At 39.8% G+C, this 118,258-nt stretch overlaps 1 protein-coding gene, 1 long non-coding RNA gene and 2 pseudogenes across 6 annotated transcripts; 2 read left to right on the top strand and 2 right to left on the bottom strand.

Annotated features, from left to right (window-relative positions):
* Positions 1-8,789: 8,789 nt before the first annotated feature.
* LOC134222768 (uncharacterized) lies at positions 8,790-9,789 on the bottom strand (annotated as a pseudogene).
* Positions 9,790-14,505: 4,716 nt separating this feature from the next.
* LOC134223808 (uncharacterized) lies at positions 14,506-23,480 on the top strand. The gene is made up of 3 exons (XR_009982729.1): positions 14,506-14,627; positions 23,152-23,222; positions 23,298-23,480. It is a non-coding gene; the product is annotated as an uncharacterized LOC134223808 (long non-coding RNA).
* A 2,734-nt stretch (positions 23,481-26,214) lies between these two features.
* Positions 26,215-27,137, top strand: LOC134222767 (uncharacterized; annotated as a pseudogene).
* A 1,571-nt stretch (positions 27,138-28,708) lies between these two features.
* On the bottom strand, positions 28,709-99,244 carry LOC134225815 (uncharacterized). 5 transcript variants are annotated; one of them, XM_062706181.1, is made up of 6 exons: positions 99,087-99,244; positions 85,731-86,209; positions 30,373-30,575; positions 30,034-30,311; positions 29,705-29,877; positions 28,709-29,398 (listed from the first exon to the last, which is right to left on the bottom strand). In XM_062706181.1, the coding sequence occupies exons 2-6, from the start codon at positions 85,807-85,809 to the stop codon at positions 29,310-29,312; spliced, it is 822 nt and encodes a 273-aa protein (XP_062562165.1). In that variant the 5' UTR covers positions 85,810-86,209; positions 99,087-99,244; the 3' UTR covers positions 28,709-29,309. The 5 variants fall into 5 exon arrangements, with proteins under 5 accessions (XP_062562165.1, XP_062562164.1, XP_062562166.1 ...); XM_062706180.1 differs by having other exon boundaries at positions 85,731-86,233; positions 99,087-99,242; XM_062706182.1 differs by having other exon boundaries at positions 85,731-86,233; positions 99,043-99,196.
* Positions 99,245-118,258: the final 19,014 nt, after the last annotated feature.

The raw sequence follows: 118,258 nt of genomic DNA, 5'->3' as shown, positions 1-118,258 counted from the left end.
GAGTCAATTTCCCAAAACCATTGTATGGAGATTGAATGCGATTGTTCTCAGCTTAAAACTTTGATGTGAATAGCAGGATAGAGTACAGTATTTCCGTTTACAGTAGGTCATCCAGCAGAAATCACTTCTAAAAATCATGGAAACTTTCTTGAATTCTGCGAAGTCTTGGGAAAATATAATGAGATATTTTCTTCACTATTCGATCGTCATATTCCAGTCCTACATTACAAAATGAGATAATTGAAATTGCCAGTGAAATTGCCTTTTTTGAAATCGTTGAAGAGGTTCAGCAATGCAGTCAGTGATGAACTCTTTAGATATTAAGAAAAATCACTTAAATAAAGAATTAAAAAAAAATCAACAATTTAGCTTCTTTGCTATCATGGTAGATGAGGCAAAAAGCTTTAAAGAGGAACAGTTGTCAGTAGTTATACGTTACGTGAAAGGCAATCTTTGGATTCCTGGACTGTTCATCTTCTAGAGATGCAGAGTCGCTCGAAGAGCTAGTTATAGGTTTCTTAGATCGGTTGGGAATCGAAGACGTACCATTGCACAATGGTCCGATTCAGTTATTTAGCAGGAAAAAACTATTTTCCTCCGTTTTCGTTCTAATTAGACACTTGGTGTCTTCAGTGAAGTTGTTTATAATAAAATATTGCTTCTTCGGACAAAAAGTTCGATAGGGTGGTCCTTATCGTTTCTCAAAACTGAAATTAAACTTTTTTATTTAGGGTTTTTTGTGGATGACCTCTTCAGCAAACTTGCAGTAAACATTATTTGATGCAACTTTGCCGAAGACACCTTGTGTCTAGCACATAAATTGAGTTCAGTAAATGAAATTTTCGATTTTAACCTAGGGTGGCCCCAAAAAAATCTGTTTTTCTATTCTAACTTTTTTGTTTTGAGTTTTACAAGAATGCGGTCTTCGGAAGAAATGAAGAGCAAGTGATTGTGCATATTTTTGCTGAACACATCAGTATACAAGAGTCTTCTCCATTCGGCTCGGTCCATGGCTACACGTCGCCAGCCACGCAGTCTACGGAGTCATCTTCCACCTGATCGATCCACCTTGCCCACTGCGCACCTCGCCTTCTTGTGCCCGTCAGATCGTTGTCAAGAACCATATTCACCGGGTTACTGTCTGACATTCTGGCTACGTGCCCGGCCCACCGCAGTCGTCCGATTTTCGCGACTTTGTATCGAAGTAACGCGAAATTTTTTATCGGATTTTTCGAAAGGAAAGTGCTGCGTACCATCTATGCCCTGGTGCAGATGGAAGACGTTACGTGGAGAAGGCAAATGAACCACGAGTTGTATACCCGAGCAGAGAATGAAAATAAACTGAAAACTTATTTTGATATTTTGATACTTTCATTTGCAATATCAAATTTTGGTGACCCTGTGGTCGAGTTAATAGTAATCACATCAAAAGTTGAGAACTTAATGTTGTATCCAAATAAACAAAATGATAACAATTTTTGATATCACGGAAAACAAAACAAAACTTATTTTGATATTGGGCATATTTTCTACGGTTTACATAATGAGTTTTCATTATGATAATGACTATATCGAGCAAAAACAAAAAAAAACTCAATTTGATATTATTTTGATTCATGAATCATATAGTGATATCAAAATACTGATATCTTATTCAGTTACTCGTTTGATTGAACACATATTATGCGATATCGATATTTACAAACTAGATTAGTTATCATTTAGTTATTTGCTATAAGTCTTGATATCAGAAAAATATCTAAGTCAGTTCCTGTTTTGTTTTAATTTATTTGAGATGATATCAAAATAAAAATATCAAAATTAGTTTGACTTTTGGTGTTGAATCATTTTATTTCATTATTATTCAGTCTTATTCGATAACTGATAATAGAAAATAATTCTATCTCGATTTATTGCTTATGACGCAATGAATAAGCTTCTTGTAGTTCGAAGCCACTTTGATGACTGCAGAATGATCGTCGTGCAGGAGATATTATAATTTATTTTTTCAATCCGTAAGAAAAATCTTCATATACCGTTTGACGGAAAATAATTTCTATTCATATAGAAGATAGGGATCGTACTTTTATTATGTATGATATTTTCTTTGGATTTTTCAACCGCCCTTTCCCAATGTTAGATTTTCTTCAAAAACCTTTTTTTCAAATAACTTTTTTCATTCGTGTTGGGTGTTTCAGAGATACTGATTTTTGAAAAATAATATTTCCCCATAGAGACTCCGTGACTCTATTTATTATTTTCAGTTATCAAAATAATATCAAAATATGATATTTGCTAAAGTACTCTGCAATTCTATATCAAAATATGTTATAGTTATTATATCAAAAACTCAATTTGTTATCACTGTGATAATATTTTGATAGCCGACTCTGCTCGGGTGAGCTGCTGGGAGAACCATCCACAAGAAGGCGAGGTGCGCAGCAGGCAAGGTGGATCGATCAGGTGGAAGATGACTCCGTAGACTGCGTGGCTGGCGACGTGTAGCCATGGACCGAGCCGAATGGAGAAGACTCTTGTATACTGCACAGGCCACTTCGGCCTTAGTCTGATTAAATAATAATAATCGGATATATATTTTTAGTTTAAATTTGAACTTTTGCCGAAGGTAATTTACTCATAATTTTAATATATAGTGAAGTACTAGTAAATTTTTATTTTTTTTCGAAGAAATTTTCAAAGTCGATTTATTCAATTTAAAAAAAATACGTTCTCGTAATTTTTGCAGTAAAAGTTACTATATATGTGCCCTTTCAGATAACACCTTAAAAAAAATTAATCGAACCATCTCCATGAGATATAGGCATTTTGAGATTGCATAGTTTTTTGGTATAAATTGCATATAACTTTTAAATGGTAAGACTTATAAACATGATGTGTTCAGCAAAAATATGCACCATCACTTGCTCTTCATTTCTTCTGAAGACCGCATTCTCGTAAAACTCAAAACAAAAAAGTTAGAATAGAAAAACAGATTTTTTTGGGCCACCCTGGGTTAAAATCGAAAATTTCATTTACTGAACTCAATTTATGTGCTAGACACAAGGTGTCTTCGGCAAAGTTGCATCAAATAATGTTTACTGTAAGTTTGCTGAAGAAGTCATCCACAAAAAACCCGAAATAAAAAAGTTTAATTTCAGTTTTGAGAAACGATAAGGACCACCCTATCGAACTTTTTGTCCGAAGAAGCAATATTTTATTATAAACAACTTCACTGAAGACACCAAGTGTCTAAATAGAACGAAAACGGAGGAAAATAGTTCTTTCCTGCTAAATAACTGAATCGGACCATTGTGCATTGTTTGCACAGTGCTATGACGGTGCAAGAGAATGACAAGCCAAATGAGACAAATATATCCCACGCCATATACCTATATCAATTGACTGCCCGCAGAGGCGCGGCCACGTTCCGAGACGTGGGTAGGACAAAAACTGGATTATTAAATCTATAGAATACTTTTATGGAATCTCAGCGACTATCCGGAGATCCTCACGGAATTCAAGAGATTTTTTTTTGCAAGTCCACAGATCTTCTTCTATACACGCAAAAAAAAGCGTTCATGAATTCGTGAACTAACGAGTTCACAGTATATTTTTTCATGAACAACAGTCACGGATTCGGGAATACAGTCACGTTTTCTGGAACGTTCTCGAAAACGTGACTGGTGTTCCCGAATCCATGAATTAAATCACGGTGGATTTTTGCTGGTTCACGAATTCGGGAACCCTTTTTTTTGCGTGTATAATAAAAAAGAAATGGTCTGTGTTTGTATTCACATAACTTAGTGTTAGTTTCCGACGGATTTATATTATGTTTCCTCATGCGGTAATCATGATTAAAGTTGAGTAAATTGTGAAAAACTAAATTTAGGATTTGTATGGAAGTTTCACAACCCGCATTTTCGCCTACTATGGAGGACAACGTCTGCCGGGTCGACTGTTTAGTAAGTTATAAAACTACCTATGACTATTAAGACAATTATTACTTTTCAAATCGACTTCTATAAAAACATTCTTCATGCCTGCCGTATCCTAACGGAACTATCAATTCTATACATTCGCCTCTAATTCTATCATGAACATGTACGTCTAAGTTTGGAAGATTTTTTTTTTGTGTCTTTATTAAAGAGACTTTCAGCCCGAGGCTGGCTCGTCTCCGGTGGTTTGGAAGATGATAATTACTTTTCCAGTGTTTATGAAAAAATACGCCTTTTTGCCAAAGCTTTCGTGTAGCCGTTTTAATTGATCGCAAATCGTATCGGATATTCCTCAACTCCATAACTTAGGATATCTTACAGCAAATCTACGTACGTATTGATATGAATTGATTTCCGTTTTTCTTGTATTGTATTTTTAGAGAAAAATCAAATTGCCAGCGCAGCTCTGATTTGAAGATGCGAAGTTTACTGCACTACAAAATTGTAGCACTCACTATAAGATAACAATTATAAGCCAGGAATTAAAAAAAAATATCACAGAATAATAAATAAGAACAATATATTACTGATACTAAAAGAATTACGATAATAACTATTTTATATTTTTATCTGAAACGGAATAATAACTCATTTTGCCTTGCTATTTGTTATTCTATTCATCAAAATATGATATTTGTAGTTTGTCATCCATATTTTAGCGTGTTTTGATTATCTTTATTGAGTGACGTTTTGTTTTGTTGCGTTTTTGTGAATGGAGAAATTAATTGATTGCGGTTTTTATAAATATTTATTTATCCGGCGGAAGCAACATTGTTCTCGATATGGACCAGTAAGTAGCGTTCATCTATATTGCAATTTGCGTTGAGTTCGCCAAATGCACGAAGTTGCAGCAAACTTGCAAAAAATCTTGCATACAGTGTTGCTGGTTATTTTATCTTTCAATAAGCGTATGTTGTAATCGAAGTTATCATGATTTGTCATGCCATTTGTGCAAAATATAATGAGCTCTTGCTCAATATTTATTATATTGTTAGAGAAAGTTTATTTTGTAACGCGGTTACAAAATTAAACAAGGTTGCAATTAAATTCTGATTTTAATTCGATTAACCATCTTTTCGTCTATAAAGATTGATTAAATCGAAAGCCAGAATGCAGCCATAATTGGCATTTTTATTAATTGTCGCGCCTCCTAGTTGTCGATAGCAGTGTTGGTAAAATCACTCATAAATCTCAATCAACGAGCGCTCCCGTGCGAACGAAATCGTCTGCGATTTTAAAGGAACGCATCACGCATGAATTTTTCATGCTAAAACGCATCATTTCACTCATTTGCTAAAAAATCATTTTGGTTTTAAAACGCATTTGAAATCAATTTGGGGGCAATTTTTTGCATATACATAAAAGAGTGTCTAATATTTTATGCGACAAAAGTCATTTCACTGTTTTTAACGAAGGAGAACAAAAGAAAACCTACGATGATTCAAATGGATGATTCAACTCATCCATGAGTTTTTAGGTGCTGAGTTGGGTGCGTTTCAACTCACGCTTGATTTGAATCATTCATGAGTTTTGAGATTTTGAGTTTTTACCAACACTGGTCGATAGTTCAACCACACTATTTCCTTATCCCGAGACAATTTTATGACCACTCACGGGCTTAATTTGCTTGTTTGTCTGATGAGTTCGTTTCTTTTAACGGCAATTGTTTGTACATCTTTTATATTAAATGTAACAAAGAAATAAGAAAATCCAATCAAAGGTCTTTCCAAGTCGGACAGTGATTAGAAGCGGACGTGGTCCCAGAACATTGTGGAATCTTTATAAAAGTGACTGTTAGCTGTTCGAAGAAGTAGAGTGAGTCAGATTTTGTTAGAATAATCCAACATTATATTATTGTAATGTATAATCTCATTATTCTAGTATTTGGAAAGTACATAAAAGTATAGTGGAAATTAGGCAGGCCCAAGTGAGAGGAAACGCAGATTTCCTATGTGAGTCCTTAGAACCGCCATAATGGTGCGAAAGATTTTAATGTGTAGTACGTGTCATTTTTTTGTAGATCTTTTAAAGATATTAGCTGCCATCAAACCAGCTAAACTTTGAATCTGCTGCTCGAGGCTCAGGTAAATGCGTTTTGTTATGTGTTTTGATTGGAATGAGGGTGTGCCGTTTGAATGATTACCGGGTGCTAATCGACATGTGTGTGCTTTCTTTTCTCCGTGAAGGAACCTAAATCCTTCACGCGAAGGTGTTTCTGCCGGGTTCTAGACCCGGAAGTAGGTTGTAGGGGGATTCGACCGCTTCGAGTCCTCTAGGTGGATCCGGAAGCTTGGCGGTTTGTAGGCTATAAGCCTCATCGTCCGGCCAGTAAGACACCATCGCACCTACGGGCCTGGGAGAATCCACGTCTCCCGAGAATCACCCTCCGATCGCCAATTGTCGGAAGAATTCTCCATCTCGTTGGCCTCGAGACAGCTGGCAGTTCGACGCAAACCGATCTGTACGAGATAGTGTCGGCGCACACTACGAGCGAACGTGTACCACCCACCGCATCGCCGGGTGAAGATCAGCACCATCGACTGACAGCCATCGGGTAGCCGATTGCAGCACGCATACTACCGCAGCAGTCGCCGTTCGCTTTGCCAAGCACGACTGTAAGACACACGCTTCGTCGCACCAACAGCGAACCCACGCACACCTCGTGAACCTTCGTCGCACCGGCGGCGTGATTACGGCACTACCACACAGCCATCGTAGCTCCGGCGGCAAACTCGCCGCCAACCACTTTCGCTTTCGTTGCTCCGGCGGCGTTCACAGCAGAGACTGCCCCGCCACCCATCGTCGCATCCATCGTTGGACCACGCATGAGCTCGAGCGTAGCGAGCAGATTCAGGTCAGATACTTTTAGCCTAACCAAATGTAAACATTCGAAGGGACTGAGAACAAAGCACGGCTGTGCAAATCAAAATTCCTATTGGAATTGTAGGAAGTAGTAGGATCAGAACGACAATATAAGATCTGTAAATTTAAACGTTTGTCTAGTCGCTCAAGAGGAAGAAAGGAGTTGATTGGATGGGTTTTTATTAATTTAGGGATTATTTTTGGGGCTTTCGGACTATTTGCTTGCCGTTGGGTCAATTTTGTGGTCGGATAAGGACGGTTTCGATTTTCGTCATTCCACGGGTATTTGATGGACTCGCCCTGAGTCTCGCTGGGCAAACAATTCTTGCTGCTTCACATGCAGACGATCTGATCGTCTGCTTGGCGCAAAAGTGAAGTTGGTTGAAGGAAAACCAGAATCGATTCCAACCAAATTCTGAACCGTTTCAATTTTTTTGAAGAAAATTATGATAAAACTAATAAATGAAGTGACATTGTTTGAAATAATTCCACTGAAACGTAAGTAAAATATGTCGGCACCACTGCTCCGATGTACACATCAAAATAAAACTAACGTAAATCCGACGGATAACACGCCTAAAACAGACACATCAGCAAGCATTTTGACAGCTCGTTCCTGTGAAAGTTGCTTGCATGTTGTCTGCAATGCTAATTTTATTTTCAAATCGCAATAATATTTATACTAATCTTTAAATTACTAAATAGGATGATCTTTTCAGATCACACGGCAGTGAGGAATTTATTGATGAAGAACGCCTTGAGGATGATCCGTTGGAAGGTAGTTCGGGGATCTATCCGGGCCACGCATCCGGAATGAATGTAGTTGATTCTATTTCAGCAACAGAAGTGGAACCGGAACAAATTAATGCGGCCAATCAGGATATCAACAGTTTGATTGAAGGTGGTGCACCAGAAAGCTATGTCTTTTGCTTTGGGAGAATATTTTGCCGTAAGCTGTTTTGAATCCAACTCCGGACAGGCCAAATTTGTTCCAAGGACATTTTCGGTGATTCGGTCAACGATGTTCTACGGTGTATTTGGGAAACTGCCAAGCATCAGGTAAATCGCAAAGTGGAATTCAACGATGAGGTACCATCATGGAGTGTGAAAGAGCAGCCTGATTTTGAAGACATCGGTGAGTTTGAAATGCTACAAGATAAAACGAAGAAGAAAGTGTACCCGATTAGGTAGTAGCATCACACCTCGGCTACTTCGTTTATGGCGTGGAAAAGTGTTGTAGGTGTTTGTATACGTGTTCTCACTGGCAGTGGAAACAAATGCACAGCATCAAAAAGTGCAGAGGGTGCCCCAAAACCCAGACCGTTCGAGGGCAACTTCAACACGCGATGACTCTGCACTTGCTGATGAGCTCCGTTCATCCCATCCGGATCTCGAAGGGCACTACAGCTCCTGGTTGCTTTGGGCAAATTATATTAATTCTTCTTCTGCTCACGAACATGATCGCCTTAAAAGTGCTAGTGCGTCACCTTTAGAATTGGCGAAATATTTTCGATTGGCAGCAGTATCAGAATCAGCAAGGCTCCAATAGATGCACCGAGGAATGGTTGTGAACACTGGTTGGACCAGGGAGATTGCGGATATTGAGAAGGATGTTTCGTTGGTTCTAACCATTCGCCAAGGCGTGTCAAATCAGCTGAAGGCAATGAAAGCGAAGGGAGTAGCAGGTTCTGAGATGTTAGATGCAATAGAATCAACGCTTTAACCTGTGGAATCCGATTTAAGTAGAGTTCTGTCAACAAGAGTAACGGATTATGAAGATGTTGACCATGCTTAAAACCATTTTGTTCAATGTTTCATTTCCTAAATTAAAATAAGTTTTGGTTTTGTTATATGAATTATATACATATATTTTAAATAATACATATCATCAGTGTGGAGTGACAGTAAAGTCCATATGTTTCGAATGTTGGCTTAATCCAAGTAATAACCCCCCGAGTAGTAACCGCAATGTTCAAATATGCTTTTTGCCGGAAATATTTTGAATTCATCAATGATTTTGCAAACATCTCGCAAAATAGGAGTATTTTCGGTGTGATATTTCCTTAGGCATCGCTTTATGAGCCCAAAAGCGATCTCTATTGGGTTGAAAATGGACAATACGGCGGAAGAAACATCGGAATAATCCCGATAGAGCGCAAATATCGAATAATGTTTGAATCACAGTGAATTCTTGCTCCATCCATAATCCAAACAGAGTAGAACCCAGGATATTGCTGTACTTGTGAATTGTTCAAAGCAAATTTCTTGCAGCAGTCGAAGAATTTTATTCTATTGAAAGTTCCGTCTGCCCAGAAACTCCCAAGAATCCCGTTCAGTCCTAGAAAACAAAGAAAGGATACTCGAGGTTTGCGACAAAACTCTCCACGATAGATTATTTTCTGTTCAACTACTCCATATCCCTTATTTCTGAGCATATCCCGGTTGTCGAATGCAACCTCATCTAAGAAGAAGAGGTTGTATATGTCCCACGGAATGGATAGCATTTCTTTGTGAAAACGGATGATTTCGTCATTACGGATCTGTGTTGCTCGTCGATTGATAAATTTCCATGAAAATCCAGCATCGTGTAGAATCACCCAAATTGAAGAAACACTGATGGATTGGTGGAAGTGGAACTGAAACTTCTGCTTTGCCTCTTCCAGTACTATGGTTCTTTCCGATATAAATCCACTATCCATTGTCGCATACCCGCACCAATTTTTGTATATACCCGTTCACGCTGTTCACGGGTAAAATACCCGTTCCGTTCAAACTTAGAAATCCATTCACATATAGTTGAGAGAGCTTTACCATAAATTACTGCTAGATCCTTTCTGGAAATTCCCAAAAAATAGTGTCCATACAGAGCATGATACACTGTATTTGAGCTAGCATGCTTATGGCGAATGTTACTTATCATTAGGTTACTCATGACAATAAGTCTTAGTATGAGTTTATCAAATATGAATAAGTATTTAATTTCACTTTTATGCGAATAATTTCCTAATATTGAGATTACTGCTACTGTACAATGTTTACGGCTGGTATGTCATCACTGTAGTTGACAATTCTCATTGACAGTTAGTTCGCATAAGAAAAGTTGCGTCGCATGAGCAAGCCGCGACTTCGGTTTAGTGCTGCGAATTCAATAATTTGCACATACCCGCGCACGCACAAACGCACACAAGTTTTCGCCTGGAAAGGTCCTTTCACCCAGGAAAGACGGTGGTAATGGGTTACGGCAGGCTGAGAACTCTCAGCCGCCCCAGAACAGGGAAATAGAGGGGAATGACGCCTCCTGGAACCTGGTTAAGAACAAGAGGAAACCGAAGACGTCAAGGGCCGAAATAAAAGGCCCAGGCGAATGAGGGTAGCAAGAAGTCTAGGGTATGGTATGCCCTAGTCATCAAGACGGACGAGGCTAAGTACTCGGACGTCTTGAAGGCGATGAGGAATGACGTCAAGCTAGGTGAACTCGATTCCGACGTACGTCGAATAAGACGTACCCGGATGGGCGAGATGATCCTCGAGCAGAAGCGGGGCGTCTCGCAAAAGGGCGTCGCCTACAAGAAGTTGGCGGAGGAAATCCTAGGCGAGACGGTCAAGGTGAGGGCACTCACGACGTAGGCGAATCTAAGGGTTAAAGACCCTGTGTGCCCTGTGGGCATATACGAGCAACCCGAAGTTTGCTTCAAGTGCCTGGAACCGGGGCACAAGCAATGGGACTGCAAAGGCCCTGACAGAAGTAATCTCTGCCGACGCTGCGGATTGGAGGGACATAAGGCACAATGCTGCACGAACCCTCCCAATTGTTTGATTTGTTCCAGCAAAGCTGTGAACAGCAAGCACCCCATTGGGGGTTCGATGTGCCCGGCGTTGAGGCGTGCTGCAAAATCACAGTGCAGGTAACGCAGCTGGCTTGCTCGGCCTCGCCCGAGTGTTTGGTGTGCGCAGGCTTAGAGGAAATGGCGGAACATGTGTTGTTCGTGTGCCCACGTTTTCGCGCAATGCGTGACCACATGCTTGCCACAAGTGGTCTGGACACTACCCCGGACAACCTAGTTCGGAGGATGTGTAAAGATGAAGTTGGCTGGAACGCCGTTTTATCGACTATCGCCCAAATCGTCTCGAAGCTACACAGAAGGTGGCGCGTGGACTCAAGGATGGCTAGTTCAGGCGCAAATAAGAGGTGGTCCAAGGAATCGGAGTCGGCTTCATGGGTCATACCGGTGGTCATGCTCTGTGGTCGAACTCGATCCTTTTATCGAACAAGTGGCCGCGCGAAGAACAACATGGTATCGTCGCTTTCGCGGCGTCGGTCAACCGGGCGGGTTTCGAGCCCGAAGACGGAAAGGGGTCCTCGTCAAGGCTGGGGCAGGCGTAGGCACCGCGTCGGCAAGTCCCTTTGTGTGCTGGCAAATAGGCCCTATCGCAGAAAGGTGCACGCGGCATCATCATTCTTGATACCAGTCGTGCAGAGGGAAGCAGGCGCAAAGTCGACCCTTCCCACCTTCCGAGGACATAGGGCGTGATAAGGCCACAATTTTTTTTTCGGCCAAGTGAGTTGAACTAAGGTAGTTGAACTAAGGCTTGCTCAATTCTCTTGTCCGATCTTAAATCATACCAAATTTTATTTCATCGATTAAAAAAAATAAAGGTAATCGATCTTGTAATTTTAAACCTATTCGATAATGAAAAAATAATAGGCATCCCTATTACTCTATATTTTTCGAGATTTTTCGGTTGATCACATGTCATATTGCCATCGAAGTTTTACAGTGATTCTATTATTTCATCTAAAAGTTAAATATTATAAATGTTAAATAGTATAATTGTTAAATAGTGTGCCAAACGATGGCTCGAAGAAGGTTGAATGCGGCAAAGAATTTTTTTTTGAAAAAGGCAACGAATAAAAACGCAGGATTCGTTGGCCAAACGATTCCTGAGTTGAAGGTAAACATAACCTCTAAAGAAGGATCCGTTAACATAACGTTCCCCCAATTAGCACTCCGTAGATTAGTGTTTTTCTCTAAGGTACTCCGGGGCAAGTTGAAACGGTTTTTTCAAAGTTGAAATTCAAAGTGCTGTTAAAAAATTACCCTTTGATATATTTTGATTCCGTTTGCGGTGTTTGCTAGTTCGGGCTAAAGATTATACATAAAAAATAAGTAACCCTAACAAACTTTTTTATAAATATTTTGTATAATTAAATTATTGTTTTATATGCATCGTTTCATCTTGCCCCGCGTATCGGGGCAAGTTGAAACACTGCGTTATCTACAGACATAAGCTAATTTTGCCGTATTAATAACAAAATGCATGTACTCAGTGAGACTCAAGAAACACGAAATTGTAAGGGTGACTTTAATACTGCCAGGATTCGCATAGTAAGTCCCATGTACAGTCACTCTCAAAATTGAGCGTACAGTATGGATTAGTTGACTACATTCGAAAATTTCAAAGGAAATTAAATGGTTGGCTGGGTTGTTTTTGATGCATTTCAATATTCAATGTATGCGTACCCTTCCTTCAATGTATGCGTACATAAAATTGTTGAAATTTTTTCTCTAAAGTTTATTTATTTGAAAATAATCTCAAAATACGCCTATTAGATGTGACAAAATTGAGCGTACAGCTAATGTTTTTCTATAAAATTTCTTATTATAAACACGGTTAATGTATTTTAATATTGTTTTTTCATGATCATATTTATAATAATAAACATCCGCTATTTAAACATTCAATGTTTTGGTCAAAATGGCGAACAAATGAGAGGTAAGAACATTGCTATTTAAAAATTCAATACCTCTGAGCAAAATAAATGCTTTAATTTGTATGTTTCACCCGCGTATTATCTTATATATGATAGATAATCGAAATCGAGCGAGACATACGATTAATTTGGAAAAATTCAGTCGGTAAATGATGAAAACATGTGTAAACATACAGAGAAAACGACAAATGTTAGGAATGACATAATTCAAATTTGGTATGTCTTTAACTTAAATTTGTTTTAAAGCTCGATTATTGTCTCAGGTCTATCATTAAGAGTAATATTATTTAATCCAATCATTCACAGTCAAATTCTAAAAGTACAAGGTGCATGTTAAGGTACCGAACATAAAAACAGCTTTTCAACCCCGTAGAGCACTTCTGATTGAATATTGAAAAGATAGCTTAAAATCGTAATTTCATAATTAAATTTGAATTAAACTCCACGATCTGTTACCATAAGGGATACAATTGGATGATTTCCATGTGGCGAGTAAAAATAAACTTTTTTAAAAGTTCGGCAGCTTATTTAATGATATATTGGTAAATTTAAATGATTCAACCAAATTTGTTTCTAGGGTGACTGAGTCTTCAAATATAAAATGACATCTTATAATGTATCCGTGTGCTGCTCTTTTATTAATATTATTATTAATGAGTGTCCTGAGCTTATAAGCTACCTATACATCGACTTTTAAATAAAGTTATACTTAATTTGAAATATGCCTTTCCCAACATTTGTCGTTTTCTTTGTATGTTTTCATCTGTTTTCATCATTTACCGACTGAATTTTCCCAAATTAATCGTATGTCTCGTTCGATTTCGATTATCTATCATACATAAGACACGATGCCGGTGAAATCCATATCTTAAAGCATCTATTTTGCCCAGCAGCATTGAATTGTTAAATAGCATTGTTTATACATCTTACTTGTTCGCCATTTTGATTAAAACATGGTTTAATTTCAAAACATTGAATGTTTAAGTAGCGGATGTTTATAATCATAAATATAATCATGAAAAAACAATATTAAAATACATTAATCGTGTTTATAATAAGAAATTTTATAGAAAAACATTAGCTGTACGCTCAATTTTGTCACATCTAATAGGCATATTTTGAGATTATTTTCAAATAAATGAACTTTAGAGAAAAAATTTCAACAATTTTATGTATGCATACATTGAAGGAAGGGATGAATATTAAAATGCATTAAAAACAACCGAGCCAACAATCAAATTTCCTTTGGAATTTTCGAATATATTCATCTAATCCATGCTGTACGCTCAATTTTGAGAGTGACTGTAAGTTATTGACGATTTTGATTTTATTTCAGAAATAAGCCTCCCGGATAAAAATTTACAGTAACTTGAATGACATAACCCATTAAAATACAATAGATTGTGTGGTAAACAATATAAACTATTGTACGCTTATTGTAAAATGTTCACGGTTGTAAAAGATCTTTATTGTACTTACATTAACATAACAATATATTTAAATGTTACCAATACATTCTATTATATTTTTATTGTTCGCTTATGTTTGGTATTGCACATCCAAAAACTAAACAAATTATGAAAGTTTTCGGTTTGGATGATCTGGAAATTCGTCTAATGTAATTGAATTAATATAATTTTGGAATATTTCATGGATTTATTATAGTTGTTGAAATATCAATTGAAAACAATGAAATTACAATAGCTTTGCTTATAAAATGAATAAAAATGTTATACCGATTCTCAAGTAATATATTTTCATATTGCAAGTCTAGAAATGTTAAGCAATAAACATTGGAATTCAAAAAAATTAAAGGGAACAAAAACTTTTGCTTATCATTTTACTCGGAGAATGGCTGGATTCATTTGAGCGTGTACAGTTTTGTTTATAATAAGCGAAGAGATGGTATTATTAAAACTGTATGGTGCAAAAAGTGTCTTTTTCATTACAGTTTCTGGTGTTGGGCAACGGTAGATCACTATGGCTTCTGTACCGTGGTAAGTATCTAAAGTGTTAGAGCGCGTTAGTGCATCATTACTGGGCCTGAGCGCGAGTATTTTGATCACACTCGCCGTGTTGTCATTTAAGATTAGTCAAACTTTTTCGCATCGGTTACTATTTTCGGTTATCATTTTGGGGGCTGCATTCCGTACCGGTAACGTTTGACATTTGGTAGTTCATCAAATAGCAGCGGTGTTATCGCGCTGACAAATTTGGTCTAGTGCGTTTAGTAGCGACCGGTAAAGTGTCAAGTAATGATACTGGGCTGGCAAACGGCTCATATTCACCACCGGTAATCGTAATCTTATACTACAAAAGTTCAATGTACATAATGGACGCAGTGGTTCATCCCGAACAAAAAATAAATAAAAAAAACCCAGATTAATCCACCTAGCGGTGATGGTGCCTTTCTCGTTCGTTCAAAAGGTTTGGAAACATTTCAAATAACACCAATATGTGGATTGGTCTTATTTTTCATATTTGTTTATATGCATAAAAAAAATTCTCGCCAAACGCAATTTGTTGCAAACAAATCGGATGAGCATAATGGCACTTTATTTAGTAGTTTTAAAATTAGTATTTTCGCCATAACTTTTGACCCAATTGTACGATCCGGCCAAGTTTCTATAGGAAACCATGGGACAAGATTCTGCGTCGAATGCAATCTGTTGCAAAAGACCTGAGAAGCACACATATTGCACATCAATCACAGTAACTTATATATGACCGGATTCAGTCACAATATGGTTACTGCAACCAGATTTGTTGAAGTTGTGTTGCTTGGGGAATAGATGAAGTCTAAATGCTAAGAAAGTGAGCTAGACTTTTTTGAACTCTTTTTCACAATAAATAGTAATTTGACCATAACATCTAAGCCCATAGACCGATCTGGCTAATTTTCAACAAGAAAATATGAGACATTCTGCGTCGAATGCAATTTAATGCGAGCAAATCGGTTGAGGAAAAGTGCCTGAAAAATGAGGGAAAATTTTTTGTATCGATTTTTTCATAAAAAACCCAGATTAATCCACCTAGCGGTGATGGTGCCTTTCTCGACCTTCGTAAAATGTGTGTGCTTGAAAATAGATGAGCTAGTAGCTAGGAGTAAAAAAGACAAATTTCTTTGTCCGTTCTATGAAAATCAGATTATTTATGGCAAAGATATTGTAGATCCAGTTGAAAACCGAAAATCATATTTTGTCCCATTCCCGGATGTCGCGACTGCATCGCGAGTGGTGCCCGACTATGGCACAGTTGCGCACTACTCGCGATGCAGTTGCAACATCCGGAAATGCGAGAAATGCGATTGTCGCGAAACCTCAGTTCGGTTTTCAGCTTGATCTACAATATGCTAATAAGAATTTCGACATTTTATTTCCTTTTCCAATCTTTTTGACGTACATACCCCTGTTTTATTTTACCCAGTCATATATTTTAAGGATATCACTTTTGGATGTAAATTGAACTGAAGCTCCGACTACACAAAAAGAAAACGAAAATGTCATTCCCATCAAGCGAGCGGAGGGCAATATTTGTTATGATATAAATCTCATGACCGTCTTTCTACCAAACTCCCGTATGAAGAGGAAGGGAAGTGTATCAGTGTGGAAGCATCCGATAATTCGTTTTCGGAAAGAAATTATAGCCTTTCAGTACAACTTTGTTGCACAAGAAAGGCAAAAAGTATTTTGGCCATAATTTCAAAGGTAATAGTCCAGTCTGGCCAACTTTCTAAATAGAACAGGATTCCGCATCTAATGCAATTTGTTGTGAGTAAATCGGTTGAGGGTAAGTCCATTAAAAGTCAGCTAGACTTTTTTACTCGCTTTTTTATAACACATAGTATATTTTGGTCATAATTTCTGTGCCCATGGTCCAAATTTTCAATAGAAAACAATACGACAGGATTCCGCGTCGAATGAAACTTGTTGGAATTATAGATAGTGGAATATATAGATGAGTGAAGATAAATCCTCTGTCTCCAAACGAACTGTCAAACGTGTCTCCAAACGAGCATGACGTCACGATTTCAATGGAAACGTTAAGGGCTGTGACGTCATATGTGCGTGTGCACGGGCAGAAAAATCGACTCAGCCATGCTTTCGCTCATCTATCAATTCTACTATCTATAGTTGGAATTAAATCGGTTGAGGATAAGTTCCAAAAAAGTGAGCTAAACTTTTCGCACTTTTGGTGCGCGCACACACACACACAGAGACATCATCGCAGTTCATCGAGCTTATACGTATATAACACTATGAGTCTCCAGGCCTTCTGTAAAAGTTTGGTTTTGGAGCGAACATACAGCCTTTTCGTAGAAAAAGGCAAAAATGGTGTTTCAGCCATAATTTCCGATCCCATAGTCCGACCTAGCCAATTTTCAATAGAAAACAATGGGACAAGATTCTGCGTCGAATGCAATCTGTTGCGAGCGTCAATAGATGAAGTCTAAGTGCTAAAAAAGTGAGCTAGACTTTTTCGAACTCTTTTTCGCAATAAATAGTAATTTGACCATAACATCTAAGCCCATAGTCCGATCTGGCCAATTTTCAATAAGAAAATATGAGACATACTGCGTCGAATGCAACTTGTTGTGAGCAAATCGGTTAAGGATATGTGCCCGAAAAATGAGTGACATTTTTTACGCGATTTTGACGTAGGACTTACGTCTCTCTTTACTATACCGGGTGTCATTCCAAAATATTCAAATCGACCGCGTTACGCTGTGTTGAAAGATTTTAAACGTTAATAGCGTTCGTCTCAATGGACGAATTTCTGCGGTAAGCCCCTCAATCGACAGATTTCAAGTATGCCTTTCATGTCCATGCTTGATAAGACCCGAAAAACTTGTTTCAATATGCATGAAACTGTTTTCAATGAAAAACATTGAGATCAAGGGAATCTATAAATATGGGTACCGCATAATTCTTGCATCATTCCATTACCACGTTCTCATTGGTGCAGACACCAGCGAATGAGCAGCCGCTGGGTCTGCCGAGAAGCCATAAAATAGCGCAACGCGATTTTTTCCTTTCATTCTGACCGGGACAAGCGAAGCAACCGCATCATCGATTGAACAGCACTCACACCTTTTGGCAGGGAATGAAGTCATCAAGCCACCATCATCAGCCGAAACCTAGCCAGTACAGCAGCAGTCCACCCTACAGACCTGACAATGCAGCAATGCTGAGCAGATACCGGCAGCAGCAGCAGAGTCGAGCCGAGACCGGCCGGCATCGGTGATGAGCCGAGACAGGCTGAAGAAAAGCCACATGATGCAGCATGTATGTCCAAAAAACAAACGGTTCTTCAGAGAGCCAATAATAGAGATCAATATCAAAGCTTTCAATACCCTTCGTGATGGAAATTGTACTTGGGTGCCAAATCCAATATTCTAGTGATAAAATGTTATGCGTGATTTTCATAAATAGCATCAAAACTAACAGTGGATAATTTTTCTGATTTAACCGCGAAGTGGACGAAGGACTTCGCTTGACCATGCCTAAAAAAAACATAAGATGTCCAAATCTCTCACATAATATTTGAATATTTGGATTAAAAAAAACACCGATAACAGCTCAAACATTAATAAACTATCAATCGATTTTTCATCAAATGTTGGATTTTTTGGCATTGATCAAGAAATATCTAGATAAACATTGCTTGATACTGACCGCACACAAAGCGAACGTGACTGAATGATCGTCCCATGTTACTAATTCTAAATCTTATCACCCGAAATCCCATGTCCGGGTGTTTCCTTCCATCTACTACTAACAATGTTGTCTCAGAAAAGAACTCGTACTTCTCACCTGAACTGCAATTTCAAGCTCGCTTGCCCGGCTTATTGGCCTGTATCAAGCGAAAAGTCCCGTTAGGAAATAGACGCCAGCAGCGAGCAACAAGCGTAAAAAGAAGAAGCCCTTCTCGAACGCGTTGATGATGATGACGCTTTGGCTGACAAAGAAGCGGGATACAAGACACTGGCTGATTGGCCCACCAATTGGGAAGCAGAGAAGATTCAAAATAAGGTATAAAAGAAAAGTGCATTCGCTCGCAGAGCATTCAGTCTTTTTTTATACCACCACTAGAAATTCGCGGTTATTTGAAAAGATCGTTTTCTTACTTTTTGGACTTAGCCGAAGCAAACAGCCTTTTTCAAGGCTCTAAGAGTTAAAAATAATGTTCTCCTTCAGTCGCTATCGCACGGATTAGGAGGTCCAACATCCCCTGCTGGGCCAACTTGTGGCTTATTTCAGGCAGTCCTTCAGTTGGAAAGTTACCACTTTGATAAGAAAATTATTTTGAGCTTTTTAGTGGAATGTCTTCACTTGTCATAAGACGAGTTAATACAATCCCATTGAATTCCACCACTTAATTGTATCTTGACAGATACGTATTTCGACCTCAAAGGTAAGGCCGTCTTCAGTGTCTCGTACTTGACTCGACTAGTCGAGTACGAGACACTGAAGACGGCCTTACCTTTGAGGTCGAAATACGTATCTGTCAAGATACAATTAAGTGGTGGAATTCAATGGGATTGTATTAACTCGTCTTATGACAAGTGAAGTTACCACTGTCGAGGCTAATATTCCGTGACCGGACAGATACTTCCTGAATTGTTTTTGATGATTCTTGTTCGAGGTAGATTTGATTTCTGTGTCGGTTTGATGAAAAGATTTTGCCAAGGAATGGTATGCAACACCGATTATTTCTCCAAAATAGTTGATGAGAGAAATTTGGACATATTATGTATCTTAAAGGCATGGTCAAGTCAAGTCCTACGTCCACTTAGCGGTTATGTCACAGACATTACCCACTGTTCGTTTTTTCGTATGTATTTGTATTTTGGCCATAACTTTCGATCTCATAGTCCAATCTGGCCAAATTCAAATAGGAAACAATGGGACAGGATTCTGCGTCGAATGCAACTTGTTGCGAGCAAATCGGTTGAGGATAAGTGCCCGAAAAATGAGTGACATTTTTTACGCGATTTTTTCGTATGATTTTGTATTTTGGTCATAACTTTCGATCCCATAGTTCGATCTGGCCAATTTCAAATAGGAAACAATGGGACAGGATTCTGCGTCGAATGCAACTTGTTGCGAGCAAATCGGTTGAGGGTAAGTGCCCGAAAAATGAGTGACATTTTTTACGCGATTTTTTCGTATGAATTTGTATTTTGGCCATAACTTCTGATTCCATAGTCCGATCTGGCCAATTTCAAATAGGAAACAATGGGACAGGATTCTGCGTCGAATGCAACTTGTTGCGAGCAAATCGGTTGAGGGTAAGTGCCCGAAAAATGAGTGACATTTTTTACGCGATTTTTTCGTATGAATTTGTATTTTGGCCATAACTTCTGATTCCAAAGTCCGATCTGGCCAATTTCAAATAAGAAACAATGGGACAGGATTCTGCGTCGAATGCAACTTGTTGCAAGCAAATCGGTTGAGGATAAGTGCCCGAAAAATGAGTGACATTTTTTACGCGATTTTTTCGTATGAATTTGTATTTTGGCCATAACTTTCGATCCCATAGTCCGATCTGGCCAATTTTAAATAGGAAACAATGAGACAGGATTCTGCGTCGAATGCAACTTGTTGCGAGCAAATCGGTTGAGGGTAAGTGCCCGAAAAATGAGTGACATTTTTTACGCGATTTTTTCGTATGAATTTGTTTTTGGCCATAACTTCTGATCCCATAGTCCGATCTGGCCAATTTCAAATAGGAAACAATGGGACAGGATTCTGCGTCGAATGCAACTTGTTGCGAGCAAATCGGTTGAGGGTAAGTGCCCGAAAAATGAGTGACATTTTTTTTAGTAGTTTTGCGCACACACACACACACACATACACACACACACACACACACACACACACACACACACACACAGACATCACCTCAATTCGTCGAACTGAGTCGATTGGTATATAACACTATGGGTCTCCGGGCCTTCTATAAAAAGTTTGTTTTTGGAGCGATCATATAGCCTTTACCGTATACTTAGTATACGAGAAAGGCAAAAATATCAATAAATTACGAGCTAAAAATCACAGGTGAATCATACTACGTTTACTACATACTACAAACCCTTTGCTACAGTGTAAAAGAACCCATACCATATATTATTTACTTTACATGTTTTGTACGGCAATAAGTATTACGAATATTATAAACATGTTTAGAAAGAGTAAAACGATTATAAAAAGTAAAATAATTGAATAAAACGTTACGATGTATGTAATATATGAGAATCAATACGGAGACAATGAGTTTGGATATTTCCGTTGGTAAAAAATAACCCTTTAGCTGTTGTACACAATATACATTTTATGAAAATACTGTTGAATACACTGCCATATGATGAAAATATTCCATGTAATTTTCTATTTGAGCTCAAAGAGTTTAATTCATATACACTTAAAAGAAATTTGATAAAATTGAAATGACTATATTAGAGGTGATGGACATTATGTGTTAAATAAATAGGAATGAAACAAATGTAAAGAATGTGATAAGAATAATAAAATCAATAAATATTCTGAAAATATTAATTATAATAAGGTAATGAATTAACAATAAAAACTTCACTTGTCATAAGACGAGTCTGCACAATCCCACTCAATTCCACCACTCAACTGTACCCCGACAGATACGTACCTCGACCCCAACAGTAAAGCCGTCTTCAGTGTCTCGTACTTGACTCGACTTCGAGACGCCGAAGACGACCCCACCGACAGACGCATCTGTCAAGGCACAATCAAGTGTTGGAACCAAATGGGACCGTACAAAATTGTCTTATGACAAGTGAAAATATTCCACTAAAAAGCTCAAAATAATTTTCTCAAGCTGACTACTTTACCCACAATTTAAAGACTTGGCAGCTCTTCGCTTCCGAGAGGTGGTAATCCTGAAAGATCTCCAGCGATGCCGGCGGCACTGGTTACCAGTTTCCCACCGACCAGTGAGCTGTTACCATTTTCACTTGACCACTATTGTCAGCTATTACGATCTATCTCGTTGATCCGAAGAAAACACGATCGGCTAACGGACGCCTTCAGGGCCGTATGGTCTCCCTCGGGGGTGTAGGTTAAGTTGGGTTAAGTCGACCATTCTTACCCGCGGAAGTTAATATTTGTACACCAACAATTTTCAAAATTTGAACAAGACAAAATGTCACACGCGAGAAAAAATGCTTCCGTTTTAAACCATGCCGATTTTTTTTTTTTTTTTCATATTTGTTTATATGCATAAAAAAAATTCTCGCCGAACGCAATTTGTTGCAAACAAATCGGATGAGTATAAGAGCAAAAAATGGCATTTTATTTTGTAGTCTTAAAATTAGTATTTTCGCCATAACTTTTGACCCAATTGTACGATCCGATTAAGGTTAGGTGTCCGAAAAATAGGTGACATTTTTTGTGATTTTTATGAAAAAAGGTATTTTGGTCATAACTTCCGATCCCATAGTCTGACCTGTCCAATTTTCAATAGGAAACAATGGGGAAGGATTTTGCGTCGAATGCAGTTTGTTGCGAGCAAATCGGTTGAGAATAAGTGCCTGAAAAATGAGTGACATTTCTTACGCAATATTTTCGTATGAATTTGTATTTTGGCCATAACTCTCGATCCCATAGTCAGATCTGGCCAATTTCAAATAGGAAATAATGAGGCAGGATTCTGCGTCAAATGCAACTTGTTGCGAGCAAATCGGTTGAGGATAAGTGTCCGAAAATGAGTGACATTTTTTACGCGATTTTTTTGTATGAATTTGTATTTTGGCCATAACTTTCGATATCATAGTCCGATCTGGCCAGTTTCAAATAGGAAACAATGGGACAGGATTCTGCGTCGAATGCAACTTGTTGTGAGCAAATCGGTTGAGGATAAGTGCCCGAAAAATGAGTGACATTTTTTACGCGATTTTTTCGTAGGATTTTGTATTTTGGCCATAACTTTCGACCCCATAGTCCGATCTGGCCAATTTCAAATAGGAAACAATGGGACAGGATTCTGCGTCGAATGCAACTTGTTGCGAGCAAATCAGTTGAGGATAAGTGTCCGAAAATGAGTGACATTTTTTACGCGATTTTTCGTATGAATTTGTATTTTGGCCATAACTCTCGATCCCATAGTTCGATCTGGCCAATTTCAAATAGGAAACAATGGGACAGGATTCTGCGTCGAATGCAACTTGTTGCGAGCAAATCGGTTGAGGATAAGTGCCCGAAAAATGAGTGACATTTTGTTGAGTAGTTTTGCGCACACACACACACACACACACACACACACACACACACACACACACACACACACACACACACACAGACATCACCTCGATTCGTCGAACTGAGTCGATTGGTATATAACACTATGGGTCTCCGGGCCTTCTATAAAAAGTTTGTTTTTGGAGCGATCATATAGCCTTTACCGTATACTTAGTATACGAGAAAGGCAAAAATATCGTCATAATACCTGATGACATACCTGGTAACATGTATGCTTGTTCCTTTACAGAAATGAAGCTTATGATGAAATACTGATGCTTGGCCAATCTCACCAACGGGATATAATAAGAACTGATGCAGGTATTTTTTCTTTTCTTCTCGATTAGAAAAAATATAATAAAACTAACATTCTTTTATAATTTACATTTTTCACAGGTTTATAACTACATGTATTGTCTATCCGGAACAAAGTTAGTACGCTTTTTATACCGAAGTTGGATTTTTTCTCCAGACACAGGCAACTTACCCAACTTCGAAAGTAGTGCGCTGGATTCGCCTAACGATGCGCTAAGCAACACATCAATTAGTTTGACAGATAAAACTTTGGAAGAAAGCTCGGTTCGGAAGTCCCGACAGCAAAGCGAGGTAAAATGAGTGAAAATGAAGTTTAAACTGATTTAAAATAAAATAATTTGTAAAAGCAAATAATTGTATTGTATTTTTATTGTAATGTTGGAGTATAATGTATTCTTAATCCTGTTGTATTTCTATTGTAAAACAATAGAAACAGTAATTGAAAACATTTAAAACACAATGTTTTCTATTATTTTGTCGCTCGAAATCATCCCATTGAAGAACCGTAAAATCAATTGTTTTGCTCAAAATTTTGTATGGAAAATTTTCGATTTTTTTATTGTAAAGATACATAACAACCCCCCTTTTTTATTGTAAAAGTCCCATTTACCATTCATTTTATCGTGGAAAACCATTATTTCTCATGTGATTTTATTGTCAAAATTCCATTATATTCAATGGTAAAAATTATGTCTTAAATGGTGTTGTAACAATAAAATTTATGATATTTTAATGATATTTTTTATCCGGGCTAAAATTGTTTACTGTTTAAGAAAAACTGAAAAAATAGTAGGCTTTGTTCTAGAAATTTGAACACAAATCCCACTTTTGTTGTCTCATCTTGATATTTACTCGCCTAAAAGTCACATTCCAGATTTTGATACTCTTTTGCACAAAAAATAAACATTTAATTGTCCCACAGCAATATATACAGATAAAGAATATTATGCTATTTTGCCGAAAGATAGCATTTTTTTTTAATTTATTAGATTTTTTTTTTATATTTCTCCATGTAAAACAGGTTTGAAAAATATAAGGACAGTGCACAACTAAGTCACTAGCGTATTTTCAGAGATCAAATTCTGGAGAACGCACTACGCTGAAAATTTATCAAATTGATTTCCTCCTACTGGTGACCACTCGGATTACTATTCAGGATGGTTCATTATTTGGTTCACTTGTATATTGTGCACGGGATTAATTCGGTTGTGGCTTATTCATAAATGCACATTAATAAACCAGCGTATCTCTAACAAACTCTGCGACTGGAGAAATAGGCAACTGGGGATGTTAAAGATGAAGTTAACGAAAGGTTCTCATACTCTATGTTCTATTTTTCTGAGAGTCAGTGCTCAGAAGATTAAGAATCTCAAAAGTGCAGTTTAAACATGAATCCTTTTCATTCTAGTGGAGATCAAGATGTATCAAGTGTATTCTATGAAAAATACATTTTCAAAACTAAAACAAACCCGCTGGCTCTCCCATACTAAAATCCAAGATGGCTGAACACCTAGTGGTGTATTCATCTTGGGCGGAAATTTATTCATTTTTTTCCAGAAGTTTGCATGTTTTTTTAAATTTATGTTTTCATAATGTATGTATTTACGGACCATCTTGATTTCGGGGGAAAAAAGTATTACTTTTTATTGCGAGAGTGACGTTCTGGATCGTTGTTTCAACTTGCCCCGCACCACGCATTTCTATTTGCCCCGTTGAGTTGAACATGCGGAGCAATATCAAACAACCAAAATACAAAAAAATAAAACGGGATTTCATCGATTTATTTTTTATTGAATGATTACCTACCATGAGAATTTGATGAAAAAACTCTTTCAAACATCGGTTTGAGACCTGTTTCATTGGCACGTCAAATAGTTGGTTTGGATTTTGCAATGGGCGAAAAATAAGCAATGGCAGGGATAGCTTTTGACAGCTGCAATATTCCGGGAATGGCAGTCAGAAGGTGCGTTTAGGGGAGTAGCTTGTTGAAAAAAAATAATCAGAGCCTTTGGTCATTTACTATCTAAATTACAGCTTCCGTTTCAACTTACCCCGCATTTCAACTTGCCCCGGTGTACCTTAATACAGTTTTATTTAAAATTTTCAACATATAGCAACAAAACGAAGGAGTCAATTGACCTTCCACCTGGACCTTCCGGTGCACAAATGATCACGCTCTCGGAGCAAAACTTTGATTTCTATTCCAATTCCGAAGACGTTGATGTTGAAATGAGTCAGCAAACATCGGTTGTAGGGGAACTGGGGGTAGCACGCCCATAGGGGTTAAAACGCGCCACCCCTGAATAAGGTTAAATATCCCCATTTTGATTATTTTCAATAGTCTATACGATAAAGCAATGAAAAATATTGCCATTGGATACATATATTTCATGATTTTTCTCTAGTTATACATGAAAAACTCGAAAAAACGATTTTTGCGTGTTTTGATGCAATTCTAGCTCGGTGGAATTTAGTCTTTCTGTCGCTGTTATACATTGATAAATTAATAATTGAGCCATGAGCCATGCTGCTTACTCGTGTTCTTAATGTTCCACACGAAATCGTCGTCAAAATGGTTTTAAAACGATTTTATGGGCCTTCAAACTTCTGAGGTCGGTGTGGGGCATTACGCCCATGCTCATTTCGTATGACCGAAACAGCTGAAACATTCGGTTAATTGCCTTAATGTAGGCAATTAAAATGAAAATCAGTACGATAAGCACATGCGCGTTTTAACCCATCCACTGGCGCATCTCACCCCGCATGGTTTCAAAATCATTTTTTTTTCGGGTGCTTTTTAAAAATCAAATTTCTGTGCAATAAAATGGACAATTAGATATCTGTTACCGGTAGTCAGTCGCAGATATGCTGTTCTTCAGTATGCGCTGATGAAAACTGGCTGAAATGGTGGTTTTCATTGATAAAAATGGCATTTTCCTTAACGTGGGCGTCCTACCCCCAGTTCCCCTACCAACTCTGGGGCCACTATTGCATACCTATGGCCGCCGACGATCTATTGAGCAGTTGCTGCAGGATTGGGAGACAGTTCCGTCGGTCTCTGATATTAATGTTGATGGTAATACGATCAAAAGCGTACGTATTGAGCTCCTGAACGAGATTGCCAATTAACTATGCGCATCGTCACCGGGTGTAGTTGTGATGGATGCTCAATCAGATAATTTTTGTTTCCAATTCAAAAACAGTTCATCTATTAATTTATTTGTTTGTCTTTTATTTAGGTTGCTCTTGTGGAAAATCTGACGAGGTTGAGAAACATAAAGCTTCGATGGAATCTTTGCGGCGAGAGGGATGCATTGCTTTTAGAGAACGCTCAGCTAAAAGCTCAAAACTCGAAGCTGTTAGATTCTCTAACATCGAAACTTCTACCGACGCCAGAGAAGCCATTTAAAGAGGAGGAAGAGGGGTTTCTGGATTGTGAAGCTTTAATACGATTGTCCCATAAAGCTGGTGACAGCGACTATTTGTTCCTGAAGTTCCTCCTGGGGAAGTTATTCCCAGATGGTTTGGTAGGACGCTCAGTAACAGGGCGCCCATCAAACAATCCTTCCGGCCGTCCAAAGAAAAGCGATATGTGGTCTTCTGAGAATATGCCCTCCATGAACCACGAAGTGAACAGAGAAACAGGAAAAATACAACTGAACCCAGTGAAAGTAAAGTGGATAAAACGTATGTAGATTAGTTTTGGTTTTATTGCAATCTCGTAATATTATTATTTTATGTTTATAGGACATCTATACGAGCGCCATATTTTCCTACGCGATGATGCTGTAACAGCTAAACGTGTGCTACAAAGGCGCAGGCCGCCTGATGACAAGGGTCATTGCAAACGCTTCGCGGTTATTCGATTTTATTTCTTCTCAAGGATTCCATGGAATCAGTGATAGTTTTAAAATGTTGTGAAGTTGATTTTGTTTTAATCAGACTAGCGTTGATGTAGTCAAAAAATTGGACTTTTTTTATTTTGAGGAAAATAATAAGATGTTTGGTAAGCGTTCTAAACTCAAAAATATCTGTATCATCCGGAATATGAAATCAAAAAATTTGTTAAAAATTATTTTTCGTAATAAATTCATTATTTTCAACGCATCATATCACAAAAATAGGAGAAAAAGCATCCTAATTAGTGGTAACTACAAATATCATGTTGATAACAGAACTTGTTATCAAATCTCCGTTAAATGCCCGTTATCACTGTTTAACAAGAATATCTGCTTGATAACATAATGTGATGTTGAATAAATAAATTAATATAACAAGTTTACTTATCAAGTTGTTCATAACGGTAACAATGTGAGCTATTCAAATGTTTTCAGAGCATCAATTTATTGTTATCGATTGTGTTATGTTGGCTGTTTATTCGATCACAATGAGAACAATCTAAGTTTTCGCAAAATTGATAACCGGGTATCAAAAGGTGTTATCAGTTTGTTTGCAAACTTTGCTCGGGTTGTGTCGCACCTGACACCAGGACTTAGGCTTGTGTACTTTGAGCAGCACACAGTCGCTTTGATGGGGCCTATTTGCGGATACATGCAGCTTTTTATTGGAATTTAACAGGGCCCACTGTTAAACCCCACCACATCCTAGGACCATTTTCCAGTATGTAATTATAATCTAGGTTTGATCAAAAGAGCACAAATCTTGAAACTACACGAACCATAACCTTGAAAACTATTGCAATCTTTGATGGTACAACCTGTAGCATTTATACAGTAACATATGTTTAAAAAAAAAGTGAATGCGCAAAAGGGAACTAATTTGGGATCAAACGGCTCGGAGGCTAGACGAAAATGGAAATAATTATTGACTATTTGTATGCTGATTTGGCCCATAATATAAGCATAAGAAAAATCAGGACCGGTTTTGTCTTGCACTATGCCAATTCGCGAGTCGGCCGAAGGTAAGAAAGCGTCACATTATGTATCTTTGAAGGTATCGCGCATGATAAAAATGATGGTTCGAAAATCTGTCTAAAAATATAAAAATAGCAGAGGTAAAAAGCTCTCAGACAGAACGCGACCATGACATGACTTTTGATATTCACATGAGATTTGACATTTTCATATTTTCAAAGCGAAATTGGTCATTCACTAAACTGTTAGATGCAAGCAATTTTGGCGAACAGATCTTAACGAAACCATTGACATTGTACGAGAAGCATAAGTAGTTTGAGATTTCTATACAACTAGCTAATAATTTGACAGCAGAAAAAGCTAAAGATTATATAGCGTTCATTGATTCTAATCTGGAACATGAATAATGTTTTTTTAATGGAATCAATTGAAAATTCGCCAAAATCGGGTTTAATCCCTACCTACACAGCAAATAATCGTTGCACAATCATAGCCTGATTTTGTTGGTCACAGTATGACGATTTCATATTTTTAATAATATATTCAATGCTCTGAAAAAAAATTGAATATTTTGAGTATATACATTTGTCATCAAAGAAAAAATGGCTCATTTACTGATTCGATCATCGTACGAAATTGTTTATTATCTACCATAATAATATTTGTTTTGATTTGGCGTACACTTTTTGGTTATTAAACTTTTTTATCTGACATATAATAAACTTGTAAGTGTTCAGGATCAAATAAAAGTAAATTTAAATTAACTATTTACATCAATTATCTTAATCAATTGAAAGCTTCATCTGCATTTGATAAACAAAGCACATGGGTTGTTAAGTGAGAAATGAAAACAGTGATTTCGTAACTTGTGCGATTTTTTCTGCGAACTAAATAAATCTTTGTCCTACGTAGTAACAGGTTCATACGTTATAACAGATTCAATAGTGGAAGACTTGAAATAAAGTAAAGCTAAACAGAACTTAAACATTTTTTTTCTCTCTTTTGGCTAGAGGCTTAAAAGCGTGTCGTTTTTTGGTTTGATTTCTTAATTCTAGTTATCGTTGATTGGTGTGCTGAAATCTCCGGCAACAACATTGATACGAAAATGTAGCTAATAAGACACTGTTCCAAGGTGTGGCGCCGTTCGGCTTCGATTCCATCGATTACCAACGGCGCTCTCCTTTGTCGCTATACAACCGTTAACAAAGGAAGTCTTGCGTTACAATCTGAACGTGCTGGACAATACTGCTGCGGCCAGGGCAAAGAGTAGGGCTTGCACGGTTGATATGTTTGTCCGGGGAGCCGACCCTAAAGGGATGACAAATTGAATTTGATATTAATTCAGTAAAGTATGCAAGATGATTTTTTATTCATTTCCAAGGATTTTTAAACATGCGTTTTTGTCTTTTATTTTAATGGAAATACAGAATTTCCATAAAAAGAGAAGCCAAAAATGTATGTTTGCTCCATCGATAGTCTTACTCCACCTTTATGAATATCGAGTTACCCAGCATTGTAGGAAATGACTGTTAAATATCCGTGGTGAAGTAGACGCACAGTTAATTAATTGAAATTAATTATTTGACTAGTTCGTCATACGAAGTAAGCACTCACCATGGTACATCTTTTCGCGTCGTTTAGTATAATTGGTTCCCGGTATCGATAGCTGACAGCTGATGGACGCATCCTTGGAGTCATCGCTGAGTATATGCTGAAGCGTTACTTCGTACGTGCCTTGCAACTGTTCTTCGCTTAGGACTACTTCTTTAGTTTGAGATTCGTCGATGCTAGAACATGGATAATTAAATTATTACAACCGACAAAAATTAAAGCAACGCTTTTTGTTTCGCTAACCATATGATAACATCACATCAAAAGGCACATTATGATGCTGTGTGATTATAGCCCAAGGACAGTATGCAAATTAAAAAGCTTATACTCACAACAACGCCAGTTCCGGTTTGGGAAAGATATCACTCACTCCACAGGACACAATGACGCTTCCATTGTTCCCCCGAGTGTACGTCAGATTGAAATCCACCTCCGGGACGATGACTTGCAGGTGAGCCATTTTGGTTTCGTTCTCCTCGAACGTCTGTACCGAGCAGCTGTAATTGCCGGTGAAGTTGGCCGCCGGGTTGATAAGCTTTAAGGCACGATGCTTCTGTAGTCGGTCATCCGACACCGTGTAGTCCAGGTCGATGTGACCTTTGAAGGATGCCTGCAATGGAAAGCGAATGTAACTACGTCACTGAACCACGAATAGGGATAATTTTACTTACGAAGGCAACCGGTTTTGACGTGACCGGAATCCATTGGTAGATCTGCAAGTTGTTGTGTTTCCACTTTAGAACAAATCCTTTGGATTTGGTTTCATCCAGCTCGAATTCGCAGTCCATCACAAGATCATCCGAGGGTTCATCTCCGCGCGAAATGGTGTACGACTGCGGTACATCCAGATTCGTAATCTGCAGACATTGGGAGGCTGTAGAAAAGAAGATGAAATGCGTATTTAATTTGTGTTGAATTTGCGGAGGATGTTGTACGTCGCTGGTCGTTATTGAAGTAAAGTGAAAATTTGATATACGCTGACCAAAATGTTTCTAGGGTGGCTTGTTGTAGCAGGTTGTAGCATTGATAATCACGAACATTGCATTAGTTTAGATAGCAGAATAAGTTTTTATTTCGAATTTAGGCTCTGTTCCGTCGGTCTTTGAATGCCTCGAGAAATCCGGTCTTTGTATGCCAATCAGAAATATCCTTTGAGAATGAAATTTACATCGTATTCAACTATGGGAAACTATTTTTTGTTCGGCCCGCATGTGTACACATGGTCTGTATTTTAGAGATTTCATATGAGTTTTTTTTTATTTTCTTGAAATGTTGTAATTCAATTCAATACTGATAATCATCTTAGAAGCTACCGTCGTGCGGGGCTTCTTTTGATTCCGGGGGCTAATTGGTGTTTTTGATGTTCTGAAAAATATTCACGAAAAAAACACCAAATTTGTAACAGAAAGTTGCCATCCAACTATCAATAAGACACCCAAATGGTGATAATGGCAATTTGACAGTAATTTACGTAATAACTGTCGTAATCTGCCCATTATACACTTAGGCCTGCTACCGCCTTCTCGCGTCGAAACGTCGGCGCGGCTCCTACACTTCAATTTTACTCGAAGCGGAGCTGATCCTCGAGTTGGCTCCCACGCTTCGATTGCCGGGGGCGGTGCCACCCGCTTACCCGGATCGAAGCGGAGCTGATCCTTGCGTTGGCTCCCACGCTTCGATTGCCGAGGGCGGTGCCACCCGCTTACTCGGATCGAAGCGGAGCTGGTCCTTACGTCGGCTCCCACGCTCTACTAAATAGAGCGGAGCGGTAGCTCCTTGTTCCGCGTCCGTCGAAAAAGTGACCAGTTCACTGTTATGCATGCGCTTTTATACTTCAAGAACATGTACCGTTAGTGATGTGGGCGTCGTATGTCATTATCCGTTTGTTTATTTTCAGTTTGAGAATCGTATGCAGTTGAACCAAATTTAGCTCAAAAGTTTTAGGTTCGTATGCAGATGAGCAGTTTTATTGATTATTATCTATATTTTCTTTATTTAATTATTTTTATTTATTTTCGAGTTCTTTATTATCATTTTTGAACAAATGGAATTTTCATTCAAACTGGTCCATATATATATACTACAATACTCCTCTCCTGTACTCTTATTAAAGATTTCATATCTGTTATAAAGTGATCATAAACATTGAAGTCAATTCTAAATAACTCCGAAGCATGGTAATTTTAAATAACGGTAGTGTTCATATCAAATCAGGCATTAGATCAGGTTCTACAATATCAATCTTGCACCCGAATCCAAAATCACATCCGTAATCTTCTTCGCATATCAAATTTTAGCATTTCTTCTCAGAAAACCCGTCGCAGTTGACTTCGTTAATGCCATCATGGATAGAGCTTATCAGGCTCTACAACATCAATCTTGTATCCGAATCATAAATTGTATCAATAATCAAATTTTAGTGTTTCTTCTCCAAAAACCAGCCCACAGTTGACTTATCAGGCTCTAAAACACCAATCTTGCATTCGAATCCGAAATTGCATTAATAATCTTCTTCGCATATCAAATTTTAGCATTTCTTATCCAAAAACCAGTCCACAGTTGACTTAAGTCCTGCAGTCATGCATAAAACTTATCAGGCTCTAAAACATCAATCTTGCATCCGAATCATAAATTGCATCAATAATCTTCTTCGCATATCAAATTTAAGCATTTATTCTCAGAAAACCAGTCTCCAGTTGACTTCGGTCATGAAGTTATGGATAGAACTTATCTTGCTCTACAACATCAATCTTACATCCGAAACAGACAATGCATCAATAATCTTCTTCGCATATCAGATTTTAGCATTTCTTCTCAAAAAACCTGCCCACACTTGACTTCGGTCATGCAGTCATGGATAGAACTTATCAGGCACTAAAACACCACTATTGCATTCGAATCAAAAATTGCATCAATAATCTTCTTCGCATATCAGATTTTAGCATTTCTTCTCCAAAAACCAACCCACAGTTGGCTTCAGTCATGCAGTCATGGAAAGAACTTATCTGGCTCCAGAACATCAATCTTGCAACCGAATCATAAATTGCATCAATAATCTTCTTCGCATATCAAATTTTAGAATTTCTTCTCGAAAACCAGCCCACTGTTGACTTCGGTCATGCAGTCATGGATAGAACTTATCAGGCTCTAAAACATCAATCTTGCATCCGAATCATTCATTTCATTTATTTAGTTAACATCTAAACAGATAACACTGAATCAACAATTTGACGCCACAATGCACGGTTCGAGGCCGCATCTCTCCATCCTCGGATACGCCCCACGCTCGCCAAGTCGTTCTGCACCTGGTCTGCCCATCTCGCTCGCTGCGCTCCACGCCGTCTCGTACCTGCCGGATCGGAAGCGAACACCATCTTTGCAGGGTTGCTGTCCGGCATTCTTGCAACATGTCCTGCCCATCGTACCCTTCCGGCTTTAGCTACCTTCTGGATACTGGGTTCGCCGTAGAGTTGGGCGAGCTCATGGTTCATTCTTCGCCGCCACACACCGTCTTCTTGCACACCGCCAAAGATGGTCCTAAGCACCCGTCTCTCGAATACTCCGAGTGCTTGCAAGTCCTCCTCGAGCATTGTCCATGTTTCATGTCCGTAGAGGACTACCGGTCTTATTAACGTCTTGTACATGACACATTTGGTGCGGTGGCGAATCTTTTTCGACCGCAGTTTCTTCTGGAGCCCGTAGTAGGCCCGACTTCCACAGATGATGCGCCTTCGTATTTCACGACTAACGTTGTTGTCAGCCGTTAGCAAGGATCCGAGGTAGACGAATTCCTCGACCACCTCGAAGGTATCCCCGTCTATCGTAACACTGCTTCCCAGGCGGGCCCTGTCGCGCTCGGTTCCGCCCACAAGCATGTACTTTGTCTTTGACGCATTCACCACCAGTCCAACTTTTGTTGCTTCACGTTTCAGGCGGGTGTACAGTTCTGCCACCTTTGCAAATGTTCGGCCGACAATGTCCATGTCATCCGCGAAACAAATAAATTGACTGCCGGTAACACCCGGCTCTCCGCATGACACCTTCTAGCGCAATGTTGAACAATAGGCACGAAAGTTCATCACCTTGTCTTAGTCCTCGGTGCGATTCGAACGAACTGGAGTGTTCGCCCGAAATCTTCACACAGTTTTGCACACCATCCACCGTTGCTTTGATCAGTCTGGTAAGCTTCCCAGGATAGCTGTTCTCGTCCATAATTTTCCATAGCTCTACGCGGTCTATATGTCGTATGAAATCAACGAACAGATGGTGCGTTGGGACCTGGTATTCACGGCATTTTTCAAGGATTTGCCGTACAGTTAAGATCTGGTCCGTAGTCGCGGGGCCGTCAACGAAGCCGGCTTAATAACTTCCCACGAACTCGTTCACTAATGGTGACAGACGACGGAAGATGATCTGGGATATCACTTTGTAGGCGGCATTAAGGATGGTGATCGCTCGAAAGTTCTCACACTCCAGTTTGTCGCCTTTCTTGTAGATGGGGCATATAACCCCTTCCTTCCACTCCTCCGGTAGCTGTTCGGTTTCCCAGATTCTGACTATCAGTTTGTGCAGGCAAGTGGCCAGCTTTTCCGGGCCCATCTTGATGAGCTCAGCTCCAATACCATCCTTACCAGCTGCTTTATTGGTCTTTAGCTGTTGAATGGCATCCTTAACTTCCCTCAAGGTGGGGGCTGGTTGGCTTCCATCGTCCGCTGAACTGACGTAGTCATCTCCTCCGCTGCCTTGACTTTCACTGCCTGTACTCTCAGCGCCATTCAGATGTTCCTCGTAGTGCTGCTTCCACCTTTCGATCACCACACGTTCGTCCGTCAAGATGCTCCCATCCTTATCCCGGCACATTTCGGCTCGCGGCACGAAGCCTTTGCGGGATGCGTTGAGCTTCTGGTAGAACTTGCGTGTATCTTGAGAACGGCACAGCTGTTCCATCTCCTCGCACTCCGCTTCTTCCAGGCGGCGTTTCTTCTTGTACAAAAGGCGGGTCTGCTGTCTCCGCTTCCGTCTATAACGTTCCACGTTCTGCCGGGTACCTTGCTGCAGCGCGACCGCCCGCGCTGCGTCCTTCTCCTCCAGAATCTGTCTGCACTCTTCGTCGAACCAATCGTTCCGTCGACTTCGACCCATATACCCGACGTTGTTCTCCGCTGCGTCGTTAATGGCTGCTTTAACTGTACTCCAGCAGTCCTCAAGAGGGGCCCCATCGAGCTCACCTCTTCCGGCAACGCTGCCTCGAGATGCTGCGCGTATGCAGTGGCGACATCAGGTTGCTTCAGTCGCTCTAGGTCGTACCGCGGCGGTCGTCGGTACCGAACATTGTTGATGACGGATAGTTTTGGGCGCAGTTTAACCATCACCAGATAGTGGTCAGAGTCGATGTTAGCGCCACGATATGTCCTGACGTCGATAATGTCGGAGAAGTGCCGTCCATCAATCAGAACGTGGTCGATTTGTGATTCTGTCTGCAGTGGTGATCTCCAGGTGTACCGATACGGGAGGCTGTGTTGGAAGTAGGTGCTACGAATGGCCATATTCTTGGAGGCGGCGAAATCAATTAGTCGTAGGCCGTTTTCGTTCGTCAGCCGGTGAGCGCTGAACTTTCCAATAGTCGGTCTAAACTCCTCCTCTTGGCCAACCTGAGCGTTCAAATCTCCTATGATGATTTTGACGTCGTGGCTTGGGCAGCTGTCGTACTCACGTTCCAGCTGCGCGTAGAATGCGTCCTTATCATCATCAGTGCTTCCGGAGTGTGGGCTATGGACGTTGATTATGCTGAAGTTGAAGAACCGGCCTTTGATCCTCAACCTGCACATTCTTTCATTGATCGGCTACCACCCGATCACGCGCCTTTGCATATCGCCCATCACTATGAAAGCTGTTCCCAGCTCATGTTGCCGCAGCTCTGGTAGATGGTATGATTACCTCTAAACGTTCGCACCATTGATCCCTTCCAACAAACCTCCTGCAGCGCTACGATGCCGAATCCACGGTCTTTGAGCACATCGGCGAGTATGCGTGTGCTCCCGATGAAGTTGAGAGATTTGCAGTTCCACGAACCGAGTTTCCAATCGCTAGTCCTTTTCGTCGCAGTGGTCTTCGCCGATGGTTCCGGTCCGTACTCTCTTGTTGATTGTTCGTTGCTTATGATTTTTAAAGGCTGGCTTGCAGGGCCTGACACCAAACCCCCTAAATTTCCGGAGGACCATTCCTCCTTATTTCCGGTGGACCATGGTGCACAGTTTCACTTTAGAGTCCTCGCTGGCACTCGGACGATGATCAGCCGCCCTAACATGGAGAACAGACGCTGTTGTGAGCCGATCCTGACATGGAGAACAGACGCTCAATAAGATTTGCACCTCCGGAGAGGAGCAAACCCCCCCTTCCCTGTCAGCATACGACCATAGTTCCCACCGGGGTTGGTTACCCGATCTTCCCTAAGGTTGCTCGTATCCCGGCCAGCACCGCGGGGAGGTAGGGATAGGAGTTGCTGGGTAAGAGGCTAAGGACCGCGAGATGGGGTCTATTTTATTCCTTCAGGTACGCGAAGTACCAATGGTACGCTTTACCCAGCATTTGCCGTGCCGCATCCGAATCATAAATTGCATCAATATTTTTCTTCGCATATCCAATTTTAGCATTTCTTATCCAAAAACCAGCCTACAGTTGACTTCGGTCCTGCAGTCATGGATAGAACTCTTGCATTCGAATCAAAAATTGTATCAATAATCTTCTTCGCATATCCAATTTTAGCATTTCTTCTTTAAAAACCAGCCCACAGTTGACTTCGGTCATGCAGTCAAGGATAGAACTTATCGGCCTCTAAAACATCAATCTTGCATCCGAATCATAAATTGCATCAACAATCTTCTTCGCATATCAGATTTTAGCATTTATTCTCCAAAAACCAGCCCACAGTTGACTTCGGTCATGCAGTCATGGATAGAACTTATCAGGCTCTAAAACATCAATCTTGCATCCGAATCATAAATTGCATCAATAATCTTCTTCGCATATCAAATTTTAGCATTTCTTCTCAAACAACCAGCCCACAGTTGACTTCGGTCATGCAGTAATGGATAGAACTTATCAGGCTCTACAACATCAATCTTGCATCCGAATCAGAATTATTCATTGAACTACCTCCTCTCTCCAAAGTGGTGTCAGTGTTCCTCCAGTATTTTCCTTATTCATTGGACCTTGTCCATTTTCCGAAGCGATCTCTGTCTATGCCACCTGAGTTTCAAATATCGAAGCCCCGTTTTTCCATCGAAGTACGATTTTGACCACCGTCTTTTCAATCGGCGTCCCACATTCTATTAACCGTCGCTTTTTCCAATGGTGTCCCTTAATCATTCAGCCTTCTTTTCCTTCGGGGCCTCATATTAATCTGTGACCTCCTCCTTTTCCATTGGGATTCAACAACTATTGGCCACCGCCTTTTCCAACGGGACCTCATATTCATCTGTGACCACCGCCTTTTCCATCGGGGTCCCACAAATTATTGACCACCGCCTTTTCTATCGGGGTCCTTTATTCATGCAGCCACCGCCTTTTCCATCGGGGCCTCATATTCATCTATGACCACCGCCTTTTCCATCGGGGTCTTTTCGACTTCCGCCTTCTCCATCGGAGTCTACTTAATAAACTTATATTCCACTTTGTCGGAATATATTTTACTTACCGAGTAGATTCTGATTCTACCGTCCACGCCATTGTCGTAATCTGCCCATTATACACTTAGGTCTGCTACCGCCTTCTCGCGTCGAAACGTCGGCGCGGCTCCTACACTTCAATTTTACTCGAAGCGAAGCTGATCCTCGAGTTGGCTCCCACGCTTCGATTGCCGGGGGCGGTGCTACCCGCTTACCCGGATCGAAGCGGAGCTGGTCCTTACGTCGGCCCCACGCTTCGATTACCAGGAGCGGTTCCACCCGCTTACTCGGATCGAAGCGGAGCTGGTCCTTACGTCGGCTCCCACGCTCTACTAAATAGAGCGGAGCGGTAGCTCCTTGTTCCGCGTCCGTCGAAAAAGTGACCAGTTCACTGTTATGCATGCGCTTTTATACTTCAAGAACATGTACCGTTAGTGATGTGGGCGTCGTATGTCATTATCCGTTTGTTTATTTTCAGTTTGAGAATCGTATGCAGTTGAACCAAATTTAGCTCAAAAGTTTTAGGTTCGTATGCAGATGAGCAGTTTTATTGATTATTATCTATATTTTCTTTATTTAATTATTTTTATTTATTTTCGAGTTCTTTGTTATCATTTTTGAACAAATGGAATTTTCATTCAAACTGGTTCATATATATATACTACAATAACGCTTGTTTCAAAATGTCCAAAGTAGCTCCCAATTTGTCAAAAGAAGCCCCGCACGACGGTACCTCTACAGTAGCGGTTCTCAATCTTTTTCTTGAGAGGTACTTCTTCGATCTTTGGCATTCATTGAAGTACCCTCTATTTTTCGTTTGGCAAAATACCGTTCTATTCGGCCAAATGTCCTTTTCGGCCAAATGTTCTATTCGACGAAATGACCTTTTCGCCAAATGACCTTTTCGGCCAAATGACTTTTTCGGCCACATTACTTTCGGCCAGATGGGTTGCGGCCTAATGGTTTGTTCGGTTTAGTGGTAGTCGGTCAAATGGCTTTCGGTCGAATGTGTTTCGGCCAAACGATCCTACCAGTTACTTTCTTCAAATATTTTTAATTGTAACGCTGATGGGAATCCTACTTATCTAAATTCTAATCGTCAGGAAGTTCTAGACCTGACTCTATGTAGCCTGTATCTGACAATATAAAAAACTGGCATGTTTCTGAAAAATATCCATTGGCGGAACTGCAGGGGGCCTGGGAACTAGCTCCCTATGATTTTAGCTACGCTGCGTAGCCTACGCATAAATGTGTTAGATTTAGCTCGGTAGAATCTCGTCAACTATAAAATCAAGGATAGTACAGAGATAGCAATGTTGTTTTTGTACCAAAATACTTAAACCCACCGTCCACCGAACTCGGCCGAACTACGTCCAATTGGGGGCCTCCTTAGCCGTGCGGTAAGACGCGCGGCTACAAAGCAAGACCATGCTGAGGGTGGCTGGGTTTGATTCCAGGTGCCGGTCTAGGCAGTTTTCGAATTGGAAATTGTCTCGACTTCCCTGGGCATTAGAGTATCATCGTGTTAGCCTCATGATATACGAATGCAAAAATGGTAGCTTGGCTTAGAAACCTCGCAGTTAATAACTGTGGAAGTGCTTAATGAACACTAAGCTGCGAGGCGGCTATGTCCCAGTGTGGGGATGTAATGTCAAGAAGAAGAAGAAGAAGAAGAAGACGTCCAATTGAAAAATGTTGGGTCATTATGAAGGCCAAACTTCGAAAAACTCCTAAGGTATTCGAGAACAGGCTGTATGTGAAGAAACAGTGGTAAAAGTATCAAAATAAGTCGACCCTCCATTGCACAAACCTTATGAAAGTAGAGCTGTGCGCCGTCATACCGCGGCTGTCGACGAATTTTAAGCACCGCCACCGCCACCATTTGTGATCGCGCCACCGGTTAATTCTGGGCGCGCCGTTGAAATAATTTTAGAGCCGTAGCCTGGAGCTGGTTTTTGAGGATAATCTCCCTCCGTTCAAACCCTTACACTGTAAGATTTCAATCGGTTCCGTCAATACTAAACTAAAATAACTAAAATTCAACAACACATTTTGCAGTGTAATTGATTTCGGATTTATCAATAACCGATCAAAGCTTATTTATATTAGAATTGTGCTGCCCTCTGAATGTCACGTACTCTATGACGAAATATTTCGGTATGAATGTTTTAAGCAAACTTTCGAAAACCTGATCAGTCACCTAATTAAAGGCGACTGCAGTGAAATTTGTCAATTGCGCAGTAGTAAATTTCCACTGACCTTCGATTAGCCGAACTATTTGAAAATGGAAATCAAAAGAAAATTTAGAAAATCTCTCACTCTCCAGAACTGACCAATGGTAAAAGAGGTATAGAGCCCATTGTACACCATTGGGTAGTAATTGCGTCTAAATTTTAGGTTCGAGCCATTTCGATTCGCGTTCGTGCTTTCTTTCTGGTGGAGTTCGTGCTAGTGAAAACACTATATTTTCCAAGTGAAAGTTTATTCTTCAACGCCATTTTGAAAAAAAGTTTCGTGATTTGATTTAACTAAATTCGAAGTAAGTTTCCGCGATTTTCATTAACTTTAGCATAAATAATGATGAATATCTTTTAATAGCTGAATTTGAAAAGTTCGTTAGAATAAAAATTGAAATAAATTGATCGGAAATTGGAAGGACATATTAGTCAGGTAAGCTTTAGTGTGTTTTCGGTGGATAAAAGTGAAGTAAAGTTTATAATACGTTGTTTAGGCATAGTCAGGCCCAACAACGTGGGCGGTTTATCCGGGTTGGTCCGGTTTTTCCGATAATCCAAGCGTGAATTGGCGCTGAGTCGTCATCATACGAGCCACGCGGTGGCGATTTGGACCAGTCTATTCTCCGACGGACAAGTTCTAATTGTGGGTGGCATTTTCCACACTCGTTGGTCCAATTGGAATCCGTTCAACGGTGGTGGTCATACTTATTCACCACGTGACTCGTTCCGTCAAGCTGTGAGCCTAGAGCGACGCTACATAAAGCTTTCACTCCACCGAAGCCCGGGGACGCATATACCCCGAAGAAAAAGCTCACACACGAGTTGCAGATTTTGAACGCGGGTATTTCGGATTTGGATTGTCGGACGCAAGAAAAAGCTCGTCGAAGAATTGTCGACGCTAGAACGACGCCTATACCCAACCGCCGTTGGAGCATCGCCTAGACGGATGCAGGTTTGATGTATATGTAGGGCGAGTGAATCAATTTAGGTTACTCTGTACTAATTAAAAAGCTTCACGTGACGTCACATAGCCGCTAGGGTTGCCTAGGCTAATAAATTAGAATCGAAACAGTGAATCGAAATAGAATTTTGTAAAACTTTTTAAATTCAACGACTATCGCTTAGAGACCGATTTCATAAATTATGGAATAAATAAATTACTTCGAGTTTGGGAAAGCTCTACCCGATTTCGGTCGTTGATGTTTTTAAATTTAAATCGAAGTTGCTTGAATCTTTTATTCGGATTGTTTTACTGCCATTTGGTTTTGGAGCGTATTAATTTTCAACGCGGTGTGCTTTAACAAAATATTGGGTTCGGTTAAACGTTTGGGTCGAAGTGGAATATTAGTTCTGCAATAAATACTGTTGGCCTGCCCTGAGGAGGCAGTCTCATGCCGGGATATTTCTACAGAGATAACGGTCCTTTCTCTAAAGGTGGCGCTTAAGCCGTTAGCTTAAACAAAACAGAACGGAACGTTTCAATACATTTGAAAGATTAAAGAACATGAACATAAAAAGAACATGCAGTAAATACATATTTTTTTCTTACTCGATATGCAAGGAACTAACGAATAATGCCTTCCAATCCGGAATTTCTTGAGCGTTTTTGGAAAATGCAGACGATTCATCGACTTTCAGTAAGCAATCGAAGACAATTTAATTTGCAAATTGTTAGAATTCAGGCATCACAGGTGCTGGAGATGTGGATCCTATTAACGACATCCCAAACATTCAAGAAAACCAAAATCAAGTTTGTCTATGCTTTGAAGTAAAAATAAGACTCTACCAATTTTGAAATGTGTATGACTAGATTATTTGAAAAGATTAGTTTAAAAAAAAAAACATCGACTGCATTACATTGAATGGGACAAGTTTTTGCCAAATATTTCAATTATTCGGAAAACGGTCCCTTGCGCTGATTATTTTACTTGCTAGAATTAAACTGAGAAAATAAAAAGATTTTCGATCATTGTATTTGAACAACGTGGTGTACAAAGCTGGGCAGAAACATACCTTATTCTTAGTTGGTTCATCAAACGAAATTCAGAACCCCGACCCCTTTCCACAATCAAAATGTATCATTTTTCACACACGAAAGAGCCAAAAATATTATCGGTAATTTTTCAACATAACTGGATCCAACTCAAGAAATCCTATTGGTATTATTTTTGGAAACCTATCCTGGAAAATTCTTTCTGTCAGAATTCTGGAATTCTTCAGAATTCTTCAATAAATCTAAGAGTTCTGAGGATATACCCCTTCAGAAATTATGGATATGTCTTTCTCCAAAGATTCTGGAGAATTTTGAAAATTCTTTCTCGTGAATTCTAGATTATTCCTGCTCCATGCATTCTGGGGAATTGATTTTTCAAGCCTTCTGGGTTCCCCCATCTACAGATTTTTTTCTCCAGGAGTTCTTTTTCTCGAATTTTTAGAGTACATATTCTGTAGGTAATTCTTTTTCATGAATTCTGGGCAGTTGTTCTACAAGAACTGAAGATTATTCTTGCTTTAGGATTTATTGAGGATATATTCTTCAGAAATATTAAGAAATTCCTCCTTCACGAATCCTGTCTACAAAAAAAATCTCCGGAATGCTTATTTAAGAATTTTGGGGAAGTGACCATCAAAAAGTCCAAGGCAGTTACTCTTACACGAAATTTGGGGAACCCCTCTTGCCGAACTTACGAGGAATTTCTTCTTCAGGAATTTAGAAGTATCCATCCTCCGAGAATCCTGGGGAATTACTTACCTCAGCCCAGATATTCTAGGGAATTTCTCCTTCACGAACTATGAGGAAATCTTCTCTTTGTAATCTGAAAAAGTTCCTTCTACAAAGAGTTCCTGTAATATTCTTATTTAAGGATACGGAAAAACGGGGTGGGTTGACTTTATTCTCCCAATTAGAATTCCTTATGTAGGAGCTTTAGGAATTCCCCTATCCAGAAATTCCTAGGAATGAATAATAAATTTCACAGATTTTCTGAATGGGAAACTCCTGGAAAATTTCCTCTACTAGTGTCTGGAAAATTTTGTAGGAATATATATGTATTTCTTTATTGGAGAGGATTTCAGACCTTGGTTAAGTTCAATAGGAATTCCATGTACAGTATATTTATGGTTCATGATATAAGGAAGTACCAAACATACTTCTACCCAGAGCATAAAATATTCACCTTCACGAAGCAACTTCAGGCCGAATATTGACAAACGTCGCATGACTATTCAAAACATAGAATGACTTACTCAGTTGTCTTCTTCACATATTCATTCATTTGACTGGTACTGAGAATGGTCACTGCGTTTAAAGAAAACATAATTGGCCTTGATTATGATGACTTTTGGCACTGAAATTATCCCTCAGTTTATCGTCGGGGTCAGATCTATGTGACATTCTAATCGACGGCAAATTCTTCTCCGACATCACGAACCTCCGCACTTACCGCAGTGCGAATATTGAATCCGACCACCACCTCGTTGCAGTATGTCTGCGCTCAAAACTCTCGACGGTGTACAACACGCGTCGGAGTCGTCCGCCGCGGCTAAACATTGGGCGACTACAAGACGGTAGACTAGCCCAAGACTACGCGCAGCAGCTGGAAGTGGCACTCCCAACGGAAGAGCAGCTAGGCGCAGCATCTCTTGGAGATGGCTGGAGAGATATTCGATTCGTTATTGGAAGCGCCGCAACCGCTGTACTAGGCGCGGTGGCTCCGGATCAGATAAACGACTGGTATGACGGAGATTGGATTGTAGCAACTACCGCGCAATCACATTGTTGAACGCCGCCTACGAGGTACTCTCCCAAATCTTATGCCGTCGACTAGCACCAATTGCAAGACAGTACCAAGTTCGTGGGGCAGTACCAGGCGGAATTTATGGGTAAACGTTCTACTACAGACCAGGTGTTCGCCATACGTCAGGTATTGCAGAAATGCCGCGAATACAACGTGCCCACACATAATCTATTCATCGACTTCAAAGCCGCATATGATACAATCGAACGGGACCAGCTAACACGGATTTCCGGATAAACTGACACGGGTATCAAAGCGACGATGTATCGGGTGAAGTGCGTAGTTTAAGTTTCAGAGGCATTCTTGAGTCCCTTCGAAACGCGTAGAGGGTTACGGCAAGGTAATGGTCTTTCGTGTCTGCTATTCAACATCACTTTGGAGGGAGTAATACGAAGGGCAGGGATTGACACGAGTGGTACGATTTTCACGTCCATCCAGTTATTTGGTTTCGCCGACGACATTGATATCATGGCACGTAACTTTGAGAGGATGGAGGAAGCCTACATCCGACTGAAAAGCGAAGCTAAACGGATTGGACTAGTCATCAACACGTCGAAGACGAAGTACATGATAGGAAGAGGCTCAAGAAAGGTCAATGTAAGCCACCCACCACGAGTTTCTATCGGTGGTGACGAAATCGAGGTGGTTGAAGAATTCGTGTACTTGGGCTCACTGGTGACCGCCGATAACGATACCAGCAGAGAAATTCGGAGATGCATCATGGCAGGAAATGGTACGTACTTTGGACTTTGGAAAACGCTCCGATCAAATAGAGTTCGCCGCCATACCAAACTGACTATCCACAAAACGCTCATTAGACCTGTAGTTTTATACGGACACGAGACCTGGACGATGCTCGTGGAGGACCAACGCGCACTGGGAGTTTTCGAAAGGAAAGTGCTGCGTTCTATCTATGGTGGGGTGCAGATGGCGGACGGTACGTGGAGGAGGCGAATGAACCACGAGTTGTATCTGCTGTTGGGAGAACCATCCATCGTTTACACCGCGAAAATCGGACGACTGCGGTAGGCCGGGCACGTATCCAGAATGTCGGACAGTAATCCGGTGAAAATGGTTCTCGACAACGATCCGACGGGAACAAGAAGGCGAGGTGCACAGCGAGCAGGGTGGATCGATCAGGTGGAGGACGATTTGCGGACACTCCGCAGACTGCGTGGTTGGCGAAGCTGAAGGACTGAGCTGAATGGAGAAGACTCTTACCCAACAAACAACGACAAGCTACAAATAAGCATCTAGGTTGAATTATTGTTTATTTGTGATCTTCGTAGCTGAATAAAATGTATGCTGAATAATTCGCTAGACAGATTTCATTTCAGCATTTAATCTAACTAATATTCGACATGACCTATTTATTTGTTTACTACCTTTATTTGAAGTCGAACTAACGTTTTCGTTTTATCACATTTCAGCACATTGGGGAAGTTTAACAATGTGCTGAACTAATGATTTTTAAAGTTCTCTGTTCGACTATGATGCGGTGCTCTGAAAGGGTGGTCGAATTGAGTTTGAATAGTAAGTTAATAAGCAAGCATTTAGACATCCTTCTTAACCTTTGTCCTTCTTAACCATTGGATTTAACCATTGGGATCCCATTTATCTGATCTATCGCACAGTGGAAAAAAAACATGCTTTTTCAGTTTGAGAGAAAATCTGGATTCTAGATCTGGAAAATTTGATTTATAGGAAGAATGGATACTGAATAATACAAATAGACATAAATAAATCAATTAAGACAATAAAAAGACAATAAAATAATTATGCTTTTTATATTCGTGATTTATTAAGCTGTCGGAGATTATAACGAATTAAAACTGCTGGAGCAATAAAAAAATAATGCATTCATGCGGAAATTAATTTACTAAAAGCCGGACATGAATCTTTGATGTGTGGAATCAAAAGATATTTTAGTTACCAGATAATGATTATCGTTTCGGTTCCCTTTGTTATGCTGTCCAAATATGTGTGGTACCTAACTGTCAAATCGTATGTATTTTTCTATCATTGACATTTAGATCCACTATCCTCGCCATGAAAAGATGTTCCGGACACAGCAACAATCTTTATCTGGTAACTAAAATATCTTTTGTGGAATCCCAATATTATCGCATGGATGTTGATCTTTATTGCGGCGAAATTGGAATAATCTTAGCATTTGACAATCATATCGCAACCGTATCAAGAGATTCTGAGGAAGGCCGAATATGCATTGATTTTAATTTCATAAATTCATAAATAGCATTCGGGGTGGATTTTATTTTATCGTTTATCGACATTATTTTTACGTATTTTTCCTAGTGTGCGATGGTTATGACTGGCTGAACAATGGTTGAAATAAAAATCTTGTTCAGTTATTAACAAACTGTAGTTTGACAGATCGACTTATTGAATAAGAGTCCAATTATGATTCATATTCAGCAATAAGATTATTTATGTTATGCATTGAGTGAGCCATATCTAACAAATCAAGGATGGCGCGGATGACAACGTTACCGGCGGATGATCAAATGACAGCAGTTCGAGATCCGATTTAGGATAATTTTAAAATGATTATATGAAAATAGCAATTGCTTCAAAATACGTTCATTGGAGATCTTGATGATGTTACCTTCTATGCGTTATTATTTTCGAAGAATTCACATGTAGCTGAATTAAGGTTTAGTAAAATGCATATTAAAGGTTGAACGAATCAGTTAATAAAGTTGTTTTTCAAAATGAGATGTTGTAGTTGTATAACTTCGCCAAAATTGTGTGAACAAAGCTTGAACAGAAGTTGTGATAAGAAATAGTACAGACATAATTCAACACAGCGCTGAATTACATCATCACACTGATGTTAGTTCAACTAGTGAATGTTTGTTGGGTATATACCGCACAGGCCACTTCGGCCTTAGTCTGAATAAATAATAATAATAGTGCCTCATTAATTGAAAAACACAATTATTCAAACCAAATATCCGTAGATCAAACTTCGTCAAGATATAATAATTAATAATATTTAAAACGTCAATCAAGTACTGCCTAAAAGACAGCTTTTACGTGTGAAACACAAAGTCTCTTGAACTGTGATAATATCGTTGCACGTTTCATATGTGTAGGCATCGAATTGAAATCATTGATACCTTTAAAAAACAAAGAATTTTGTGAAGCTCCATGCAAAAAGTTAGGTGTTCTTCCACGACTTGGAAAAAAATCATTGCGTTTTTTACTGAAGGATTTTTTGCTTTTTTTATGATAGAAGAAGAGGAATGTGTCAGCGTGTCAATCGCAGCAAGCCATGACTCGGCCTCTTCTTGTCAGACCTCTGTGGCGTACACACGCATCCACGAAGAGCTGCTGTCATCGCGTCTGTCAATAACCAGACAAATAATGGAAGCTCTAAACGCACAACAAATGTTTTCCAAAGAGTTAAGGAGAAGCCTCTCGGAATCCAACACACATTTCACTCGCGTTTTTAAGGGCACCCCATTCAATAAGAAAGCTTTGGTGTGTTGCAGCATGCGTGAGATAATAAAAAAAAAGTTGTGCGTTACTTCCGTTTTGAGTGGGGTGGACTCGAAAACACGAGCGAAATTTGTTTGAATTCTGGAAGGCTTGTTCATAAAATGTCAAATTTGCAAATAATTTGAATTCAAAGTTAGGTTTGGAGGTTCTTGGAGCCGTCATTCAATACCTAATACCAGTGTACGTTGACAACGGGTAGTACTCTTGCCACTTCCAAGTAACACTTCTTGAATTGAGGATATAATGAAATATTCTGACAATGTTTATAAGAACATGATTTAATTGAAATTCTGTTCGACATGTTAATCAAAGAGCTTCCCTTATGTTGATTTGGCTGAAAAAGTAGTGACTTGTCATAAGACGAATTCGACCAATTCCATTTAATTCCACCACTTGATTGTGCCTTGACAGATACGTAGTTTGATCTCAACAGTAAGGCCGTTGTCAGTGTCTCGTACTTGACTCGACTCAAGTTATGAAATTTAAAAAAATGTACGAATTCGTTTTATGACAAGAAAAGACATTCCACTAAAAGCTCAAAATAATTTTCATATGAAAAAGTAGTTTGGTGGATTGTGCATCATTATGTCACAGAGCTATTTGAGCTTTGCCAATTGCAGTAATGTCTGTTGTTACAAGTTTTAGTAATCAATACAAAGGTTGCTTCTAATTACGTCGAATGTTTCGAATCACTTTGTCTTAGTTATTTCATGTTTCGTACGTTATTCAATTCAAGTCTATTGCAGATTATATTGCGTCAACTGTTAGATATTTGCCTCATTTTTATTTGTCTAACACCAATCTCTAGAGGTCGCCTCCGCTTAAATGAAAAACCTAGTTTAAAAGTATGGATGAGCACCGCTTAAGAGTTAAACGAAGGTGAAGCAATTTGCCCTAAATTGTCTAATCGTCATAAAGACGTCGAGCAAGTGTAGACTAATTATAATTATATGTATCGTAGTCTGCTATAAAATTCACTTTTTGGTGGCAATATTATTCCCTATCTATTAGTGAAAATTTTTCGGAATTAAAGTCGCTGTAAAAGGGTTGTCACTAGGGATCCTATAATGAGAGATATGCGAAAGCGGCCATTGTAAGCCAATCGAGCATTGAGAACTGTCAAAACGTGAGCCAAATGAACGTTGTTATTGTTGCAGATTGAGACGAGGTTGAAAGGTATTGAGATAGATTTTAAGAAAAGTTTCATCGAGTAAACAATTTGTTTTACTTTCGCGAGAGGAAGTAATCTAGTTTATGTATCGTGTTTCGCCTATTTGTATTGCACTTTTATTCTAGTGATAATGCTTATTTAAACACTGTTAGTGGACAGACAAACATATTCCAAATTGTTATCAAATGCGAAGTCATATACAAGCTTCAACATTTTACGCTGCGGCAAGTGCTGGAAGCGTTTGCTAACAAATGTAACAGCGTTGCTAAATCGTCTGGAAAAGTATTTGCATATCTCTCATTATAGGATCCCTAGTTGTCACTGGTTTTGTTTTCTGCATCTGATAGTAAAAAAGAATTCAAGTGTCAAATATTTTATTTTTTGTGAGAATTTCCCCGCGTGCTGCGTCTGGTTCGCTAGTCACCGGACAGACAAACAGGGCTATTATATATATTATGTGGATGGATAAATTTGATCATATTTTCTACTGACCCAGTTAGCTAGATTTAAGCGTAGCTGCGGCTCATCGTCATAAAGGAACGCATTAGGAAAGTATTTCCGAAAAGAAGAAAACTCACATCATTACCATTGATAAAAAAAGACTTCTGCCTGACTGCACTACTTTTCACGGCTCCAGGGACCAGGCGTTAATGCCAATTTGGTGACGCGGTACCGAACAAAAATAGTCTACATGTGATATCACCACGACAGAATTTGTCTTGATTGCCATCTCACTGCTAATGGCGTAAGCGCACCCATCGCATCATGATCACATATCCGAAAGGAGGGTTATCTAACTTCATAACTTCTTAATAGCCTAAAATCTGGACGCAGTGATCTTCACCCAGCAAAAGAGAGAATCAGTCTACTGATTTTCATCTGAGCTCAAATCTGAGCGGCTAAAATTCAATTCTAATAGCTAGAAATCGAAGAATATTGATTTATTCCAGCCACTAAAAATAACCAATTTGCTCAAATAACTAACTGAACCTGGAACTGAATTTATGAGTTTATCTAATCCGAAGAATATTGATAAAGCGAAAAATACTGATGAAGGAAAATGCCAATTGGAAATCTCTATTCACGCGCATTTGAATAAAAAACTATCAAATTAGCTGAAAAAGCTATTTGAATCAACATAGCCCGGATGAATACAGAAAAATAAATATGCTCGAATTTTGTTTGGTTTGCTCTTGTCGATTATTTCTATTAATAATTCTGCGGCAATACTTTTTTGTTGGGAAAAAATAGTTGTGCACTGCAACTCACGGTGATAGGAGCATTCACAAACGTACCTGTGGAACGATAATAAATAACCAATAATGAAACGACATCGTTCATTGAATAAAGTCCGTATTTTGATAGCTGACATCACAGGAATTTATCAAGTTGATGATGATGATGATGGATTTCACAATCCACTTCTCCCGAAAATCAGCGACACTAGATGTGGTGCCCATGACCATTGACCGACATCTACAGAGTTTCATATCAAGCGATGACGCAGATAAAAGTACTCGAAACAGAACACGTTTTTTGGACATTGTACTTTCGTACTTTTCATCAATCTAATTGCCAGGCATTTGATACCGGTAACTACATCGTTTATTATTCATCCGCCATCCTCCAGCGGAGGATGATGTTAACTAATTGCTGCTATTGTGTACAATCAGAATGGTGCTCTTCCTGGACCATACCGAGCGTAGACTGCGACATTCAGGCGCGTTCGAAAAGGAATGGTACTTTTTCTATGAAAAAAAATGACGATTCAAATTTATGAATTTGGTATTCGCCAGTGGTATTCGCCAGAGCAAAGTCATATGTGTAGCCCTATCAAAATTTGTATTAAAAACAACATTTTGGCTTGTACGCACATTAAATTTTATTTTAATTAAAAATCACAAATGAACAAAATAACAGATAAATACCATATGTTAATCTGATGAATATTTAAAAAAAATGTATACATATTATTTATTATATATACATATTTGACTATATTTGTGACGAATTGGTCAAATTGGAAAAAAAAATGTTTTACTCACCAGTCTCTTTAACCACATCGCCTTACCTATAACCTCAATGTTCATAAAACGAAAGGAGTTAATGTTCCTCAAGCGAGACTTTTTATTTAGGGGGAATGACGGATTTGGCAGGTTTTGTTCTATTATTGGCAGGGGTTGTTTTATAACTGACCAGGCTCAAATTTGGCCTAAACATTATTTGCATATCAAAGAATATTGTGGCCAAATTTCATAAAACTTGGTCGACAAAAACCCCCCTGCCAATAATAGAACAAAACCTGCCAAAGCCGTATTTCCCCCTAGTTCCACTTGCATGAAGTTTCGTACTGCGAAGATCACGCGCAAGCTGCAAGTACCTACTTAAAAGTGAGATACCTTAAAATGTGAATTGTTCCACTTTTTGACAAAAAGTAAGTGAAATCTTCTTGGAAAACGCTGTGACAATTTTACTCAGTTTGTGAGTAGATGAAAATTATTACAGAATTATTAAAAGTATTACAGAAAATCAGGAATTACGCAAATAAATCGAAATGAAACACTGCTTTCATTCTAAAGCAAGATATAATCAACATTCATTCAGATTTTTCTAAAAGGTGTGCTCAAACCACAGAACATCGACGACACGCACCTCTTCGATACATCACAACATAATGGAATGTGGTTGTCAGCGGTCGAGAGAAAAACTACAGGTTCATTATAATGCCTGAAAACTGCTACCCCATGAACCAAGCCTCCCCATACCTATATCGGGACTGATTTATCGCGCTGCCGACAACTATCGCATTTGTGGTTTGATCCTGCCGTCAGATATAGCGAATGTGAATGACGCTGCGTTGAAGTTGATGTACAACCTCCCACTTAGAATGACCTACTGACTGGCTATAGATGGGATGTTTGCTCAACCATTAGTGGAGTTTCCGGTGGGTACACAATGCGGTTGGGTTGATCCAAGCCCTTCACCGATCCTGTCTGCTGGAATTGTCTCATTCTCCGCTGCAATGTTCGCGTCCAAGTCCCAAGTGAATTTCCACAAACAACATTATCCTCAAAGCACACCGAGCATGTTTGCCTTCTACAAGGTGAAAGTCAAACAGAACCGAAAATGTGTTTCAAGTACTTGTGATGTATCATCATACTTGTCATCATCATGGGGCTGCAAATTATCAGTAGGATGATGTATCGGTAGTTGAAATGATTTTTGTTTGGCTATATTTCTCTCAGTAAATATTCGTGGTTTGGAACATTACGAAAGCCACAACCAAAAAGAACAAAACGTGAAGAAATCAACTGCTGTTCCAAGCTCCTGTTTCAATTTTTGGCAAGTGGCCTTCAGGGAAGGGGAATCAGAAACACGTGCCATCATCATTATACTTCCTTGGTAAAATGCGACCAACTGAATGTGATAGATGGGCATCAGTGATGTCCATCGACCGAAGCTGACTGTTAGTGACCGCGCCTAAAATTAATTTCATTACGTAAGGCGCGGGACAGTGCCTGTGTGGTTGCTCGCTGGTCGACTGTTCCGCCAAGGTTTATTTACGTTAGAAGATCAGAGAGAGCGTGTAATGAAATGAAAATCCCGAATGTTTATCATGTGCTTGGCAAGTTTGCGCTCCCTTCCTGTGGGCCTGCGTGTTTTCGTGTTTTGTTTTATTTTTTAATGCACGAGAATAATACATCAAATGAACGTGCCAATGATGATGGACCTGTAATGGGATTGTTGCTGACCGGACCGGATGTTTCAAAATTAACACAATAGTATTTTTTGGAAAAAATAAATAAAATGTATATAATCGCATTTTTATGATACAGAATGATAGTGCTCTACAATAAAAGACTAAAATGAATAGAACGAGAGAAATGGAGAGGAAGGATGGGTGCAGAAAGGTGGCTCAAAAAACCCTTTTTTCAAGTTTTTCGAAAGGCCGCTCTCTTATTCGGTTCTATTTGATGCTCTGGACAAAATTTCAGCCAAATCGGTCAACGCTTGGTCGTATGTATGCAGAAACATCGAAAAACAGTGATTTTGGACGGCACATTTCACGATGAAGAACTATAATACTCATTCAGTTCTTGTAGAATTGAATACTGAATGTTATGCTGGAAACCACAAGAAGATTAGAGTTTTCTAGGCAAAGATATTAGCAGTGTACTGGAGTGTTGTATGGGTGAATTTATTTCTTTTCAAAGGTAAACGAAACGAAATTTGCTAAAAAAAATTAACTTCAGAGAAATGCTAATAACTTCGCCGGGCAAACACTAATCTTTTCGCGGTTTTCAGCAAAACATTCTGTATTAAATTCTTAGAGATTTTTTTTAATCTTTCTTTTATTTGGAAGGCTCATTTGCCGTGAAGCGTTACGGAGCCGAAATCAAGTTTAACAATACATTTCTTGATTCTTATACATAGTGTTAGTTTTGAGGAACCGAAAGACTCGCGGTTTGGTCGAGGTTAGAGAGTACAATAATACAGTAGGAAAGGAAAGGATTTTAGGGTACTTTAGTAATTACGATGCTGATGTTCACAAAGTTGACATTCATCGCGATGTTACACATCTGTAACGGGACAAACAAACTTTTTTTGGGAGACATCAGCGAGAGGAAGACATACGGAAAGGATTAACGACAGACATTCAAATGTACAACAAGAGGAAGACATTCGTAATGGGGTATGACAGACAAAGGAATGGGCAGACAATGATTACAGTTTTACATCCGCAATTTTCAAAAATTGGTGGACCAGGGACATGTACTCGAGATCAAGGCCCAACAACACTTTTCTAAACCCTAATAGGCATTGGTTGTTTTCCTCGGAGCTGGAGATGTTCAGTTAGCGCAGATCTGAGGCCACGATGCTCCTCGCACGCCCACACGACATGATCGATGTCCTGATAATCCTCGCCGCAAACACAGAGATTTCCTTTCGAGAGCCCCGCTCTGAAAAGATGTGCGTTTAAAGTGTAATGATTGGACATTAGACGACACATGGTTCGAATGAAGTCTCGTCTCATATTCAATTTTTTGAACCATGGACACTTTGACATCTGCGGGCGAATTGAATACAGTAAATATCACCTTCCATAGCGCCCACCTTAGCCAAAGAGTCCGCTTTCTCATTTCCCGGGATGGAGCAATGAGAAGGGACCCAAGCCCAAAGCTTTCCTTATCCCCTTTAGGAGATACGCTGAGTGCTTCACCGGTTTCATTGACCGAACAGCCTCCAATGAACTTAGACTGTCGATGAAGATGACAAAGTGGTCAGGAGGTAGGGTTACTATTTGTTCGAGTGAATAGTGTATAGCTGCTAGCTCAGCAGTATACACGGAACTAGGCTCTTCGAGCTTAAAGTAGGCGCTATGAAAAACGTTGAAAACACCAAAACCAGTGGAGTCATCCATTTTTGACCCGTCAGTGAAAAAGCTTCTCTCAACGCTAGCGTGCCCGTATTTGCTTGCAAATAATGGAGGTATGACCGTCGCTCGAAGGAAGTCTGGTATTCCATGAACCTCCTGCTTCATGGACAGATCAAAAGTAACAGAGGAACTATAAGAGTCATTGAAGTTAGCACGATTGGTGTCAACCGAAGATGGGCTTACCTCCAGCGTCATATACCAGTGGTAAATACTCATGAATCGAGATTTAGGGGTTTTGTTTCTCGAAGTTGTCAATGACCAATGAATTGAGAACCTCACAGTGGATGAGGAACCGGAGCGATAATTCCGCGAAACGATCTGTTAGTGGCAGTACTCCCGCAAGTACTTCCAAGCTCATCGTATGAGTCGAATTCATACATCCTAACGCGATACGGAGACAGCGGTACTGAATCCGCTGAAGCTTCAACATGTGTGTTTTAGCCACGGACTGGAAACAGAAACTACCGTATTCGAGGACCGACAAAATGGTTGTTCGATAAAACGTCATCAGATCTTCGAGATGCGCTCCTAATAATGTTCCGGTTATTGATCGCATGAAGTTGATCCGTTTCTGGCATTTTTATGTCAGATACACAATGTGCTTCCCGAAGGTGAATTTCGAGTCGAACCAGACCCCGAGGTATTTAGAAGACATGCTATGAGTGATTGTCTTACCCATCAGTTTTCTCCGGAGAGAATTCGATACCCAGCTTCGTAGCCCATGTGGACAAATTGTCCAGAGTATCTTGCAACGGTCCTTGCAGATCAACTGCGGTTGGCCCCGAAAGCTCGCGACGTATCTTGCAACGGTCCTTGCATATCAACTGCGGTTGGCCCCGAAACGAATACAACGCAGTCATCTGCAAGCTGTCTTAACGAGCAATTCGGCATGAGACATTCATCAATGTCTCTGACGTAAAAATTGTAAAGTAGGGGGCTCAAACATGAGCCCTGGGGGAGACCCATGTAGCTAATTCGTGAAGTTGCCGAGTCACCATGAGAAAAACTCATACGCTCTGACAACAAATTGTACAAATAATTGTTCAAAATTGGTGAAAGTCCACACGAAAGGAGTTTTTCGGATAAGACATCAACGTAAACTGAATCAAAAGCTCCCTTAATGTCCAAATACACTGAGTCCATTTGCTCTTTTTTAGCGAAAGTAAGCTTAATTTCTGAAGAAAGCAACGCAAGACAGTCGTTCGTTCCCTTGCCCCTGCGGAAACCAAATTGTGTATCTGACAAAAAACTATTCGATTCAACCCATTTGTCTAGCCGGAAAAGAATCATTTTCTCCAGCAACTTCCGAAGACAGGACAGCATCGCGATGGGGCGATACGAATTATAATCCGACGCGGGTTTGCCGGGCTTCTGGATGGCTATCACCCTCACTTGCCTCCAATCATCTGGAACAATATTGTACTCCAGTAACTGGTTGAACACGCCTCTTCGCGACGTCTGGGAGGTTTTTAAGCAAATTGAGCCTGATTCTATCCATCCCTGGAGTGGAATTGTTACATGAAAGGAGAGCAAGCGAGAATTCAATCATCGAAAAGGGGCGATCCATATCATCCCTATCAGCAAAAGCATCACGTAGCTCTTGCTTCACCGGTACCGAATCTGGACAAACTTTCTTTGCGAAGTCGAGTATCCACCGCGACGAGCTTTCACGATCTTCGTTTACAGACGACGCGTTGCGCATTCTTCTCCCGACGGTCCACAGAGCTTTCATTGAGGTCTCGCGCGACAAACCTTCAACAAAAGTGCGCCAAAATCCGCCTTTCTTCACTTTGACCAATTTCTTGAACTGGATCTCGAGCGCGATGTACCGTTTTTGAAGTACGATCGAACTGTGCTTCCGGAATTCTTTAAACGCGGCGGATTTTTCGCGATAAAGTTGTGTGCACTCGACATCCCACCACAGGCTGTGTGGTTTCCTAAGAACCAAAGCACCGGCACCGGCCGGCGATGTGCCTGAAGAGCACTGTCAAGGATCAACTGGGATCGAAACTCGTACTCTTCTCGCGGGGGAAGTGCTTCTATCGACATTACGCCATCAATGATGGTCTCCGCATATTTTCCCTAATCGATGTGCTTCGTGAGGTCATATGAGAGGTCGATAGAAACAGATTGATTACGTCCATTGGAAATCGAGACTTCGATTGGCAAAAGATCATTACCATGGGGATCGTGGACCACCTTCCAAGTACAGTCTAAAGCGCATTTTACACCTCCCGTGAACGTGAACGTGAACAAACTGTTTTTCGATAATAACTTCTTGATACATACTCAAATCGTGAGGGAATCATGTTCAAATGAAAGGTAGATGCTGCATTTAGTAGTCAGATGCATAAAAACATGAAAAACATCAATAATATTAGATTTATGAGCATTCCACGGTCAAGCCTGTGAAATCATCGTGAAATCGTATCTGCGGTGAACTCATCGCAAGTGTAAACGCGACGGTGAAAATGAACGTGGAGCTGTGGTGAATTCAAAAATACAAGGAGAATAGATTGATTTGGATTGGGAGTTCACACCGACCGAGAGTGTTTACTGTTCTCGTTGAATCGGTTCGGTGGGTTCCTGCTTTGTGTGTCGCTGTCGCTCATTTTAATACTCGTATCGGTTTGGTGGGAAAGAAACTAACTCAGTAGTTTCTCATAAATGAATTGTGTTTCTTTTTTATTATTTGGTAATATTTTTCCTTTTAAATATTTTTATTTTAATACTTCAATCATTCGTATATTCAATCGAAAAAAATTATATTTTCATAGATAGATTTATAGATATTTCATATTCATAGATTCATAGATAGATAGTTTCAGTGGAATGTAGAACCAATGCACAATGGGAAAATCCGATTTCGAAGGAGGAAATTTTTTTTAACTTTCTTTACGAGTGATTTACAGAAGAAATCAAGGGCTTATTCGAAAGAGAATTTTCCAAGAATATTCAGTGAGTGCTGTTTCATTGGACGTGGAACACTTCTGTATGTAGATATTGAGCATGTTTTGCCTCAATGTTCCATATATCACGAGTTTTCATATTTTTTCTATATTTTATTTTAGGAAATTTCTCTAAAATTGTATTCATCTCTTCACTGTGGATCCATAGAGGTGCACTAATTATGGTAATAGTTGGAAATTTAAGGGATTTATTTTACCCCAAAAACACTTTAATTTTCAACTTTTGCCAACAAAATATGTATAGTGCTTTTTGAGGATCCACAATGAAGAGGAAAACACAATTTTAGTACAATATTTTAAAGATAAAAGGACGAAATAACTACATACAGTAGTATCCCGCGTCTATAAAAAATCACTCACTGAATTTCTTTGAAAATTTTCTTTTGAATAAGCTCTCATTCTCCTCTGTCGTCCGTGAAAAAAGTTATCCTATTTTGTAAAAAAATATATATATTTAATGAGTTTTTTTGACTTATATGACCCAAAAGTCCCCTAAAATGCAATACATTCAATGAAATATATGATTATTTGTTATTTTCATTATATCATTGGCAAATATCATTTAGATTAATAGTATTGTCAGTGTCGCTGGTAACAAAACCCGTCGATCACTTTTTAAGCACCTTTAAAATCGTCGCCAATATCTTTAATTTAAATCTGTGTTAATGCAAAGCCAAATCATGAAAACATGCAAGAAAAATAGTAAAAATTTCTGGAAATAATCTGATTATTGAAAGCAAACAATTTTGTTCACAGTTGATCTGACAGATCTTATGGCCATGTTTGCTGGCGACAATTTGCTTTGCGACGATTGACGCGGCCGGAAAATTCAAATAAAATGCATTTTGACGCTTATTAAACACCAAAATCCCTGAAATTTTCAACTTTTCCCATCAAAATATATGTAGTGCCCTTCTGTCGATCCACAGTGAAGAGATAAACACAATTTTAGAGCAATGTCCTAAAGATAAAATGACTGTAAACTCGTGAATGTAAACTCGTGATATATGGGACATTGGGGCAAAACGAGCCTCATAACTACACACAGAAGTGTTCCACGTCCTTGATTCTTAAATTCTTTGGAAAATTCCTTTTTGAATAAGCCCTTAACCTCTTCTGTAAGTTGTCCGTAAAGAAAGTTAATATTTTTTCCTCTTTTGAAAGCGGATTACCTAGTGTGCAATGAAGGAGAAAATATCATTTTTTTGTGTATTTTTTACAACACCATCATTATTGTTCATTAATTATAATTTGTTCATTTGCTTATTTTTTGAGTTACTGATTTACTGATACTAGGTTTCAAAATAAATTTATTGATTTATTATGTTTTGTTGTTGATATATTAGATTTTTGAGTGATTAGTTTATTAATTTCTTTTCAATTTAATAATTTACTGTTCATAAAAGCATAACTTTTCCATATAGATAGCTAATCATGTAAATATTGGACAGTTATGCTTGCAGCGGCAGTTTAGTAATTTATTAACTATTAATTGATTAATTTATCCATTTTTTTATTCATCAATTTATTAATTTATTATTTCATTGATTTATAAATTTATAAATTTGTTTATTTATCAATTTGGTAATTTAATAATTTATTAACATACCTTTATAAACTTATTATGAAATATTTTTTATTATTTTACTATTTTATTTTTGATTATTTTATTATATTTATTTTTTTTATTCAATAATTTATAAATTCATTCATTCCTGAATTTATTAATCTAAAAAATTATCCATTTATTAGTTTTTCAAATCAATAATTTTGTAATTTTATCGATTGTTCATTTTTTAATTTATCAACCCATTAATTTGAAGTCATTTATTTATTTATTTATTCTTTTGTTTATTCAAAGTCTTAGCTATATTAGTTATAAATGCTTGGCATACTTTTTTCCGCTTTGCTACTACTGAATCATTTGATATGCTTCCGATATGCTTGTGCATCGTCTCTGTCGTTCACGGTGAACAGATTTTCAGAATGCTTTTGCCATTCGAACGTGAACGAGCTCCGTGGAATTTTTTACCTGATTTATCAGAGAAAGCTTCTCCTCTCTGATATATACACCATATACGTCATATATCCACCACAGCAATACAGGGAGAATGAAGAATCTAACAAGATGTGTAGATTACCTCTCTGTCGTTTTCATCCTGCCTGTCTGTCTGCCCTTGTTTTTTTGGTACACACATGCTCGTATGCTCTTTGCGTTATGACCATCCACGAGGTACAGATATTGATAATAATTATCATTCAGAATGTTTGTGATTAGGTATACCTATATGAGTTTATTCAATAAAGTTGTTTATTTGAAACAGTTTATGTGAGTAATTTACATAATTTGGATAATGACTATCAACAAAATCTTAGCACAGCAAAAATTATTGAATACATATTAAGATTTTCAATAGTAAACACAACAATTAAATACGGTACGGATATACGATACGTGATCAATTGAATTTTATACACGAAAACTTGAGCAAAAATTGGGATTTTTTATTGGCGAACTGGTCAAATATTCAAACATTAATTATCACTATTCGAACAAATGAATAATAAATTTAAAAAAAAATGAGATGAAGAAAAGTATTAAACAAATGTAAACCAAAAGAGAAAGTCAAAAATTATATCTAGCAAAAGTAAAAAAAAAAAAATAACTCCTCATCAAATTTAACTTGTTACTACATGTCAAAATCAATCGTTTCAATGAGATAGAAGTCACTAGATAAAAAATTAGAAGAAATTTCTTCTCTTTTCGTGAATTCGTATTTTCTTAACTCTAATTGCATAATTGAACATTATTGTATTAATGTGTGGAACAGAATGAATCATGTGAATTACATGCTTCGTGGGTAGTTTTGCCAGAACTCCTTTGATGCGAACTAGTCGAAAGATAATATTTGGATTCAGGTCAATTGATCACCGGAACTTGTTAATTCAGCTTTGAACGGTGCAAAATGTATACATTTGGTAGCACAGTTGAAAATTTGCCATTCAGAAATCATTAAGTATATGTACCTACTGGCTTTTCATAACAAAATTCCCGAACATTTAAACGAAATGATGATTAAAATTAAATAACTTGATCAACATCGTTCCGTAGATTACCCACTCAAATAATTCATATACATATATGCGACAATATGTTTCATTTTTATTTTCTTCGTTTACTACTGCACACTTACTTGCTGCCTGCATTCGTGGGCAATAATTCAACACTTCCAACTAGACTCGATTGTCCACGACGATGTTCACTGTGAAATTATCGCTCTTTCTCACCTCTTGTTCATGTTCATGTTCACGGGAGGTGTACAGAGGGCTTAACGATAAATGAGCTCGAACAAATGGGGAGATCTAGACGGCTATCGCTTGCTGGAGGAACCACTCGTGTAACTTCTCCTGTATTCAAAATTGACATATTAAAGTCGTCGCAGAGGTCGGTTATCATTGATTAACGGTTGTCGTCGTACAGTTCCCCCCAGCCTGTTCCGTGAGAGTTAAAATCTTCCAAGAGCAACGCGGTGTTTGGAGGAAGATATAGAGGTCTTTTCCTCGAATAGTCACCTGACATGTGACAGCTTCGATGCCTGACATCGGACTAAGATCGATTCTATAGAAGTTTTTTGATCCCTTAAAGCACCCCTCCATATGGATTTTCCCGATCGCGGCGGATTATGTTGAAATCAGGAAAATGAAGGTTCACATCTGGTGTTAGCCATGTTTCACATAAAGCAAAAGCATCGCATTGTAATTTGTTAACTAAAAATTAAAAAATATCGAATTTTGGAAGAATACTTCGACAGTTCCTGTACAATAGAAATCATACTGGCCTTATCGACGGAGTTAGCCATCGAAGGATACGAATGACTCAAGGAGGGGCATTTTTGAAGCCAGCTGCTTTAGGAGAGGAGTCAGAATATGTTCTTCACGGGGTCGGAAGCATCAAAGAAGTTGAGGATGAGCTCCACGATGCCAGAAAGTGTGAACATTGGAGCACTCGGAGGTTGTTCTCCTCGCTCTTTATGCTCTCTTTCTGGCTGAGAAATCGCAAAAACTGGGGCATCTGGGATTTTAGATGTTCCCGGAAGTGGTGGAAACTCTCGTTCATCCTGATGTGAAACCACAAAAGTTGAACGTTTTTGAGTGTTTCCACCCGCTTCGAATGTGGATTGGGGCTCACTTCGTATCTGTTTTCTTGGCTTTTTTGAGGGTCGCTGGCTCTGCTTTACTCTTTTCCTCGTTAAGCAACAAAGGGAACCCCATTCCCAACTTCGGAGTCAGAACTACCTTGATCGTCCAAAGGAAGAGACGAGTAGATGGTGTCAGAAACAACTGGAGAAGCGGCCTTCCTGCCATTTATAGAAATTTTGTTTTTTTTTTTCAAAGCAATATTTTGATTTCTTCATGGAAAACCATTCTTTTATAATTTGTATATATTTTTGTATTTAAAAGTGCTATTTTTTGTGGAAAATTCATAATTGTTTATGGAAATTTCGCATTATTTAGGGGAATTTTATATTTATTTATTGCTTATGCCCTGATTTCTTTATTGAGAACTAGCTGTATGTACCCGGCTTTGTCCGTGATTTCTCAGCTGTTGGAATTGCCAATTTGATTTCGCTAAAACCAGATGGTTAACGGGGATATCGTGTTTTGTTGTTGATACTTTCTCAATTGATAAGAAGATCAAAAGATTGGTTAAAGAACATCCAATGTTTGAAAGAAGGTAGATATCACTTTCCAAAACATTTCCGGTAAATAAATTCTTGTTATATTCTAGGAAATAATATGACCGAGAAAAATATATTTACCGAAACAGTCATATTCGCAGAAGTGTCATTTTCGAGAAATTGCTATTTTCGAGGAAATCTCATATTTGGGGTAAAATCATTTTCAGAGAAACACACGTTATTTTCGGAGAAATGTCACGTTCGAAACTGATTGTTGTTATTTTCGGGGAAGTGTCATATTCGCGGATTTTTGTTTGAGGAATGGCATATTCGAGGAAAAGTCATTTTCGGGCGAAATGTCATTTCCGGAGAATTGTTTTCAAAGATATGATACTCGCGGAAAATGTTAATTTTTGGGATATGTTATTTCCAGGAAATTTTTTTTTGATTTTTTCAATTAAAAAATTTGATTTTCAGGGATTTTTCAGTAACAAATAAGATAACTAAAAAATGGGAAATTTGAATTATGCCCAACGCCCTATATTTTTGCCTTTCGCGTATACTAAGTATACGTAAAGGCTATAGGATCACTCCAATACTGAACATTTGATAGAAGGCTCGGAGACCCATAGTGTTATATACCAATCGACTCAGCTCGACGAATTGAGGTGATGTCTGTATGTGTGTATGTATGTATGTATGTGTGTGAGTGTACAAAAAAAAATGTGAGACACACTTTCTTCTTCTTAGCCTTATCAGATTTGCTTACAGGTTGCATCCGACGCGGAATCCTTCCTAATTTTTTGCTATTGAAAATTGGCCCAATCGGTCATTGCGTTCCGGAGATATAAAAAAAAACCAGATTAATCCACCTAGCGGTGATGACGCCTTTCTCGCGCAAAAAGGTAATAAATGTAGCCTTTACGCTTACACCTCGATGATGTACAAGAAAGGCAAAACAGTTACACCGTCTAATGTTGTGATAGAAAATTTACACTAGTAGACGACAGATGGCGCTGCCAAAAGTTTCTCGAATTTCCTATGTTCGAATTTTGACTTTCGGACAATTTCATAGTACTATGAAACTGAACGAAGAGCATACTTACGCCTAAATGCGTGCAACACGAGCATCTTTATAGTACGATGAAACTCTTAATGGGAAGCCACGGATAAAATATTCATAGATGCAAGGCATTCATAACTAGAGGTGTGCGCCGCCGCGCCACGCCGCCGCCGCCGGCAGTTTTTGGCACGCCGCCGCCGCCGACATTTTTGCATCGGCGCGCCGCCGTTTAAAAATTGTCACGCCGCTTATCTATAATTTTCCACGCCGATGCAAATTTGAAGATGTCCGCAGAATTTTGGAAGTGGAAGTGGAAATTCTGAACATTCAATGGATTTCCTGTATAATTTCCTGATCCATCACGTTGAAACACTAGAGATTTTTCCGTGAAGATACCAATGATTTCCATGTAAATCCCATACAATTTCTACTTGAATTTTTGAAAATCACTCCGTAAAAACTAAGAAAAACTTTGTGTGTAAATTGCGAAGGATTTCTCTTTGAAATCCAACGAATTTACCTTTAAAATAATTTTTGAATGGAAAAGAGGCGTTCAGCAGAAAGCCATATGGAAGGAGATCACAAGGCTGAAAGTTGTTTCGCCGAATATGTCGTTTAACCGAAAAGACTATTTGGTAGAAGCCTATCCGAGCAAAGATTGAGAGCAAATCGATAACTTGTTTCAATGTTGTGAAATAATGGATTATTATTACTTAACTTGATATCTTTTTGGTCGTTTTAACGGTTGAGTAACAAAACGTATAGCAGAAAAGTCTTACTGTGACATCAAATCGAAAGCTATTCCTGCTGTCATTGAGAGCAAATAGAAAACTAATTTTGATATTGGTTTCCGATAACAAAACAAGTAAACAGTTTGATGTCATATCATGCAGTTTAGTAATCTACAGCAAAATTAGATCAAAATATGTAATCAATCATGATTATTCATATTTGAAATCAAATTATGAATCAATTTTAAGTCAAAATCAAAATATGTTTTATATATGCACTCATTACATTTTCAGACTTTGCTAGGGTATCTAGCATAGAATGTCATTTGGTCGGATAGTTTCTTTGGCTGAAAGAAATGGTTAGATGAATAGCTTAATAGGCCGAAATAGTCATTTGGTCGAAAGGGCCATTTGACCGAAATGAACATTCGATCGAAAGTTCGGCTAAATCAGTCATTTTGGATATTTTCAACACATTAACGGGAGAATCTTTTGAATTTCGTCAGAAAATTCTTCAAGTTTTTCAAGAATATTCATTTGGAAATTATTTTCAGAGTTTTCACGGGAGTTGTTCAAAATTTCCTTAGGAAAATATTCAGAATATGCACGGAAAGTTCTGTTGAGAATTTTTCGAAATTTACACTTCCTCAATCTAGATCATTTAAGATGGTTAGTTTTTTATTCTTTATTAGATTGCTTTTTTCGCAGGGAGAAGTTCATCACTAGACGGCTAGATTGGCAAAGCCAACTTTAAAACAGATTTTTTGCAATATCCGCGGGAGACTGTAGAATTTTCACGAGAAAAACTCCGGCATTTCCAATTCTTCAAAGTTTCTGCAGAAGATGGTTCAAAATGTAGATTTCAACGAAAAATTCTTTGGAAAATTGCTCGGAATTTTCAAGAAATGTTTTGGATTACTTCAAAACATTCTTTCTATTTTCGATAAGAAATTCTTGGGAAATTCCATTGACGGAAGGCGACAGACGGGTAATTTGGCACAGAAAGCCGTTTGTCCTAACAGGTCGTCTGGCCGAAAGCATCGTTGGCCGAAAATGCTGTTTGGCCGAAAAGGTTTTTGACAGAATGGGCCATTCAGCGGAAAAATGTCATTTGACCATTGAACAAAATTGCGTAGCCTCTCTACTTTTAAGTCGATACTGGCTTTTAGGCCAAAAGTAATCTAGCTGAGTACCATTAGCAGAACTAAGCGTTTAACGGTAACTGTTATCTGGTCGAAACAGGTTTGACAGAAAATGTAGTTGAGTCGTAAGCGACGTACAGGAACATTTGGCCGGATTTTGACCGTAACAGTTTGTCCTAACAGGCTGAAAAAGTCATTTGACTGAATACCTAACAAACAATTAGGGCTGAATAAGCTAGTTTTTTATTGTAGAAGACCATTTTTGGTTGAAGAAGTGCTCTATCAGCTCACAATGTTTATTACAAAAAATGCCGGTTGATTGTCATTTGGGAAAAAGAGCCATTTGACCCAAAAATGTCCTGTCTGCAAGACAACCTTCTTCAAAAAGTGTCGTTTGACGGAATTGAATAAAAAACAAGTTCGGCTGAATAGGTCATTTGACAGAAACTGCCATTTGGCCGGAAGGGTATTTTGCAGAAAGGATATTTTCGTGTCAAATGACCATTCCTACCACACGGCATTTTCGGTCTAATGATTTATTTGGTTAAATGATTTTTTCGGCCTAATTACCAGTTCGGCCGAATGTTCCTTTTGGCTGTATGTCGCTTTCGACCAAACTACATTTTTTGTCAAACCATTTTCGACCTGATAATAGTTGCGGATAAACGTTAAGTTCAGCTTAATAGGATTTGATTAGATGACCTATTCGGCCAAACGACCTGTTAGGGTAAACGATTTTTTCGGCCAAATTATAAGTTCGGCCGCTTGACGCTTTCGGCCAACTGAATTTCCCAAGAATGTCTTATGGACAATACACTACCCAAGCAACCAGAAGTTCAGATTTTACTTAAATTTACTCTTAACCGAACTAATTGGTTCACTATGGTTCACATCAAGTTCCAAGCATCCTTAACGGAACTTTAAAGTTCATTTAAAGTTCCGTTACATACAAAAAATTACTGAAAATGAGAGCTGATTAAGCCAAAATAGCCCTTCTTATCCGAACTTCTGGTTGCTTGGGTAGTCGTTCGATAACTGCAACATGTTTTCGTTTTAGTTAGCGAATGCAGTTCTAAACGTTCTAAACGTCCAACTATTGTCACGTCCGACAACTTCAGATGCAATATAAGTGCATTTGATTGTTCAGCGCAATGCAGCTATCATCGAATTTAAAATCGTTTCGAAGTTTAGCGGTCCGATAACTACAAAACTGATGTAACTATTAAATTGCAGTTAGAAAGCATTGCAGTTGAATAAGTTTCAGTTGTTTTGTTGTTTCAGTTCTATTGTACAAAGAATTTCCTAAAATTCCTTAAAAATTCCGAACAATTTTCCGTTTAAATGCAAAGATTTTTCATATTAAAATCTACATTTTGAACAATCATTCGCGGAAATTCTATTAAAGTTCCCGTCAAATTCCGGAGACTAATTATTTTAGTCTGAGCAAGCCAACGTTAAAACACCCATTCTATCAGTCGCACTTTCCTACAATTATGAAGTAAATTTCGAAGAATACTCAACAGAAACTCGACAAGAACTTTCCGTGTATATTCCGAGGATTTTCCTGTAGAAATTTAGAACAATTTCTCGTGAAAATTCTGACGAGTTTCTCATGACGAATTATCTGAAAGCTTCTCTGGGTAATTCCATAGATTTGTCTAAACTTCAGAGTAGTTCCCGAGGAAAATTACAATTAAATGCATATTATTCGGCAACTCGAAAACTTTTTTGTTGAATATCTTGGCTGTGCATATGCACAGCACATGTTTCAAAATGGACAAATTGATATGAAATTTGCGAAAAAGAATCCACGTGTCTTGGAGGGACTGGAACTCTCAACCTCCTACTCTCTAGATAGGCGTGATAACCCCTACACAACAAGACCACTTAAAGGTCACATTTGCGGAAAAGCCATCAGAGTACAAACCTCCATCGCGGTTAGTTTTTTTGCAAATTGAATATCTTTCGGATGCTTGATTTGTCCTAAATAATTTCCAAATAAATATTTAGGAAAAAGGCAAAAAAATTAAGGGACGTGATAAAAAAAAACGCCACGCCGATGCACGCCACCGCCGCCGCCGGCTAAAATGGCTATCGGCGTGACGCCGAAAACGCCGCCGCCGCCGACCAAAATTCTGACAAACGCCGCCGCCGATGAATATTGGACCGGCGCACACCTCTATTCATAACACATTATTGTTCCATGTGACTATGTCTCATCACTATTTTTATATTATCTATTTTTTGCAATTTGCAATTATTATGAAATTCAATAGTGATCAACAGCGTTTTAGTCTCTGTCGGATGCAACTTGTTGCAAGAAAATCGGTTAAGAGTTTCTATGTGAAAATTTGGCTAATGTTTTTTATGGCATTTTGTGCACACACACACGCACACACATACACACACACACACACGCAAACACGGACAGACAGACATTTGTTTAGCTCATCGAGTTGAGTCGAATGGTATATAACACTATGGGTCTCCGGGACTTCTATCAAAAGTTCTATTTTGGAGTGAAATGATAGCCTTTCGGTACAACTTAGTTGTACGAGAAAGGCAAAACATTGATTTTTTCCCCATTTTTCCCAAGGGTCTTTTCCTTGGTTTTCCCTTGGAAAAAAATTCTAAATAAACGCAAATGAATGTGAATTGATGGAAATAAGTGAATATATTTCCCTAAAGTGCATTTTTGACCCTTCTTATGTGCTTTTCTTGTTACCATTAAGTATTTTCTTTCTTGTTTTATAATACACGAGAAAGGCACCATCACCGCTAGGTGGATTATTCTGTTTTTTTTTTTAAACTTTGTTAATGTGAACGCCCGATAAGCCTATCGTACATTATGCCTTACGTTTTTCACGCCTGACGTACTGAACCTTAACCTCGCGCACCTTACTCCTCCGCTCCTCCTTTACACTTCCTCCTTTTCCGGTCAAATCCATCTATAATCGCTTGCTTAGGCTAAAAGATATATATCCCAATTTTTGAGAATATCGTTCAAGGGGTTCATCAGTTTTACTGAACTGGTAGTTTTCTAAATAATATACTCTACGGCCCGTAACCACCTCCCGCTTTTCTAATGACTCTCCCAACTCCTCTATAATTGTCCCTTTAAGATAGAGAGTACGTGTCCCAATTTTGGATTAAATGTTGCAGTTAACAGGTATGTAAAAACGTTCGTGTCATTAACAGGTCTCTACCTCCTTTGTCATTTGACCCTCCTATCTATGACAAAGACAAAGTGTTGCTCTCCCCCATTTTACCCCTTTTCCTAATGGCTTTCTAAACCCCTTTGTTATCTTCTTCTGGGGATAGAGACTGTGTATTCAAAATTTGGTTAAAATCGTACCTGAGGGTTAAAAGTTACCCTGATTTTATTGTTTTCTAAAGAGTTCCCCTCCCCCTTACCCAGAGATGCATCTGAACACGAGAACGCGTGTTCGTGTTCAAAAAGTTCTGAGCACTGCACACTGTTCAAGAGCACTGACCTAACTTAGCAACTTGTATCCTAGGAAAACAAACCCAAGCGACGGCATGCTACTCATTTTTCGGCTAGTATTGGAACACGTGGGCAGCTAACGGATAGAAATCAAGCATGCTCGTATGTGTTTGCATAGTTCCAAATCTAAGGAATCTTAGTTACCATGATTATGATAGGAGTTCGACTGATCAGGGTAATTATGATACGTTTCGGCTATGCAGTCTCAGTAATCAAACGATAAAATTATGTTCAACCAAAACCAAACGAAAAACGATAACACCGAATTTCCCCTGAAGAAGACCCGAAAAGTGGTCGAAACGTTGGGATAAAATCAAAACTATCGTTTGATTACTGAGACTGCATAGCCGAAACGTATCATAATTAGTTACCATGATCGTTTTGCTTGCGTACCAACCCAGTGCACACTGAACTGTGTTCAGAGTTCAAAACTTAGAACACTAAGGCACGCTCTTGGCTCATGTTCTGTGCAGGATGCATGTCTGCCCTTACCCTCTACTCTTTTTCCAATGATCCTCTCACCCCCTTTGTTAGCTTAATCTGTAGATAGCGAATGTGTGTTCCAAATATGGTTGAAATCGGTCAAGTGGTTCAGAAGTAGTTATCGAACCTACATACATAGATTGGTTTTTATATATAGATTTCCTATTCCTATTTTTTTATGAAAAATCTGAAGGGTTATGTACAAGACACGACCGCCCAACGTAAACTACGTAGAACAGTCTGGTGCATTGAGGAATGTAGTCATATTTTAAGATAATTCATTCGATTACTTATGTCACTGGTTTATCACAAAATTACCATAACTTAAAATATAAAAAAAATGTTGGATACCGTAGTCATGGGTGACGTCCGAGCCCTCACCGACAGTCTAGAGGTCGGATAACAAAATCGTTCAAAAAGGTCACTTATAATTCAGTTTTATTGTTCTCAGATACATTAAATCTATTCTACAAGCATTCTATGTAGTTGAAACAGTGACCCATTCTCACCCCCATTTGATCCGTTGTTTCCCCGACGACGGTACGATAATTTAAATTTTAACTTTAAAACCCCAAGTGGTAATAATGCTTTTGCATTGACTTAGAGTAAAATTAGTAGGGATTCAGTTTCATTCCAAAATTTCGTCCACTATTCTAGTTTATTTGTAGTAATATATAGGTGGATATAGTGGAGTATGTTTATTAAGTAATACTGTTCTGAAATAAAAATAACTCACTAGCGTTACATGGTTATGATATGTGTATACTGGTGAGTGCGTGTACCACGATTTAGCGATTTTACGACAGACAGAAGAATCTCTGCTCTGGCTACGGACAAACAGGTACCTCTGTCCAATGGTAGTCAGAGCATCGAGTCATCACTGGTGGAAGAATACAATCCTTGGACCTTTGGCAGAATCTCCGCCTTCTGTTATTTGGAGTGACCAGGAATAGTTGGCAGAGAAGGGATAGTCGTATTGTTGAGTCCGACAAAGAAGCGCGAGTCGATAAAACCCGGTTGCGCCAACTAGAAATCAACAAATACTAGCCATGTACCGTTTTGACTCAAATTCCGAACATGACTCATATTCCGAACTTTAGCTTTTAAAAGCCCATTTTAACTTTATTCGTGTAATTTTCACCACAGGAGTTTGAATTCGTTTGTTATCTTGATCTTCAGTGCGGAAAACCAATGACAGTTTTAGTTTTAGGGCGCTAAAACGTCAGTGTTCGGAATATGAGTCATGTTCGGGATTTGAGTCAGAACGGTACCAAAAACCAAGCCATTCGGTTGAGATGCGCCAGAGTAGCAAACGCTGCGGACGGGAATAGGGTATTTGTGCTGTTTTATTACAATCTAACTCCCACTATCTGGCAGTGGCATTATGGATAACATATGATTGCAAGAATCTTAGATCCGGGAGCAAGAAAGTAATAGTTCTATTGTAACCTATAGCCCGTTTCAATAAAGTATGCGTTCCGAAGCTATAGCCGTATATAATAAGCCCCGCATGATTGTACCCACAGAGTATCTGAAGTGCATTCAAACTTCCTGAATTAAAATTGAAATCTTTTGATTTTGGCGCATATTTAATAATATAATTTGCAGTTTATCATAAAATGGCTTACCATAGTTATCTTTGAATCGAACATGTTTGTTCATTGGCCCTGACGGCAGCGCGAAAACAAAATGGGGGCTGGGTGATGCTTTTTTATTTCACCCGGCCAGGCATATAGGACGTCAATTTTAAAATGCTTATTAATACGTTAAATTTAGATTTAATTTAGATTTAGTTAGATTTTTCGGGTTAGAAATTTGATTTTCTTTTAGATCGGCAACACGAAAGTTGAATTAATTAGATTAAAATAACATGTGTTGATAAGTAGCCTAACAAGTAGTTTTCCAATTTTCTAACCCTACGCTTTCAAAATTTTTCAGTATAACGCTGTTAAAGACATTTTAAAAGCGTTCACAAAAATAATTCCTATCTTCACCATGTCGAAATACAGTGATTTCACGCACAAGTCCATCTCCGCGAGATGGCAGCAGCGCGGCTTCGTCAAGGCGAATTTGCATTGCGATTATCGCATTATGACATTGCATTCCCGTTGCTAACAATCGATCATCCTATCTTTGCACAAATATGCGCTTGTATGTATATCGCCGACTGCAGTCACTGCTCTGGCCCTACTTTTTGTGGCAAACTGGTGCGAAGCACCGCACAAAAAGAAGAGCCCAAAAACCAACTACACTGAACGACGGCCGAATGAGACTCACGTTGCGAACGGGAAAAAGAGGTGCTGCCAAAATGGTCCAATACTCTACTAGAACGTTGATAATCAAATGTTTCAATATAACTGGAAAATTGGTGGAGAGTTTCCGAGTCGATTGATATATAAATCTCAAAAATCCATCGAAAGATGAATGCGCTATTAACGTTCAAAATCTTACATGATTTCGTGACGGTCTCGGATTTGGAATTTTTCATTTGTCACCCTGTATCAGAGTCTTCCCCTTAGACGTAGTTTACGTCAAAACTTCTAATTCTTAACGGAAATTTTATTTTGCTACCGTCAAGGACCTACCCTTGTTGAAAGTCAAGAGGAAAAGGTTTTGAGAAGTACACAAATAATCCCTCTGTTTTGGTTTTTTCTGGTAAGAGAATTCAAAAAGCATAGTTATTCTACTGCATCCGACGTTTCGACCGCTCGTTTTGGGCCTTCTTCAGGGAGGATATATGAGCGCCGTCTTTTGCTCGGCGTTTTATTGACCTTTCCCGTCAAAAATTGTATCTCGTTTGATTGTCTCAGTCGATTCTTTGGCCAAGGTCAACTTTCCCAAAGAACTCATATTTTTAAAAGCCTCTAACTATTTTTAAAATGGAAAATAAAAACCGAAAAAGTGCTGCACGTGTGAACCGGCCTGAAAAACTCACCCGATGTTGGTTCATAATCTAGCCAATCTTGAAAAAACAGCACTTTTTCGATCATCGTTTTAAATTTTAAAAATACTTAGAGGCGTCAAAAACTATAAGTTCTTTGGGAAAGTTGACCTTAGGTAAGCCAAAGAATCGATTGAGCGAATAAATTTTTTTGACGGGAAAGGTCAATTGTCGGGAGTTTCAAACCATCAGCCTCCGACAATCAAACGCCAAGCAATAGGGGATCATGAGATTTCTTTTTAGCTCGAAGCGGTCCAAAGAATTATTATTTATTTATTCAGACTGAGGAAATAAATACCCTGTGCGGTATATAAGAGTCTTCTCCATTCTCCATGGCTACACGTCGCCAACCACACAGTCTACGCAAGTCATCTTCCACCTGATCGATCCAACTTGCCCGCTGTGCACCTCGCCTTCTTGTGCCCGTCGAATCGTTGTCGAGAACCATTTTAACCAGGTTACTGTCCAACATTCTGGCTACGTGTCCGGCCCACCGCAGTCGTCCGATTTTCACGGTGTGAACAATGGATGGTTCTCCCAGCAACTAATGCAACTCGTGGTTCATTCGCCTCCTCCACCTACCGTCCGGTACGCAGCACTTTCTTTTCGTAAACTCCAAGTGCGCGTTGGTCCTCCACGAGCATCGTCCAGGTCTCGTGTCCGTATAGGACTACCGGTCTAACGAGCGTTTTGTAGATTGTCAGTTTGGTACGGCAGATCAATCGAAGCGTCTTGCGGAGTCCAAAGTATGTACGATTTCCAGCCACTATGCGTCTCCGAATTTCTCTGATGGTATCATTTTCGGCAGTCACCCAAGCCCAAGTACACAAATTCTTCTACCATCTCGATTTCGTCATCACCGATGCAAGCTCGCGGTGGGTTGCTCACATTGTCTTCTCTTGAACCTCATCCTATCATGTACTTCGTCTTCAACGTGTTGATGACTAGTCCGATCCGCTTAGCTTCCTTCTTCAGTCTGATGTAGGTTTCCTCCTTCTTCTCAAAGTTACGTGCCATAATATCTATGTCGTCGGCGAAGCCAAATAGCTGGACAGCCTTATTGAAAATTGTACCACTCGTGTTAATCCCTGCTCTTCGTAGTAGCCCTTCCAAAGCGATGTTGAATAGCAGACACGAAAGACCATCACATGACATACAATTTAATAGCAATGATTGCGTCGTTATAGTTCCCAACAGCATCAGTGATGGCCGTCGGCGATGGTTACTGTAGCAGATAATTTATTCGCCGCGGTAGCGTCTATAGCCATTCAACGGTAGAAAGCTAAATTTTCTCGTTAGATTCGGAGAACTGTTGGTAGCTGATATTAATATAAAGATGTATAAATGTAATCTCGTCAAGTACGAGACACTGAAGACGACCACACAGTTGTGGTCGAAATACATATCTGCAAAGATAACAAAACGTAGTGGAATTAAATGGAAAGTACTAAACTCGTCCCTGGGGTTCTCCTTAGCCGTGCGGTAAGACGCACGGTGCCGGTCTAGGCAATTTTTGGGTTGGAAATTGTCTCGACTTCCCTGGGCATAAAAGTATTATCGTGTTAGCCTCATGATATACGAATGCAGAAATAGTAACTTGGCTTAGAAACCTCGCAGTTAATAACTGTGGAAGTGCTTAATGAACACTAAGCTGCGAGGCGTGCTCTGTGGGGATGTAATGCCAATAAGAAGAAGAAGACTAAACTCGTCTTAGACGGTTGATCCGACATTTGGTTTTCACATTGAAAGTTTTAGGAAGTTGTAAATTCAACGAGGCTTCAAGAAGCATTAATCAGTTCCTCCAAACCCCATTTGAAACGTAAATAGTTGGGTTTAGACGAAAATCCTTTAAAGTGAAAAAATGGCTATAATTGCGTCGTTAGCGATCCCAACGGCATCAATGGTTGGCCTCAGGGTGCCGATAGCTTCTGCAGCCATTTAGCGGTATTTGCGCGCTATCGTCTGTAGCCATTCAGTATAAAGAAAATCAAAATAGCAAATTAATGCATCAAATTGAAATACGGCAAATCAAACCAAAGTAAAACAAAATACAGTACATTGAAACATTCTTCCGCTCTATATAGAAGAGAAGAAACAAATCCACCGATACTACTACCCAGCTTTAGCAGCATCTCCACACTGTGAGGAGAACCCCACTGTCTAGTTCTACCCACTCATACACCCCAGGTCAACAATTGATAATACCCTAAAAGTAGGCAATTACCAGGAATGGAATGCGCTGCATAGGAGATGCATGATGGATGAAAGAACTAAAATTTTCAATAGTTTAGCGTTGATAGTCAACCATTTCAATACTACTGGCAAATTGGTAGAGTTTGCGAACGATTGATATACACAGGATTTTTTTACACGATTTTTTTCGCTCGTATTTTGATCGTGTGACTTCATGCACACAAACTTTTCGCAAAATGTTGCAAAAATCCAGAATAAATCAAAGAAAAATCACATGATAATTATAACGTTAAACATTTAGGATGAGTGAAAATTGAGAAATGTAAATCGTAAAACAAACGTAGTAAATCTTTAAAATTCATTGAAAGATAAAGAAACTATTAATGTTTCAAATCTTAAGATTTCGTGATTTTCAATTTTGAAATTTCATTTTACACCCTGTATCCGAGTCTTCCCCTTAGACGAGTTTACGTCAAATTGAATCTTTAAATTGTACGCCTTTGCAATTACAAATAGCATGCGAGAAAATTCCAATCAATTTCACGTGAGTTTTCTTCAGCATCCACCGCCGACGGCCGCCATTGTTAAATGAATTTTCACTTTCACTTTGTTGAACATTTCGGTAAAACAATTTTTTTTCTGTGTATAATGGTGGTTCTGACAAGAACCATAATTTTGAGTGTACCACTCGACCGCCATTCGATGATTCACTGCTGGACACCGTAACACGCTCTGTAAAATCTTGACGTAAATGACGCGCTACTGTCAGACGCCATAGACGCAGAGCGAAATGCATAGAGCGTTTGCGAAAATCGTGAACTTTTTTACCACTTTAGGTTTTATTTTTGCATCAGTGTCTTCGGAATAAATTTTACAAAAAATATGCGCATCGAATGGAAAAGTTGTAGTTCCATTTTGCCACAGGTGCGCCTAAAAGAACTTCTTTAATAAATTTTTTATGGTGTCTTTTAAAGTTGTAGCGCAAATTATTATAAATGTTTGCTGAATATACCGAGTGTCTATCTTTCATCGTTTTTGGAATACGGGCGTTTTTATGGAAAGATTTTAAAATAACAGTTTTAGAAAATATTAATTAAAGCAGGTGAATACAATGTTCTACTAAAATGTATATATAACCAAAATAGATCACTTGGCAGATACCAAGGATGTTCTTTACAAACATGATTATTATCGCGATTTAAGATCGAAAATAGTAATATAATGCGATAGAGGGCAAATTGGGACAAGGAAATCCCCAGAATTTATATATATCGGTTTGTAGTTTCATATGCGTATAATTAAGTCTGTTTCTGCGTGTATCCAAACATGCAATTCAAATTTTCACAAATCGATATTTTCAACTGATATTTATATAATATTTGAGAATTAATATTATATATATATAATATTTGAGAATTCACCACACTGATGCACACTATGCTGTCGAATGTTAATGTCAAAAGAAGTGCAGTGTGAAGCTTTTCTTCTTTTCATCCAATCATTTCAGAAATGCAAATCTGCGTCATCGCCAGGGAGAATGGATAAGTTAACATCCATGCAAACGTCCGAGACATGACTTGCGATTCTAACAAGAAGGAAAATTATGATTATTTAGACAATAATATTCTTCGATTCTGATTAAATTTGTCCAAACGACATAACAGTTCACAGCCATCCGTTGTACAAAAATGTGTAGATTTAATATCTTATTATTATCATATGAGATCCTTGCCAATAACACTTGAAGTCCGTCTAAATTCACACATGTAACAAATGACATCATTTATTTCGACAAAAATTTTCCACTGTGAAGAACACCACTCTAAATATCAAACTACACCATTAATCCGAATGAAATCCACCTCTCTAACCTCTCTGACTAATTTACAGCGCGGTGCCTTACAATCACAAAAGCCATAACCTCTCCCTCCTTAAACCAGCCTATCCCCGAATGAAACCAACAGCGGACCAAATAGATTATGGATGGGAGCATGTTCTGGCCGTCCACAGTCGTCATTTATTGTGCTAAATTTAGTTTCACCCAACCGCCTTCGCACATCATCCCCGTCGAAGAAGCAACAGCCAGCCGACGACAGAGAATGTGCCGGACGAATTGGCGGTCAGGGGAAAAATGTTCGCCAAAATAAAAGTTCTGACTGAACACCACCCGCCTATGCTGCTCTATATATTTTTCCGTTGAGCTAATCATCCACGACTTGGGAGGTGGGATGGTACCTAAAAACAAAAAAACAAACACAGATGGGTGACACATTTCCCGCATTAACCAATGCGGTTGTCAATGACCGTGACAGTTGGAAGCGTTTTGGCTCATCCCGGCGCGCATTAGTAGGTCGTCAAGATCAACCTTTTTTAAGGTCGTGAAATCAAATGGAATAATACAAAAAAAAATTCTTGATTCGTGATGAAACTCCTAAAATTAATTCTAACGGTTTTTTATCACTTAAATCGGAGAAAGCGTTGGATGTACAATGAGTGGTGTATTGCATTATCTCTTGAAGTGCAAAACTTTGGACAGGTGTTTGAATGTGAGAAGAACCAGATGGACTTCCAATAAAATTATGGATTGCAATTGTAATGAATGGAAAACGTAAGTTTCCACTCACTAAAATCTACCATCGCATATCTCTAGCAAGAGATTGATCAGAACAAGACACCTAGCCTGATGTGATGTTCTAAAAATAAGTCAAAAATTAGTTTTGCATATGCCGCTAGATGCAACAGAAGCGAAGACAAACGTAGTTTCAGGAACAGAACTGCACTGCAGTTGCAACAACACTTTGGTAGGATGTTCGATATTATCTGGGTCAACTATTGTATGGCAATGAAATAAGACAGATCCCTCTTTCTTTGACTCAGATGATTTGAAAATTTGGCATAAGTCATATTTTCATGACGTTGAGTCATAAAATCATGACGCTGAGTTATGAAAAATGTCGCTGAGAAGTGAAAACATGACTCATGCAGTCATAGAATCATGACTCAGAGTCATGAAAACATGAATCATCAAAATACATATGTGAGTCAAGAGTCATGAACATATAAAAAAATAACCGAAATCAGCGTTACGCTGACTTGAAACTTTTTTTTTTCACTTCTGTCACTTGAGGAATAAGGATGTTCTCGGGCCGTTTTCATTGTATTTTTAATTAATTTAATTTGTAGTTCTATTGCTAAAATTTGTGCTGTTAATTAGTGTGCAGCAGTTTGAAGTACATCTGTTGGTTGGGTAGCAATACGCGACTTTTGTATTGCTTTAGACGCTCTGGATCTCATGATTCTATAGAATGGTATACCAGGCCAGATCTGCTGGAAGCGTTTGTCAGCCTCAGCAAACGATCTTGGCGCACCTTACTGAGCCTAACAACCAGAAAAACCTGGATGACTTCCACTTCATCGAAGAACTGCGAGCTCTAGTCCTTCTCATCGTCCTATTCATGCGTACCTGGTGTTAAGTGGTTATGTTGGCTACGCGGGAAAAGTATATTTTGCAAAAAAAATATAAATTTTATGCTGATCTTCCTTGCCATAAAAGGTCTGCTATCTTCTTCCGGAAATGAGCAAAAAAAACAAATTTTGGATGAGGATTTCTGCGATAAAAAACTGATGGGTTGATTCTACAGATGCCGATGTATGTACCACGGATTTTTTTTAAATCTTTATTATTGCGTTTGTTGAATTTAAGAATTAATTTCAACATCGAGGGAAACGTTAATGCCATTATGCCAGCAGCGGTCCATCATACGCTGAAGACGCACAATCAGCCAATTCGGGAGTTTCGGCGGAGTAATTTGCAGATGCTTTCCCAAAAATGATGACCGCCGTAAATCTGCCAGCTGCTTCATTTCTTTTTGATATTTCTTACAATTATGCTATGGATCCGACATTTCAGATAGAACCTGTTGAAAAAAAATCAACTACAAGGCCCGCCACGGTTTTATGGGACAGAAGACAGCCTAGCCATTAGCCCACTCGCCGTTTCGAGTCGGTGTCACCCGGCCTTACTAAGAGAGTAGAATGTCAGACTGCCAGCCCTCGCTTCACAATATAACAATATCCAAATACAAGACCAATACACGCAACCAGTATGCCATAATCAGGGTCTTACTGGTATCAACCCTGATGTGCCAGTAGCACTCCCTGGGCTTGTGCTTTTGAAGCGGCAGACAGTCGCTTTGATAGAGTCTGATTACGGGCACTTGTGGTTTTTTTGGGAGGGATTTTAGCAGAGTCCACTGCTAAATCCCACCACGCCCTAGGCAGTTCTAGGCAGAAATGAGCTGTGGCAGATAATGTTCGAACATGGTTTGCCGGCGAAACTGATTAGATTTACGGATGTGAGAAAGTTACTTCATCAACAAGAACAACTGGTAGGAATAACCAAAAACAATGCGAACATATGCAGTGCACTATGGTCCAGGATACAGATTTACGCGGAAAGATGAATTTTACGCCAAAACCATATTTTTTAGAAAAAACTGTTGTTCTACAAAATTGTTCGAAATAGTAAGGCCATCATTATGGTTTTACCAAAAAATAGGGTGGCCCATCATTTAAAAAAAATTAGAAAATATTTTTTTTATTTCTCAGAATACTGACATGTTATGTTCTACAAAGTGTAGCGCAGCTAATTCCAATAATGTTTGCTAAAAAAGCTTTATCTGCAGCTCTTAAGTTGGCTGATTTAGAGCAATTTTACCTATTTGGATTAGGGTGTACATCAAAAAACAGTATTGTTGATCTACTTTTTTGTTTTAGAGTTCTCAAAAAAGTCTTTTATGGGTGACTGAGCTCAAAAAAATGCAACTTTTGATGGGTAAATATGCACAATATCTGATCAAAAGTTATAATCATTTTCCTGTCAAAATTACATTTTTTTTCATAAGTTGATATCTCCGGTTAGGGCAGACCAAAAAAATATGTTTACATGACAGAAATTAATAGAAATTAATATTCTACATTATGTCAAAAAGTTGGGGGTATGTTATTTTTTTATCTCAAGTTTCACCAATTTTACTAAAATCATGTTTTTTCAAATAAATTGATATAACTCGACAACGGAAGAAGATAAAGACGATATTCTTATAGCAAAACACGCTCCAAAAATCTTCAGAAAGTGACATCCGTGAAAAATAAAAAATGAAATGAGCAGATCATAAATCTTGTTTTTCGAGGGACACCCTAATCCTGGTAAGTAATATTATTCTAAACAAGTGAGCTTAAGAGCTACATAAAAAGTTTATATAGCAAAGTTGATTGGAAAAAGCTGCGCTACAACTTTGTAGAACATTTAACGTCAATATTCCGCAAAATAAAAAAAATGAAAATTTTACATTTTTAAAAAAAAAGACCCACCCTATTTTTCGGTAACTCTATAATAAGGGCCCAAGTATCCAGAACAACTTTGTAGAACAAATTTTGTTTCTTAAAAGTATGCTTCAGACCGAAAATGCATCTTTTCTCGTAAATCTTGCAATACGATGATAATGATAAAACTTATAAAAAGTGTTAGAGCTGTAGATTTTTTATTTTTCATTTCTCACGAATGTCATCTTCTAAAGACTTTTGGGGCTTTTCAAAACGCGTGTTTTGCTATAAGAATATCGTCTGTATCTTTTTCCGTTGTCGAGTTATATTAATTTATTTAAAAAAAACATGATTTTAGTAAAGTTGGTAAAATTTGAGATAAAAAAATAACATATCCCCAATTTTTTGACATAATAAAGAATAATAATTTATCTTTCAAATGCCGTGTAAACATATTTTTTTGGTCTGCCCTAACCGGAGATATCAACTTATGAAAAAAATGTAATTTTGACAGAAAAACGATTATAACTTTTGATCGGAACAAGATATTGTGCATATTTACCCATCAAAAGTTGCATTTTTTTGAGCTCTAAAAGTCACCTGAAGACAACTTTTTCGAGAAATCTAAAACAAAAAAATTGGATCGAAAATACTGTTTTTTTGAGGTACACCCTAATCCAATTAGGTAAAATTGCTCTAAATCAGCCAACTTAAGAGCTACAGAAAAAGTTTTTAGCAAAATTGATTGGAATAAGCTACGCTACAACTTTGTAGAACATAACATGTCAATATTCCAAGAAATAAAAAAAATATTTTATAATTTTTTTTATATGATGGGCCACCCTATTTTTTGGTAAAACCATAATGATGGCCTTACTATTTCGAAAATTTTTGTAGAACAACAGTTTTTTCTAAAAAATATAGTTTTGGCGTAAAATTCATCTTTCCGCGTAAATCTGTATCCTGGACCATAGTGCAGTGTAATTGACCAGCACATGAAGTCGAATGACTAACAGGCTCAAATTACTATTACCGGCATCAGATAATCGCATTTAACTCTGTCGGGTCAAATAACAAAATTATTGGATGAACAGCTATCGAGTAAGTATAGCAAATAATATAACATCATCATCCTTCAACCATCATCCATCTGACTCGAAGCTTTTGAAAATTCTCGAGGAAGTGAAATGTGTTGCCACAACTGTGTCTGACATTAAACAGAATTACGTCAAAGATACTCATACACCACATCTGATGACCCTAGAGGAGGAATTAACCGAAGTTCAGACTGTAAAAACCAACTTGGACCTGCCAAAAAATCTGGTTGGCGATTTTTTGTAAACAAATATTGCTGGAGGCCGGACTGGTCTACATATGATGCCAAACAATGAACTCGTAGACTTCAGAAAAAGGCTGCAGCAAAGGCTAGACGAAACCGAAAACGAAGAAAACAACAATTTCATCATTCAAAAAATAGCATAAATCAAACAAAAAATTCAAATGGAAAAACTGTTCACGGACGCGCTCATGAATCGGACAAACAATTGTTGGACAATGCAAAGAAATAATTTGTAGGTCCTCCATCAACCATCCAATAGCAGGCCTCTCGAACCTCAAAGTCATCAACTTCAGGAAGGGCGAGACTATAAATCCATACCGGCAAAACAAACAAATTTCAAATGACAACAACCTAGAACAGCTACCAACGGAAATTGCTGATGCAACAAGAACAACGACAAATTCAGCGTCAGCATGGTCAATTGACCCAATGCGTCCACCTATAGTTAGCCTGACTCAACAATCAGCTGACGGAGATGGACGTTTCCTGAAGTCTCGACTACGGGACCCGAAAATAATGTATATCGTGCGTCTTTATCTGGCATATTTGTATGACAAAGAGTCATCATTTTGCCATAAAGGAATGACGCTCCTCAGCATCAAAATCAACCTGGCATCACAAGGGCTTCCAACCACAGATGAGGAACTTCGGAAAATCTTCTTCGGTGTGCATGCGGAGTATGGCGTTTCTAAGAAGGCGACAATTGATGATCTGGAATCTTACCGTCGTCATCTTAGTAACCTGAGAATCCAACATCTGCAATACATAAGGGACAGCGTCAACAAATTTCTCAATCCAAATTTTCAAAAGTAACGACTCATTTCGACGAGAAAGAGGTAAATATTTTCACAACCGACGTACTTCCAAAAACTTCTTCACCAAAACAGAATGCGGCTGAAATTTTGATATATTGTCAAAATTTCAATCGCATGTAAAGCCCAGCCAATATTAAGGAAATTCATAATAACATTTTAAGCTCGTCCTTTTCGGTTATTTTGGCAACTGAAACCAGCTGGGATGAAAGCGTGAAGAATGAAGAACTTTTTGGAAGTAGCTTCAATGTATTCAGGGATGACTGCGATTTCTCAGAATCTAACAAAAAGTCTGGCGGTGGAGTTCTAATTGCAATCTCCACAAATTTGACTCAGAAATGCATTGTATGCTATTAAGAGTTTATATCTTAAATTTCCCTCAAGTTATTGAAAAGTAATATTCCTAATTTTAACTTATTGCTGAAAGGTTCATGCAGGTATAAACGATAGATATTGTGAAATGAACAGAGTACAAAGTTTCGCTGAGGTAAACATGTAGAATACAATAACAAGGAATTGTTAACTTACCTAATTCGTCCTAAATATAAATCAAGCAACTATACGATACTATTACATATCTACTTATACCTAAGACAAGCACCTTAAAGCTAAAACTATTGTGAGTATCTAAAACTACGTTCCTAAACTATATTTAACCTAATCGAAAGAATTGCCGATCGAAAGAATTTGCATAATAAATCCACATTTCATTGCAAAGGTTCACCAAAAATTGTAAGATGAAAAGGTTTGAGAATTTTATAAATAATGCTAATAAATTCATATTTCGTAGCTTAAAGCCTACCAATCACAAATAAGGTTTGCTTGTGAGATTTTGAGGAAAACATCCGGACAATTACCATGAAGCAAACTATGACAACATAAAACATAAGCTAAGTAGATTAAACTGGAAGCAAATTTTAGAGAATGAAGGGAATATTGAATCTTCCGTTGATGTCTTTTATAGCATCATTTTTAATATTATTACCGAAGAGATTCCAATAAGGAAAAAAAGGCGGAACGGAAATTCGAAATATCCAATTTGTTACTATAGACAGATAAAAAATTTAAGGAATCGCAAACAAAAATTACATAAAACTTACAAACTAGACAATTCGAATGAAAATTTGAAAAAAATATTTAGAGATCTGCGATCAATTAAAACTAGCAATTGATGTAGCATTTGAAGAGTATAATACGAAAATAGAAAACAAAATAAAGTCATGCCCAAAGAACTTCTTCAATTACGTAAAATCAAAAAAAAAATCTGGCAATTTTTCGTCATCCATGTATCTAGATGAACGCATCGGTAATTCCTCGGAAGACATCTGTAATTTGTTTGCAGATTTCTTCCAATAAATATCTTCAAATCAGGCAAAAAATCGGACATTCGTAATTACCGTGGAATAGCCATTATCTCTTGCATTCCCAAATTTTTTGAATCTATTATCAATGAAAAATTATTTTCACAACTTAAAAACAGAATAACAAATAAACAGCACGGATTTTTTAAAGGTCGCTCAACCGCTACAAATTTAATAGAATTCATTGATTATACTCTTCATACGATGGATAATGATAACTACGTGGAAGCTCTGTACACTGACTTTAGCAAGGCGTTTGATCGCATTGACATTCCATTGTTACTCTTCAAATTACAAAAAAATGGAATTAAGCCAGGACTCCTTGAATGGCTTGAAACTTACCTCACAGACCGGCAACAAATAATTAAATTTAATAGAAAAAAACCCAATCCCATTCAAGTTACTTCAGGAGTTCCACAAGGCTCCCATCTCGGCCCTCTTCTATTTATATTGTATTTAATGACATTTCCCTCATTCTCAAAAACATAAAGCTTTTAATTTATGCCGACGACATGAAGTTATTTATGGAAATCAAAAATGAAGGCGACATTATCATATTCCAGAATGAAACACAGATATTTTATACATGGTGCAGAAAAAGCCTATTGCAACTAAATGTAAAGAAATGCAACATAATATCATTCAGCAGAAAACGAACATCACCAAATACACAAATTGTACTAGGAAACTGTAGAAAGAAGTGAAAGAGTTAGGGAAGGCGCTATTAGGAGTTCTGACGTGCAGAGGAACGGCACTATCATCACACAGTCGCATATTGTCCTTTGCTTTGCGGACGACATCGACGTTATTAGAATATATCGCAGAGCAGTAGTTGAGTCTTTTGTCCCACTGAAGAGCGAGATGGCGAGGATAGGCTTAACCATTAACTCTACCAAGACAAAATACATGGTGGCAGGTAGAGATAGAGGAAGACCTAGTGGTGTTGGTGCTGAGGTAGTGCTTGATGGGGATGTATTTGAAGTTGTTGAAGAATTTGTTTACCTTGGAACGCTTGTGACATGTGACAATGACGTTTCCCGTGAAGTGAAAATACGTATTGCTGCTGTCAATAGGACCTTTTACGGATTACGTAACCAGCTTAGGTCCCGCAGCATGCAGACGGAAACGAAATTTGCTTTATACAAAACTCTGATTCTACCAGTGCCTCTTAATGGACATGAAACATGGACGTTAAAAGAGGCCGTCCGGAGAGCTTTCGGGGTTTTCGAGCGAAAAGTGCTGCGTACAATACTCGGAGGTAAACTAGAAAATATTGTGTGGCGCAGACGCATAAATCATGAGCTGTATCAAGTATACAAAGAAGAAAATATTGTGAATCTTATAAAATACAGCAGATTTCAGTGGGCTGGTCACTTAGTGCGAATGTCGGAAGAAAGAATAGCAAAAACAATATTTAACAGTGAACCAGATAGGGGACGGCAACTTCGTAGAAGGCCACGAACACGCTGGTTGCACGTGGTGGAATCGGACCTGGGGACCCTGAACGTTCGGGGAAACTGAAGGAACATCGCCCAAGACCGACGATTATGGAGCTCTACAATACGCCAGACATAGGTGTATCGACGCTGTAGCCAACCAGGTATCAGGTATACAGGTAGGTATGTTGCCAGGGTCCCCTGTTATCCTTTTAAGATTACAAATCTGCAGATGCCAAGTTCCATTCTCGATCTAAGATGCTTTCCATTGGGAAATGTGCTCAACTCTCTTGGCATAGTGAATCCTTGATGCGCACCATACAAGACAAATAGTTAAGCATTTGATCGGCATAGAAAAGTTTTACTGTTGAAATACCAATAGAATTGTTGAAAAGTAGTCAAGTTCCAGTTCTCATGTAAAATCATTGGAGGAAAATAAGATAGCCAGGGTTTCTTCTAAATGAGGGGCCCCATTGGGCCCCACGGAAACCGGTTTAAAAATGACCGGTCCGTTGTCAAACCATCGAATGGTCTAATTCTACATAAGATCATGCTTCCGAAACAATTTCATGAATTTTGATACCCATATTGCAAGGGTTTATTCTGAATGCGTTTGTGGCAACGTTAAGCTCTACGGGAACCTGTTTCCGGAATAACCGTTCCGGAATTAAATCATAAGATGGTCCAGTAACGTAGTTAAGCAATAGTCTTCTAATTTCCAACGAAGCTCATCAGCCATGACGCAAGAAATCTTTATTTGGTTGACTATATATCTTCAATTTATACAAACTTTGGGATTTGGCTCAGTAAATCCTAAATTCCGGTACCCAGGTATTCTGAGTCGGTTTTATGTAACATGTATCGAATCCGTCAAAATCGTCAATATCGGAAAAAAACTGACAATGTTATGATCATTTGAAGTCCGTGGATACCCGGGTACCATGTCGGTAACGTAAGGGTGTTTTTGTCGGTAAAATATTTGTAACGTTCTTAGTTGTTCGCAACAATATATCGACAATTTAGGAATATTCTTCTTTTCAATGGAATTTTTTGCCGTTTTGCACGAGGAACTAAGATTTGTTTATTTTTTAAAAATTCTTCCAAAACTCTACGGAAAATTATTCGGAAGAATTTTCCGTGAAATGGGAAAGAAACTCCCGTGGATAGTCGGAAGAATTATCTGTGGAAACAATTTCTCATGACTATTCCAAAGAAATTCCCGAAAAAGTTAGGAATTTTCCTTGGAAAATTGGAAAAATTTGCCGTGAAAAAGGAGGATTTCTCTTTGAAACATCGAGACAATTTCTTGTAGAAAATCGTGTGAACTTCCCGTGAAGACTAATAAGAAAATTAGGGAGATTTTTTTCTGAATCAGATATTTAGAAATAGGCTTGGATATATAGAAGCGTTTCTTGTGAAAATTTACAATTTCTTGACGAAGCTCAGTAAATTTTATCGCAAAAAATCTGAACTATGTTTATGTCCTTTTCTTTTAGTCTTTATTTGAGTGATTTTTTAAATTTGAATTGAGGTCATCACTGTGTCTATGTTCTGTTGCAAAGCATTAGAAAAACATCACAGAATTGATGTTAATTTACCTTAAAATAATGAAGGATAGTTTCGATTTTTTATTTTTTTTTTTATTTTTTTTTTAATAGAAATAAATCCGAATGTACGTTTTGCATAGTAGCAATATTGTAACAAATAAGATACATCCGAGCTGCAATTAATGCTAATGGAATAATCCCCGTCTGTTCTACCATATTCATGCTTGTAGCACTAAGGTACATCTCCGTAACTAGGAAAAAAACAGTAATTTAACTCAGAGCACTGTTCAAATATATCTCACTTGGCTGTAATGTACTAAAACAAAATCCTTCTTACGGCTTACGGTGTTAATGCAATAAAAACAAGTCCCTCAGTTACCTTCAGGACGGTACTGATCCTGCCGAAAACTTTCAATTTCATGGTTTTATTTTAAATCCTACCCACGCATCAGCAGCAGCTGCTGGCGCCGGTACTCTAAAAGCTTGCCGCATTTCCGCTGCCTCTAGCAGCATACTAAATGAAAATGAAAACAGAACCCCCTAGACGTCACCGTCCCACAGTAAATGAGAACGCCCAGGCTAATACCAAGGTGAAAAATAAAATACTTTTAACGACTCTTTTCTTTTCTCTTCTCATTACGACTAGAATGCTCGCATACCGGAGTTAATTACCTTCGACAAGAAACAGGAATAATCCAATCTTGTACAACAGTCGGCTGCAGCTTCCACTCCTCCACCGTTGGGTATCCATTTTTTGGATTGATTTTTTCCCCACTACCAGAAATAATCCACAAAGTAGTTCGCTCTTACTGGGATTTTTAGTCAGCCCACTACTGCACCGAAATATATGTCGTTTTGTTTTCAAATAGCACAGTACACGATGCTACTTCAAGCGAGACCGAGAACTATCTTCTTTATGCACTTCGCCGTCACCACACAACTGCCCAACTGGCATCAACGCACTCTAATTGAACTGTTAACGGTCTCCCACATAAAATGCAGCCACGTGCCTTCGAACGGAGTAAGAGCGCCGGCTGCCTTCACACTTTTCCAATTATCACGGTTTTCCACATCGTTGGCTGTTCGGTTGGCTCTTTGATCGATCACATCCACTAGGATTGGCCATCTATCACAATATGATTTACGCCGTTCTGTCGATCGAAAAAGGGAATTTTCTGTTGAAAAGAAATTATGGCACCATTCACAATACGTTTTACTTTTTCTCGTTTCACCGGGGAATGCTTCTGATCTTTAATGGGATCTCATCTCATCTTCATCAAAGTTGTTCTGCTGGCTGGGATGGTCCTTCGGTTGGTCTAAACTCGCGTGGAAATGTTGGTCCGCGAATTTCTTCTTCTATATAACTACAATGTCTATGTTAGATCTCTCGTTTTGGGGTGTGCATATTCAGTTACCAGGACAAAGTGGTCTTGAAAAGTTTATGGTGATTGTAATAATTTCTGTATGAAATATTGAGAACAGATTCAAAAGATATTGAAAGGTTTATGTGCGCTACGTTGTACATCAAATGCATTTTATTTCTCAAAAGAAGCCTAGCATAGTTTGAACTTTAAATAGCTAGAATCACAAAAATATCAATTCTTAGATTTTTTAGATTCCTAAAATTCCGACAAATTCTAGAAGTTAGATACCCATATTTTCAATCGAGGTCTAAATAATAATATTTTTAATAACTAAGGTAACACCAAACAAAAACATTTATTTCAGGCAAAAATTTAAAAAATTTGGCAGCCCCCTCAAATTAATATTTTTGGCCACAAAGTTTCCTTAGGAGGCAGACATATTTTTGCCTTTCTCGTACAACAAAGTTGTACCGAAAGGCTATATGATTGCTCCAAAAAAGAACTTTTAATAGAAGGCCCGGAGACCCATAGTGTTATATACCGATCGACTCAGCTCAACGAACTGAGGTGATGTCTGTATGTGTGTATGTATGTATGTGTGTATGTGTACAAATTTTGTAGACACACTTTTTGAACTTAGCATTTTCCGATTTACTCACAACAAGTTGCATTCGACGGGGAATGCGGTCCCGTTGTTTGCTATTGAAAATTGGACATTGCATTTCGAAATTATTGAAAAATCATTGTTTTTTCCAAAAAAAAAAATCAAAAGCCAAAAAAATTTTTTTTTCAAAGATGGTGGCAATACATTTTAATCAATGCAAAAACATACAAAATGATTGAAACAATGTGATCTATTCGCCTAAAGAGCTTTTTTGACCTTTCTAATGTGATTTTGTGCAATTAATTTTTTGCTCCGTATTGTTAATGCCGGTAATACGTATAAGAATACTAAAAATATCATTGCAAAAGTTACGTTCATCTAATTAGTATGAAATACACTGAGCGAAATAAAAATAACACCACCATGTTTTTTACTAATATTTTCTGAACAGATGATGTTATTTTCATTTCAGTATGTAAGCACATTCTGTTTTACAACTTTTCAGTGCATTACATTGATATTGATGCGGATCATTTATATTTAAACTGAAAAATTCATGGAAAAAGGTGTGAAATAAAACATAGGACCCCTTTGGGAAAAAATTATAATATAATAATATTGACCAATATTTATTTCGTATTTGAATCAGTTGCTAACAACTAACACGGAAAGGGTGGTTGTATGCGAAAACTGATAAAACAGAGCTTTGTTTTCGATAATTTAGCAGACATGAGTCGAGTAAAGCATATTTCTTCAAAATAGATGGAAAAAATGAAATCCTACAATGATGCATTTTTCCTTTTCAGTGGAATCGGTCCTAAGAGGCTTCCGATCACATACCGTAGTCGAACGATTTAAGGAAAATCCCAATAATGGCCATCCGAAAAACTAACGAGGAGCCAGATTACGGCAAAATATGAGCGACGAAGTTTCAAGGAAACAGTGAATCATACCAAAGTCGTACAGAATTGCAATATTGATTGACAACAAGATAGGGTTTCTTACCCCATTCCTGGCATCTTTTCCTGAATTTTGTGGGCCGTGTGGGGTTCACTTCTGCTTAAAAAATAGTTATTCTTGCAAAGCATCGTTTGGAAAAGCTTTTAATTGATTTGAATTAACGAGGTGTAGCACGTATTCCAGTCACAGCGATTGCTTTTTCGGCATATTCAATTCAATTCTAGACATAAGTGATTTCCACTCAATCTCTCAACATCTAAATCTCTCATAGGAATGCTCCACACAAAACGGACCTAATGCAGAACAACACCTAGATGAGCGACAGTTACACAGCCACAAAAATAGCTCGTGTGGTTTTATTGAAGCTTGGGTTTCAATATTTTCAACAGTATTTGGTTCCTCATGAAACAAGGACTCTGTACAAACGTTTACATGTTTACCGTTATCACGACCGTACGAGGCATTTTTGTGCCTGTGTAACTGTCGCTCATCTAGGTATTATTATGCATTAGGTCCGTTTTGTTTGAAGCAAACACATCTCTGTTTTATTGATTTTAAGCGTGTACAGGAATTAGAAAATATTCAAAAACGTGCGCTTTTGGCAACGTTGAATATCGAGGTTTCAATCAAAAGTTGATGTAAGACTTAGTCGAGTCAAGTACGAGAAACTTAAGACGGTCTTACTGTTGAGGTTGAAATACATATTCTTGAAGTTATTGTAACGTTACAATCAAGTGAAGGACTATTATTGAATTAACTATCTCGTTATATCACAAGTGAATATATTACACTAAAAGCTCTCAATCTTCTTATCGATATAAATGTTGTTACATCAACATAAATTGATACTATCTACGCCATTTTCTAACTGAAAATCCGTTAGGAAGTCCAAAAGAGTTCAGTTCGGAGGGGAGGCACAGAAACAATCATTCTGCTTGAAAACCCAAATAACAGAATGGACGCCCTTTGGGTTTACAAACGGAGTACTTTTGGTCTTTCGAATTTTTTTGTGTCCCCGAAGGAAATTCTTTTTGGGCTTGCGAACCAATACCTTTTGTGCTTTCGAACAAAACCCTTTTGGCTTCCGAACGGAATCTTTTTAGGCTTCCAAAGCCCAGATGACTCCACTCGGAATTCCAAAACTATGTCTTTCGAAAATCTAAAAGGACTCCGCTTAAAAGCCCAACATAATTTCGCTCGGAAGCCTAACAAGGTTCCGTTCGGAGACCCAAAAGAATTTCGTTTTGGAAGCTCAAAATAATTTCGTTCAAAAATACTATTCCAAGAGACTTGTTTTAAGTTAACGAAATCATATTTTTTGGTTTTCTAAACGGAGCTCTTTTTGGCTTTCGGAAGGAGCTCTTTCTGGATTTTCTAATCGATCTTTTTGCGCTTCCGAACAAAATCCTTTGAGTGCTTCAGTCCAGAAGAATGCACGCGTAATCGTAGCATGTTCTACCGTAGTAAATACGTCATTAATTTGCATCAAATTTACCCGAAAAAAATCGCCTTCGCCTAGAGGAATGCTACTCCTGATTTAAAAGCATGCAAATGTGAAATTGTATTGACAGCGTAATGGCAGTCATAGTGAAGTAAAACAGCATGAAATTATTTACCTCGAATTGTTTCACTATAACGCGGAAGGGTCGTTTGACCGAAACCCATTCGGCCGAAAGCCATTTGGCCTAATGCCACTAAGCCGAACAAACCATTAGGCCGAAAGGATCATCCGGTCGAATTGGTCATTTGGCCGAATTGGTCATTTGGCGAAACGGACATTTGGCCGAAAAGGAAATTTGGCCAAAAGGTTATTTAGCCGAAAGGGTAATTCGTCCGAAAGAGTCATTTGGCCAAAAAGGTCATTTGGCCGAAAGGGTCATTTGGCCGAGAGAGTCATTTGACCGAAAGGGCCATTTGACCGAAAGGATCATTTGGCCGAAAGGGTCATTTGACCGAATACGACATTTGACCGAATACGACATTTGGCCGATTACGACATTTGGCAGAATAGATAATTTGAAAAATGAGAAATGAGGAGTGATAAGTGAGACCTCTCACTTCTCACTCCTCATATCTTACTGTAAAAAGTGAGTAGTGCGAAGTAGGTAGTGAGACGTCAAACTACTAACTTCGCGCTTCTCACTTTGTACAGCGAGAAGTGAGAAATGAGGAGTGAGAAGTGAGACGTCTCACTTTCCACTCCTCTTTTCTTACTTCTCACTGTGAAAAGTGAATAGCGCGAAGTGGATAGCGAAACGTCTCACTACTCACTTCACACTTCTCTTATCATCTGCCTGATGCTCTTTCGGATTGCAGCAACACCAACCTTAACGCCATCTACTCCACCACTCATCCAACCTGTTCAAATGTGAAAGCTACGGCTTTCGTCCCTGCCCAGGAACGACCACTTTTTGAAGATAGCAGTATAGCAGTATGTTCCAGCACCAGCGAAAACGGAAGCCCTATTTGCGATTTACACCAACCGGGGTGCACCTGTGATAGCCGTAAGGAAGTCCCCGACCCTCCCGAGACAGTCGCGCCATCCAACCTCAGCAGCCTTTTTCAAGACGCCACCGATTCCTGTCATCAGAGTCACCCCGGCCCTGTTCTCGTGGATAGGGAAGGGGTCTTCCAAAATCTCCTCGCAGGCAAGTACCCAAGCTGTCCTTCATTCTCTCTGCTTGATGCACCCTTACATTGTAGCAGTACAACATCCAACGCCGTCAACTTTGTCGTTTACCGGTTTCCTGTCAGTAATAGTACGGATTCAGTCGAAGGCCAACTTAAAATATACTATCAGAACGTTAGAGGCTTACGCACTAAGATTGATGACTTCTTCTTAACTGCTTCGGATGCATTCTACGATGTCATAGTCCTTACAGAGACATGGCTTGATGACCGCATTTTGTCTACGCAACTGTTCGATACCTCGTATACAGTTTTTCGAAATGATCGCAACCAACGAAACAGCACTAAATCAAGAGGCGGCGGCGTCCTAATTGCCGTATCGACGCGTTTAAGTTGTTGCATAGATCCTACACCGGTCTGTGACTCCCTCGAACAACTATGGATCAGGATTAAAATGCCCACTGGTACTGCTAGCATCGGAGTTCTTTACCTACCGCCAGACCGGCGAACAAATGTCACTGATATTAACAATCATGTCGAATCTATTCGGGCAATTCATTCAGATTTGGATGAATTGGACGTCGCAATTCAGCTTGGAGATTACAATCAATCCAATCTGGTTTGGTCTACTGCGCAGAATACGTTCCCGGTCTTGGATGTGCAGCAATCGTACTTCCCGCCCTCTACCTCAATTTTGTTAGACGGATTCAGTTTAAACGGCCTTACGCAAATCAACCCGATTGCTAATCACAATTCTCGTATACTTGACTTGGTTCTAGTCAATGACAACATCAAAAGTGAATCTTCTGTTTTTAATGCTGCGGAGCCTTTGATCGACCTCGATCTGAACCATCCGGCCCTTGAGATCACCATTCAACTGAAACTCCCAACGGTATACGAAGATGTCGCGGATGTACATAGCCTGGATTTTCATCGCGCGAATACACTACTTTGTGTGAGACAATCTCTGCCATTGACTGGCGAGCTCTTGGTACGGCAACTTGCGTTGATGACGCAGTGGATTACTTCAACGAGCAGGTGAATCAAGCCATCCTTGACTGCGTTCCTCTCCGTCGACCTGTCCCTAAACCACCATGGTCGAATTCCCGATTGTGTCAGTTGAAACGAGCGAGGTCAAACGCTTTACGTAGTTATTATCGATCTCGTTGTCCATTCTTGAAGCGGGTTTTCACTCAGGCGAGTAACAGTTACCGTCTGTACAACCGTTTTCTCTACAAGCGATACGTGATCCGTACACAGTCCAACCTCCGTAGGAACCCGAAGCAGTTTTGGTCTTTCGTTAATTCCGAAAGGAAATGGATTGCCGGTGGAAATGCACCTTAAGGACAAGTGCGCCAGTACGCTGCAAGGTAAATGCAACCTGTTCGTGGAACATTTCAAGACTGCATTCAACGGTTCTGTGGCATCGCAATCGCAAATAATCGCAGCACTTCATGACACTCCTAGGAATACGGTTGAGTTAAGTTGCTTCGAAATTTCTACGCATCTTGTTAAAGCAGCAATCGATAAATTGAAACAGTCCAGCTCTATTGGTCCTGACGGAATTCCTGCCTGTGTATTAAAAAATGCGCTGATGCTTTTGTATATCCACTCACAGTTATATTCAATAATTCCTTGGCGCAACGTAAATTCCCTACTTGTTGGAAATCATCGGTTATGTTCCCTGTCCATAAGAAAGGTGACAAGGCAGACATTCAAAACTATCGTGGCATTACTTCGCTGTGTGCTAGCTCGAAGGTGTTCGAGATTATTGTAAATGATGCTCTGTTTGCTAGTTGCCGGCGTTACATTTCCTCTGATCAACACGGATTCTTTCCAAAGAGATCTGTTTCAACGAACTTAGTTCAATTCCTTTCCACATGCCTACGTAGCATGGATTCTGGTGCTCAGGTTGATGCTGTCTATACGGACCTCAAAGCAGCCTTTGATCGTGTTGACCATGGAATATTACTAGCTAGATTGGAGAAAATTGGCGTTTCCCCCGCATTTGTCTCATGGTTAAGATCGTACCTGTCTAATCGCACACTGTGTGTCAAAATAGGAACTGAACAGTCTGAAACGTTTTGTAACATTTCCGGAGTTCCTCAAGGAAGCAATATGGGCCCATTGCTTTTTGTGCTATTCGGATGCCGATCGTTTTTCGCAGACGATGTCAAGATCTACATGATTATTAAGAGTCTACAAGATTGCAAGGAACTTCAGAAGATGGTAGATTGTTTTGTAATGTGGTGTTCCAGAAACTTCATGACAGTTAGCATTGCTAAATGCAGTATCAAACCATTTGTCTTTGACTATACCACCGCAGACCAGCTGTTGCAAAGAGTAACGCAAGTACGAGATTTGGGCGTTATGCTGGATAGTGGCCTCACATTTCGAGTCCACTACTCTGATGTAATTTCTAAAGCAAATAGACAGCTTGGATTTATACTCAAAATTTCTTCAGAATTCCATGATCCATTCTGTCTGCGATCACTGTATTGCTCGCTGGTACGATCCATTTTGGAGTCAAGTGTGGTTTCCTGGTGTCCATACCACGCCAACTGGATTGCTAGGATCGAATCAGTTCAGAAAAAGTTCTTACGATATGCTCTTCGCTTCCTCCCGTGGAATGATGCCACAAACCTGCCTCCATATGAAGAACGTTGCCAACTTCTTGGACTACAAACACTAGAACGACGACGATCCATCGCTCAAGCTGTATTTGTGGCAAAAATTTTAAAAGGAGAAATTGACGCCCCATCTGTTCTATCTGAGATCAATATTTACGCTCCTACAGAAATGAGGAGAGAGAAGTTAGACGTCTCACTGTGAAAATAATGTTTTATAGAACTCGATTTGAAAGCGAGCGTAGAGCAATATTAGAGACGGTATGAATCACACTATCGACGAGTACTGTCTCTAAATTGGATTCTGGATTCTGTTTTACACGATTTACATCTTCACAATTTTGCACTAATGCTAAATGTTTAACACATTTCAATTACCATGTGATTTTTCTTTGAATTATTTAGAATTTTTTGAAACAAGTTGCAATAACTTTGCTGGCAAATTGAAGTCACACGATCAAAATTACGAGCGAAAACAAATCGTGTAAAAACAGAATCCTGTGTAAATGAGTACATGTACAAGTTCCAAAAAGTGTGTCTACAATTTTTTTTACACATATTCACACAACAGGGACTATGTCCAAGGGCTTTACGACCCCTCCCCCAAGTGACTGCAAGTAAGGGGGCCTACCTAGGAGGTGGTGGGGTTTGGTAGTGAACTCTGCCTCTCCCAAAAGCCTCAAATATCCGCAAGCAGGCCCTATCAAAGCGACCGTTTGCCGCTTAAAGCGCAGCGGGAGTGCCAATCGGCACATCAGGATCGATTCCAGTACGATTCTGATTGTGGCATACTGGCTGCGTGTTACTGGATTATGTTTTAGCTATTGTAATGCTGTAAAAGGAGGGCTGGTAGTTGGACATTCTATTCTCTTAGTAAGGCCGGGTGACACCAACCTGAAACGCCGTATGAGGTAATGGTCAGGCTATCTTTCATCCCAAAAACCGTAGCGCGCCTAGTAGCACGCGGTACAAACCTGTCACACAATTGTCAAACTGCATGGGGTAGGCTCAGATGCTCTTTCCTGACTAGCGCTGGAAAGGCTTGCTCTGAACACGAAAGTGTTCATGCCGTAAGGTATGCATAGATAACCATGGGATCAATAAGGCGACTACACCAGCAGGATTCGACAGCAGCCTCAAGGGGGGCCCAACAGCAATGATCCTTTCAACTAAAACAGAAAGTAGACGATTGAGCGGTGTCGGTGTCGCTAGACGAAATAATCGGTCAATCCAAAGGTTGCTGGGGGGAAGCGAAGGTGAAGGCCAATGTAAAAATGGACGGCCCCACTCTGAGCAATGTCATTAATTTGGTGATGACCAACCACTAGGATAGCGGAGGCCAGACAATGGAGGTGATTACTGATGTTTTAGATGTAATCATGTCCTTTCTGGACACCCGCGTAAACTATAGTAAGGATCTGAAACAGGCCGTACTGACCCTCTGGGCTCTAGTCGTGAAGGCGAAGTCGGAGTGGGAGACTTTGCTAGAGGCCAGTAAGAAGGCGGAGCACAACATACGCATTTTCACTGAAGAGAAGGAGTCAGTCGGTGGTGATCCAGGCGGCAAAGGCCAGGGAGGAGGTCGAATCGGAGATTCGTCTCCCTACTGAGGGGAAGTGGCTTGCGGAGAGCCGGACTGCGAAAATTCTAAAGCGGATGGCCATCAGCGCTGCTACTCCGAATCTAAGTAAAGTCACGCAGGTGGCGGACCTGAATGTAGCTAAAATGGTGCCACCTAAGAAGAGAGATGCGGAATCTCGCCGGGAGAGGATTGAGCAGACAGTTGGGCCTAAGGATCTACGGAAACCAGTGTCTCCACCAACGAGGGTGACTGAGGATCGCCGGGAGGAGGACCTGCCGTGGACGGAGGTCGTGAATCTCGAAAAGGCGAAGTGGAGTCGTCAGCAAGCCGCAAAGAGTGCGACAAATGAAGCGGAGCAGGCCACTGCTAAGAAGGGTAGAGCCCGTGAGAAAAAGGGTGTGTTTTCCAATGCCAATGGCAAGCGAAAAGACAGAGTTGAGGCGATTACTGTCAAGACGGACGATAAAAGCTACGTCGACGTCTTGAAGATTACGAGGTGCAACAAGAAGCTCTCTAGTCTAGGAGGAGATGTCAACTGCATCCGTCGAATGCGGAAACGCGAGATGATTCTCGTCTTGAAGCGGGATGCTACTCAGAAGAGTTCTGAGTATAAAAAGTTGACAGAGGAAGTCCTGGGAAATGGGGTTCAAGTTAGCCGCCTATAAAATGATATTTATTTATTTATTTATTTATTTGGGTGGTTCTACATCAACAGGCTTCGAAGCCCCAATGATGGTTTCCCAGATTATCTTCCGTCATCTGTCACCAATAGTGAAAAAGTTTGTGGAAAATTTTCAAGCCGTTGACGGCCGCTCGACAACGGACCAGATTTTTACTGTACGGCAAATCCTTCAAAAATGCCGTAAATACCAGGTCCCAACGCACCATCTGTTCATTGATTTCAAGGCGGCATACGACAGTCTAGACCGCGTAGAGCTATGGAAAATTATGGATGAGAACAGCTTCCTTGGGAAGCTTACAAGACTGATTCAAAACTGTACACTCGCCTCAAGCGTGAAGCAACAAAAGTTGGACTGGTGGTGAATGCATTGAAAAGTCGAAAACAAAGTACATGCTTGTGGGCGGAACCGAGCGCGGCAGGGCCTGCCTGGGAAGCAGTGTTACGATAGTCAGGGATACCTTCGTGGTGGTCGAGGAATTCGTCTACTTTGGTTCCTTGCTAACGGCTAATAACAATGTTAGTCGTGAAGTACGAAGGCGCATCATTTGTGGAAGTTGGGTCTACTACGGGCTCCAGAAGAAACCCCGGTCAAAATATATTCACCACCGCACCAAATGTGTCATGTACAAGACGCTGATAAGACCGGTAGTCCTCCACAAACATGAAACATGGACAATGCTCGAGGGGGACTTGCAAGCACTCGGAGTATTCGAGAGACGGGTGTTAAGGACCATCTTTGGCGGTGTGCAAGAAGACGGTGTGTGACGGCGAAGGATGAACCACGAGCTCCGCATTTGAGGATGGAGAGATGCGGCCTCGAACCGTGTATTGTGGCGTCAAATTGTTAACTCAGTGTCATCTGTTTAGATGTAAGCCAAATAAATAAATTCACAAGGCTGGAAGAACTGTTTCCACTACTTCTGCTTTGACTGAATGATATTCCGAGATAAATTAAGTTAAAAATATATTTTTTAAATCCCAATTTCATTATAGTCATTAAAACCAAGACAAATGAACATATAAATACATTAACTTAAATACGGCTCCGTTATGCTTAACTATTTTGAGCCCATAATGGAACTGACGTCACAGTACAGCAGTTGACATCTACCTGACTAAACTTTTTAATGGTGTAGAACCTAGCAAACCTTAGGAAAATACTGTTTTGAATCAAAAATGCTCGACCGTCTCTATTTTTATCATCGCAAATGAAGGCCATAATTTTCCTCTTTTCTACGAATCCTAACATTTAAAAGTCGAGTCGAGTAGTGGCAAAAATCAATTGGTCCATAACAAAATGACTTCGTACATAACTAATCCCGGGCAGAAGCTATGAACAGAATAACAAAACATGATATGGACTTGATTGATATAAGAGATAAAAGAACAGGCAACAATATCAAAAATTTGCACCGAAATATCATTTAAATATCAAGATATGCTATGGATAAGAACAAACTAATGACACATGATATTAATCACTTCTTACAAATAGCATAACTTGATCTCCTCATGATATTTTAGTGCAAAATATTGATATTGTCGTCTGATCTTTTATCTCTTATATCAATCATGTCCATATCTCATTTAGCTATCTTATCAACATTTGATATTATTGAGCTATTTTCGTCTACTCGGGATGAGGGGCCTTTATTTCTAAAGAATTCAACTCGCATTCTTCATGCACTCGTCAAAAGTATTTGAATGATCATAAATTTGGGTATTTTCAAAAGCTCATGTAAATAGTGGCCCGATCTCAGAGAGCATTACTCAACTATAGGCAGATTTATTGAAAACTATTGCAATCGTCAACACACTGGGTTTGATATCTCCAACAAATTTACGTTAAACGGCGGGCGATATTTTAAATCCCGAAGTTCCGAGAAACTGAGCTCAAAAGTTTATCTGTTGTTTACATGATGTTCCGCTTCTTGTTTAGAACCACTGTGCATCGTCACTGGTCGAGAAGAAACGGAACTTTTATTTATAAAACGAAAACTCTAAGCCATACCACATCATCGCCACCCGCCCGGTTCCCGTTCATCTTCAGCGCCCACTATATTGGCGCATATCAAAAATTTTGCATTCGCCGTAGCATGTCTGGTCCACTCAACAGCATTCGCGATTTCGGTGCAACAAACAGATGCACATGTGCACCACACAGCCAAACTCTTTGAAGCTGAAAAACGAATGTGAGCCGGTTGCACAAGCCGCATTTAGCGGAAATTCGGAAATAATTCGATCTTGGACTGCCTCGAAGGAAAATTTCGATGGCCATTGAATGATGTGTAGCGTGGTGACGTACGACATAAATAATTGAATTTTGAACGTTGACGTTTTCGTTGCCAAATTAATGAAGGATACGCAATCGCTGAAATGCAACAAGTGTACTGTTCATCCTTTAATTGAAAATGATGTGATGCATCAAAGAAAAGAAAATCTATTTAAATTCTTGAAACCCCTCACTTTCTGGATCACATAGATTATGCTTGTCAGCCAATTGGTGTATTTTGACAATTATATTTTTTGACAATTTTATGATTTGAGATAACATTTTCAGTTGAAGATACTTTTATAATGATTGTATTGAATATTGAAAATTTTATAATACTGGAGCTAAATTTGAATGCGATAAAGATTTATGTCAGTTAAATGTAATTTATAATGATCTCACCCATTGTTTGTTTTCTTCGTGTATAAGAAAAATCTGCAAATGCCAAAAAAAATCTAAACAAAAGTTGATAATACAAAATTTTAATGGATGGAAGAAAACCAGCACAATCTTGAATCAAGCAGCGATGGTCTGTTGAAAATTTTAGAAAAAAAAACACATTATTCCAACTCATCATTTTAAGCAAAATCGAGTATATTCACTAAATAGCATTGAATTGTATTCAAACATTTGACAATGCATATTTCGGTTTTGCACTTTCTACTTATTAGAAGTTAGAATTTTGTAACAACATGTTTGCTTTCCATTAAACTATGAGGACAATATTTCTCGACTAACATTAAATCAAAGAAAACGAAAGCTAGTAGTCCAACTCAATACCTATTCGAAGTACACTGCCCCGACCGTTAAACCAACGTTGATTTTCATGATTTCGTTTGAATTATTTCATAAAAGCATCGCTCCTTCCAAAAATACGAATCACGTCATTTTCAGTTAATATCCCAAACCGAATTGCTCAGAATTAATCTTGCCCACATTCCGTTGCAATTCATTTCTCCGTGAAAATGTATCCAAACGAATAAAAAAACGCTTGTTTGCACTTTTAACTCATTTGCGATTGCTGCACAGCAAAATAACCATAAACCATCCTTCTTACAACGAATAAACTGCACACCCACAGTCCGCTTCCTCGAGCACACATAAAAGAGCTTCAATTTAATTTTCCACGCTTCGCTGAGCGCCACAAGTAGTTGTCCAGCTCTTCGAAGATAGCAACAACAGCGTCGCTCGACCGAACCAGCCAGACAGAAACGCAGATCGTAAAGCCGATATCCTCCGGTTCCAGTGTGTAGAAAGCAACAAACACGTGTTCCGGTGATGCAGCACGCGCCAAATTTCCGAACCGTACCTTCAAGCGCACAAACAGATACGCGACGTCAGAACCCACAGTTGCTGTCCGGTTGTGAAAAAACGCGCGCGCGGAAAACCTTTGTAGGTACAATCGAACTCGAGCAGAGGAAAACGACTGGCCTCAACCATCCGAGTCCCGACTGGGATATGGATGGCAGCACTCGAATCGAATAGCGCACACACCACACCGAAACCGAGGAGAAACGGCTTCCGCCGCTCACCACACCGTCACCGGCTCACCGACGACCGGTGCGTGCCATATGGTTTTTCCGAGGGGAGTTTTCATTCTCTCACTCACATGGCCGAACAGGGTTCGCTCGTTGCTCACGCGATAGGCTGGTTTGGAATATTTATTTCAACACTCGATATGACACATTTTACGAATTTTCAAATGGTTTCTCATTGTCAGTGATCCCAAGCATTGCAAAAAAGCAGGGCAAGATTGTTTTGTATTGTCAAGAAAAGCATTGTCAATATTTGTTGTTCGACACCAGCATTTTTAGCGTAATTGGTTCATCTATTATTTGGCGTCCGTGGTAAGAACTACAATTTAAGTCGTTAATCAGTCTAGCGATAAATCGATTAAAAAAATGTCATGCAATTTCGAATATTAGGAACTTCTGTTGCATTTTATCGTTTATAATGTGCAATGCGATTGTCTAATTTATTGAAAAGATCTCTAGAAATTCTTTGGAATGTTTTCCGAAAACTTCCAATTCAAAAATTATTTCAAATATTCCCTCGGATACCGTCGGAAATTTCTCCAGTAATTCCTCGGGAATTTCCAGCAAGTATCCTTTCCACAAATCTTGGACAAAATTTCAGGAATTTCCTTAAGGGTTTCCGAACGAATTGCTAACGGAAGTGACAACGGAACTCCTGAAGGCACTTCCGACATTGAATTTGATCAAGAATTTCTTCGGACATTCCTCCAAGTATTTTTTCGAATTTTACTCTTTGGGGTTCTTGTCCAGAAAATTCTCTGGTAAACACTTCGGAGATAAATTCAGAAGTTTCTTTGGAGATTCCTCAAGACATTTTTTTGAAAATAGAAGCAATTCGAAGAATTTTTTTTTTAATTTCTTCGGAAATTCCTTTACGAATTCTTTTGAAAATTTCTTAACAGATTCTTTTGGAAATTCCTTCTGAAAATCCTTTTGAATTCCTTTGAAAATTTCTTTGGAAACCTGTGGGGCATTTCCTCCTGGAAATCCTTCGTAAAACCATATAAAATTCCGAAATTCCTGCAGGAACTATTCCTGAAATTTTGTTAAAAGATTTTTTCCCAATTTTTTAAAACAGCGCTTCTCAACCTGGAGTACATGTACCCCTGGGGGTACCTTCGCTGAGTAATGACGGATGTATCACAATTCCGATAAAACTGTATTATTAAGTTTTGAGATTTTTTTTATTCTAAAACTTTCTATTGTACATAATATGCATGGCGATCAATAAATCGAAGATTTTTTAATTCTGTCCACCACAATCAAGACTGTAGGACAAAAGATGAAAAAGACAAAACGTCTTCAATGTATGCTACGTGTCTGTCTGAGAAAAGTGTTGAGAATTCTTCGGCTAGGCTAGGCTAGGAAATCTCATTTCAACAGGTTCGGAAACCTCATTTCGAAAGGCTCTATAATCTTATTTCCAGAGGTTCGGAAACCTACATTGTAGAGGCTGTGAAGGCTCGGAAGCCTCATTTTAAACAGGCTGAGAAGCATCTCTTCAAGAGGCTTGGAAGCTTCCTTCCAATATTCCTTCAATATGCTCGTTTCAAGAGGCTCGAAGTCCTCCTTTCAAGCCTTATTCCAAGAGGCTCGGAAGCCTCCTTTAAAGAGGCTCGGAAGCCTCCTTTCAAGAGGTTCGGAAGCCTCCTTTCCAGAGGCTCGGAAGCCTTCTTCCATGAGGCTCGGAAGCCTCCTTTCAAAAGGCTTAGAAACCTTCTCTCAAGAGGCTCGGAAGCCTCCTTCCAATAGGCTCGTAAGCCTCCTTTCAAGAGGCTCGGAAGCCTCCTTCCAAGAGGCTCGGAAGCCTCCTTCCAAGAGGCTCGGAAGCCTCCTTCCAAGAGGCTCGGAAGCCTCCTTCCAAGAGGCTCGGAAGCCTCCTTCCAAGAGGCTCGGAAGCCTCCTTCCAAGAGGTTGGAAGCCTCCTTCCAAGAGGCTCGGAAGCCGCCTTCCAAGAGGCCTGTAAGTCTCCTTCCAATAGGCTCAAGCCTCCTTCCAATAGGCTCAGAAGCCTCCTTCCAAGAGGCTCAAGCCTCCTTCCAAGAGGCTCAGGCCTCCTTCCAAGAGGCCTCGAAGCCTCCTTCCAAGAGGCTCAGAAGCCTCCTTCCAAGAGGCTCAGAGCCTCCTTCCAAGAGGCTCAGGAAGCCTCCTTCCAAGAGGCTCAGAAGCCTCCTTCCAAGAGGCTCGGAAGCCTCCTTCCAAGAGGCTCGGAAGCCTCCTTCCAAGAGGCTCGGAAGCCTCCTTCCAAGAGGCTCGGAAGCCTCCTTCCAAGAGGCTCGGAAGCCTCCTTTCAAGAGGCTCGGAAGCCTCCTTTCAAAAGACTTGGAAGCTTCCTTTTAAGAGGCTCGAAACCCTCCTTTCAAGAGGCTTGGAAGCCTTCTTTTATGAGGCTCAGAAGCCTTCTTTCAAAAGACTCGGAAGCCTCCTTTCAAGAGGCTCGGAAGCCTCCTTTCAAGAGGCTCGGAAGCCTCCTTTCAAGAGGCTCGGAAGCCTCCTTCCAAGAGGCTCGGAAGCCTCCTTCCAATAGGCTCGGAAGCCTCCTTCCAATAGGCTCGGAAGCCTCCTTCCAAGAGGCTCGGAAGCCTCCTTCCAAGAGGCTCAGAAGCCTCCTTCCAAGAGGCTCAAGCCTCCTTCCAAGAGGCTCAGAAGCCTCCTTCCAAGAGCTCAGGCCTCCCTTCCAAGAGGCTCAAAGCCTCCTTCCAAGAGGCTCGGAAGCCTCCTTCCAAGAGGCTCGGAAGCCTCCTTCCAAGAGGCTCAGAGCCTCCTTCCAAGAGGCCTCAGGCCTCCTTCCAAGAGGCTCAGGCCTCCTTCCAAGAGGCTCAGGCCTCCTCCAAGAGGCTCAGGAAGCCTCCTTCCAAGAGGCTCAGGAAGCCTCCCTTCCAAGAGGCTCAGAAGCCTCCTTCCAAGAGGCTCAGAAGCCTCCTTCAAGAGGCTCAGGAAGCCTCCTTCCAAGAGGCTCAGAAGCCTCCTTCCAAGAGGCTCAGAAGCCTCCTTCCAAGAGGCTCAGGAAGCCTCCTTCCAAGAGGCTCAGGAAGCCTCCTTCCAAGAGGCCTCAGAAGCCTCCTTCCAAGAGGCTCGGAAGCCTCCTTCCAAGAGGCCTCAAGCCTCCTTCCAAGAGGCTCAGAAGCCTCCTTCCAAGAGGCTCAAGCCTCCTTCCAAGAGGCTTGGAAGCCTCCTTCCAAGAGGCTCAAGCCCTCCTTCCAAGAGGCTCCAGGAAGCCTCCTTCCAAGAGGCCTCAAAGCCTCCTTCCAAGAGGCTCGGAAGCCTCCTTCCAAGAGGCTCGGAAGCCTCCTTCCAAGAGGCTCGGAAGCCTCCTTCCAAGAGGCTCGGAAGCCTCCTTCCAAGAGGCTCGGAAGCCTCCTTCCAAGAGGCTCGGATGCCTCCTTCCAAGAGGCTCGGATGCCTCCTTCCAAGAGGCCCGGAAGCCTCCTTCCAAGAGGCTCGGAAGCCTCCTTTCAAGAGGCTCGGAAGCCTCCTTCCAAGAGGCTCGGAAGCCTCCTTTCAAGAGGCTCGGAAGCCTCCTTTCAAGAGGCTCGGAAACCTACTTTTATGATGCTCGGAAGCCTCCTTTCAAGAGGTTCGGAAGGCTTTTTTAAGAGGCTTGAAAGCCTTCTTTCAAAAGGCTCGGAAGCCTCTTTTCAACAGGCTCGGAAGTTCCTGAAAAAAAAAGAGGCTGGAAAGCGTCCTATCTAAATGGTTAAAAGCCTCCACTTAAGATGCTCGGAAGACCCCTTGCAAGAAGCTTGGAATTCTTGTATCAAAGAGGCACGGAGTCCTACGTTCAGGATGATTAGGAACCTCCTTCCAAGTTTCTTGGAGGCCTCTTAAAATTCTCAAAGACTTGTAGGAAGCTTGATCTATAAACTTAGTTTGAACTGGAAAGTTGTGAGGAATAACAAAAGCTTCAAATATGTTTCTGGAGAGCCATGAATCCCGTTAGTTTTTAGGTCTGTTAATAATATATCTCATTTTCAGCGAAAAATAGGGGGTACCTCTATGAAAACATAAGTTCGAATGGGTACCAGTCAAGAAAAAGGTTGAGAACCGCTGTTTTTAAATCGGAAATACTAAAGTAATTTTCGGATGTGTTCTTTAGGAAATTTGGAAGTAATTTCCCGATGAAATTTATGAAAGAAATTTTGAAGTAATTTCCGAATATGTAATCCTAGAAAAATTTCTGAATGAATTTCAGAAGTGACTCCCGAAAAAATCTTAAAGGAATATCCGAAGATCTAACAGAATTTCTAATTGAATTTCCGGAGGAATGTCCGAAGAAATTCCATAAAAAATCCGAAGAATGAAGTTCTTTAAAAATTTCGTAGGTACTTCAAGCATTTCTTTCTTGAGTTTCCAAAGGGATTTCTTAAGGAATAATGGATTTTTTTAAAGAATTTCCTGAAATAATGACTGAATCCAATTCTTAAAAGTTCCTCCAGCAATTCCTCCGGAAGTTCCTCCAGCAATTCCTCCGGAAGTTCCTCCAAAGGTTCCTCCAGCAATTCCTCCAGGAGTTCCTCCAGCAATTCCTCCAGGAGTTCCTCCAAAGATTCCTCCAGGAATTACTCTGGAAGTTCCTCCAGCAATCCCTCCGGAAGTTCCTCCAGCAATTCCTCCGGAAGTTCCTCCAGGAATTCCTCCGGAAGTTCCTCCAGGAATTCCTCCGGAAATTCCTCCAGAAATTACTCCGGAAGTTCCTCCAGGAATTCCTTCGAAAGTTCCTCCAAGAATTCCTCCCGAAGTTCCTCCAGGAGTTCCTCCGGAAGTTCCTCTAGTAATTCCTTCGGAAGTTCTTTCCGGAATTCCTCCAGAGTTCCTCCAGGAATTCCTCCAGAAGTTCCTCCAGGAATTCCTCCAAAACTTCCTCCAGGAATTCTTCCGGAAGTTTCTCCAGGAATTCCTCCGGAAGTTTCTTCAGGAATTCCTCCGGAAGTTGCTCCAGGAATTCCTTTGGAAGTTTCTCCAGGAAATCCTCCGGAAGATCCTCAGGGAAATCCTCCAGAAGTTCCTCCAGGAATTCATCCAAAAGTTCCTTCAGGAATTCCTCCGGAAGCTCCTCTAGGAATTCTTCCGGACCTTCCTCCTGGAATTCCTCCGGAAGTTCCTCCATGAATTCGTCCAAGAACTTCTCCAGAAGTGCCTCCAGGTAATCTTCCGGCAATTCGTTCAAAAATGTTTATGAAATTCCTCCAGGAATTCCTCCAAAGTTCCTATATGAATTCTCGCTTAACTTTTCAAAAGGACCTAAGTAACATTTTTTTCATGATTTAATTTGAATAGCGCAATCAACAGAAAAACATGTAAGCTTTTGATTGCAGTACTCAAATTAATTCATGAAAAAAAATGTTACTTAGGTCCTTTTGAAAAGTTAAGCGAGAATTGCTCAGAAAATCCTCGAGAAGTCCTGTAACTTCCTAAATAGTTACCCATAGAATTTCTCCTGAAATTCTCTCCAAAAATAATCCATAAACTACTTCGCAAACTTTACAGGAATTACCACGAGGACTCTTCAGATATTTCTTTCGAATTTCTTTCGGGGCTGTCCACAAACCACGTAGACCGAAATTTCACATTTTCAAACCCCATAGACTTTCGTAGACTTTCCCGAAACACCAAAATTAACATGTGAACTTCGCACATAGCTGCTGTATTGGTAAACTAACATCTACGTGGTTTATGGACAGCCCCTTCCGAAATTCACATGGAATTCCCCTAAACCGGGAATTCTTTGGTAAAATTGTCCAGGAATTCTTGAAGAAATTCTTATGGAAATTAAATTGCGAAATCTAGATCTGTAAAATTTGCTAGAAAATTGCTAGAAGAATAGGTCAAGCGTCAATTTTGTTGGGGCCAAAAACCAAATTAAAGAACTGATCGAAAGGTTGAGGTCCATGAAGCATCGCCATGATGCTGTAGCGAATGATTGCGCCCGTTGACTCAACTCTTCAACTAACTACTCCCAGGGAATCTGCAACCGTTAGTAGGGTCGACCTTGTAAACGTTACCATCAGATGCGGAATGGTGGTATATTCCTGTTGGGAAACTTAAGGATATTTAAGTCATGCAGCGCAGACTAAGAAGTTTAGAAAATCGTGCTAAATTTTGTACTACCACCTGTGGATATCACTGTGTGCAGTTTAGTCGTAATACGAGAGGACAATATTCCGCCCACACGATAGAGGATAAGACGCATTATCCATACATATGCAGGCCCGAGTGACAGAATTACAATAAATTGTAACTCGCCTATTTAACGAGCATTTATGAAGCTATAAATTCAAAATAAATAAGTAGGTTCACATAAGACTAGAGATCATTAACTTAAGATATTGATTTATTATTGGTTTACTGTATATTGTATTTAGAAGGTTAATCAGAAAGTCGACAGGGTATGAGCTACTGGATTCTCTTGAAGTAATTGGCTATTCACAGAGCACTATCATCAGTCTATCATAGCTTCGCTCACATTTTGAAGCATTAAAAAGCATTTTCAAACTCCATACCACTCATTTCGAAATCAACACTCAACACACCACGAGAAGAAAGTGAGCACGTGCGTCAATGCGAAAATGAGGATACGCGTCCAACATTTGAAACAGTGGGTAGTGCTGCTTCAACCGACATCAAAACATCATACCAATTTAATGAACGCGAAGAAAAACAGTAAATGAAAACACAAACAGCGCCGGCCGTCCGTTGACATCCGACGACGAACCGAAAATCTGGCTTTTTTTCCTGGATTCGGGAAGCGGTTCCTGACCAAACCACTATAATATCTGGGTGCCGCATTCGAAACTCAAACATTACCGGCTGGTGCACAGCCGCCTACATTCCTCTGTGTACCTTCTCCGAGCGAGGGAGGCAAAACTCGGTTCCGAAATTACGTAGAAGCCAAGCCGCGAGCACCGTTGTCGTCAGGCTCACTGGGCCGAGAAGGAGCTTCACGGTCGGGTTGAAGCTGCTGCGGGGGAACGCACATACACACGTTGTGGTAGGCACCTATCAACGGTAGAGAGAGGTACGAACCCGCCTTGATAAGCTGGTGCTGGTAGTGTGGATAAGTTTGAACATCTGCGATTCGAGCTAAAAAGTTTCGGATGCAAGTTTTTATTTTCCGTCAACCTAGTTCTCCAAAAAGGACAACCACCGGTGATGTAAATGGCTTCTATCTACGTACCCTTGGAGCGTAGTCGTGCTAAGGTAGCAAATGGGTCACTTCAATTTACATTGATTGCATTTCAGGGCAATCGAAGGGTTGGATTTTTCGAAAACAATAATTGATATTTTAGTCAAGAAGGTACACATGTACATACTTTGGTATAACATCCAGCTCAAGCTGAATCGGACCCCGGGTTTATTGTGGTCAATTTATCATAATCCTGAACGTCCGGAACAAACTGATCACTCTGAAAAGATGTTTTCTAAAACATGTCATTCAGAAAACAATACACAAATAATTCCAATACAGCAAGTACCTCGCTACTTATAATCGCGGATATTCTAAGGCTTTGCTATTTCGTAAATTTCACAAACCTTCATTTTATTTTATTTAAGTTTTTCAATATTGAATAATGGAGTTTTCCGGTTTTCTGTTACTGTTACTATAAACCGTCGATAAAGTTCACGATTTCATAAACCGTCGATAGGTATTACATTTCAAAAAATCAGATTTATACATTGATATGTTATTTAGAATCATGGAACAATTTCCATGAATTGCATACATGTGTTGCTCTTTTAGTGATTTATTTATGATCTTGTTGACAAACAAAATTCTTGTGCCCTTACTACATACCACAATCCCGAACTATAAAATATTTTTTCCAACCTTGATAATCAACGCTCTATTTTGGTTCAACATTCCACCTAGACCCTGACAGTCCACCTTGATTGTCATCTATATGTGTCTATATGTATCTATGCTCGCATCAACGGAGCTGCCACAGCCAAACCCTGCCATTAACCAAAGCCGCCAAGCAATCCGCCAAGAAAAGAAAAACCCAAACAAGCTGTTTGGACGCTGTTCCATCTCACAGGCAGATGACATGGCTAAATATAGCCAGTGAAAAATTGCACTTTTCGACTGTCTCCTCCAAACTAACGACTACGTGATCGAGACACCGCACACCCACAGCATCGACGAGCGTTAAAAAGTTCGCGCGAAAAACTGTTTTTCCTCTCAGTCCTACTAACTGGAATCTATTTCCGCCCTATAGAGAAAATCAAAACAGATCTGACGTCAACTGCCAACCACTTTTCGGGACTAGTTAATACTTAGAACCGAAGTATTAATACAACGGACAGTGCGATAGGTCATAAATCTCACTACCCGTCCTTTTTTTTCGTTTGCAACTTTGCGGTTGATGTGCGGCGGTAGGTATTCTACGTTTGCTTAGGCAGATAGGTGGGCTACCCTTTGTTTAACTGCGACCTGCAGGCGTTAGGTTGCGGTCGGTTGCTTACGCTACTGTTAGCCTTCTGCCTTTGGGTTGCCGGCACGACGACGTACCTACGGAGCAACGAAAGAAATTGATATCCCCTCGTCTCCGGGCACAATTTATAAGTGGATGCAGCAAAATGAAAGTACGTGACTCCGTTTTAGGCTGCATAGAGGACCACGGGTTCAGCAGATGCTCCACATCGGCGCGGTTAGTCAGTGCATTGTTCGTTGCAAGAGTCAAGTTCAGGTACACTGCACAGAACTATATCATATTGCACATACATTCGTAATATGAATACGAGTGTGGAGGAGAATGTGCTGAGGCGGAGGAACTGATGATAAGTTTTCGTTTCGTATGCGGTTCAATGGATGATTTCTTCGCTAGATGTCTATACCGACATACCTGGCGGTGTGCTGAGTTAGCGACGATGCCAAAAACACAAAAGATCCCTATGTCTCGCATGAGCTGCAAAATGAAAACAACAGTTGATCAAATGAGTTGCGCTAGACAATCGAGCGTCAGCTGTGAAGAATCATTTAAATTCATGCCTTCTAGAATGTAATAACAACAGATTAAACCGAAACTAGTTGAAATAATTCATACCATGAACTAAGAACTTCCAATATATGTATTCTATTGACATTTGATTAGTATTACGCCCGTATTACGTTGCAAACAAATTTCATACCACAGTTCATACGGAATTTCAAGGACTTTTCACCAGATAACTGCACTTCGCCTGAACGTGTTTGAATTTACTGCTGAATTTTTCTCAGTTACTCTGCTGAGCAGTAAGTCCTTGAAACTTAGCCAATTGAAATTCGTTAGCGCTTTGAAGAACACTGAGACGATTTTTGATATAGCTCGCTTTCGAGATGAACTTAGCATCATGGAGCTGCCTTACTTAGCGCCGGAAACTATGTGCTGAAGGAATCTTTAAATGAAAGGCTAATCGTTTCAAATTCAGAACAAGGGTTTGGATTTCTTTTTACTTCCTTTTATTCTCTTCTTTTTTTTTTTTATTTCTCACTAGCAGACCGACATGCTTCGTTTCGCTTAAAATTGGTATAAATATTATCTGATTAATTCACGAGTTTGAAGAAATTGATGTTTCATTTGTATGGAGGGGACTTTGTTACAAAGAGGGAGGGTCTCGACCATTTAAGAACCTTCCGCCCCAAAAACCTCTGCATACAAATTTTCAGGCCTTCATGGTTCAGTAGTTTCGAAGTCTATAAGGTTCAGACAGACAGAAATTCATTTCTATGTATATAAATTAATTATGTTTATTTATTTTATTTATTATAATCTATATAGCCACATTGTAGCAGGAACTGTCCAAGGGCTTGACGATACCTCCTCAGGCCATCTGTGAGTTGTGGTGCTCAGGATATGGTGGGGTTTGGCATGGGCTCTGCCACCACATCCAGGGTGCACTCAATTTCCATTTTGAATTCCTGGTTTTCCGGTTGAAATTTTTGAACTTCTCCGGAAAGTGTATCGAGAAAAGTAATGATCGAGGAATGAGGTGTGTATTCTTTTTGCAAATCAATCTGTGGAACAACCATCCTTGTTTACGGCAATTTTTCGATCGTTTTTTGAACATGTGACTAAATTCACCATCAAAATCTTGGAATTGTATTACTACAATATAAATAAATCAAAGAAAATAATATGGTAATGTGTTAATGAACGCCGTAAAGCAAATTCCGCTTTTTTGTGACGCTTTTTCAGTAACAGGTTAGTTATAAGGCAACGCTCGTTCCTGCTCTATACGCCATGGGTTTAATTCAGATCGTTTCATCTCCACTACTATAGGTACCTTAATCTTGACCATTCTAGCTGTCACTGTTAGAAGTGAATCAAAGCTATTTTGCATCCGTTTTTTCTTTCCTATACCATTGGCAACATGTTAATTAAAACGAATATCTTTGATAGAAGCATTGCTACTCAATTATTTTTCATTGTAAGTTCTTTGAAAATAGACGAGCTCATTATATATTGATCCGAATTGTGATTAATATATCAAAGATTTTAGAAAATATTTTTCTTGAAAAAACATTAAAGCGTTCTTCATAAAATAATAACAACTACCGAAAAAGGAAGTTAAAGATGAGAGATGTTTTCATATCAAAAGCACTTCTATTCAATATGACAAATCATTCGTATTCCGTTGTTATGAACTTGCTCAAAATAATGCCTTATCAAGTTAAAAAATAATATGCTTCAGGAACTTGAGATAGGATTGATTTAAGAAAATTAAATGATTTCAAATCATACTTAAATGCTTGATGTTTTTAGGGAAAGCATTTTATAAGAAATGGAGTATCGCTATGGTTTTACAGACCACCGGTTTTGGAAAAAAATCCTAATTCACATATACTTCCAAGATTCCAGTTTAATATCTTAGCTTTGAATGATTTTATATTTTGGAAATTTCTGATTGATATAATTTTCTAAAATTATCAATCAGATTTATAGATAAAAGTGTGTTCGAATAGAAACAATTAAGTTTTAACTAAGAAACATATAACAAAGCAGATTTAAGAGCTAATGTATTTGTATTTCAAGAAGCTGGATACGTGAAAGGATCTTAGAAAAAGGTTATCGACATGATTTCTTCAATATTTAACTTTTATTCCTGAAATTTTCTTTTTTATTCCTATTATAACTTTTTAACTGACTTTTAACTGTAATTTCTGAAATCTCTGGCACTTGAGATTAGTTTTTATTTATTTACAGTTCTCTGAAAATCTCCGATGTAAATGTACATTATGTGGAAGATTTTGATTTGAAAAGTGTATTGAGGTAACACTTTCCTTCGATGGGACTCAAACTCATACCTCTTAATACTGAGGGCAAATCTTCCAGAAAATCCGAAAAAAATCTTTTAAAAGATTGATAACTTTCTGTAAACATAATTTTGTTAAACGTAATTTCTAAAACCTATGGTTGTCAAAGAATTTCGTGTTATGCTGGAAACGAAGAAATTATTCAACTGTTGAGAAACGACGGAAAATTTGAAATTTCTGACCTCATAAAATTCCTTATAAAAATATACGTCCTAATAAAAAAAAACAATTTGATAACAAAGCTCATTCAAACAGCATTTCATGAATCAGAATTTAAATAAAATGTGAACAATTATCAGAAAAATGTTTTAGAAAACAGAAATAAGTTAATTAGTTGATTATAGCTTTATTTAGTCTATCGAAACAAAACTAAAATCAAATTCGGTTATTTCCGGTTTTTCCGGTTCTATATGATTCCCGGTTAATTCCCGGTTTTCCCGGTTCAGTGGCCACCCTGCATATCATATAAAAAGCTGATGTATCCGCAAGTAGGCTCCACCAAGCGATCTGTGCAAAGTGCACAAGCCGAGTCCTGGTGTTATGTGGGACGCCAAGATGACACGACCCTCCGAGGGCAGAGATTTGCGCAGGCCAATAAACCGTCTTTAAAAACAACCATTACGATCGAATAGAAGATAATACGACTCGATACAATCGGCAAACCTGCGAGAAAAAGGATCGATTGGAACATGGAACTGCAAGTGCCAGGCTCGGAGGTTGCGACAGGATACACTGATGAATTACATCCCCGCAACTTCGACGTCAGCGCTCCAGGAAATCTGATGAACAGGAGAAAGTGGAAAGGGCACGAGCGGCTACCATCTACCAAAGCTGTGGCACCAAGAGCAATCTTCAGTGCTGGGAAAGATGCACCAACGCGTGATTGTGGTACCAACCGCAAGATTTGCAGCTGATGATGAAAGGCCGTTTCTTCAACTAGCATCATCAACTGCACTGTCCACACGAAGGGAGACCGACGACGAGAAAGCGTTCTATGCAACGCCGAAGACATACGATGGATGCCACTGCGGGACGTCAAAATCGCAATCGGATAAGAACGTCAGGAAGGAAGGAAATGTATAGACGGTCATCGGACCGAATAGTCGCACCGCATCGAACGACAATGCAACGATGCTTAAACTTTGCAGCCTCCCGCGAAATGGTAGTCCAAACTTTTCCCCGCAAGAATATCCAAAAGGCCACATGGAAACTCTAATCAAGAAACGGAAAACCAAATTGACCACGTTCTAATCGACGGTAAATTCTTCTCCGTTATCACGAACGTACGCACTTACCGCAGTGCGAATTGAATCCGACCACTACCTGTGATGTATCGCTCAAAACTCCTAAGTGTACAACACGCGTCGGATCGTCCGCCAGCCAAACATTGGGCGGCTGCAAGAGTAGATCAGCTCAAGACTACGCGCAGATGAAATGTGCACCAACGGAAGAGCAGCAGCAGCGTCTCTTGAAGATGCTGAAGAGATATGATCCGCCATTGCACTATGGTCCAGGATACAGATTTAGCGGAAAGATGCATTTACGCCAAAACTATATTTTAGAAAAAATGTTGTTCTACAAAATTGTTAGAATTAGTAAGGCACATTATTCTTATTAAGTACATCCCTACACTGGATACTGCGCCCTGCAGCTTAGTGTTCATTAAGCACTTCCACAGTTATTAATCTGAGGTTTCTAAGCCAGTTACCATTTTGCATTCGTATACTCGAGGCTAACACGATGATACTTTTATGCCCAGGGAAGTCGAGGCTTCAATCCGAAAATTGTCTAGACCGGCACGGAATCGAACCCAGCCACCTTCAGATGGTCGCTTTGTAGCCGCGCGTCTTACCGCACGGCTAAGGAGGCCTAGGCCATCATTATTGGTGGTATTTTTGATAAAAGAGTAGCCCATCATATACAAAAAAAGATTTTTTTTATTTCTCGGAATAATGACATGTTATTTTAAAAAGTTGTAGCGCAGCTTATTCCATTATTAGCTAATTTAGAGCAATTTCACCTAATTGGATTAGGATGTACCTAAAAAACAGTATTTTTGATCTACTTTTTGTTTTAGATTTCTCGAGAAGTTTCTGACTTTTACAGCTCAACAAAATGCAACCTTTGGTGGGTCAATATGCTCAATATATTTTCCGATCAAAGTCATTACATTTTCTTTTCAAAAGTTGATATCTCCGGTTAGGGCAGACCAAAAAAATATGTTTCACGTCATTTGAAAGAGCAATTCATATTTCATTATGTCAAAATTGGAGATATGTATTTTTTATCTCAAGTTTTACCAATTTTCCTGATGTCATGTTTTTTCAAGTGTCGACTCGACAAGTGATATAACTCGACAACGGAAAAGATACAGACGATGTTATTACAGCAAAAACACTCTTGAAAAGCCCCAAAAGTTTTCAGAATATGACATTTGTAAAATAAAAATGAAATGAGCAGATCATAAATATTGTTTTATGAGGGACAACTAACCCTTTAAGTAAAATTGCTCTAAAAAGTGAGCCTAAGAGCTAAAGATATTGAGCATATTGCCCCACCAAAGTTGCATTTACTTAGGGCCTGTAACCTCCGGTGGTGCAAAGGGCGACTTAGGGGGCAGGGACAGTAGGGACAGCATGGACCATGTCCAAGGCTTGACGACCCTCCCCAGCTGTCTGCGAGTCAGGAGAACTGCCTAGGGCGTGGTGGGATTTAGCAGTGCTCTGCCAAATCCTCCCAAAAACCACAAGTGCCTGATCCCATGCGACTGTGTGCGCTTCAAAAGCACAAGCCCAGGGAGTGCCAATTGGCATGTGGAGTGTCCCTACTTCGTAGGGTAGCGCGTGAGCTGCTTCGGCAGGGAGTGAGTGATCTGTTTGTGCTGAGGCAGGAGTCATAGCGCGTCACCGCTATTGTCACCTCGAAGCGCAGCAGAAGTCTGAGTATGGACTGCACATGCATAAAGAGTGTCGCGTAGTATCGTTGATTGGTCCCATACCGCTATCGACACCTCGAGGCATGGCAGTGGAGTGTAGAGTGAGTTGTGGAGGTACCTACTTCGGTAGGGTAGCACGTGAGCTGCTTCGGCAGGGAGTGAGTGATCTGGTTGTGCTGAGGCAGGAGTGTCATAGCGTGTCGCCGCCGCTATTGTCACCTCGAAGCGCAGCAGAAGTTCGAGTATATACTGCACATGCTGAGGTAGGAGTGTCGAGCGTAGTATCGTTGATTCGTCCCTACATACCGCGCATCGACACCTCGAGGCATTGCTGGAGTGTTAGAGTGAGCACCGAAAAGGGTCACATGGAGCGGATGGTCTTTGGAGAAGCTGCTTCGGCGGCAGGGTAGTAGTGGGTTGTACCCAACACTACAGTTGTGCACACATGGTGCATGGGGAGTGTCCTGCTTCGGCAAGGTGTGGTCTGCTTCGGCAGTGGTGTGATTGATCTGCTCGTGTGAGGCAGGAGTGTCGTAGCGTAAATCTCTGGCCCAGGCAGTTACCGCTATTGACACCTCGAGGTGCAGGAGCGTCCGGGAGAGCATCCAAGTAAGACTCAAATGGAGTGAAAGGTGGAGCACCGCCAGTCTCGCGTGGGACGAGTGCCTGTGAGCGATAATGAGCGAGTACGTTAGTACGCGTCCCCCAGAAGTAGTACTGCGAGGTAGTTCCTGGGAAACGATGGTGGAGCCAAGGAGTTTAGTCGGTATTACCGGTATGGTCGAGTTCGACACTCCAGTACACTTCCGTGTAGTTTGGCAACTACAATGCACGTGTACTGGGTTAGTGTAAATGCATTCTCCTTGTAAAAAAAAAAAAGGGCCGACTTGAAAGATCTCCATCCTGAGTGCTGCCGGTATCGCTTTAACCTGTTGCCAGGTTAGATTTCGGTCGACTTCTTTTATTTCTTTATTGAGGCTTCCGCCACGAGCCTCTGACTGCTCTGCTGCGATGTCCGTGGGTTCCAGTTCAATGCTTGTTTACAGATTTCGTTTCGCCCCTACGTAGAGTGTGGACGACCCAGCCCCACTTCCGATCGAATTTCTGTTGTATTGGCCTCTGGTGAAAGACGATGGAGCTGCTGTTTGAGATCCACGTGAGGCCACCAGGCCCGAATTATATACCGCAGGCATCTGTTAATGAACACCTGCAGCGTTGAGTGTTCTCCACGATACACACCATGTTTCGCTAGCGTATAACAGCACAGATTTCACGTTAGAGTTAAAATTCGTATTTGGTGCGTTCACTTATTCGCCTGTTTTTCCAGATATTCTTAATCGCAAAGGCAGCCCTTGCTTTCTGATCCGTGCGCCTATGTCGATCTTGGTACCGCCGTCTGACGCCATTTGGCTACCAAGATAGGAAGCTTTCAACATTCTCCACTGGTTGCCGGCTATCGAAATCGGAAGGAGTCACCGTGTTTACATCCAACGATTTGGTTTTGTTGACGTTGATGACTAAACCGCCGAAGAGAGCGATCGGCAAGGTCGTTGAGCTTACTCTGCATATCAGAGCGCCGTTGCGCGAGGAGTGAACTCATCCGCCAATTCGAAGTCTTTAGGTGCTCCATGGTTATAGGCTGCCATAACAGCCGCGGTTTGGTTCACGGTCAATCGCATCTACCAGAATCTCGTCGATTACGATGAGGAAAGTAACGGTGATAGAATACATCCTTCCCACACCAGCTACGACGGATAGGGTCGGAAAGACCCCATTGTGCAGCACTCACACGAAAAGGCCTCGTACTGTGCCTCGATGAGGCGATGATTTCTCAGGAACCCTTGGTCTCAGGGCGCCCCACATATTCTCGTGATTGAGACGGTCGAAGTTTTTCTAGTCAATGAATACCAAGTAAAGGGACTCTGGAATTGCTTGACCTGCTCCAAATTATGCGGAGCGTGACAATATGGTCCACAGGATCTTCCGGCACGGAACTGGCTTGGTGCCGCCGGAGGGTCATCGATCTTCTCCTGAATCCGGGCTAGGATAATTTTGCACAGAACTTTGAGAACGGTACACAGCAACATAATGCCTCGCCAGTTATCGCATACAGTCAGGTCACCCTTTTGGCACCTTCCTAAGATACCTTGCATCCAGTGACCGGGAAAGTTGGTGTCCCAGATACGAAATAAACGATGCAAGTTGAGCGGATGTCATGGTCAGCTTTGAGCATCTCGGCTGATATGCGGTCGACCCCTGGGGCTTTATTCGATTTCACGTTTGATGGCTGTTTGAATCTCTAGCAGTGATGGAGCTTCATTGACGCGTGTTATACGTCGGATCCTAGGCAGGTCATGCCGAGGGGGATGGCCCGGCTGGCACTTGAAAAGCTGAAGTGCTCGAACCAGCGTTTCAGCTGGTCAGTTGGTCGGTCAATAACTGATCATTCGCGTCTTTCACAGGCATCGTTGCATCTTCGCCCCGTTAAGCCTCGTGAGATATCGTGAGGAGGCGAATGTCCCGGTTGCGGCGGCTCTCTCCCTCGTCGGCCAGAGAGTCTGCCCACGCCCGCTTGTCCCGTCGACATGAGCGTTTTACTTCCTTCTCAAGAGCCGTATCGTTGACGGGCTAAGACTTTGGCTTCTCTGGTTTTCGATCGCTCTATCGCGGCTTTGGCTTCTCTCGCTCCTCTATCTTCTCCAGGTCTCATCGGTGATCCATTGTTTTCTCTGGTGCGTAGTTCGCCCAGATTGTTCTTTCGGTGGTGATGAAGGAGCTTTGATGGCGGTCCATTGGTCTTCCACGCTGCCACTTCCGGAATATCTGCACGCGTCTCCAGTTCTTCAACGAGGACCGTTTCAGTGGCATCTTCCAGTCGGCGTGTGTTGAATGTCGTCCAACCTTTCTCCCGCCGACGAATCCGCGCAATGCGCAGGCGTATTTCGCCGATGAGGAGGTGATGATCAGACGCGATATCGGCACTACGTTTAATCCGTACATCAAGAAGGCTGTTTCCATTTTCGGCTGATGCAGATGTGGTCGATTTGATTTTTTAAAGCGTCACGGAGACCCACGTGACCTGTGGAACCGTGAAGTTGCATTTTGTGAGTCACTAAAGTCACCAAAGCCGACTTTTCGAAAAATCGAGATCAAAATACTGTTTTTTAGGTACACCTTATCCAATTAGGTAAATTGCTCTAAATCAGCCAACTTAAGAGCTACAGCAAAGCTTTTTAGCAAAATTTATTGAATAAGCTGCGCTACAACTTTGTAGAATACAACATGCTCATTCCGAGGAATGAAAAAAAATTTTCATTTTTTATATGATGAGTCACCCTATTTTTGGTAGCACCATAATGATGGGCTTACTATTTCGAACAATTCTGTAGAACAACTTTTTTTCTTAAAAATAAGGTTTTGGCATAAATGCATCTTTCCACGTAAATCTGTATCCTGGACCATAGTGCATTGAAGCACAAATCGCTGCACTTAACGGTGCCCCGATCAGAGAAACGACTGGTAAGACGGCGAATGTGAGCGTTAGTGGAAGGAAAAATGCAGCATGGGCGAGATTGAGCAACCGCACGAGGGCGAAGAGGCAAGATACAAACGGCGCGGAACAGAAAAACTCGATTTTCCGGAGGAAAAGCGCCAACAGGAAGATCGAGACCGAAGAGACGACAATCGCCGTTAAAAGGCACGAAAGTTCTATTAGAAATTGAACGTTCGCGTAAGGGTCATGTGCCACAGCCTAGAATGTGTAAGGACATAAACGGGAACCTTCTACGAATGAGCGTAAGGTGATCCAAGGTGGCAGCAGACTACGAAGAACATCTGAATGGCGATGTGGCGACAAAGATGGTGGTAATGGTGATGGACCTGGTAGAACGCGCGCAGGACATATTCTTGGCTCCAGATCTCCATGATATCCGGAGGAGATTGGCATGAAGAACAACAAAGCCCCTAGGGTTGACCAACTACCAGGAGAGCTTTTAAACACGGTTGTGAGGCACTGGCTAGAGAGTTCGAGGGCAATACCAGGGGTTTTATGGGCGAACGCTCCACCACGGACCAGGTGTTTGCCATTCGCGAATACAACGTGCCCACATCATCTATTCATCGACTTCAAAGCCGCATATGATAACTGATCGGGACCAGCTAGGCAGCTATTACCACGGATTTCCGGAAAACTGACACGGTTCATCAAAGCGAGATGGATCGGGTGATGCGTAGTTCGAGTTTTGGTGCATTCTCGAGTCCCTTTGAAACCCGCAGAGGTTACGGCAAGGTGATTTCGTGTAGCTATTCAACATCGCGTTGGAAGGGTAATACGAAGAGTAGGGATTAACACGAGTGGTACATTTCAATAAGTCCGTCCAGCATTTGGCTTCGCGACGACATAGATATTATGGCACGCTTTGAGAAGATGGAGGAAGCCTACATTAGAGTGAAGAGGGAAGCAAGCGGATCGGATAGTCATCAACACGTCGCAGACGAAGACGTGATAGGAAGAGGCTCAAGAGAGAACTGTGAGCCACCCACCGCGAGTTTGCACTGGTGGTGACGAAATCGAGGTGGAAGAAGAATTTGTACTTGGGCTCACTGGTGACTGCCGAAAATGATACCAGCAGAGAAATTCGAGACGCATAGTGGCTGGAAATCGTACATACTTTGGTCTCCGCAAGACGCTCCGATCGAATAGAGTTCGCCGCCGTACCAAA

Source organism: Armigeres subalbatus, chromosome 3, assembly GCF_024139115.2.
Source record: "Armigeres subalbatus isolate Guangzhou_Male chromosome 3, GZ_Asu_2, whole genome shotgun sequence".
Lineage (NCBI taxonomy): Eukaryota > Metazoa > Arthropoda > Insecta > Diptera > Culicidae > Armigeres > Armigeres subalbatus.
The sequence above is the reverse complement of the archived record's forward strand: the minus strand, read 5'-3'. Positions and strand labels throughout refer to the sequence as shown.

Coding starts and splice junctions, on each gene's coding strand:
- LOC134225815 (XM_062706181.1), bottom strand. CDS start 85,809: ATGGATACCCAACGGTGGAGGAGTGGAAGCTGCAGCCGACTGTTGTAC. Junction 30,312..30,372: donor CGTCAAAACCGGTTGCCTTC/GTAAGTAAAATT, acceptor TTTCCATTGCAG/GCATCCTTCAAAGGTCACAT. Junction 29,878..30,033: donor AAACCGGAACTGGCGTTGTT/GTGAGTATAAGC, acceptor TCCATGTTCTAG/CATCGACGAATCTCAAACTA.